Here is a 144,179-nt window from a genome sequence, read left to right as displayed (position 1 = left end):
ACATTTAAACTGATCAGAGAACCTTGAAGGAGCATTTAAGTTTCTTCATTCTTTGTCTAACTATCGCAGTATTTACACTCGCCATCTTCATCACTGGGAGGCAGATGCTTGCAATTTAAAGCTGTATCTGTGCCTGCCCTTCTGGATCTCCAAGGATCACACAGCCATTGCTGGTCCGTCCTTAGGTCTGAGGACAGTGATGTGGCTTGCTGGCTCCCAACACTACCTGTATGGAACAATGACATTAGAGCTTGTTAAACTACAGTAAATTTAGGTTTATTTCATATATGTAATCAACCGAACATGCTAACTTAGCCACACAGGCCACTCCAAAATATTTTTGATTTCCTTTGTTTGACACCGTGATGAGAGGATACCATATCATACATCATTGATTTGGCAAAAGGTCAAAAGTGAAGAAGGTGTGGTTTTTTAAATGAGAATATACCAGCTTTGCACCATCATAAGGTCAAAACCATATGCCCAATCTTCAGAAGTCAGGGACCAATTACTATGATGTGGGAAATTTATCATTTAACACAGATTTTTCTGGCTGTGGGCCTTCAGATATCAGAATTACTTAAAAACAACTCTCCTGGCAGTAACAGTGGACAGCTAAGATTGAAAATGAGTGATTTAGGCATTTTATAGAAGGAAAACAACCCAGGGGAATATTAGGAATTATTATCCCAAACCACAGAGGAAGGCAGTGGGGAGTGATGGATAGACCTCAGGTCTCCATTAGATATAAGCTCCCAGGATATTCTGAGATACATGTCGGTTACAAACTAACTCAACTCCAGATGGTTGACACCGTCCAAGGTCTAGCACAAGACCCTAGAATCACCTGTCACCTGGCAGGAGACCAGCAGCTGTCAGTGCTGCCTATCTGATGACAGTACTCACAGCAAAAAGAATCCGGATCCTTCCTGTTTTTCCTCCTTCTTGTTAAATCTCACCATCCACCCAGCAGGTAACAACTCCTGGGTTTACTAGAAATGGTCTGAGAGCAAATCCGAGGCCCTTCCTCATATCCCTTGCTTTGGAGCTAAATAAAAACAAGTAGATAAAGACCAAAAGTATTCAAGGCATCCCCTCTCCTCAGACAAGTCTCTTCCTTGCAGAAATCTTGTCTGTAAACCTGGCATACCACAAGCTCACTTTATGTATCTACAGCCTCCAGGCCCTAGAGCATCTGGTTGGAGCTGAGGGGCTGACAGAATACTGCCATGTGACTTTGCTGGTTCTTAACTGTCACATGAAATCTGGATTCTCTGCTAAACTGCACTATAATGTTTCAGTAGAGTGGCTCCTCTGCCGCTGCCAAAGTCCTGAGTTCTGAGCCATTTATCTTACCTCTCCTTCAAGAGGCAACGTAAGCAGATGAGGAAAGCAACCAACAGAAGTCCTGAAGTTCTCAGGGTGTTCATGAGTTGGGCTGTGAAATGCTGTAGAAGTAGTTTGAGGGCTTCCTATAAATGAAAAAAAAAACCTGTAGTTCTTCAATAAACAGGTCAATGATTTCAGTAAGAGAATATTTTGTCTACTTCCTGTATTCCAATAAAACATTATGGACACTGAAATTTGAATACTGTATCATTTTTGCCTGCAATGAAATACTCTTTCTCTGATGTTCCAACAAATGCAGCAAAACTATTGAGTTTGTGGGATCCACACAAAAGACAGGGACTGTAGAGAAACTCCTTCCTTAAGACATTCTTTGCATGATGATAGTTCACCTTCATGGATACTCATCAGACAAGTGTTGAGCATCCATGAACTCCAGAACAGAAGACCATGAGACTCGAAAAGATTTATAAAAAGCCAAGGACCAGCAAGGAATCAGAACGTGCTAAGCTGAGTCTTCTATCTCACTGTGCACCGAGCATGTAAGAGAAGCAAGCTACAGCCTCAAGCTGTTTAGATGGAAGCATACATCTCTGTTACTGGGGATTGCTGGTGGAAAAGAGAACTCTTGGAATCAACTCCAGCTCTGCCCAGGCTCATGGCCATGTCTTTTTCAGATACATAGCTCTAGCATTTGATAAAAACTTTCTTCATGGCCATGATGGGTGCTCAATACTTGTTTGATGAATATCTATCAGAGTGGAATATCATAATGCAAAGATTGTCTTAAAGAAATCTGAGAATGCTTCCCAGGGACTATCAAAATACAATCCCCATCTGTCTGTGTGTGTTCCACAAACTCAATAACTTTCCTTTCCTTTCTTTTCTTTTCTTTTTTCTTTTTTGCCTTATTGGAACATCAGAGAAAGAAAATTTCAATGAAGGCAAGAATGATACCACATTCAAACGCCAGTGTCCATTGATAATATTTTACTAGAACATAGCTACACCCATTTGTTCAAATACTATCAATGATTACTGCCAACAGAGATATCTGTGGTGGCCCACCTAAATCTAAAACCTTTATTATTAAGCCTTTTATATTAAAAAAATTTCTACCAACTTCTTAAAAAAAACTTTAAACTATGTGAGTAGCTAACAGAGAGGCAGAATGAGAGTGGGTGAGCTTAAACTGATAGGAAAACCGCTCAGGCTACTATAACAAATTGCCACAGACTGGGTGACTTAAACCATTTTCTGTTCTTAGAGTTCTGGAGGTTGGAAGACCAAGATCAATAAACATGAAGAAGTAGACCCAGGAGACAGGTTTCCAGCGTCAGTGACATGCCACCTCCAACAAAGTCACACCTAATCCTTTCGAAATAATTCCTCCAGCCGAGACCAAGCACTTGGTCATCTGAGTTTATGGGAGCCATTCTCATTCAAATAACCACAAGTTTGGAGAAGAATTGAAAACTCAATGAGGACCGGGACTCTTTCAGGTCTATGTGAATCCCAAGGCCTGCAAGAATAAATGTAAAATGGAACACAGAGGGGAGAAAAGATATGTAAGTTCAAGGAGCCAGGAACAGACATGGTAATGGCTCATCTGTCATCAGCAGCGCTGTTGTTCTGTGGAACAGGGACTTCCTGCTGGTGTTTCATGTTATTTTGAGAATTTTAGGTGAGTACAGTATTTACATCATGGATACTCCATCTTCTGTTCCTTCCAACTCCTCCCATGTTTCCCACTCCCTCTCAGATTTATGTTCTCTTCCTTTTTAATGATTGTGGCATATATACAGGTACATATATGCATATATACACATATATGTATACATAAATTTAGTGTTGCTTATATGTGTTTAGAGCTGACCACTTAGGGTTAGGCAATCTACCAGAAAGTTCATCCAAGGAGACAACTTATTTTTCCACTCCCAGCAGCTCTGAATTAATTGCATGTAGCTTTTCTTCTAGAGGTGAGGCCTTGTTAGATTTTGCCCCCTCAACACTAGAATGTCAACTGGTGTTGTCTTTGTGTGTTCAAGTCTTGTTTAGTCAACTATAATGTTCCAGTTCCATGGGTGTATCTCTGAACAGGGACTTTGGGAAGGAGATTTATATATGGGGCTGGGCTGCTGACGAAACAAATCAGCTTCAGCACTGGTAGGAGAAGCTCACCACATGCTACAGTCACCGTCACAGAAAACACCACCACTAGGCTTCTGTGTTCATTTCCTGGGGCTGCCATTACAATACATCACAAACAGGGTGTCTTAAAGTCACAAAAATCTATTCTCTCACAAATCTGGAAGCTAGAAGACCAAAAAACCAAGATGAAAATAGTGCATCCCTCCCTCCAAAAGATGTAGAGCTAAATCTTTCTTTGTATTTTTCTAAGCTATGGTGGCTGCCATGGACCAGTGGCATTCCCCAGTGTGTGGGTCCATCACCTTACTTACAGTCTCTGTCTCTGTATAGCCATTTTCCTGGGCATCATCTTCTCTATCCAAATGTCCCTCTTCCTATTAAGTATCCATCATGTGAACAGGGTCCACCTCAATCTACCACAACCACATCCCTACTAAGCTAATTCCATCTGCTAAGACCCCATGACAAAAGAAAGGCGCACTCTGAGGATCTAAGTAGACATGAGGCTTGGGGAGCATAATGAACTTGGCACAGCCTCCAAGAATTTCAGTGGGACACTGTCTGCTTAATGGAGAAGCTGATGGGTCTCATAAAGTCAGATCCATGTTAATTCTCCCAGTATTCCTGGATACCTCACAAATACATTGACATGGTCCCCCCTTCTCTTACACACACACACACACACACACACACACACACACCCTACAGTTCCAGGTAAACAGTAGGATGGTTTTTCCTATTTAAGGAAAGAGTTGATTAAGGAGTTGCTTGCCCAGAGCAAGCACCCCATGAAACATTTATATCCAAGAGAAACCACAAGGGTTTGAAGCTGACTGAACTCATATGAACCCAAGAGAGGAAGATCACTGAGGTCAGCAACCCTGCTCCCGACTCCCTTGACGTCTTACCAAGTACCTCACGAGGGTATCCTGGCCCCTGAGCCCCCTCACAAAGAGGAGTGGCTCTTTGCCGCTTTTTCCTATCTCTACAGGCAATACAGTCAATCTTGGAAGAGATCTGTGTGTGTCTCTGTGGTGTGTGTGTGTGTGTGTGTGTGTGTGTGTGTGTGTGTGTGTATTACTCCCCCAAAGCCAGATTTAATGCAGGTAAAAGGGGAGGTAGTTGGTAGAATCGGCATGGAAGGATCCAGCCATATCCAGTAGGCGGTGGAATACTGCTCTATGGGTTCCATGTGATTAATCTGAATTGCCTCTTCACTGTGAGATGACCGGACTTTAAAAAGCCAGCTAATGTAAGATAATGACTCTGACAAAATGCAGCCTATGAAAAGGGCCATAAAAGAAAGTGAGGTTAATGTTTAATGATTGTGCTGTGAATCAAGGAAGCAGCGTTCAAGTCCTACATGTTTCCACTAAGAAAACCTCCACACCTCTTCCGACAACCTTGGGAGACAAAGCAGCAGGAATCACTCTTCCCACTTCACAGATGGAGACATAGACCCTTTGAAAGCATAATTACACCAGACAAGAGTCATATAGCAGACAAAATTCACAGTCAGAATTTTGGCCCTAAGTCCAGGCCTCTTGTCATGGTAGCATCTAAGAATATAGTCTTGTGACTCTCCCAGGCCCCTCTCATTACCAGGATTGAAATAAATTGGGGTTCTTCCCACTCTGGTCCAGCCTCGTTCCCACTGCAAGCCCCTGGCCTTGAAAGAACATGTCATGGCTCTTACATAGTCACTTCAGGCACTTGGCAGATCTATGTAGGAAGGATGAGAGTCTCCTTAATAAGTATCCACTGGAAGAGCAAGCCCTGACACGTACCATAGGATCAGGCTGTGTTCTCAAAGTGGGCCAGGCATTTGTTGTTCTGAATCCAATCTGAATAATGAATAGCAAGAGAAAATGGGACACTTTGGAACTAGCTTGCCTCTGTGCCAACAGGGTGTCAGTATTTTAACTTCATTTGTATGGTACAAATGAGAAGGAGATAAATGTCGTGTCCCAACAAGAGTCTATTGGTGCCTATCAGCTACGACATGGAAGGATGGCACGTCCTGAACACGTTAGAGGCTGGATGGAAGAGGTACACCGAAAATCTGAGCCTACATTCTTTCTGGCAGGATCCCTGCCTTGTGTATCCACTGCATTAGACATCTACAACTAACTGAACTATTTTTATTTGGTTGACACGTGTTTATGTTTGTGTGTGTGCGTGTATTCTCTTAACCATTAAGCAATCTGAACCATTAAGCAATCTTTCTGTCCCTGGATTGTCATTTGTTTTATTTAATGAGTTTTTGTAAAGCAAACCTCCTCACAGCTCTAGAAACTCAGGTGAACAGATTACCAACTCCCTCACCACCCCCCATCCACTACTATGCCTCAGCCCTAAGAGAACCCATAATATTCACCTATAACAAATTACATTTCAGTGTTTTAGCTTTGATCAACAGAATCATATTTTTTCTTTGTGCATGGATTCTTACAACTTTTTCTTGGCTAGATGCTGTAGAATCGGCCCATGCTGCTCTGTTGTATGTGATTATGTGAAAATATCTTAATTTCTTCATCCATTCTTCTATTGAAAGATGCGTCAATTGTCAGTGGAGGCTGAGAGAAATAGGGCTGCACAGAGGACTCTGTGCATGCCTGTAGATAATCATATGGTTTTTTATCCAATATATAAAAGAGAATAGAATGCTAAGTTATAGAGTAACTTTATCAAGTATTGACAAGCTATTTCTAAAGGCTTAACTTACACTCAAGATAAAGTATGTAGATGTCAGGGGCAGTCTTACTTATATACTGAAGGCCTAAAATCAACCATAGGCTTAAGTCAGCCTGCTAGCACAAACTCGTGGTCTCTGTGGAAAAACACTGAACAGATGGCTATAAGATCTTGTAAACAAGTAGCCTTGGTGGAAATTTACCAGCCTGGATAGTCATAGACCTTGTGGATAGGTAGCCATGGTGGATAGTACCAACTTAGATAAGGACAAGTGAATCATAGGCAGAGTTATAGTGACCTGTCCCCTGAACCTTCACCCAGCCAATACCCTGATCTGGAAGATATCTGTACTCCCCCTGAACACCTACACTCCTGCATCATCCCCTTCCCCACATCCTGCCTTTTTTTGTTTATAACTGCTGTGTGAAAAAGTAAAAATTATGGTTTGATCAGCCTATAGACAAGCTGTGGTTCTTTGCGTTTACCTGTTCTCCCCCATTCTCTCTTTCAGGTGATCTCCCCAGACCCTGTTCACTGTCCTGCTGGACGGGACATGTAGATGTTCTATCTGCAGCCTTGCTTGACTTTGGAAGTTTTGTTTCTAATATCAGCACGGCTGATAGATAAGTAATCATTTTTTAAGTATTGTGTATATATAATGAATATAACCAAGTAGAATGCATGCCCCAAGCCAAAGATTGGGGCAATGGCCTTATTGCTGGTATCAAAAGCTAATACTGCTTTAGTTAGTTCTTCTCCTAATTATTTCTTTTAATTCATTTCCCAACTTTTGTTGGGCCCTATTTCAGCCCTGGTTTGGGTCTTGTGGACAAATCCAAGCCTGGCTCGAGTTCTGAGACCTATCTCTATCACTTCTGTATTGGGGTGACTCAGCAAGACCTGTTTGGTCCAGCCTCTGCCCCGCCATTGCTGATGTAGAGCTTTGCCATTGGCCCTGTCAGTCACCCTATACCCTCCGTAACCCTTCCCCGGCCCCTATGTCATCTCACCCCACCAAAATCCCTCCTCCCTATGGTCTGAGTTTATATAAGTGGGAGGCTGAAACATTAAAGCTGTGTTCCTGCTTCGACAAGACTCCTGGCCTGGTGTGTGTCTTTTGGGCCATTGACACTCACCAGCCCTGAACCTGCTGGCAAGGAGCTGACAAACTTTCTGTTTTAACTATGTAAAGTCCATAGAAAATTGGAAGAATCAAGCAATGAACACACACACAACTTTTACTTATTTGAGATTCACTAATTGCTAACTGGTCACTTTTACTTTGTATTGTGTGCCAAGGTAGGTGACAAGCATCATAACATTTTCTTCCCTAACATAGAAGTGTAGTTTTTACTAAAAACAAGAGCATTTTCCCATACACAAAGAATATTATCTTACTTAAGTTTGAATATCAACACTATTTGGAAACACTTAGTCTATATTCAGATTTTCTTCATTTTTCTGACTGTGCTGTTATTACTTCTTTTATCTTATTTTTTTTAAAAAGCTATTTGTGTGTCTGTACTATATTTACACCATTTCCTCCTGTCTCTCCTCCCAATTCTTTCCCCTGCCTCCCCTTTCAAAATCACGGCCTCTGCTCCTTTAAATATTACTACACCTGTATGTAAACAAATTGATGTATAAATGAATAAATACCACCTGTTGAGTCTGTGTTGGGTTGTTCATGTGTGTATGTTTTTAGAACTGAACATTTGGTATTGAATAACCAATTAGCTGGCCTATCCCTGGAGAAGACTAATCCCCCTCCCTCAGAAGCCATTAATTGTCTGCAGCTTTCCATCTAGGGGCCTTGCTTAGAGTTCTCCCACCCACACTAGCTTATAAACTGGTTTGTCAACACCATCTTCCTAGATAGTGCTGGGAAAACCAGACATCTGCGTGTAGAAGAATGACATAAAAGTCTTCTCTATCACCCTAGCCTACACAAAGATTGGCACCAGATGGATCAAAGACCTCAGTGTGAGACCTGAAACAGTGAAACTGACAGAAAAGGAAGGAGCAATGCTCTATAAGAGGTGAATATAGGAAAGAACTTTCTGAGTTGGGTTCCTTGTTTTTAACGTTTAAGATTCACTCAATGATTGTACATTGAATTTAATTGACACATCCATTTCCTCTTTTCATCTAGAACAGTAGTGGGTTTTTTTTATTGTTTCGTTTTGTTTTTCTATGAAGAACACTGATGTTGCCTTGTCCCATGCTACAGAGTTCTTGGCGTTATCATGATTAGCCTTATGCATAATAGTTTAGTTAAGCACACCCCTACATTGTATCTACTTAGACTGCTTGTGTTTCCTGATGTGTGACCACTAAAGATGGTTTTATTCCACCAGGATGACTTCAGATGTTTGTATAAATAGAGATTTTTTTTGTAATAAAAAAGCATTAGTTTTTGATAAATATAATTCAAAACCATAAAATTTACCTATTTAAAGTATACAATGCCATGGATTTTAGTGTGTTCAGAGTTTTGCAGCCTTAACCACAATCAACTTTATTCTCTCTAACCCTGTGAGGGTGCGGGCAGGGGGGATTCACTCTTTACCCATCAGCCCCTACCTCTCCACCGCTCTTCCTGCTCTCCTCACCGATCCCCCTTTCCATTCCTAGATCTAGGCATTGATCTACTCTCTGTCTTTATAGCCTTATATAGCTGAGGAATTCAATACTCTGATCAGCACTGAATGAAGCTTCTAATTTTCCCAAAGTTTCATCAAATCAACTCTTTTTGTTTGTTAGTTGGCTGGCTGGTTGTTTTTGTTTTGTTTTTGTCTTTTATATTGAGATCTCCTTCCTTGGTGTGAAGTGACAGCTTACTGTGGCACCCAGCTGTACTTCCTGATAGCTGGTGATGTCAGCCATCTTTTTATATTCTTTGTCCAAATTTTAACTTGTTATTGAATTATAAGAGAAAAAAAAGATGTACTTGCCTGTTTATTTGTTAAGAGTTGAAAAAAAAATGTGTTCCCATTCCCCATTACTGTGTCCTTAGAAACTTTACTCTCAAACATATTTCACAGAGATTCTCCAGCCATTGGCCAATTGCAAGTTGGGTTTTTCTCCTCCAAGCACTGGCTTCTGGACATTTCTATCCATGACTTCAAGCTGTGCTGAGCTGTGATTCACTGAACTCATCTGTCTTCCCAGATTTGGAGGTAATGATTTGAACAGTGATCTTAATTCTCTGAGAATCTAAGAAGAGTTGTTGATTTTTTTTTTTTTATTTTTGCAATGTGTTCAGGTTTTTATTTACTGTTACAGTGGGATAGCAAACTCCAGGCTCTGTTTCTGGCAGGAGACTAGGGATATGTAGAGACAGATGCCAAGATTAAAATATGAATGAGCCCAGTTTTGATGGCTATTCTTGCTTGTCAACTTGTCCACATCTGCTGTTAACTAAAAGCTCAAGCAGCTAGACACCCTGTGAGGAATTTTCTTGATTGGATCATTTGATGTCAGAAGCCCTTCCTGAACTCTGGGCTACACCTTCTTGTGGCAGCCAATATAAAGGACATGGGGGTGGGGGAGAACTTTTGCTTTTTGCCTACTTTCCCTCACTCTCATTGGCAAGGTCTTATACCAGCTCCTGAGGCATTCCTTCACTGGTATTAGAGCCTTCTTCTTCAGAATCCTAGTGTTTACTGAAGACCAGATAAGATATCCAGAACCATGGACTGAACAACTACTGGACTCTTGGTTTCTTCTCAGGAGATAGCCATTGTTGGACTAGCTGGACCACAATCTAAAAGCCACTCTATTAAATCTAATATGTTGAACCTGGGTAGCATATAACAAAGTACACCTGAGAAAAAAGATCCCTGTATACAACTTGGAGAGAAACTGGGTACTATGCAACCCATCTATAAGGCTCCTGGTCTTGGATATATGCCTTTCCCTAGCTCACTCATCCACTCCCAAACCCAGGAGTACCTTTCCTTTTTCTTTACAAAGTGTCTCTGTTTCTATACTATGAGTGTCTGGTTCAATTCTCTGTCCTGGGACATAACAACCAGAAATCTCAGCTGGTACCCTCAACTCAAATCCACACATATAACCATTGTTTATGTAATCTCTGCTGTCAATCTTTTCTTAAATAGCTTCTAGAAGATTCTTCCATGTTTCCTTTATACACTTTCATAGCCATAGTTAACATTCCAATCTGTCTTAATTTGTTCTCTATTGCTGTGATAAACACCATGACCAAAATCAACTTAGGAAGGAAAGAGTTTGTTTTGCTTAGATATTCCCACCACCATCATTCACTGGGGAAATCAGGGCAGGAACTCAGGCAGGAACCTGGTAGGAACTGAAGCAGAAGCCGTGGAGAAATGTTGCTTACTGGCTTGCTTCTCATAGGTTGCTCTACTTGCTTTCCTATACAACTAAGCCCACCTGACCAGGGGTGGCCCCACCCACAGTGAGCTGGGTCCTCCCACATCAATCATTAAAGAAGAAAATGAGCCAAGTGCCTCCTTATAGGCAATGTGATGGACACAAGCCCTCACTGAAGGTCCTCTTGTCTCAGATGACTCTACCTCCTGTCGAGCTGACAAAATACCAGCCAGCACAAAGACTTGATAACTGGAATATTTCCAAGTGGTGACACGAATTTTCCACTTCCATTTACTGAATTATCCTCTAATTTGTGATGTCATCTTTGTCATGTTTTTGAATCACCACAGAATTTTATCTATTGGTTCTTGAGCATTTATTTTATATAGTGTCTTGCCTTAGCACATTTTTATATGTCCTTATACCTAAGACTAATTCTTATGTATCTTTGTATTTTCTCACTATTTTAGTGTATTTTTTTTTCAAGTGAGCCCTGAAATCAGCTCATCAGATGTATAGACAGCCATGTCACTCTCTCATTCAAACCTGTCTGTTGGTTTCTTTCTCTTGTCTGTTTGAATTCAAGGGTCCTCTCGTATAAATGTCAGTGAAACAGACAGTGGTATAACACTGTTAACCAGCTCTTGCCTGTAATCAGAAGGTTAATTGCCCCAGCAACGATGCTCATGACTTTTGTGGTATACTTTGCCAATTAAGAAAGTGTTTCAATATGCTAACCAGTGCTGGAACTCTGAAACTTACTGCTCTTTCAAAGCTGCAGAGTTTATCCTTGGTTCCATCGTTGGGAGGCCATTTTTGTTTCTTTTTTTTCTAAATTCTTATATAGAAATCAGTTTATTTAGATAATTTACTTCTAAAAGTTACTACTGACCAAAAATTCCTATCATCTGCATCTGCCTACAGCTGAAACAAGGGATTTCTTACCATTTTGAAATCGCCTTTACCGTGTTGGTTCCCCCTTCAGCTTTTGTGATTATGCATTTCACCTTCCCTTGTTATGTTATCAAATGAGATTGGACTTTTGATCAGTACTATCAATCTAGTTTATAATCATTTCCCACCTGTGTCATTACTAATGATTGCATTCTGGTATTTCTGGATTTTTGTAAAGATGATACTTAATTCATTTTTCCGATTCTTGCTTGCCTTGTTATTTAAGGCAGCCGTTTTCACGAGGTCAAGAGAGAAATTGACTATGCAGTTCAGTGACTCCCAATGGGCTCAGTTCTTGTCCCTATCCAAAGCAGAAAATGCCCTTGGTTCCATCAGCTCAGAGGCCAGAGGTATCCCAGGAATGTCTGATTTCTTACCCTAAAGCAGTACTACCCTAAGTCCATGTAGGAGGATGTGGCCTGGACTTCAGTCTAGACACTTAGCCCTTCCAGCAAATAGCTTTGGAACTGAAAAAAAAAAAATCTGGTTCTTCCTGGTGAACATGGGTTATCTATTCCCCAATTTCAGCCCATTTCCTAAATTAGTTTTAGGATCTCGATTCTTAATAGTTAAAAGCACAGTAGCCTCTGAGGCCATTGAGGATGGATATCAAGGCTCCATTGAGGAAATTGAAGGAATAAAATCTATCTCTGGCCCTGGATTAAAGACAGGACATTCTGATCTTCTCCATGATTCGAACATTATATGCTATAGTCTCCTCAAGAGTTAATCCAGCTTGGCTTGTCAATCACCAAGAATCCATCTCTGCCACCAACTTCTATATCACACACACTCCCGCTCCTACCAAAACCTGACTCACCTAAAACCATGCTATAGAGATGGTTGAATAATATATTTGTCCTTCCCAGAAGCTCCACCCTCAGTAGTCACCTGGAAAGCCTCCATTATGCACTACTGTGGTCTGTAGGCTTTCCTGAGTTTACTCAAAAGGGTAACATTTTCTGTCTGCGCCTTTGTCCCCTTCCCTCCCCCTCCCCCTCCCCCTCTCCCTTACCCTCCTCTTCCCTTTCTCCCTTCTTCTCCTCCCTCCTCCTCCTCCTCCTCCTCCTTCTTCTTCTTCTCCTTCTTCTTCTTCTTCTTCTTCTTCTTCTTCTTCTTCTTCTCTTTCTTTCTCTCTCTCTCTCTCCCCCCCTTTACCCCTCCATTTCCTCCTCCCTCTTACTCTCTCCTCTCCCCACAAGTCACTCCATCCCCAGCGTCTTCTCTGTGGCTGCTTACAAAGCCTATCGGTTTCAATCTCTTCCCAGTCTCTTCCCCACCTCTTCCCGTCTTCCTCCTCTGAGCAGCTTGCTTCCCCTGCTGTCTTTCTCTCAAACAGTGATGCATTTGACCTCAAGCTTCCTTTCAAGTCCATGTTTTAAATTATTTTTAAAGTGAGACTGAGAATACACAACGGAGAACTGGAAATAGTTTTTTCTCCATATACGGCTTTAACTCAAAATTAATTCGTTTCTTAAAATTTCTATCATGAAATACCACAGGCTAGGCGACTTACACAACAGAAATTATTACCTGGGTGTTCTGGAAGCTAGAAGCCCAAGATGAAGGTGTGGCAATGCCATACCTTTTAAGCATTCCTCTGCTGGTAGAAGCAATCTTTGCTCTCTCATCTGCTCATAGTTACTGTGTAGATCAGCTGTTCTCAAGCTGTGGGTCACGACACCTTTGGGGGGTTGAATGACCTTTCACAGGAGTCTCTTTAGACCACTGGAAAACATGGTTATTTACATTACAATTCACAACAATAGTAAAATTACAATTATGAAGTATCAAGGAAACTAGTCTTTTAGTTAGGGGTTGCTACCCCTAATGTGAGTAACTATATTAAAAGATCACAACATTTGGAAAGTCGAGAACCACTGGTGTAACTATTTCCTCTGAATGGAAACATTATTACCACCTGAAGAGGCCAGAGAAGTTCAGGAAACTTGGAATACCCATGAGATCTCCAAAGTCATAAACGCAAGACCCAAGACTCTCTGGTGGGGCTGAGATGTAGTTTCTATGAGCTGTGATTCATGCTGTGGCGGGCTTTTCAGTGCCACAGCTGCCTTAGAGTCACCCAAGCTCCTGTAACTCCTCACCCAGGTTTCTATTAGGTACCATAATAACCATAGTAAACGCATTGGTTCACCAAGTTAAACTTGAGGAATTCTAGCTTTGATCTATTGCTGGTGCATTATATAGACTCTTAGACAGATATTTGTTCATGTTTCCCAGGAAAGACATGCAAGAGTGATGAGAAGGTGGATGTTGGAAGAGAGCGAGAGAGGGAGGGAGTAAAATTCCTCCCTTTCATAGGGACACCAGTCATATTGGATTATCATCTCTTCATTCCATTTTGATTGCCCTATCTATAAATAAGATCATTCTGGAGTGTCGAGGATTGATCAGGTCTTGGGACATAAATTTGGAGCTGGAGACACATAACGGGCCTTGTCCTGCAGATTCTCATAAAGAATACTTCGTTATTGTTATCTCCTAAAATGGTTTCCCATTTCAGTTTTTAAATTTCTTCCTCTGGGTTATCTAAGAAAGAGAGCCTTTAATTTTTCATATGAATGAAGGCTTGCTTTTGGTTTGGTAAATCAGTTTTGGTAAATTATAGGTATATAACAGGATATTGGTGCCGTATATACATTTTAGAATTTATTTAAGACTTACTTGTGTGTATATTTGCACATTAGAAGCCAGACTTTGATGACAGGCCCCTGTCACTCCCCACTGTGTTTTTTTGGGACAGGATCTCTCACTTAACTTTACTAGAAGCAGTAATGAGTGTTCATATTTTCCTTTTCTTTCCCCTGTTAAGCTTCTTAGTTTAAACATGTAGCTTAGGGATGAAGCCATCATCGATAATCAATAAACATTATTTATTATTCCTTTATATAAACAAACACACAGAGATATCAAGAAAAGGGCTTCTCACGCGTCTTTCTGGAACCCCAAGGTGTTTGTTCATACATATCCACTACTTCTTACAAATTCTTCCTAGATCTTAAGACAAGATCATAAAAGCAGTGGTTTCTCACTGCCCTAGACACGTGTGCAATATGCATGGGCTCCATGAGAACTACATGGCATGCATGTCAGACCCAGAGTCTGAGAAGGGTGTGTCAACTGCACACAGAATTCTACAAGCACATGACAGCTTCAGGTGGCAACCAATACGTAAAAGATTTGGAAGACCTTCATTAAAAGGCCAATCAGGGTTTTCAGGTAAAACTACTTGACTCAGAATTATATACTGTACACTAAAAGAATCCATGGGGCTGGGGGTTTAGTTTGGCATTGGAGCATGTGTTCCTTATGCACAAGGTTATAAGTTCCATCCCTGGTACCAGAAAATTAAAAAGAAGTCTTGATCCGTTCTCTCCATTTGCGTGGAATTCAAATGCACGGAAGCATGCAGTTCCATCTCTCATGCGTACGTAACAAAGCAGATTCACCAGACAAAGATCACTAAACTTAACAAATGGCCCAAACTATCACCAATCAGCAGGTTGGAGTCCTTTTGATCTGCCTGGATATAAACTGTGGGTGCGCAAAAACTTTTTCACATGCTGGTCTCTGTTTCCCTTAAGAAAGGGAAAGTGTAAAGGGCAGTGTTTCTCTTAGTGTTTTCCTGTATGGAACAACAGCCAGTAACCTACTGGCCTGGGGACCCTTTGCCCCTTGACCTCAGTCAGTATGGCAGCTGTCAGCTCCAGAGCTGTGACCCTTGGCACTGAAGACTGGACAGCCTTAGGAACTCTTCTGGTGACCATAGCCTGGGGTTCTGTTCTCTGGCTCCTTGCAGTCTTTTATCAATTCTCTCTACTCCCACCTCATTCTCTGCCATGAACACCCTGGACACCTGATATTGCTCAGAATGGGGGAACCCAGAGATCCACTGGGAATCAAATGCTGGGTACAGCTGTAATCATGCAACTGCAGGCATCCACTCTTACAGGAACAGGACCCCCAAAGACAGGATCCCCAAAGAGAATCAGCATGCTGTCTGCTGTAGTCACCCATATAGTACTTCCCAAAAGACGCAGGCCTGTGTGTGTTGCCTAGGGAGGCAGCCATTTCCTTAGCAGTCCAGCAGCCAGGCTAAGGCCCCCACGATACCATTTCTTCAATAGTCAAGAAGCAGCTACCAGTACTTTGCACGGGGAAGCCAGGGCCTGGGGCTCAGAAGAAAAGAGCCCAGCACAGGGGATTGGAAGCCAGGCAGTATCAGGTAGTGTTAAATTTAAGCACTGCCTGCAGGGTCTTCAGCTGCCTATAGGTTTCAGTCACTGTGACTCTACTGCCCTGCTCTGTTGCTTACTCAAGATGCCCATATAGACATCTTTATCTTTTCCCTTGTTACCTTTCCACTGTCTTCTGCTATCTCTGCTTTCTTCATGTTACTACCTCATCTAGCACTAGTCTATGTAGGCAAAGGAAGATGGCTCTAGGGTTGCTATTTAACTTGGTATTACAATACTATGGGAGGTAGATCAGGAAATCTCTCCCAAACAACTCATTGAGGGAGTCTAAGCAACTGCCTATATAGCCTAAGAAGGGGTGTGTGTGTGTGTGTGTGTGTGTGTGTGTGTGTGTGTGTGAATCTTTCTTTTTTTTCTTTTTTTTTTTTTTCAAGACAGGGTTTCTCTTTATAGCCCAGGCTGTCCTGGAACTCACTCTGTAGACCAGGCTGACCTCAAACTCAGAGATCTGCCTGCCTCTGCCTCCCAAGTGCTGGGATTAAAGGCGTGCGCCACCACTGCCCGGTGTGTGTGAATCTTTCAATCACATTATGTGGACTTGTGTTTTGGACCCTTAATGGTCATGCCATCCATCAAAGTAATTCCCTCAACTAGAGGAAGTGATAAACCTTTGTCCAAAGCAGAAATGGTTCATCAAGGCAGAAACATTTTTTAAAGGAGAGAAAAAAAGAAAAAAAAATTCTGGCACAAACATTTTCAAACAATCCTAGCTTGGACTGTGTCTTCAATAGTCTGTGTCTTCAATAAGATGAGCAGTTGCAAATTCCTGTCTCAAGATACTTGTAGAGTGTTGAAGACTCCTGGCGCTGACATAAGGGTAGACAAGTTGGCTATTAGGCTGACAGTCCTTTTTCTCTAGGTGGCTTCTGCTGCAAAGGATTTAAACTCTTACTTCCAAGTCTCTGCTCACTTCCTGGAAAATTCTCATCAGAAAGAGTGCTTATACATTGAAAAATTATTATTCATTTCAACATTGCTTTTAGTAGAATTTAACAGTGTTTTCTGCCTACCCAGTGTCCAGGTGGGTCCCCCTGGACTGTCTCAAAACTATATCTTGTCCCAATCTTGTGTCTTTTTTAGAAATCTACTTTTAAAGGAGGAAAACTCTTGAGAACACTCAGATTTGGATATTCCTCTTATGTGGGGAAATCTTCCATGTCTTGACAATGGTTGGTCCATTTGCCTAATCCTTCCCAGGCCCCACACTCTCAACAGTCAGGTAGTAGTATCTCAAGCTCTACAAGCTGTATAATATCTGTTGCAACTATTCAGTTCTGAGGTTATAGCATAAAGGTTGCCACAGACAACACTTGAAGTGATTGGCTGTGGCAGCGTTCCAGTGTAATTACCTTGATGGTCAGAGAAATTGAATTTAAATTTGTATCATTTTTTCCTAGTTACAAAATATTCTTTAACCATTTTCTTTTGACTATTGGAAAATGGGAAAAAAATTCTTAGCTCAGACATAAATGTCAGCAGGCTAAGATATTGAACCAGACCCTCCTCTGCATCATGAACAACCTGAGTGTAGACATAAAGGTGCATAGACATATTTTTATCTAAGGTTCATTCCACTGTGGATACAAAAAGAGGTAAAGACCATGGGACAGCATGTGTCCATCATAACAAAATATACCCTGTATAGTTTCAGCATATGGGAAGAGAGAAAGTGTGGTAGTAGGGTCGTGTTATTTCCTCTGATGTCATTCCTAACACCAGTTATATGGGGACTATTCCCTGTACAAATTCCCAAACTCTCTGACACCCAGTATCAAAAACCACAATTCAATTCTGTCATATTTTGCATGGAGCTAGTATTACACTCTACAATTAAGGGACTTAGCCACACAGAATGCCCTTACTTAAAATAATAACAACAGGTGCCAGGCCAGCTATACTTCTGACAATAGCTAGAAATTAAGACTTCCCACAACCTCTTCCTCAGGTTCTATGTTTGCCAAGAGATCTCACAGAACACAAGGAAGCACCCCACATGCAGTTCCTGGTTTGTTATAAGGGAGATGCGTGAGCAGCCAGATGAAAGGCAAGGCAAAGTCTAGAAGTGTCCAAGTGCAGGAGTCTCTACTCTTTGGAGTCTCGGATGGTTACCTTTCCAGCATGTGACTATATGTATCAACTCACAGGTTCACTGAAGTCATCATTTGGGGGTTTATGGGGTCAAGTAAGGGGTTTTCTTATACAGATGCAATAATTTAAATTATTACAGATTGATGATTGATTCAATTTCTACACTTCCCATGTTGTCCAGAGGAGATAGGGGCAGCTAAAGGTGAATGTTCCAAGCTTCAAATCAAGGCAAGCTAATTCTGCTGACTATTGGAGGATATCCTAGTTCTAGCGGCTCTCTAAGAAGGGCTTCATTAAAACAAAGCATATTCCTGAGATCCTTACCACTCAGAAAATTCCAATAGCTAGTAACTCTATGCCAGGAGTCCCCATCAGGGACAAGGACCAAATACCTTTCTTCTTATCTATCACGAGTAGCTAATAATACAATTTTAAATAACTTCAGTTAAAATCCCAGCTCCACCATTTCCTTGCTTGACCTTGAGCAAGAAACTGAACACCAGAGTGTATTTGTCTGCAAGAAACAGAGAGTTTGCAGTTGCCAAAATGAAAATAAAAATAAAAAAGAAATCTTAACACAATGAATGAGTCCAAGACTGATACAGTAACTCAGCATTGCAATTGAGGCCACACTTTTTCTGTTCCCTGCTCCTGACATCTTGAATTCTTGGCTTTCCATCTTTGTGCCTGTCATCTATGGGTGAAAATGGAGCTTTGGTTATCACACCTGCCATGGTTTAACCACAAACAGGGGCACAGAGGAATTGCCAGCCTCACCTCTTAAACACAGGTCCTTCTCACAGGAAGCTGGCATCTTACCTATAACTCTCCCATACATGTCTAGATCTGGATTTTATGGTGACCCCTAGTTACAAGGGCAGTCTTTACCTGAGGAATAGGAGGAGGAAATTAAGAATGGGTTAGGAACTTGTCCTTTACCGTATCTGCCTCACAGACTGCTGTGAAGACAAGCCAGAGAAGATACACAAAGTATGGACAGATAAGTACTCAGTCGCTGAAGCTACTACTATAAATCATACTAACATGTCTTCTCAGAGCCATAAATTTCCTCCCCGGCCAGTGCTCAGATGAGATCAGAGAGCCTAACGCTCTCACTTCAAAGTGAGGTAAATACAAGTAAGGTGAATTTAGTATGCCGTGGAGTTGAATGTGTATATGGGCATATGCAGTGTGCATATGACTATGTGTCTCTGTGTGTATGTGTTTTATGAATGTGTTTATCTGTATATCTGTGTGTATATGTGCATATAGTTGTATGTCTAGGTATGTATGTTTATATATACCTCTGTGTATGTGTATGGGTGTGTGTCTCTGTGAGTATATATGTATAGGTGTATTGTGGACATGTGTGTTACATGTGTATATGTCATTGGTATGGCATGCATATATGTGTACACATTATGTTACTAATATATACTATGTAAAATGCACATAGATCTGCATATACACCCATACATTTGCACCAGAAATAAATGAGCACTTCTTACGTTACTTCATAACGATTGCTATGCTTATTACATTAGCTAACTCACACACTTCCACTTTCTGCAGGCTAAAAGCCTGAATCATCCTTCACTCTCCCTTTCCCTTCTCCCAGTCAGGACAGTTCCTGCAGTCTGAGTGCCACACTGTGTCTGCCATTTGTTCTTTCCTGCGACCACCCACAGCCTTTATCACCTCTTGTCCAGAGGAAAGCAATAAACCATAAGCATTTTCTTGTCTCCATTAGTTCTGCCCCCTCCCAAGATAATCCATTCTCACCTTCTTGCCAGAGTTACCTTCCTGAAGCAAAGCTCTGGACTGTCTCATTTCCTTGCTCAAAAACTTTGAAAGGCTTCTTATTGCTTTGAAGGTAATGTTATTCAGTGTTCCTCACCTGCCCCGAGCCCTCTCCTCCCTTCTCTTTTTTTTTACACATTTGACTTAGGAAACATTTCTAGGTTTGATGAGCATTTCTGGCCTCAATCTCTAGCATTCGAAAAAATGTTTTCTGAAGAAATCCCTTCCTCTGCCTTCCTTTTGTCTTACTTCATCTCATTTGGGGCCATCTCTGCTCCTCTGGATCCTACCTACAGGGATGATGGTACTTTCCATCCTCAGCTACACGGAACCACTGCCTTATGCAAGGCGATAGGAAGCCTTTCATTTTATGGGCCATAATTTGTGTAAATGTATCTGATTAAATCAATAAAGCAGTCAAAAATTCCCTCTGATATTTTCCTAGTTCCGGAATGTGCTGACAACTGACAAGCGAACTGGAAAGGAAACATGTTTCTTTGGGCCAACAGGCTCAGCCTCTGGACTGTACACACAAGGGACCCAGTTGGAGTTCGGATTGGTTCTTCCTTCCTCTTTATAGCAATGTGCTGTGCTGCATCACAGGGAAAGGATCCATCAGAGCTGGCATCGGGCACTGTACTGCACATGTACCATTTTGTTTTCCAGTTAAGCTCGCTCCTAGTAGCTTTATGAGGTAGGCATTCAAACTATTTCTGTTCCTTTTTAGCAGAGATGACCCAGAGACAAGGATGCCCTGAAGGTCACAGAACTGTGATTCTGAGAGAAACCTGACTCTGAAATGCCAGTCAGAGCTCTTGAGATCGTACGCAGGAGCTGGATTTTGGACTAGCTCCTGGAAAAAATGCTACAGAATATATTTGTGCAGGCAGGGCCACTCCACTTGTGAAAATCTCTCCCAGTGGGGTGATCTAAGGGCCAGGTTAGACAGTGGTGCTCACAAAGGCATCTCTCTTCATTCTCCCCGTTCACACCTGGAAATAAGACTTAGAAAAATAAGTTCAGCCATAATCTGTCATCTGATGTGATTTCTAAGTTCCCCCTTTCTGTTACTAAATCTCCTCTCATCTCTCAGCAATGCTGCCCTTTGCATCTTTGGTATTGTTATCTGTCTCCTATTTACATACCTAGTTCTTAAAACCAGTCCACAAAACCTAGGTGATGGTACTCAGTTCTTTCCAAAGAACGGAATAATCTTGAGGCTATGAAAATGTCATGAGTGTGTACTACTAGGTGTGAACTCTTGGGCCCAAGCTCATTCACCACACCATTCAGTCAAACAAGTATATCTTCTGTCTTTCCACTGGGCTATGTTTTCATCAGCAATAGCAGAAACCCAGAGCTAGCCATGCACTAGGAGAGCATTCGAGTAGCCAAGATATTTCAGTCACATTCTGGATTTCCACAGTCTCTAGCTAAAGAGAATAAGAAGAAAAGTTCTTCAAAAAGTTTTTTTTTTAAAAAAATCTATTGAATACCTGCTTTATTCTAGGCTCTGTGATAAATAAGCCTCTCCCCAACCCCCAACACACACCTACCTGAACAAAGACCTCCAACAATCCTGTGACTGGGCCTTCTGAACATCTTCATTTTTTAAGACTAAAAGGCTAAGTTTCTAAAGAAAGACACACAGAAAACAGAAAATCTAGGATTTGAATAAGATACCCACAAAACCCATGTCCAGATAGAAGAAAGAGGTAGTACACCATGAAAGCAGAGACCCTGAGAACCACAGAAGTATGAGATGTTTTGAAGATCAGCCATGCTCCACACAGAAGAACAAAGGAGTTGGGTTCTAACACTTGTGTAGAAGTCTACCAGGTGTTTTCGTCAATGGAAAGCACATGTGTAATGGCCAGATGAAGGCAAGGGGAGTGAGAGGGTAGGGCATGTGGCATGGTAAAGGGGAGTGAGAGAAAGGGTAGGGAACAAGGCTGGAAGTGATAGAAAGTGGGAGAGGAGGAGCCGGCCATCTAGTGGAGGTGATAAAAGGCCTGTCACCAGACCAGCAAACTTCTGCTTCTTGTCTTTTAGGATTGGGGAGCCTTATGCAAGTTCTGTTCTAACTGAACTTGATCTGTGGAGAAGATTGGTTTGAGTACAGCAGCCAAGGGACTGAGTGTGAATGTGTCCAGGACAGCAGTGCTGCCAGGCTGGGAAGCAAACCCCACCAAACCTGCATAAACTGTAGACAGCATGCTAGGAGTGAAGCAGTCTCAACAGTCCCTAATCAGGGCCAGCATGCATTGCCACATTGGAAAGTCACCCACAGACATGGAAGATTTTTTTAAAAAATTTTTTAAAGAACTCTTGACTTCTAAAATATAGTATCCCTTTGGTTTTTGCCATCCCCAGTATTGTCTAAACTCTAGAACTAAACAAAGAATTGTCCTCATGCTTCATGTTAACTTGTGCTGACTTGCATGAGAGACAGGTAGATTCATTCAGACATTGCAATATCTGCTAGCAACCCTGTTGAGTATCTATAAAAACTTGTTCATATGTAATACAGCTATAGGTGCATGTGTATAGAACACAAATATACATGTATATCTACATATATGTACAAAGAGGCAGCTGCTGTCATCACCAAACCATAGATATGTCATACCACCAGGTCCCTCAGGAACCCTAGACTTCTGCAATCCCCTTACACATTGTTCTTGGGAACAGAAAAACTTATTGTAACTTGTGGTCAAATGCAAGCTTCGTCTTCAAGATAGCTTCCCATTTCTTGACAGAACTCAGAATCGTCCTTGGGAAGGTAGCCAAGGAATTAACAGTGCAGGTTTAGTGTTGCAGCCACGACTTTCAACTTGCCCTACTATGTGGTTCTTTTGAAGAAAGGATCTCTCTCTCTCTCTCTCTTTTCTCCCTGTCTCTTTTTCTCTCACTCTCCCTCTCTCTCCCTTTCTTTCTCTCCTCCTTTCTTTCTCCCCCATTTTCTCTGACCAGTTTCCTGACTGCAGTTCCAATTCCCCATCTCCTGTTTCATTTCCTCCCACTGGAGATGTTCCATTTCCTCACACTGACCAGCTCTTCACAAGGGATGCTATGCATACTCTTGTTCTGTTTCTTAATTATTTAATGTGTTTGCAGTCAATTTTCTGGACCTGAAGAGAGTGCCATGCAGGGTCCCTGGGCACACTCAGAGTGCTCTTCTGCGCCAATACCTCCTGCCTGGCCCTTGGGTGGGGTAAAATCTGCTGGTTCCCTCATCACCTGACCCTGAAGTTCATCACTGCAGTTATTACGTCAATGGCCTAAGACTCGATTCAGATGAAGTTTACAGCCAGATACTTTGCAGTTCTAGTTCATTTTATACCATGGCAACAATAAGTAACCAAGCACCCTTACTCTGATCTGCCCTTGTGGATATCTTTGTGTATCATTAATAAAAGTTGTTTGCATTTCAAATAATTTAGCACAAATGTATATGAAACCTGCATGAATTTGGAGTGTAGCTCTATGATCAAGTGATTACTTAGCATGTAAAAAGTCCTAGGTTCAAGTCCCAACAGCAGCCACAGAGAAAGAGAGAGGGGAAGGGGGGAAGAGAGAGAGAGGAAGAGAGAGAAAGGGAGAGAGAGAGAAAGAGGGGGGAGAGGGAGGAGGCAGGGAGGGAGGAAGGGAGGGAGAGAGAGAGAAAGAAAGGGAGGGAGGGAGGAAAAGAGGAAGGGAGGGAAGGAGGGAGGGAGAGAGAGAGAGAGAGAGAGAGAGAGAGAGAGAGAGAGAGATTTGTATTCCTGGAACTAGTAAATTAACCCGAAAACATTCATTGTATACCTACCATGTGCAAAGCACAGCTCTGGAACAAGGACAAGCAACTCCTTCAACTATTTTGTAAATAAAGTTTTATTAAAACAATATCATCATTCATTTCACATAGTCTATAACTATTGTCAAACTAAAATGACGCAGAGAACTGGTAACAGAGACCTCAAAGCCCCAGACCAGTGAAGTGTTTACTTCTGGATCTGGGCTATGCGCCAGGCACTTTGCAGTAAGCTTCTGGCTGTACTGGCTTTCCTGGTGTTCAGTGTAAAGCTCTGCTTGAACCTTTTACCAACACATTGTGGACATCTCTATGTGCTACCCCAATGTTCTTTGACATCCTATGAACCTCTTTTATAACAGTGTCTCTTACTCTTTTAAGTCATCACTGGCTCCTAGACTCTGGGTCTTGGCCACTTTGGACCTTCCTGAACTAGGTATGAAATGATCATGTGTTCCTCTTACCCATTCCTCAAATCTGTCTCCTCTACCCTTCAGTGTTGTTTTGCTGACCTTTGACTCCTGCATGGACCACTGAAAATGGTATCCTTTCCACCTGTGGAGTCCTTTCTTAATGAAAGGAGTAGACGGTGCCAAGCTGAGATATGCAAGAAACACAAGCTACAGAGCAGGCCTTACGTCTCCAGTAAAGTGACAGCATTGTCTGAATAGTTGTCCCAACTACCACTGCTACCCCAAGCAGAGTTCTAGATCCATCCTGTCACTTTCATTATAAACTTAGGAGGTAGGCACACTATCACCTCCAAGTTACTGATGGAGAAATCAGAGAAATCAGAGACTTGATGAAATTTAGTAATGTGCCCAAGGTCACAAGCAAGCAGGATATGGGGCTGGAGATAAACCCAGGCAACTGGCTCAAGCCAGCGCACTTTACCAGATATTGGTGCTGCCCCGGGTTTCCTAAGCTTTATCTGCCTTGCTAGTGTCACCAACACAGAAGTCAAAGCCAGCTCATAGGACAACTTCCTCACTGGGTGGATCACTTGTTAACAGAATATAGAGAATTCTCTGGAGTGGAGCTTACCTTGGCTTACAGGGTTTCTCCTCCACATCAGGACCCCTCACAGGAGGAAAGCCCACTCTACATAGCTGCCCTTTGTGAAAGATGTCAGGATGGGACTGAGTAGCTAGGGCAGCTATAGCATTAAGCAGGCTTTCTCCTGCATTTGTCTGAGATGAAATGCATTATTGAGTTACCTTTCTGCTCCTAGGTCTGTCACTCTACTAGCTTTTACCGTGAATAGAAACATACTTAAATATTCAGTAAGCACCCTGTAGAGCACTAAATACTGAAGGCACATACAAAGGTCACGCTTTCAATCACCACCACCCACGCTCTAGAACATACAAGACCCCAAAGCCACACTCTTGATAAAATAGTGCTTTAAACTTAAAATATAGAATGCTTTGTCTTGTTTTCTGCCTGATTGACTTTTTCTTGTCTTCATTGGATAAAAATCAAAAAGTAAAGTTAAGTAAAATAAAGTAGCCAATTCAATTCAGTTCAGTTCAGTCCAATTCAATTCATCTGAACCAAATATATGCAGTTTGCTTTGCTGAAATCTCTGTGCTTAACATTGAAAGCCAACATTAAAAACAAAGGATTGCCAACTAATTCCTACCCTCAAGAAGCTATTGGTTTAGTGGGATAAATTTCAACCAGTGGGATAAATTATATGTTTATATAAATATAACACTGTTAATGGTATATCCTTCCATACAGTTACATAACAAAATATCCAAGGCTGGGTATTTTATAAATCAAATAAATTGATTCGGTTCATAGTTTTTAAGACTGGAAGTCTAAGACGGGCTGGCCCTATTCGTTTGGCCTCTAGAGAGAGCCATCATAATACTGCAGATGTCTTTGTGGAGGAGGGGGGCACAGGAAAGTGAACCAAGAGGCTGGTCACATGGCAAAGCAAGAAGCCATTGACCAAAGAGATATGAGTCTTGCTTGTTTATAATAACTTACTCTCTAAGGGACTAGGGTACTCTTCAAGACTAGTATTAAGACTGTAAGACTAGTTTCTTTCTAGGACTATGCCTCCCAATGACCTCTTAACATCTTCAGACTAGGGACCAGGCTTCCAAAACACTAACCCTTCGAGGACAAGCCAACCCAAAGCAGCTCTATCATGTCCCATAGGAGATATACGTAGGGAAAGGACAGTAAATACTGTTCAGTGGGCCCCATGGATGCTAGATACCGTGTTCGGTGCTGTTAAGTCTCCTGCTGTCGCATGCAATTCTCACTACAACCCTGTAAGGCAGGAATTATTAGCTTCATATTGCAAATAAGAACATTAGAGGCATTCAGAGAAATTAGACAACCTTCCTTAGAAGAAAACTGGGATTTCATCCTAAATTATTCAGACTTCAAGGCCCATCATTTGGCCTCAAAGAGGGAATGCAATGATGATGGTGATTGTTTGGGCCTATGCATCCCAAGCATAGGGAAGAACAGGGAAAAATGCCTGTGAGCTGGGAGTGTAAGGTGGATGCCGGCAGCAGAAAGCAGAGGATGTGGAACGTCAGTGATGGCCACCGGCTAACCACAAAGGTAGCTTCCCCCAAACATATAGAACACAAAAATAGCTTTAGAAATCTCTAATGTTTTCTGATTTTCAAGCCAAATCATGTCCATCTCCCTCAAGACTGCTTCTATAATGTTTATAGCCTAACAGAACCTCGAGCAATGTTTAAGTGAGCAGAATAGCGACTCCCAGGGCTGAGCACTTGTCCTTGGGGCTGTTCTTCATACTCTGGTGATAGAGCTAGCAGGGACTCCGCAGCCCTCCAGCTAATCACGCCTCCCTCCAAGAGGGTAGTTATTGCCTTGCATCTGAGCCTCATCAAAGGAGAAGCAAATCAGTCTGCAGGCATTCTGCTGGGATTGGTGTGTTGCGCGTTGCATTAATAGAATGTTTGAAGTTCAGGCTTCAGACAGTTGCTTCCGTTTTGCTGTGCTTTATCCTAAGAGGAGATTTCAGAGCATCAAGAGCTAGGAAGAACAGAGTGAGCCTACTTACCAGATGAAATGTGAGAGATAAGGGGCAGGGAAGGAAAAGGAGAGTCGAATCCATGTTTTCAGTGATAACATACATTTCCACATTGTCTGGAGATGGCATCTTATGAACAAGAAGACTCAAGGTTACTGGGAGGGAATGAACGTAAATGAACCTGGCAAGTTGCCAGAATTCTATAAAATTATGTCCACTGTAACCTCTAAGGTCAAAAGGAAGAAACTAAAGAGCCACCCCACCCCTCTTAAATCTGGAGAAGTTGGAACCAGGGGACTGAAACGACTTAACCAAGGTCACACAGATGGGAGAGTAGGACCCGCTCTGAAGTGCCCTGGTTTTCAGCTCAGGGTCCATTCACGATCCATGCAGTCTTCCAGGAGGCTTTAACTGACCAAACGAGTTTAATGTCCGAAACCAGCTGGGCGGAAGCTGTGAGGAAAACAACCAACCATGTGAAGTGGACTTTGAGGGACAAACAGGGATGCAATGGCAGACAGTGGAGGACACTGAAGAGACTGTGGGGTGTCCTCTACCTGCCCAGAGTATGCCAAGCCTGGCATGTCAGCATCCGAAAAAGAAGTAAGCAGATTCTCGCCCTAAATATTGCTATAGCAGTAAAATGAAATCCCCCCTTCCCGGAAGAAATGTAAGTCCTTACAGAGACAAAAAATCAAAGCCTTAGTGTCTGGGTTAACTGTTTTAAAGAAACCAGCATGCTCCTTGAAAGGTTAAAGAGAAAAAGAAGAAAACTCCTCCTCTTTGCCTCCCCCTTAAGGATGGATGCTTCCTGCTGTCAGTTATAAACATTCATGAAGCACCCTAAGGGCTTCATCCCTGGCAGAGTAGCCAGGCCGTGAGACAGAATGGGAGGTATCGAATCCAGCTTCCCTAGCGCTCTGTCCACGCACCAGTGAGGGCTACACAATGGGAGTCCTGAGTCACCTCCCTAATCAAGCACAGCTCACTGGCCCTTCGCCAAGCTCCCTCAACCTGAATGGGACACAGGCAAAGGCAGCAGCTAACACTGGAGCATTTCTGAACCGTGTCCAGAGGAAAGGCATAAAGGCCCTGCGCAACACCACAGGAGGCCACGGATGCAAAGCGACGCATGCATAAGGAACTGAACTAGTTTAGGTCTAGTTGCTAGGGCAATCTTCATTAGAATTATAAACAACAAATAACAGACAAAAGCATTTGTGGAAACTCTGTGACCTGTGCTCACCCTTCTGTCTTATCCACACCAACACACACTGAGCCAGTGACGGGAACAGGTGAGATTTGTCTGCAGTACTCCCCAACCCTCCATCTCCCAATCTCATTTTATAGCCTGCGTTAGGTCCGTCAAACCTACCTCCTTACCCATGATCTCATATGCTGTTTCTCCCTTTCCTTGCTCCCACTTACCCCCGCTAAATCCAGCTGCTAGAGACTGTTCCCAGTGCTCAGGAGCACAGAAGATCATCTGATAAAGAAAGGTGCCTGCAGAGATAGGCTGTCTTCCAGGATAACAGGTTTGAAGTTTTGTTGTGTGTTTGTTTGCTTGCTTGTTTGTTTTTCCATTCCAGGCCATCATACATGCTAGGCAAGCACTCTACCAAGTCCCCAAGATAAAATGTTTGCTTGTAGCCATATGCTATGGCTCCCAAGGCTAGATAATAAGAAGCTAGCTGTTCGTTATCAGCTCTCTCGGAACGCTCGCTGACAGATGTTCCCTTTGGCCATCCAGATGCCATTCTGTGAAAAACCCAAGCCACGTGGCAAGGCCAAGTGTTATAAACTGGTCCTGTCCAGTTGATAAGTGTGGGTAATACGGCTGCTGACATCAGCTGTCCTCAATGGATATCTGCCCAGACAAGCCATCCAATGACTCCAACTCTGGCTTCTCCATTCTAAAACTGCATGACAGATCTCAGGTTAAAACACACACACACACACACACACACACACACACACACACACACACACAGAGCTGAGCTGAGCTGAGCTTAGAATGTCCACAGAATCAGGAAAGGCAATGGCTTGGTATTTGAAGACATTGAGTTTGGAGGTTGTTACTAATGTAATTAGTTAGGATGGTGTTCTAAAAGACATTTAACAAAGTCAAACCATAAGAGGATCTCCGTTCCTGTGGTCCTTGATTTGGTGACCAATTCTAGGAATGTCACTGTTCTGTTTGATAATTATCTAATCATCACCTCTGTAGAAGGTGTTGTGCCGGATGTCATCGTCACAGCAGGGGAGATCAAATTAAGCCCATGAAGAAGCTCTACTTTAGCATAACAAGGGACAGCTCAGAAAGTAAAGATCAGAAAGTAAAGGTCTGAGAGAAAACTGCAGGTGGTAAGGTTGGCTATGAAGATTGGGATCTGAACCTGTTACAGGCCTTCTTAGCAGGACAGTCTTCTGGGTCGCAACCAGGAGCTGGTTCCCAAGGGCTCAGGCTCATATGGCCCAGGCTGACACTCTTCGAAGCAGACAAACCATCAGTTGCTCAAAGCTGCAAGCTTAGTAATTTACAGTAGGAAATGTAGGAACCAGGACTAAATAAATCTCGAGGGGATCCAAAGTGCATGTTTTTATACATAACGTGCAGATCCAGTGCATTTAGATACTGTAGTTAAGGCCACAAATCCGCCACCCATAACCACTGATGGACCCAGAAAGGCAGTAGGTGGAAGAGATCAGGTGTAACTCAGAGCTAATGGGTGAGAACAATGAATGAATCCCTTTTCAACGTCTAGGGAGGGGCTCCAGTTGGAGCTAGACAAGAGTCTGCTGTATATTGCTGCCAAAACTTACCTGGGTTCCAACCTTGGTGGTAACCTGTAGTGTAAACTTCCCCAGTGAGCAGATGGAAGGGATGAAGGGGGATCTGGTTCTCATACGCAGGTCATCAACTTCAAACAAGATTTAGACGGAGTTCTCATGGTCTAAACGTCTTTCCGGCAGTGGGCGTGGCTCAAAAGTGAGACCGCATCTCAAACAGCCATGCAGAGAACCTGGAAACACGTTTTCAAGTTTCGGTCATGTATTCCCATCTCTGATACCAGGCTTTATTGGTGTATGCTGAAGCGTAATACATGTTGATTTGCCTCACGAATAAAACACTGGAAAGGAGAACACTCTTCAGACTTTCGTCTCTTTCTTCTTCCGTATGCAATGGTCCTTCATTTCACAGCACCATCAATTCACTTCAATGAGCTGGAAAAACAATGCTCAGCATCTCATCAATATTTAAACAGCTCACTAAGAGCCTGTATTTTACTCTGTACAAGAAGCCATGAGGCTGGAAAAAAAAATGAATGACTGGCTCTCCAACTTTTAAGTTGAATGTGCTCAACTTTTAATTTGAGGATACACCAGTAGTTTATTTAAAATAACATAACACTTCACAAGAATGAAAGGCCCCATAGCCTAGATTTGAGATGTGCCATCCTACCCACCACCAATATTGCCCTAACTCTGGGGTTGAGGTCTATAAAGGACACCATGTGCTAGCACTGGATGTGGTCAGACCGTTCAGTTCAGTTATGACACCCTCCCCAACTACCTGGGAGCTTCCACTCCTCCTCTTGTTCTTTAGCTATGGTGGTGGCACTAGACAGGGTGCTCCCTGTCATCCTCCTTGCTTCTGGATCCCCCATCTTCCTAGGTACTTAGAACCTTCTAGAACACTACAGATTACAGCCCGTGGACCACATTCCTTCTGCCTTTAGTGAGCTTAGGTTTTTTTCTTGGGAAACTCTGACATAAAACCATACTTCTCCTTCTGCCCTTACCAAAATAACAGAACACATGTTTTCTGGGTTATGTCAGCTCCCTGAGCTGTGGGAGACACTTGAGAGGAGTCAAAAGTTCTCTATGGATAGTGTGGCCACCCCCTCCAACCTCATCTTCCCTTTCTCCCTCCTCCTTTCTTTTTCCTCCCCTCTTTCTCTCACTGAGCCTCCAGGTAGGATTTAAAGAAGAAGACCCTGCCCTCTACTTATCTTTTCTGACATTCAGAAAATAGTAGCAAAGTGGAATCATAACAAAAGTTTACTTTGTACCCCCCACACCGTGTGATGCACACCCTGACACATTCCCAAAGATAGCTCCTTCCTTTCTCCTTTGAGCTGGTGAGATTGGGGGAAAGACAACCATGAAGAACAGCTCAGAGCCTCAAGAATTAAGAGTCTGGATGGCACGGACTCAGAAGCATGACAGGATAAGTTCAAGTTCCAGCTCTGTCACTTAAGAAAGTAAGAACTGTCAGTGTGAAGGAGGCAGGTACCCTAACATCTCTTATACGGGTTTCATCATAAGTAGGCAAGGAGAGTGGTAGTCCTTGTCGCAAGGGGATGCTGGGATATTGAATGATGTCACACTTCTCAGTATTTGCCTTAGGTCTGCTTTACTGCCATAACGGCAGTTTCTATAGCTACCGAAGTGACCATGGAACACAGCCATTTCACATCCGCTGACCTCCTAGCAGCAGACTGTGCCTTGGCAAAAAGAATATGATTTTTAGGCCTCCTCTGGGGGAATTCTGGACAGTCATGGACAGCTCCTGACCTTACTCCTGAGTCAGGACATGGAAGAAGAAAACTAAGGAAACAGTGATTGATTCTAACACACACAGGCAGGAACTACCTGCTCCAGTCCCACTCTGATCTGTAGCATGCTTGTGAGTCTACAGAGCTTGTCCCGAATGTCTCCACGGTCCCTGCTCACCCTAACAGTTACACATCACTCATAGACATAGGCACTGATCTCATGGCTGCCCTTTGATCATGAGGTGTTGGCATCCCAATGTCTCGGCAACTGGATCTGGAGCCCCAGAGCCTGCCTGTCTCATAGTCCTTTCCAGGTCAGTGCTCCCTTGGCTCATCCTTGCCTCTGCTTCTGCCCTAAGATGACGGCACTGGACAGGGTGCACCCTGTCATCCTTCTTGCTTCTGGATACCCCATCTTCCTAGGTACTTAGAACCTTCTGGAATACCACATATTACAGCCCATGGACCATATTCCTTTTGCCTTTGATGAGCTTAGGCCTTTTTGTTGGAAACTCTGACATAAAACCATACTTCTTCTGCCATTACCAAATAACAGCACATGTTCTCTAGGTTATGTCGGCTCCTTGAGCTGTCGAAGACACGGAGATGAATCAAATGATCTCTTTGGATGGTATGGCCACGCCCCTCACACTCCCTTGGTCACTCTGTTCTTTAAATCATTGCATAGGTCAGGGAACATACAAGATTGGCATGCAGGGAGAGAATTTTGTATGTGCTTACCTATTGTTCCCCTGGGCTGAAGCTTCAGTCCTTCAACAGCAGAGTTCTCATCCTCATCAAGGCAAATAAAGCATCTGGAGGCCAAAGTTAAGTCAGCAGCTTTGCTGCCCACACTTCACGCTCCCCCTGTCCTTCTGTCTCAGCAATTGTTAGTAGGCCACAATTGGTGATAGATAGGGACCCAGTGTGACAGGCAGCATTGATGCAGAAATGTGGATGTCTTATGCAGGGGGCATCACTGAATGCCAGGCAGGTAAGCAATTGTCTTGCCATATCATAAGCCCTTGTCAGGCATCTCCTGGCTTGCTAGTGTTTTCTTTACTTTTTAGACTCCCCTAAGAAATATATTCAATAGAAAAGAACAATGCTGGCTTTACTAAATTAGATATATTTCCTATACAGTTGGAATACCTGGATAAAATCTATAACGTGACCATTAATTCGAATTTTCATAAACGACATTAAAATGGGCTATGTGCTTATATCTTACCAGCACAAATATTAGGTGTGATTGAACCTCTTGATAACTCTCATTTTCTTAAGTGACTAAATCTGTGGCTCTTACCTCAGAGCTGTTCCTAGATGTTTTGGGAATCTCTTGAAGGCTATTAACTGTCCTCTGCAAAAAACGCATCCCTGAAATCTTTTGCCTACAGTTTGTAAGTCTGCATAGACTCCCCGGAGCATTCTCTTCCTACCTAAAATATCTACAGAGCCAAGTGACCACCCCTGAGTTGGTTCTCAGCCTGGTCTTAGCCTAAACACTATGCTCTCCCTTCCTTGGATTTGTTATAAAGTTAGGGTTCCAGAAAACTCTCTTCTGGATAAAGTGATAACTTAGAGCCTGTGGTCTATCAAATGGTCTACATCAAAGCCCACATGAGTTTCCCTAATTATACTGTTAAATGCCTAAGCAAGGATTTCTCCCAATTTAATGAAACACAACCCTTTATTTTGCTCCCTATCTTCAACGCCTGAGAGCCTATTTATTTTGATCCTGTTAGTAGGAAAAGAGAAAAGAGAAAATTATTAATGATTAGAAAGGTCGGATTGATGTTCACAAAAAAATTCACAGTCTGGTTTTCCCTGACTGAGGAGTGAAGTTTTCTTTCTCTTCTAACCAAAATATTTTGAGGTTTATACAAGCCTTTCTAATCAACTGGGTGAAATCTGGGTGTACATACTTAACCTTTCTCATCAAAGACTCACTCCTGTTAAACTCTCTTACCTTCAGGATATACCTCCACCACCTCCTGCACCACCTCCGCTCTTGAAAGGGACAATTTACCTTTAATAGACAAGAAAAGGTTCGTTAAATTCTTCCTGGATGTTAGGACAGGCACTTTCAGGCTCCATCCTTACACTAACCAACCTTCGTTTCCTGGGTGGACCATGGCCCTTCTCCATGTCTTCCTTGGACTTTATGTGGGTTTGGGGGCACTCTCTTGCTACATTTGGGACACCCAGCTCCCACAAGGGAAAATGCCAGCCAAGGCACAGTCTAAAAAAACACTTTTAGAAAATGTTAGCAGGCGTCTCCGTCAGCACAGGGCAGGAGCTGCAAGGGGGTGCTGAACAAACATGGAGATGTGCTCTTTAATGACAGGCATCAGCTGCTCAAGTTCCTACCACAGGCTCTGCATGGCTGCCCACACAAAGGCAGGCATATGCATACCCCATGTCCCGCCCACCCACTGAGGTGTGTATCTTGACACCTCTATGCCAGCAGCACCATTGGGGGAAATACAGGTAGGCCCAGTAATTTTGCTCCTGAAAAAAACAGTACATGTTAAAATCCGAATCTTACAAAGTCTTTGCTGCTCTATCACTGGTTCTAGGACTGAGTGCCTCCTTTTCATCAGACATGAGAGGCTCAACATGCCGTGTTCAGTTACACTGACTTCTGCCAAACTAGCTCGGTGTGATGTCAAGAGCTTGATGTGTGTCCAGTCTCTTGTCAGACAGGACTTATGCTACCTCTATGGATGACAATAGCTTCTTGTTCCCCTTCTCACCAATGTCAACCCAGTTTACAGTCCACTGCCCGACAAGGAGAGCATGGTAACTCATGTTTGTGATCCCAGCACTCAAGAGACTAAAGCTGGAGGGGCAATGCAGACTGAGGTTAGTGTGAGCTTTTCCTCTAAGAAAGAGGATGGTTGGATAGTGTGGAAAGAAGAGAGTGTGATGGTTGGTGGCGGGTGCACTGAGAATGTGAGAGCCGTGATGTGGTTGACCTCAGAAAGAAAGTGTGTGGCCTGAGGGAAGCTAGCCAAGCCTAAGGCTGGGGCAGGGCTGTCTAGAAAGTGAAAAGAGGGGAGGGAGGCTGAAAAGGGAGATGGGGATTAGGAGGAGGCATCAATGGGATTCCTTCCTGGGGCCATGCCAGTCAAGGCCCCAGCACCTGTAGGGTGGGTGATTTGAGGCTAATGTAATAAAGAAGTGGGTAGGCGGGGGTGGGGAGGGGTAGAAAGTCCTAGGGTTAGTGTTAAGTCCTGTGGTCAGTAACCATAGGAGCATTAGCATCACAGGACTGTTGGGGAACCTGGAGACGGAGGCAGGAAGGCAAGAAACAAGACATAGAAATGACCTGGCCAGCTCATGGCAGCCTCTCCCAATCTCCTGTCCCTGTACCTGTCCCTGTACCCCTCCCCTCGCTCTCTCTGCTTCTGTTTCTATCTCTGTCTCTCTCTGTCTCTCTGTCTCTGTATCTGTCTCTCTCTCCTTCCCTCCCTCCCTCCCTCCTTTCTCCTCTCTCCTTCCCTCCCTCCCTCCCTCCCTCCTTTCTCCTCTCTCCTTCCCTCCTTCCCTCCGTCCTTCCCTCCCTCCCTTCCTCCTTCCCTCCCTCCCTCCCTCCCTCCTTCCCTCTAACCAAAAAGCAAAGCCTAACCAAAAGCAGGAAAGAACAATGATCCAGTTCATAAAGACCTGAGGCCAGGCACAGGGTAGGATGGAATAGGGTAGAGGAAGGACATAGAGGGACAAGGGAAAAACAGCCAGGTTGGCGTCATGGTCTTGCTGCAGTTACTTGTTAGTAAAGTGTAGATAGTAAGAACATTTCACAGGCTGAATTATTTTTTTCTTCATGCCTGGAAAATGCAAATGCTGGAATCCTAACCCTAAAACAACTGCTTTAGGGAGGTGCAGAAGGTTAAATGAGGTCATAAGAGTGGGCCTTAATCCACATAAATGGTGTTCCTATAGGAAGAGGAAGAACAGATGGGGGAGATGGCTCACTGGATGATGTTGCTGACTGTATAAGCATGAGGTCCTGAGTTCAGATTCCCAGAAGCCACATGGAAAGGCTGGACAAGTTTGTGCAATCTGTAATCTAAAAATAAAAAACGGATGAAGAGACTTCTTTTAAAATGAAAAAGGGGAGGAAGAAAGAAAGAATAGGAAGACAATCTGAGATACCTGTCATAAAGGGTCATGTGTAGGTACAGAGAGAAGGTAGCCATAGATAAACTATAATGCAGGAGTGAATTCAGCCAGATCCCCATAGCTTACTGAGTATCTGATCTAGACAATTAAAGAACACCAGGGTTAGTGAGATGCCCTGACTCAAAAATAAGATGGTGACTGAGCAAGGAAGATACCTTATGTCCACCTCTGGCCTCCACATGCATGTATCCATATACTCCTATGCACATGCACACGCACACACACTGAGAAAAATGGAGTTACCCTATAAAGGGACAACAGTGCCCTTCATAAATATCAGAGGCTAACAAATAAAAAGCCTATTATTGATTATTACTATTGCCATTGTCTTTGGTTATACTTGAGTCATAGGACATGAAGAAATAAAGATGGTACTGACCTAGAAGCTTCATCCCTACTGGCTATAGTGCTGCAAGGTCTATGCATGCTACCAGAGGAGAAAAGTCATTATCAGTTATGCTCAGGTATATCAACAAGCCACAGTAATATATGAATAAATTTGCAAGACCAACTCACGAGTTCAATAGTGGCACAAATATAATGGGAGTAACCAGCCACTTTCTCATCAGATTTAAGTCCTAGTCCAGAGATGAACTCATACCTGAAACTATTATTGAGATAAGGACTTATGGAGATACAGGTCATGAACGCTAGGGCAACCTACTATTGTTATTTTGGTTAATGAACACAGCATTTAATCAACTCCTAGTGACTTATTATTATCCCCATCATTCCATACATCTCTCAACTCTCTGAGAAGCTTTTATTTACAGTAGATGGTGATTTACTCAGAAATTTACAACTGGCCAAGGTGCAGAGAATGAGTCTGTAGAATGCTCAGTCCCAAATGAATCTTGCATCCTCTTCTTCCAAAACTCAGGTATTGTCACAGAAGGAGAGACGGAAAGTATAAGAGCCAGATGTGGTAGATGACTATAGTGTCTTCCAGACACAACAGGCAGCTAAACTCACAGCATTTGTGACAGCCTACATAAGACCAGTGCAAGCCCAAGTCAGACCGAATCCCAGCTTAAGACGGGAGTTGCACTATTGGCAACTGTTAGCTGTTTCTGGGAAAGGAAGAAGCCATTTCCTTTAAGACCCTGGTAAGTCAACCATGCTCCAGTCAAAGACCATACATACAAGAATATTTAGACAGCACAAATTTCTCTTTGTGTTTTCTTTTAGAGATTTAGAGTTGAGTGGATAGAGAAGAGAAGGATGGACCTGGGAAGAGTTGGGGCAGGTGAGTATGATCAAAACATGTACAAAAACACTCAAAGAACCAATGAAACTTTTTTTAAATAGGAAGAATTTTTTAAAAGAAGGAGATGTGGTTGGGAAAGAAAAGGCAGAAAAGAAGGAGTATCTGGGATGCCTATGTACAAAAAAGTCATGTGTAGGCCCAAAAGACTCGTCCATCTACAAATCAAAGAAACTGATCTCAGAAGACCAAAGATTCTTTTTTTCATTTTTAGAATTATAAGAAACTGAAATTTTATTTTGGCCACTTAGTCCATGGTAAGTCAGTACTAGGAGAATAATATCAAGCAAGAGGAAATGTAAGACATCAGCGCACTATATTAAATTCACAAAGTCAGTGGAGGAAGAGAGATATGCCTTTTGCAACACCTGTGACTTATTTTCAACAAGAACCCAAACTAGCATACTAGGACCTCCCATCATAGTCAGAAACTCTAAGCCTTAGATCATGAGTTAAATACAACTTACCAGTATATTTTAGTAGTTTTATATCATATTACTTATGCCATATTATTTCTTTCTTGCAATGCAAATGACTGAACTGAGGGCCTTTCTTAAAGTAAACACTCAGTCATTGAAATACGTCTCCAGCCCCAGAACCACATTTTAACTAAATCAGTTTCTATCTTTGAAAAATTAGTAGATTTGTTAGCTTTCCATGGCTGTGATAAAATACTTGAGACAATCAATTAAAAAGAAAGGTTTATTCTGATTTATAGTTTCAAAGTTTTAACCCATGTTTTGTTAGTTCCATTATTTAGAAGCCTGTGCAAGGCAGAGTATCACAGCAGGGGGCCTGTGCTGGAACAAAGCTGCTCACTTCAGGGAATACAGGAAGAAGGAAAAGAAGAAAGAGAAAAAGGAGGAGGAGAGGAGAAAGAAGAGGAAGAGGGGAGGAAGAAGAAGAAAGGAGGAGGAGGAAGAAGAGGAGAAAGAGGAAAAAGAAGAGGAGAAAGATGAGGAGAAAGAGGAGGAAGAGGAGAAGGAAGAGGAGAAGGAAGAAGAGAAGGAGGAGGAGCCAGTGTCCCAACATCCTGCTCAAGGACACAGTCCAATAACCTGACTTTTTTCCACTAGGTTGAATCTCCTAAAGGTCCCACCACCTCCTAATAGTGTCACAGACTGGAAACCAGATCATTAAACAGGTGCTTTGGGGGGACATTTTTTGAACCAAGCAATAACAGATTCCACAGTCATATCCAGATTATTAACTCTTTCTTTAGAAAGAACTGGTGACTCTGGTGAGGTTCTCACAGTCTGAACCGCAGCTGTCCATTTCCAGATGTGTCAAAGCAATGATGCCAACACAGGTCCCTTGTTATACTATTGTCTGCTCCCAATAAGCACTTCGGCAACCAGTCTTTATGCCAAAATACTTATCAAAGGGCACACATGGCTGTTGATATCTAACCTACATTCTGTTCCCCACAGGCTGTGGAAGCAGTCAGTACTTGGGGCCTCCAAGGACTTGGAAACAACAAAAATATAACATCAGTTCAAGACTATTCAGGCTAAGTGATTTTTTTAAAGAAATATATGTCCAGCAAGTATGCAGGGAAAGCCAGGAACCTTACTCTATGTGTGATACAACTAAAGAATGTATCAGTGGGTACAAAAGACTGAATGTTTGTGAACTGTCCCCTAAATTTACACTGAAACTTGATTGTATATGTGATGGTATTAGGAGGTGGAACATATGAGGTTATGATGGAGAAGACCCATGTGCCCTTGTTTTGAGTCCCCTGAAAGCTCCTTCATTCTTGTGGGCATAGCTCTAAAAGCATGGCTGTTTGTGAAGTTGAGGTTGGGCTCACCAAATGCAGAATCGAAGATCAGGATCGAAACAGCTGAGCATCGACAGTAGTGGAAAAGTTTCAATGACTAGGTTTCTCAGATGACTTCTGTACAGCCAAGTAAATGGGTTAAAAACGACCATAAAAGTTAGAAAATAAAGTGAAAGACAGAAGCAAGCCTGCTTTGATAGCCAGGCTTGGTGGTATGAGCCTCTAACCACAGGAAGCCAGAGGATCATAAGCTTGAGGCCAACCTAAGCCACAGAGCAAGACCGTAAATAGCATGCTCAAGGCAGAGAGGACTACAGTCAGGAACAGCTACCTCTCGATCCCAGGACATGTTAGATCTGCTGTACTGCGAGAACATACCCATCACTATTTGAATGATTGTATGTTACTGATCAGGGTGCACACTCACCAAGGTACCCTCTACTTCAGAGCTCAGATGTCCTTCCCTCACCCAGGGCCTAGCAGGTGGAGGCTTCCCAGCCTCCTTGCACATTGACATGTTTGCTTTCTGGCTGACTGCATCCATTTGGAAGGCTTGATTAAAGAGCTCTCACCTCAAAAGATCAATTTGATTCTCTATGCCCTGAAAAATCCTGTTTCTGAACCTGAAGACAGAGCCAGATGTTCTCTTAGAGGTCTCCTGAGAGCCACCAAGCTGGCCTTGCTGGCAAGATTCCTCTTGTCTGCCCTCCCCTGTCCCCACACACATGCCAAAACCCATCTTTAGCCATATGGCCTTGCTTCAAAATAATAATAACACAGAAGCAATTGAACAGTGTTCCGCACGGTGAAACTTAATGAAAAGAAGGATTTGGGTCCATGTGCCCACAGGTGGCTATTTAAATTAATGCAGATTAAATTAAATTAACAATTCAATGCCTCAGTCACATGAGCTGCATTTCAAACACTCAGTACCTACCTGTGGCTAGTGGTTGTTGTAGTGGGCAGAACAGATGAGAATTTTTTCCCTGCTGAGGGCTCTTCAGGACAAGGCTGATGGTGAGATCCAGAAGGACCAGAAGACAAGTGTAAACAGCCCTCTCAGGGGCTTGCGTATCACTGCCCTTGGTCCACCTGCAAAGGGTGAGAGGAGTAAGGGCAGGTGCTTCGGATGAGTGTAGCCTATCCTGACCTAGATGTTTCACTAACCTTCTGTCTAGACGTGAGCTTGACCTTCCGTTGGTCCAAGTTCTCAGGTGTTTCTTTCTTGGAAAACTGAGTCCTTCCAAATTTGCAAACTTCAGGCAAATCTCAAAACACCTTCCTCTCAGCACCAGGCATTCCTGAAACCTCACCAGTGAAACCAAAAGACAAGGGAAGGAACAGCTCTGTCACCCAGATAGCCCTGAAAATCTTCCCTGCCAACTTCTGCAGCCATTTCTCACTAGATGTTCACACAGATGGCGGGGCAAGATGACTAAGGCATTTTCCAGAAGGGAAACTAGGCTCAGGGGAACTTGAATGTATTGCTTTTGGCAAAAGGATAAGACGTTTTAGGTGAAGCTAGGATGTGAGAGTCAATTCTCTAACTTCTGAATAAATGTTTCTCTTATACAGCATTGCCCTTTTAGAAAAGAGCCCTCAAGATGGCAACCACTGGCCGAAGTGTTAAGGGACCGGGATGCATACTAGAAAGAAGAGATAATTCTTCACTCCTTAGCCCTTGACACAAAGCAATGGATGAAGACACAAGGGAGTTCCGGCTTGTGGAGACAGGAGAGAATATATTTTACTTATGACAGTAGTTCTGCTTGCAGGAATGAGGCTGATGCTAATTGTCTCTTCCTAGCTATCTAGGAGGCTAGGATGATGGATGAAGTCATAGATGGGAAATCGTTGGAAAGATGGTAAGAAGCCAAAGGATTATGAGCCTCCTGCTTCTCAGAACCCAAACAAAAGTAAAGCTAAAATAAACAGACACTTCTCGCAGCCTTTTATTCTTATGAAAGAGAGAAATGTCAAAGAAATCAAGCTTACATCAGACAGATTATATATAAATTTTCCCCCAGGGGGTCCACGTGTCAGCAAAGGCTCTGCTCAGCCTCCTATATCCACCCAGTTGGTGTCCTAAATAATGAGAACACTCAGAATATAACAAGTTAACAAACCCACCAGCCTATGATGGACCTTTGGAAACACCAGAAGCACATGCTCAGATTTTTAAATACACTTCCCTGTATTGCAATGAACCAAGCATTGGCAGTCCACAGGAAGTCTATATAATAGCGTCCTTTTAACAGACCTGTAGCTTTTCTCACTATTGTGAATAATGGGGGTATTATTCTATTAGTGAAGAATTATTTAGACTTGAAATTTATTTAGTTTGAGGAGAACAGTGTAGTAGAAAGAAAAAAAAATGTCTAGTTTTCCTGAGGCTTGCCTCTTTGTCTAGCTCGCACTTTCTACTCCATGAGTTGCTGCTCTGAACCAGACTTCGAGGAGATGGGATTTGGAAAGTCTCATGAAGAGATAGGCTTTGGGGGGAAAAAAACAGAAAGCAGAGGAACAGGAAAAGTGCATATGGGGGATGGGAAGCCTAAGCCGACAGAAAAGCTTCTTTTAGGAGAATATTTGACTATTGAGTTCTTAACCTGTCAGAAAAGAGATTCTGAAGTCCCCAGAGTTCACAGGGTTTAGTTCTCACAAAGGGAAAGTCTGCTCCTGTGTAATGGCCTCTCCAGCACTCCAATTCCCATCTAACAAAGCTTTCCTGAATCAAAGACAGGATGGTGGTGGACAGAACCAAACCGTTTATCTAATGCAATTCTGCAGGCAGTGTTTCTTCACTTTCTTGATGGGTCTCATTGCAGCTCAGGCCTATTGATCCCCTGCCAGACGAGCTGCTGTGAGTTCTGAGCTGTTTCCATCAGAGCCCTGGACCAAGCACCTTCAGCCAACGAGAATCCTTTCGTTTCCTTTGGCCCTTGGCATTAGAACTGGAAGTGTAGCTAGGGGCTTATAGTACACTTCCTGGGAAATGAGTCTTTCCCTGAGGCACTTGTTTTTCCAATGTCAAAAAAACCCCACTGGTTTTGGTCTAATGATCCCTAAGAATTGAATCTAAAGTGATTTCTCTCAAGACTCAGTTTTCCATGGAGAATGGTGGGATTGGTAGTAATCACATGCAAGTGTAGCTTACAGTCTGAAATAGATGAGGCACTGTGGGTGTGTCCTAAATGCACACTTTTCTAACTCATCTGGATTCCAGAAAAGAGAACCAGTGGTCCTTCTCTGGGAGGTTTCATCTGTCTGGTGATAACATCTCCCTTCAGAGACCCAGCTGGACCATGTAAAAGGATGTGAAGCATTTGCTCCAGGAGATGTCTAGACCTCACTAGGGATCACCAGGAGAGAAACAGAGAAGACAGGTGATGTAGATGCCTTGCAAGGGAATCCTGGACCACATTCTATCATCAACAGAACCCAAGAGCAAAGCCACCTGGGCTCCATTGCAGGCTGGCCACCTAGTCACTACTGACTCTTCCTGAATACACTTAGCCTTTCTGAGCTCAATCTGATCTTCAAGAATAAATACTACCATACCTGTAAAAGCACATCAGGCCTCGCTGTTACAGTCAAATTTGGCTACAGTATATTGTGGTGACAAAAAGTTCCCCAGAGTCCCCTTGGTTCTATAATACCCATGGCTGATTTTTTTTCACAGTGCATTCCCTGTGACAGTGGGGTTCTGAGAGTCCAGGGAACCCAGGTGGTGAGAGTTCTGTGTTGACAGCTGCTTCCACAGTCCCCACACAAGGTAGAGATGGACATGTCACATCACACACAGGCTTGAAAGTCTTTCACCACAATGTAGCAGGTATCGGTTCTGATTATAGTACAGGTACTAACTCAAGTTAGACAGCCATACAGAGATTTTTGAAAAGATGAAAACACAGGTTTCTACTCTAGCAGCCAGGTAAAGTGCTCTAGGAAAGTAGTAAAGCTGAAGCTTCAGCCCCCTATATGTACAGAGCTCCTTACAGTGCCCAGGACGGGCCAAGGCAATGTGTTTACACAATCTTGTGCCTTGTAAATGTTGTAAATTGAGACTTTTTTTTTGAATTTTACATTTTAGTATATGCTTTAGGTCCCACGTAAACTGAATCTTTCTGGACAGAAAGAAATCCTTGAATATTTGTCAATAGCCACAATGACTAGCACAATGACAAAGTCCATGTGGCACTACTCTTCCAAGCTAATGCAGGAGAAAGATGCCATTTGATCATAAGAGAAGGCTTGGGAAGAGGGTGAAGACATCTACTGTCTCTCCCATCCCCTCATCCTTCCCTTGGTCTCCATCTATATCCCCAGCTCTTGCTTTATAGAAGTCAGCATCCTACCTTCTGAGAAATCTTAAACTCCCCGAGAACATAGCCCAGTTTATGGGCTTCTAGGATTCCAGTGTGAAAGTGACCTTAGAGGACACAAACTATCATTCAGCCCCACTCAAGCACTTAAAGAGGAGAGAGCAGCCAAGTTCATACAACTAGCCAGCAGGAGCGAATCCCCAAACTTTGACCCTCTGTACTTTTCCTTATAGAATTTCACATAGCTCATTAAACAGGTATTGCTTGACTCCAGTGCCAGTGTGACCTGAACTTAGAGCCTGTCGCCATGGAGAGCTGCCATTGCTCTCTGATCCTGAGCCATCAAGAGATATCCCAAGTCATGCCATGAATTTCTCTATTTTCTATTTTCTCCAAGTTGACTTTCAGTGCCTTTCCCCACCCCTGCACCACACGCTAGTGCTCTCCACTCTCCACTCTATGCATAAAGCTGTTGCTATTCATAAACTACTCTACAGCTTCCTTCTGTGTCCCATTAATCACTTATGTGTCTGTTAGAGCTAAAAGATCATTTAAGAACGATGTGACCCAATCCCTATATTTTATCAATGAGGAAAGGATGGTAAGAATGGTTCAAAAGAATTAAGAGGTCTGCTTTCCTGAGCCATGTGTGTCAAAACAAAGCCTGAGGATCCAGCTTCTAGAAGATTTCTATTGTATCTTTCCCTACTCCCCAGTATAGTTTGCCTTACTAATGTCTAATCTCTTAGGAGATGATAAAAGTAAGAATTGATTGTTCGTTTATGGTCTGTCTTCTATACTCTTCATGATGAAGTTACAAAGAGATTTGTTTTGAAAAACATTTTTTAAGAAAGAAGTTTTGCCCAGAGACACTGGTCAGTTTTTCTTTTAGAATATTTTACCTTACCTTCTTCTACTTCTTTAGAAGTTCTCAGAATTCAGAAAGAGAAGCATATCATACATCCTTTACTTCACCTATCTAGACAGGTGGATCTGTCAGCATATCGAGAAAACTAAATATCTCTCTCTCTGTCTCTCTCTCTGTCTCTCTCTCTCTGTCTTTCTTTCTCTCTCTCTCTCTCTCTCTCTCTCTCTCTCTCTCTCTCTCTCTCTCTCTCTCTCTGTCTTTCACACACACACACTGCACGCGCGCGCGCGCACACACACACACACACACACAGGCTGGATGGCCATAGTATAACAAAGGGATTATTTACAATGCTGTGTCCAATAGAGAGAACAACAAGATGAAGAGCAACCAAAGACCCAAGGTCAGCAGCAACCAGCAACAGCTGGGCAGCTGCTGCCCACCTCTGGGCTTCAGTGGTGAGAAAAGACAGTGAGAACCCAGAGGCAGCACGCTATGCCCAGAGAGACTATGGTATGCTGTTCGTGGAGATGCCACAGCAACAGAGATACCGTATGAAACACCCTGACCTGGTTTACCTCCTTCTGCACTGTTTCTAATAGGGCTTTCCACCAACCGAGGATGCAGAAGTTCTCAGGTTTAGTCTAGATCATTCTCCTGAGTCAGAGGATGCTACGCAAGCCTCCCAGAGAGGCAAACACAAACTATTCCACTCAACATTTCCAGAACTGCTCATGAATGCCTACTTGGAGTCAGAGATTCTTACTCTCAAAGGCCATGTACTGAAAACTTCCCACGAAGTCCCCAAAGTCTGAAATTCCCTTCTTAATTGTCTGGCCAGGTTCACTGTCTCACAAGTATCACTTACGGTGAAGCCCCTTCTTATTTAAGATCCCTCGGTGCACTTTAAGATTAGTGAAGCCGTACCTTGGGAGGCTGGAACATGGCGGTCCCGCTGGCAATCCAATGAGCAGAGGGAGGGGGCTGGTTCTTCTCCTCTCCACAGCCCAGCCAGTGGCACCAGCCAAAACTCCTCCTTGTTCTCACAGCCTTTGGGTATTTTGCCAGAAGAAAATTGGCACCTCATGGATATAATGGAGAAATCGCTTACAATAGGAAAAGGTTTTGTTGTTGCTGCTGTTGTTGTTGTTGTTTTGTTTGTTTGTTTGTTTTTACATCATTATGTCCTAAAATATAAAGTTCCTACAGATAACCTTGACAATAATTATGAATACCTTCTCCCTCCAAGCCAACTATTTAATATGGCCTAATACTACTTTCCTAGGTTTTCCCAAATAAAAGATATATTTTCAGCTTTCTGGAATTTTCTTTGCTCCTCACTAAGGCAAACTTACTCCTCATGAACTCCCTTCCTTTTTTTGGTATCATTTTTAAGGAAACCAGCCTTATCTGTTTAAAGCATGTGTGGTGTTGCTGTGGAGACCCTGCAGAGCACTGACACCCCTGTATGTCCCTCTCCATGCACTTGAAACAGGGTGTCCTTCAGTCAGTCCAGCCAGACGTGACCCCTTTCAGACCTGGGCATAAAAATACCAGCAGATGTTTGTCTCCTGTTGTTTACACCCTCCAAACTGTCTGTCTACTCTCTTCCATGGGACAGAGTCAGCCTCTCTTTACAGCCATGTATATTTTCAAAACCCATCTGGCTCCCCAGCTAATTTGGCCATGTTGTTTATACATGAAGAGAGTGAGCTGAGAGACACCCAGAGTAGCATCTTTGCGGAATGATTTCCCCAACTGTAACTATTCACAAATCCCTCAAATCACTTAAAGGTATTTTTTTTTAAATCAAGGCTAAGAACTTGGCTTAGTAGTAGTGTGCTCACCTAGGATGTATGAGACCTGTGTTCTGTCCCCAGAAGTGGAAGGAAAAAGAACTGGTTAAATGAATCAATGTTGGGGGCAGGGATGAAGGCAACATAAAAACTCATGCATGATAAAAAAAAACCAACAACAAAGTAATAATGCACCATGTGAAGATCTACATAGCAAAATCAACTTGAATGTCAAATAGAATCACCTGGACTTTTGGATACTTTGTGGGTTCTTTTTTCTTCCTCCCTCTCAACCACTAACACTAGACAGAAGAGAAAAAAGGAGAGCGGGGAGAGAGAGCATCATTATCCTTAGACTACTTACTGATGACTGGAGAAATAAGTTCTTTGGGGCAAGTCTGATATATGCTATCAGGATATCGAATTTCTTCTTATTTCTTCTTTGCCCAAGACTAGTTAACAAACTGCACCTAGCAGCATCCAACCAACAACCCATCAACGAGCCACAACCTACCGGGGCTCTAGAATTTACATATTCTCTGAAACGTTCCCAGAATTCCAAATATCACACACTGAAGGAAACTATCTACAACTGGCAAAAACACACCTCTGCTAGAGCACAAAGCAAATCTTAGTCACCTACTGTGAAGCAGCCTCATACCCTGTACACTTGGGATTAAAAAAAAAAACATATTCTTCTAATATTGCTACATTGTTTAAAGAAAACAAAATCGTCATTGCAGTCAACTGTCAAACTGATAAATAGAATGTGAGATATATGCACAGTAGGATATTATACAGCCATGAAGAATGAAATCCTGTCATTCGTAGCAACACAGATGGGCCTAGGCAGCTGATTTAAGTATATAATATACTGATTTAAATATACTTATTTAGGTATAAAATCAGAGACTGAAGAGAAGCTATTGCATGCTTTCCTTACATGTAGAATCTACAAAGCTGATCTCAAGAAGTGGGAAAACAATGTCGGAGAGAGTATGGCGTGTGAGGGGCACAGAGACAGGATGGATAGAGGTGAGGCTGGCAGGAGGGAATAGCCTCCCAGTAATCTGGAACACATTAGGATAATATGGCTCACCAGAATGAGTTAAATATCTTGAAATAGCTAGCAAAGAGGATTTCCAGTGTTCCCAACACAAAGCAAATGCATTTTCCTGCGGACATAGATATGCCAATTACCATTAGCTTATCATTACACATAACATATAGATGTGGAAATACCATACTGTATACATAAATATGCAAAACTTCTGTATGCTAACTGAAAATAGAAATATTTTTAAATTAGTGCATAATTTTCATATGGGAAAGGTTGTAAAAAGTAAGATGGATAAAACTGTTCACTTGATTAGCTAATAAAATCAGGCAAATTTCAAGGTCCCAAATTCAAGTGAGTAGAGGATGTACTGTCTTGGCCAAGATTGCATGGACCTGTTGCTTCCTAACCCTCCAAGCTAGGGACAGCTATAAAGTCAGAATGAAGACACGGCTGAAGAGTTTGGAATGTGCAAAGAAGAACTAGTTAGAGAACTCAGAGCTGTGCAAAGGAGAAAGCACTGCTTCTTTTGACCTTCCATCCGATGGAAAAAATGCATTCCCAACCTCCTGGCTACCAACGGAAAGTCATCTGGGTGCCTCACTTCTCCCCTGGATTAAATGAGAGTCAGACACTCTTACGATGCTCAATAGCATCACAAAACAATCAAAGTGCTCTTGCTGGCCATTATCAATGGCCAGAAAGGTGATCTTCCCCACTGAGATTATGACTCTCCTCCATGGATGATATCAAGTGTTCAGGGGACACCAGCAAGAAGAATTCTGTCAAGACAGGTGGCTCAGCCCAGAAAGCTTTTCACTCACATGCACCTGAGATTTTCTCACCTACTGACATGTCTCCGTGTTCAAAAATCCAAACCAAAACACAATGTATTTAATGTTCTGGGAGACAGCTACTATAATTATTTTAGAATAATCCACAGAAGAATGTCTCTTAAGAAATCAAGGGAGGCACTTCAAACAGAAGAAATGATAAAAGACAGAAACCAGAGGCATCCTGAACAGAAGACCTAAAGTGGGGCTTACGTGCAATGGATTATATGTCTTGGTGAGTTGTACTGTTAGGAAGGTGCCCAAGAATCAGTGGGCGTGACCTTAGCTGTGACTCACTACATTAGAGATATGGAACCTGAAGAGGCCACCTCCTTTAGCCAGGCAGGAGCCCCACTGAAGTGATAGAGACACTAACCCATCCACAAAACTTTCAACCCAAAATTTATCCTGTCTACTAGAAATGCAGGCACAGGGGATAGAGCAGAGACTGAGGAGGATGGCCAATCAACAACCACCTCCACTTGAGACCTATCGCATGGGCAAGCACCAATCCCAAACACTGTTAATGATGCTCTATTATGCTTACAAACAGACGCAAGTCCTCTGAGAGGCTCAGCCCAGAAGCTGAATCAGACAAATACAGACACCCGTAGCCAAACAGTGGATGGAGCGTGGGGACTCTTATGGAAGAATAGGAGAAAGAATTGCTGGCCCCGAAAGGGATAGGAACTCCACGGGAACACCAACAGAGTCAACTAACCTGAACCCTTGGGGTTCTCAGAGTCTGAACCATCAACCAAAGAACATACATGGGCTAGACCTAGACCTCCCAGCACATGTATATAGCAGATGTGCAGATTGGTCTTCATGTGGGCTCCAAACAATTGGAGCAAAGGCTATCCCAAAAGCTATTGCCTGTCCGTGAGATACATACTTCTAGCTGGGCTGCCTTGTCTGGCTTCAAGTGGGAGAGGAGGCACCTAGCCTCACAGAGATTAAAGTGCAGGGGAGGGATACCCAGGGGGATAACCAGGGGGTCTTGCCCACTCAGAGAAGAAGGGGTGGTGGGATGGGGAAAGAATTGTGAAAGGGGGTGACCAGGAAGGGGACAGTGAGCAGAATGTAAAGTGAATAAGTAAAAAAATTAAATTTAATTTAAAAAAACACTATTTTTTTAATAGAATTACAATCCCTCCAACACCAGTATTGAAAATTGGTGAAGATAAAGGGAAATAAACAGAAGGCAGGATTTCACAGTTCACTGGAAATAGTAAAATGTTGAAATCAGTATATGTTAGCAACTCAAATATATGTATTAAAATAGCAAAGGAAGCTACATCAAATACATCAAATCATGTTAATAAAATTCACAAGGTTATCATACACAATTTGCTAACACGTGAAAAGAGAAAGAGAAAAAAACAAAAAAGAAACATAACAATTAATTTAGGCCTTGGATGGAACAGGAGAAGGCAGTACTCTTGCAATGAAGCAGGGTTACAGCTGCTGAGATTCACATTTGGGTCGCCTGTGAGGTGGCGGAATCCCCATGCTGCCCACCTAGAGGAACAGGAACGCTAGTAGACTCTACAGCCTTGGAAAAGAGAGGAAGCAATGCTTTTATTTATTGGTTCGCTGGCCTACTTGGGTTGTTTGTTTCCTCGGTGTTGAGAGTTGCGTCCATGGTCTCTCGGATGCCAGACAAGGGTTCTTCTACTGGGCAACAGCTTCAGGCCAAGGAGATTAGGAATTGTCTTGCACTGGTAATTTTCCCATTGATCCCCACTGAGTCCCCAGATTGCTCAATGTAAAATCACTGTTACAGAAAGTGCTGTCAACCGAGGCTTCCTGGGATCCTATGAAGTCTCACTGAGGATAAATTCACAAAAGTAAAACTGTAACACTGGATGGAAGAACTACGACATGAGAAAAAAATTACAATAAGCCACGGAATCGATTGTCTGCTGTTCTGTTTTATGTATTTTGATTTTCATCCATGGTTCTTGGCTCATAGATTCCATACCCCTTGATATTTCTTGAATCACTAGAACAATAAGAATAATAGATGATAGAACAGTATTTGGTCTTTTGATCTTGCTTCTTGGATCAGCTTTGGAATACTTCAGAATGATCTTTTTTGTTGGTTTGTTTTTCAAGACAAGGGTTCTTTGTGTAGCTCTGGCTGTCTTCGAACATACTCTGTAGACCAGCCTCGCATCGGACTCAGATATCTGCCTGCTGTCTCCCTAGTGCTGGGGTTAAAGATGTATGCCACTCCCTCTTGGCTCAGAGAGATCATTTTTAATACATTTATAATAATAATTAGTAGTAATATTGTATTGTTTGCATGCACAGTTTTGCACCCGACAGTGCATGTATGCAGGAACTGGTTCTCCCCTTCCTACATGTGGGTCACCAGGGGATCAAACTAAAGTCACCAATTTTGGCACCAACACCTTTACCCACAGAACCATCTCACAGGCCCAGAGTGATTCTTTTTTTTTTTAAGTTAGCATATAAAGTAATGGATTTAATTATGACATAAGTATCAATATATTTTGTTCCTATTTGTTCCCTTACCCCACTGACCCTTGTGATGCCAGCGAGTGGCACTATTAGAAGGTGTGACCTATTGGAGTAGGTGTGGCTTTGTTGGAGTAGGTGTGTCATTGTGGCTGTGGGCTTTAAGATCCTCATCTCAGCTGCCTAGAAGTCAGTATTCTGCTTGCAGCCTTCAGATAAAGATGTAGAACTCTCAGCTCCTCCTGCACTACACCTGCCTGGATGCTGCCATGCTTCCCACTTGATGATAATGGACTGAACCTCTGAACCTGAAAGCCAGCCCCAATTAAATGTTGCCCTTTATAAGACTTGCCTTGATCATGGTGTCTCTTCACAGAAGTAAAACCCTAACTAAGACAACACTCATACTCTTTTCTCCTCATTGGTCCCCTCCCCAGCACGCTACCTAAGCACTCTTCATCAAAATCTTGGAGCTCTCTCCCTAGCTCGCTGCCTCCTTCCTCCCCTTCTTCCCTCTCTTACAAGCTCCTGTGTCCCCTTCATTTATTCCTTTCATTTCTCAAAAGTGCACCATTGAAGCTAGAATTTCTTTTCCCCACAGTGGGTCATAGAAACTAAAAGTGCACTCTAACCACCCACTCCCTGTCTTCCTGTTGTAAGCTCTCCGGTCTATCTTGCCACACAGCAGATTCTAAGACTCTTATTCTAGAAAAGGGTCCTGTTCTGTTCCATGGAGGAGGGGATGTTGAACAGATGGGTCCTTTGGGGTTTCCCATTCAGTCTGTTGGCATTAGAGCACACCCTTCTGTCCAATCCCACTTCAGCATAGGTGTCCTTGCTTAAATCCTGGTGCAAAGATGTCTCCGTAAAAATCCAAAGAACAAGTTAGACGCAGAAAGCCAAGCACATAGGGGGTGGAAGAAACAGAGCTCACTTACAAGCCAGGAGGATGTTATGCTCCAGCTGCAAAGAGCTGGGCTCTGACCCAGGACCCTCCCAGACTTCACTTTCACCCGGATGCTTGTTAGCATTTTTTTAAGTGTCCTTTATGATAAATCCAGCCATAAAAGCACAGTGTTTTTATGAGTTCTGTGAGCTGAACAGGGGGTGTGTGGTAGGTATGGGGTTGGGGTATGCAAGCCCCATTGTGTAGACATGGATTAGAAGTTAAGAAGGCCTGGACTTGGAACTGATGTCTGACATGGGATCGGTCTGAGGAACTGAGGCCTCAACCTCTGGGAACTGACACCATCTCCAGGTGCAAAGCAGCAGGTCGGAAATGAGCTGGAGGCCAGCCAGCTGCTATCCTTGGCAGACCTGCTGCCTGCTTGCTGGTGAAGAGCTATCTCCATGCATTCTGGCATCACAGAAGAGCACCGTGTTTTCATTTATGTTAGGAGATACTGAGAATGAGCTGGCTCTCCTGCTGTAACATCAGAGACTTGAAATAAATTAATTAAGCTACAGTAGATAAAATGTATATATTTTAAATCATCAAGGGAGCAGAAGGAAAATAATGTGAGGGAAAAGCCGGGGGGCGGGGGGAAGGCGAAGCAGATACAAAAATTCACCTAAACAGAATTTTGACAAATGGAAACCATATCGCAAGCACACAGTAAGTAGGGTGACATGACTCACGCATGTGAAGCTCTACAACCAAGGGGAAGGTGTGAAGAGTCGCAGCACACTTCAGGCTGCCAAGGGAAGGCCTGTAAAGATGCAGAGGAAGAGGAATTGGATGCCACAAATCAGAAGACAGTGGTAAGTGTGCCATGTGTAGTTTGGTATTTTGAGAGTCTCACTATACAGCTCAGTTGGCCTCACACTTGCTATATATACCCCAAGTTGGCCTTGAACTTGAAATTCTGTCTCAGTCTTCCAAGTTCTGGGACTCGAGACATAAGTCCTGATGTCTGGCTTAGGAGATGCATATATATATATATATATATATATATATATATATATATATACCATTATTTATTGTGAGTGTGTGTTTGTGTGCACATCTATGTGTACCACAGTACATATGTGGAGGTCAGAGGACAATTTATGGGAGTTGGTTCTCTCCTCACACAATGTGGGTTCCAGAGATCAATCTCAGGTCGTCAGATTTGGTGGCATTAAACTTGTTGATAAGCACCTTTAACCACTGAGCCATCTCTCTGGTCCCACGAGATAAATTTTTATTTGGCATTCATAACACATTCTTTAATTTTTTTGTTTATTTTCAGACAATTGTTGCTCATGCGCAGTTGTAAAAATAACATAAAGAATTTTCATGTGTCCTTGACATAGTGGTACCTGACCATAACATCTTACATCGTACAGTCAAAACATCAAACACATCCATCATCACAATAGAGTTACATCTTCACCTACGGCCAGATTAAATTCATTCTGTCTCTAACAAAACAATGGAAATTTTCACTCACTGTGCCCTTCTGGAAATCCATCCGCACTGCCATATACCATTAGTTTCTCCTTTCTCTTTTTTCCTGAATAATATATCATAATATGTATGACCCATAGTACAATTGCTGGACTGAGATACAACTGCATGTTTAGAGCATGTATGCAAGTATGTGTGTACCTGTGTGTAGGTGTGTGAGGGGGAGGTTTATACATGTGTGTATACATGTGTGGGTGCCTGTGCCCGTGTGCTCACATGTAGAGGCAGCGACAGACATTGCCTGTCTTCCTCAATTTCTCTGTACCTTCTTTTTGAGACATCCTCTTACTGAACCTGGCCAGCACGCTCCTGTAACCCTCCTGTCTCTCTGCCTCACACCACTGGGTTTACAGGCAAGTGCCACCACCCCTGACTTTTTATGTAGGTGAGGGAGATATGAACTCAGGTCAGCACTTTGCACAGCAAGCACTGTATCCATTGAGCCGTTTCCCCAGCCCCACACTCAGTAGTTTTTTTTTTTTAAACTGCCCAAGAGTTTCCCAAAATGCTGCACCATTTTACAATCCCACTTGCCTTGTGTACGTGATCTAGTTTCTCTGCAGCAATGGCATTTGAGATTCTTACTACTCTATTATTAGCTACCTCGATGGTTCTGTCATAGCATCTCATTATGGTCCTCGTTGGAATACTTGCCCGTGGATCTACCTATGGATCCTCTTCACTGAAATGTCTGTTCATATCCTTCCAATGTTTTCAAATTGAACATATTTTGTGCTGCATTTCCGGGCTTCTTTGTGTGGTGGATTCTAAGTTCTGACCACATTGGATGTACAGCTGTAGTCATTTTTCTCCCAGATAGAGCTTCTTTCTTCATCTTCCCAACAGCCTCTCACAGAAGTCTTTAATTTTAATGAAGCCCAATTTATCAGTGTTTCCTTTTATGGATTGCGCTGTTACACATTGTCTAAGAATCCTGCCTAAACCTAGATTGTAAAGGTCTCTTCTATTTTGTTCTAAAAGTTTCATAGTTTTTATATTTCTCACATGAAGTTCATGATTGATTTGGGGTTAATTTGTATGTGTAATATAAGACAAAGAGAGAGTTTTGTTGTCATTGTTCTTGTTGCTGTTATACTATGTCCAGGTGCTATGGCGTGGTTCTTGGAAAGGCTTTCTTCCCCACTGAGTTACTTTTGAATCTTTGCCAAAAAGCAGTGGGGTCTGTTTCTGCAGGTCTGGCTCTAGGTTTTCCATTCAGCCCCATTGACCTCTGACAACACAACTAAGACACAGTCTTAACATCGCTGCTATATGCTGAATTTCAGTATCAGATAGACTGATTCTTTCTACTTTATTCTTCTCTTCAAAATTATCTTAGCTAGTTAAATTCTCTTGCTTTACCATGTGCATTTTGGCAATATCCTTACCTATGCCCATAAAAGACATTGCAGGGCTGGTAAGGTGGTACAGAGGTTAAAGTGTTTGCCACACAAGTATACAGACAGAGGTTTGGATCCCTACAATCCATGTAAATGTCAAATGAGCATGATAGCCCAGAAACCAGAGTCAGGGGATCACCTGAGCAAATTGGCTAGCGACATCAGGCACACAGCAGGTTCTAGGTTCCCTGACTCACTGTGTACAGTGGAAGAACCATCAAGAATAATCATGACTTCAACCTCTGGCCTTGACATATACATGGACCCATATACACATACACTCTTCACACATATGCCTACTACACACACACACACATACAGAAAGAAAAAAATCATTGCAGAAATACTGATAGGAGTTTCATTAAACCTGTATGTCATTATATCAGTTGGAGATGAAGTGAAGCTTTAATGTGCTGGGTTTCTGATTCAGAGGTATGCTTGTCTCTATTTATGGGATCTTTGTGGTCTTCCTCACCACTCATTTTATTATATTATATTTTATTATCTTCATACCCAAGTATTTTACTTTTGAGTGATTGTATTTTGCATTTCAGCTTCAGTGTTCATGTGTCCACTTCTGGAAGCCTTTAATGCTTATTTGATTTCTTGTGACCCTGCTTAATTCATTTACTAGGACATCGAGTATATTTGGCTTGGCTTGGCTTGGTAGAGTCCTTAAGAGTTTCCAAATAGTCAGTCATGCTACCTACCAAGGACAATGTTTCTTCCTTTATGCTATTTCTTTTGATTTTCTTTTTCTGTCTTAAGACACTATTGGGTGATCCCAACACAACACTATATTGGATACAGAAAAGGACAGTGGCCATCCTTGTTTCATCCTGTCTTGAGAATAATATTTTCTTCTTCCTCCAGTCTTTCTTTTTGCCTAATGTCCTCCTGTTGTCTTAGTCAGGGTTTCTATTCCTGCACAAAACATCATGACCAAGAAGTTGAGGAGGAAAGGGTTTGTTCAGCTTAAACTTCGGCATTGCTGTTCATCACCAAACGAAGTCAGGACTGGAATTCAAGCAGGTCAGGAAACATGAGCTGATGCAGAGGCCATGGAGGGATGTTACTTACTGGCTTGCTTCCCCTAGTTTGCTTAGCTTGCTTTCTTATAGAACCCAAAACTACCAGCCCAGGGATGGCACCACCCAAAATCGGCCCTCCCACCCTTCATTACTAATTGAGAAAATGCCTTAAGCTGGATCTCATGAAGGCATTTCCTCAAGGGAGGTCCCTTTCTCTGTGATAACTCCAGCTTGTGTCAAGTTGACACACAAAACCAGCCAGTATGCCTATCTCGTTGGCTTTCTGGAACTATTTTTTTCCAAACCATTTTGATTGTGCATACTGCTTCTGATTTTATTTTTGCACAGTCTTCTACTTACTAGTATTATTTTGTAGTAACATTATTCGTACTTATCTTGCCAATGGGGATACCATTGGGCAGTCCTTCCTTTCTGCTACCCCTCCAGCACCAGCCCAGAAAAAAGGTAAGGGCATCCTCACTACTGCAAGTAGAAGAGAAAGCCCAAGCTCACATGTTCCTCAAGTGGTTGCCACTGCTGGCAGAGTTGTGTGTGGGAGGAAAAGGAGGCACAGTTGTTTCTCCTAAGTTCACAAAAGGTGAGTTCCAGTTCTCTTGATTTTGTCTGAAGAGGCCCAAGCGGAGCTGCTGCTGCCTCCATGGATGAAAGCCTGACCTTCTCTAGCATGGGTGGTGGAGGAACTACACAGTCTTTGATACCATTTGACTTGAGCCAAGTTATTCTGTCTGAAAGCTGCTTGTGCTGAGAGGTGGCCTCCCTTCCCAGTATTTGGTCAGAGAGCTTTCGTTGAGACTCAGCTTTTCAATGCCTCTTGGGGTTTCTGGTGTGGTCTTAGGTTCCACGCTAGAATATCTGACATAAGAAGAAAACTAGAGAGCTCACCACTGAGTCTTATCTTGGGTCCTGTGTCACCTAGGTTTCTATTGACTTGACAAAATGTCTGAGATGAAGCAGCTCGAAAGGAAGGAAGTTTTATTTTGGTTCATGATTTCACAGTCACTTGGCTGTCTTGTTTTGAGCCTGTGGGGAGGCTCATCATGGGGGAAAGCCTGGGTTAAAGCAAAACTGTTCATCATTTGTAGCTAGGAAAAAAGCAGAGAGAGAAGGAATGGACCAAAGTTCCTTACACCCTGCTTTAAGAGCATGCCCCCCACCATGTCCTGACTTCCTTGCCTTGCACTAGACCCCACCTCCTAAAGTTTCCATCACTCCCAATAGTGCTACAGACCAAAGACTAAGGTGTAGGCATATGAGCCAGTGGGGGCATTTATGTTCCAGACCATAACAGGTCCCAAAATCTTGCTCTCTTGTTTCCACTGTTCAGAATCATCGTCTATTACATGTATGTATATAAACATGAATATGTATACATATATGCATATATGCATGAATATGTGCAATATATATATTCTGGAAAGTACCTCCACATATATGCATAGACATGCATTTAAATAATATAAAGACTATAAGAATGTATCTATTCTATCTTCCCAAAGGCACAAGTACTCACTGTGTTTCTTTAAATTCTGAATTGTTGCCAATACTTTTAAATTAGAAAATTTCAAATTAGAATTCATTGATTTTTGCTTCTCTTCAAAATACCTGGCAATCTTGGGCCTATAATGGAAAGAAATAGAGTGGACTGTGCTACCCACTCTGCTTACCTACTAGCTACAAGGGCTGTGTGTATTAGTTGCTTTTCTCATCACTGATCAAACTCCCAACCAGAAGCACATTAAAGGAGGAAGGGGTTATTTGGCGTTAGAGAAGGGATCCATCACGGAAGGGAAGACAATGTAGTGGAAACAAGAGGCAGAGAATGGACAGGAAGTGAGTCTAATCTGTAAAACCTCAAGGCCCACCCCTAGTGACCTACTTCCTCCAGAGAGGCTCCACCTCTTAAAGGGTCCACCTTTTTCAAACAGCACCGCCACCTAGGGACCAAGGGTTCAGACACAGGAACCTATGGAGGACAAATCACAGTCAACCCACGGCATGCTTCTGTGTGTGAAGCCCCCACCACTTACTAGTATCATCTGCCCCCATTGACCTCATCCGCTAAAAAGTGTGTGACTATGAAGGAGTTAGTGGGATTTTTAACTGGGGCTCTAGGTGGAAGCAAGCGTGCTGTGGGGAGCACGGCCAGAGCAGAGACTGGGGTGGGAGGAGCTATGGTCCTGAACAATCAGGGTTTGAATAGGAAGTAGCAGAGTGGGAGAAGAAAAAGCAAGTTCAGCAAAAAGAACAGACTGTTTTAATCCCCGCCCCCTCCCCGTGCCTGTAACTCTCTGTATTTTTTTGGCTAAAAAATAAACTTCTGCCATGCAGACCCCACCGACTACACCTTAAGCCATTCTCTCTTTTGACCTCTGTACTTCAGCTACGTTGGTTTTCTTGGTTCACTAAATATCCCGAACAACATATTCCCTCAGGACCTTCACAATATCTCTCTGCCTTCTCTTCTGCACTATGTGCTAGGCCAACTCCACAAAGCCTGTGGATTCCAGGAAAATGTCTCTGAAGCCTTGGCCAGACACCGCCCCACCATTAGAGTCTGCAGTACCTGGTCCCAGTTCGTGGCACTCAGCACAGGATACATTCGCTATATACTCAACTGGGCAGTTGTCTCTGTATCTCTCTTCTGGGCCTGGCTATGAGCTTCGTGGGCACCAAGACCACATGTGCTTTGGCCACTCCTGTATTCCCTGGGCTAATGGAAAGCCTGACACAGAATGAACACCAAAGCAGACACTGATTGCCAGAGGTTAGGTAGTTCTTCTGAAGGTTATTTCAGCAGCATCAAAACGGAAGCAGCAATAACAGTTGCCCTAACGTTATAGATTAGGATAGCTTGTTTTAAACTTGAGACCAAAAATTCATAAGCATTTCTATCATGTAAAGAAAAATGGTAGTTAAATAACTCTCTACCATGAGGCTCCCCAGTGACCCCATTAAAAACAGACTTATCTTAGACCTTGGGAGTCAGTCATAGGCTGAGGCCTCCGAGATACCGGGAATGAGGCTCAAGGAACTGCTATGAGCTTTGCCCTCGAATCACCCAGTTAATTACTGAATGCCTTGTTTGTCGCTACTTTGAAGTTTAATTTGTTTTCATCTAAAGCCTGATGAATTTCATTCCAGCTGGAGGAACATTTTCTGTCTTAGCTAATCACCTCTAAATCAATCAAAAGGCAACAAACTTCCCAGGCCTTACTTTCCCCGTCTATTAAACGAGAATAATAATTATCATTCTATGTAACACACAGGTTTATAAAGATCGTGTGAGGCAACTCTTGGTAACTCAGCCAGCAAATTCTGCAAGGCAAGGAGGGAGCTCTTTCAGAAAAGTAGTCTTCTGGCTTCTTCTCCCAAATTTCTGTGCCTACAAATGAGAACTAGCCCAAGCCAATAGGGGGCTTTACCTTTAAGAAGCATTCTGATATTCTGAGCTTTGACCGCCAGTAAAGCCAAAAAGATAAAAGATGGAATTGCCAGAACTTTCAGCCTCTTCAGACGCGACCTGGGGGTGGCCCTGGGGCAATAGCCGATCTTGCTCACAATTGAGCCCCCAAGCACCAGGTGTTCCTGCTCTACCTAAAGTGCAGCTAGGAACATCAAAGATGGGGGTGGGGGGGACGGGGCGTGACCTCAAGAGGTGCAGATCAGCTGATGTGCAGCTTTTTACTCAGTGTCCACCCCGACCCTGGCCAAGGGGAAGCTGCCGTGGAGCAGATTCACCTCAGTGCAGCAGAGGGCAGTGGTGAGCTCATCTCGGCCCATACCTAGGGCAGGTTCTTCTGGGTGTGTTCAGAGCTCAGGAGCCACGATCTGAGCTGAATCCTCCTGCCCGTCCTCCTTCTCCCCAACCCTGGTGAGCCCTTCACCCCAATTTAAATATTTACGCACACAGGCATAGAGACGCGCGGGGGCACATGGCGCCATATATTATTGTTAATAGAATCGCCGTAGGCTCTCTCATACAGACGCAACATGTAGCAAGGGCTGTCCAACTTAATCCCTATGAATTACTTATACCATTTAGCATCTAAATTGACCACTTCCTGTTTCTTCAAAATAAGACTGTTGCCTAAAGTTAGGGACATGAGTCCATTTTACCAGGTCCTTGGAGACTCCGTATGATTCTGTGAGGACGGAAGTATCCTGTTCTAGGCCCAGCATTGATGACGCTTATCTCTCTATGCTCCCGCTGCCTCTAACTCCTCCCTCCCCCCCCAAAAAAAAAAGAAAAGAAAACAAGGACTCCGGTCTCAACACTCTGTTCATATGTTAGGCTCTGTGGCTGTGGGTTTCTTAGCCTCGTTCGTCATTCAGCGACAGGCAGGGAGGTGTCCTGTTCCACTTCTAATCCAGTGAGACAAAAGTGCTGCAGAACAGGGGTTTGGCTGAGCTGGGAGAGAGCTACTGTCCTCCCTTCAGCCGATGCTTAAATGAGTCACAGCAGGGCACAGTTTTAAGGTATATGGGTTTATTTGACTAAATTAGAATGAGGAAACAGGTCAAAAATGAAGTCGGATGATGACTTTAAAGGAAACTGGATTCCTTCGGTCTTTTTTACCTCTGGTAGGTAGGATCCCAAAGGAGCCAGAGTGTCCAGAGGGATCCGCAGCTGGGATATTAAACCTGCAGTTTGGCTGCAGGAAATAGGTTTAAGAGGGATGGGCTAGGGAAGCAGCCAAATTATGAGGCTGATGACATTTCTGCTCTGCGTTTCTCCACCCCATCCAGGGCACCTTGACAACCCATTTTCAGGGCAGCTATCCAATGGCTTTGTGGCAGACGGTCCCTCCTGACCACTCCCAGGCTCTTCACCCCCGCCCCCACAAAACTGCCCTGGTTTACTCCAGATCTCCACTTGATTGCAATGTAAGGAAATGCCTTTGGGTCCCTAAAAGGCACTTTGTTTCAACAAATTAGATGTTACTATCTATAAGGGCCAGTCTTATGCTAGGAAACACTAGGTCATGGCCCTGCCCTTCAAGAGAGGAGTGTGCGCCTTCCTGTGTTTGTTTCCTGACTGTTCTTCACCTGAGGCTGTGAGTCTGACCACTTTGGGTAGACTTGAGATTCAAGTTGGATGTAGGCCTGCCCTTCAAAAGTCCCACACTGGTCCTGAGGAAACAACCACTCTGCCAAAACCATGGCTGCCCCACCTCCTCCACACACTGACTTGAGCATCTGCACCCACAAGCTCAGCACGTCTTGTCCACATCGTATCTTAGGGCTCAAATGCCCTACTTATTGATAATGCATTTGGAAGTCTGTTTTCTTCCCTCTCCAAGAGAATTGTGTGAAATCTCCTCAATGGAAACCTTTCCAAGAGAATTAGCCAATTTGTTGACTTATTAAAATTAACAACATGGTAAGGGAAGATACTTAGACTCTGCAGGAGATAATCAGAAAATTAATCCTTCACAGATTTTTTTTTAATGTTCAAAGTACAGTGTCCTAGTGCGACAGAACAGTGATATGTTCCTATATTGTACAACAAAGTTCTCTCTGCCACTCCAGGGACCCACACAATCAGACTCCATGTTCCACTGTTGCTAGAGGTTTTAGATTTTTACCTCCTTGTTTATTTGTTTATTGTTAGGCAAGGCCTTGCTACTTGGCCCAGGCTGGCCTTGAAGTCACCATCCTGCTGCCTCAGCTCTCAACTCAGGAGTCTACAGGTATGCACAGCAATGCTTGCCTTGAGATGATTCCACCAAACAGAGCCATTGGCCTGGTGATTACCATGGCGGCCATTCTAAGTAAGCTTGACTGTGGCTAGGGGACTGGGCAGCCATTCCCAGTGGCTCTGATTCATACATGTTATCTGGGAAAAACAGGGTGCCAGGCCTGTCACAAGAGCATTGCATAGCAACATGAACAGAGGTCCTTAGAATAGGTTCTGGTCCCAGCTCTGAGGTGAGAGCCAAAGACATTCCCTTCTCTGGGGCTCAACTGCTTCACCTGTGAAAGTTTGACCTTGGCTTGGAAGCTGACTACTGTCTAACTAGAATTTAATGAAGAAAGATTAAGACCCTGAAGTAAATTCCTCTTAAGCCAATACTCTCACCATAAGAACTACCCTTGGCTTTATTTCAGGCCTGTTCTATATGTAACATGTAAAAACTTCATTTAAAGATCAACTTTTATTTCATGTGTATGAACATTTCGGTTACATATATGTATATGTACCACATATGTGCCTGGTATCCTCAAAGTCCAGAAGAGAGTGTCAGATCCCCTAGAACCTGAGTCCCAGGTGGCTGTGAGGCCATGTGGGTGCTGGAAACTGAGCCTAGATCCTTCTGAGCAGAACAAGTGCTCTTACTTTTGAGCCATCCTCCCATCCCTATCATTTAAACCAAATTACAGAATGGTGTAGACAAACGGTGCTTGGGTTGTATTTTGTTTTCAATGCCTTAGCATAGCAAAATAAAAAGAGGGCAATAAATAGATAAATAAATAAATAAATAAATAACAGCAACTTTGTCAGTCCTAAAATATCTTTTGCAATAATCTGCTCCAAAACAACTAAATGTTGAGGACCCTCTGGGTTGAATGGCCTCTGGGCCCCTAATGGCAAGGATGCTCAGTGTCTGGTTGTCATAGCTGCAGTGTCCAATTCATCACTACCTTTACTAAGGAAAGGGGTAGCTGACTGTTAGGTTTTTCAGGATTTTTTTTTCTAGTTCTTCACTATGGCTATACCTAGATTCACTTGGCAGCCTGTGATGCTGAGTCTGCTCAATATACACTACATGCTTGTAGGAAAACTTAAAAATAAAGAGAACTTTAAATCCGAGTGGTGGTGGCTCACACTTTTAATCCCTGCACTCAAGAAGCAGAGGCAGGTGAATTTCTGAGTTCAAGGCCCACTTGGCCTACAAAGTGAGCACTGGGACAGTCTGAGGTACACAGAGAAACTCTGTATCAAAAAGAAGGAAGAGAAGCAAGAGGAACAGGAGGAAGAAGATGAAGAGGAGAAAGAGGAAGAGGAGGGAAAAAGCATAGAAGAGAAGAGAGGAAAGGAGAGGAGAGGAAAGGAGAGGAGAGAAGGGGAGAAGAGGGGAGGGGAGAGGAAAGGAGAGGAGAGAAGAAAAGAGAAGTCTCTAGACTCTTCTACCCAAGTGCGTGGAATCAGTTTCTGGAAGCACAGCTGAGATGCAGTCACCAGTGAGCCCTGACTGAGGGCATTACAGGCCTGACTCTCTGGTAGAGTTACTTTTGGAGAACTTGAATAAAAATTTAGATTCCTTAGCTGTACTCCAGACATTCTAAGTCACAAATCTTAGAGCCAAAGAGTCTATATTTTCAAGTTTCCCAAATACAGCTACTGCTCTCATGGTTCAGGCTGGTATTTAGAAATTTGACAAATTTTATTTTATTTTATTTATAATAGTAGTAGGTTGTGTGTGTGTGTGTGTGTGTGTGTGTGTGTGTGTGTGTGTGTTTGTGTGTGTGTTTATATAGGTACATATGTGCCACAGGCTATAGGCTATCACGGATAGAGGGAAGCTACCTTCTAACAACAGCACTTAAGTGAAATATGCAGAGATGCCAGTGTCCTCGATCCATATCTCTGTCAACCTGAACCTCCCTTTGAGATGCTGAAAACTCTGTTATCTTCCTAAGCAAAGCCCAGTGGACTCAAGATCTTCAAATTTTATATGAAGCATCCAAAGGCTTTGGCATGAAAGAGCAGCTGAGACAAGATCTCCTCGAACACAAACTGGCGATCACCGAAATCAGTCAACTGTATCCAGAACAGAGTTTGTGCTTGTGTTTTCGAATCCTCATGGAATCCTCACGAGTTATCCTCAGTTAAGGTTGAAGGAATACCCGGGAGGAGATTATTATGCTCCAAAGCCCTCTGGCTAAAGCATCAACCTTTATAGGGCTGCCCTTCTTACGCCAGCTTCTCAGCCCTAAGACTTGACTGCGTAGAATAGGGTCTAATACACTGAAGGATACTGTGCTACCTCCTGAGGGGGTAGTCCTATAACCTAGGCATTCGTCCATCCACTCAGTCAACATTCATGAAGCCCTAGTACAAAAAAGACACTTTTCTAAATCACTCCAAATGCACTAATTCATTTACTTCTTACAGTGTACACACATTTGAGATGGCTGCCATCATTAGCTATGCGTCATAAAGAAAGTGAGAGAAAGATATTCAAGTCTCTCCACAAGCAGCACGTGTTGGAATCAGTATTCAAAAAGACACAGACTGATTTCAGGATCATGTGTCAGGCACTTAGCTAGACATTTGGAAATAGAACAGTGAACAAAACCCCACAATCCCAGGGTAGTGACGTCTGAGAGCAGAGAGGTATAGAGAGAGGTTTTGGAGGCAAGTCTTCCACTGATCTGGTAGCCTTAAGAAGGTCTTTTCCATCTCTAGCCCCAGTGCACTCTGTAAAATGTAAAAGAGTCTCTGAGATATTCCTAGCTCAAAGAGGATCAAAAAATGCAAAGTATTAGGCAAGGCCATAAAACTCAGTGGGTTAAAGGTTTCTGCCTATGTATGGAAGGAGTGGTTTTAAAAATGGGAAACAAATCCCTAAATCAAGGTGGAAGTAGTATCCTATAATGTGGAAAGAGACACAAGACACCCTTCTCTATCTGAAAAGCTCCTGCACGACCTACAAGAGGGTACGAGAACTGCTTTCCTCTGTGTTCCCTTGTCAGCTTCTCTTTAAGTGATATATCAGCTGCATTACAGAAAGAATTAGAGACACAGGGACTCTGAGTCACAGACTTTGCTGTTCATTTGAGTGTGCATGTTCCCAACAGCCAACAGCATCAAATATCCATTCCCATCTGAGAGCAACCGTGCCAAAGCATCAGAAAAGTGCATTTGCTAAATACATGAACATCTGGACAGAGCCCTTCCAGAGGAATCAGAGCCAGAGCTCAAAGTGACAGTGTAACTAGCTTAGGCAGAGGAGAGGACAAAAAACGGTCAGAAAACATGATCCCAGCCAAGCTTGCTGTTCTGTGGGGTGGGCTGGTACAAGGACAGGCTTGGCGACGAGTTCCCTGGTCACAGCAATTGTCTAGGCTAACAAACCCAGTGTATCAGCCCCTCCACAGTGTGTTTGCCCTAAGGTCAAAAATGAACTTCCTGTTCTAGCCTCATCCCAATCAAAACATCTGACTCTGGGACATTTCTTGAGCCTGGCAAAACATAACCAACACCCTTTGTGCTTTGTTGCACTTCCGTAGATTAACTTGGCTCAGTTCCCATGGCAGCAGTCAATCTGGGACCGGATGCTTTGGCTGAACATATACAGTTCCTGGGGCCTTGCCACCCTGAACCTTTTTTTCGAGGTACACTCCCCCGAACCACATACCTATCATGAATTTCTTTTAAATGAATATACTGAAAACAGTCTGAAAGTTTCTCAAAAGTGTAAGCTCGTGTGTTACATTCAGTCTAGCCATTATACTCCCATGTGTGTACATGTAAGAAATCTGAGGGCCAGCAAAATGGCTCACTGGGTCACCAAGCTTGACAAGCTGACTGTGAGCCTCAGAATCCACATGATAAAAGAAAAAAACTGACTCTTAAAAATCGTCTTCTGACCTCTGCATGTACACCATGGCATGCGTGCATGCATGTGTTTACACACACACGCAAACACATACACACACACAGAGAGAGAGAGAGAGAGAGAGAGAGAGAGAGAGAGAGAGAGAGAGAAATAAAAATTTTAAAAACAGAAAACTGAAAGCCTATGCCCACACAAAACTTGATACAAATGTTCTTAGTGGCCCCAGTCTGTTATCATTGCCACAAAGGGGAAACACCCCCAATATTAGCGGCAAGGGAAAAGCAAAATGTGGTCAATTCACACAAGGAAATATTATTCAGACAATTACAAAGAATGAAGTAATGATATATGTTACAATACCGCAAACCTAGAAAACATTAGAAACAGCCTTGAAGACCATGTATAGCATTCCACTTGCATAAAATGTCCAGAGAGGACAAATATCTAGAAATAAAGTATATGTGAATGCTCATTGGTACAGGACTTAGGTTTGGTTGGTTTGGTTGGTGGTGGTGGTGGCAGTGGTGGTGGCGGAGGTGGCGGTGGTGGCTTGTTTTTGGAAACAGAAGTGCGACATAGCTCAAGCTAATCTGGAACTTGCCATTCAGGTTGCTTCTGACTCTTGATCTTTCAGCCTTGGCCTCCTGCACACTGAAATTACAAAAACGTGCTGCTGTACATAGTGAGTGTTTCTTTTGAAAGAAACACAAATGTTCCAAAAGTAGTTTTTGACAGTCTGTCCACAACCATTTGAATGAACTAAAAAGCACTGAATCATACACTACACATGGGTGAACTGTGTGGGACATGAACCATGTCTCAGTAACGCTGCCTTAAATGCACACATCACACGCAACCTACCCTAGAGTATATTCATACAGGCCATTTCAATGGACGATGTTCTTACACATCTTTAGAGAAACAGAAGCAAGGCTTGGGTTACCTGTCTTCCTTTTCTCACAAGAGAGATGTTCTCTTCAAAGTGGGAAATAATTGCCTAATGCCTTTCCCTTCAAGCTTCCGTCTCAAGCAAATGGAAATCAGATATCTTTACAGCTACAGAGAGTCAAGTCAAAGAAAGGACATGACTTTAACAAAAACAAAACAACAACAATGAAACCAGAAATGGTACCAACCAGATATGCTAAGGTACTTTTAATTTTTTTTTACTTACCATGATAAAATATAGAAACTAAGTTGAGCTACAGAAATTTTACCCTAAAGAATAGTTGGAAAGGGGGAGAAAAATCTATCATTTATTGTTATATATCTACCTGCTGAGAGGTAGAATGAGGGTCCTTTGACCTCAAGGATTTTCTTCCCTAGCCACACTTCCCAGAAGCAGGGACAAAATGTTCAACTTGTCTCCAGGGCTACTGAGATGAACAATATCATTACACTGAAGGGTTGGACACTGCCTTCACTGTGACTTCCATATCCTTGGTGGAATGGCTCTCAAGAAACAGAGGCTATTTGGTGCCATTAATGCTACAGAACCTTGGCTCATGACCTTGGCTGGGTTACCCTGAGATGATTGCTGGGCTTCAGTGAAGATCAACTTCTTAGTAAGAAAACACAGTAAGCCTCTGTCTCTGTGGGTTCCTTAACCGAAGATTCAACTAAACAATCAGAAACACCAGAAAATACTTGGGTCCCCACTGAGCATGTTCAGACTTTTATTCTTGTCCTTATTGCCCAAATAATACCATGTAACAACTACAGTGTGCTATGTATCATAGATAACCAAAAGATGATTTGAACTGTAGGCAGGATAATTAGGATGACGCTCCTTAAACAACAGATATCCTTCAGCAAAGATTCCTCAACGACAACTAGAAATAGGTCTGGGGAAATGACTCACTCAGTAAATCTCTTGTCTTTCAACCTGACTTCTAGAACACACATAAAAAGCCAGAGTGATGGTATGTGCTTGTAACCCCAACAATGATGGAATGGGAGGCAGAGACAGGAAGAACCCTGGCACTCACTGGTTAGCCGGCAGAGCGTACTTGTCAGAATCCCAGGCCAGTGAGATTCCCTGTCTCAAACCAAAGATAGACTGTGACTGAGGAAGGATTCCAGAAGTTGTCTTCTCAGCTCTACAAATGGAATTCATACTGTGGTGTGGTGGCTTTGAATAGGAATGGTCCACAGGCTTGTATTTTTAAATGTTTGATCATTATGGAGTGATGACACTCCAGTAGGATTAAAATGTGTGTCGCTGGAGGTAGGACTTTGGTTTTCAAAAGCCTAAACCAGGCCCAGTGACTCTCTCTTCCTGCTGCCTTTTGATCTGGATGTAGGACTCTCAGCTACAATGTCTGTCTGCAAGCCAGCCAATACTCCCCTCCATGAGAATAGTGAACTAAACCTCTGAAACCATAAACAAGCCCCAATTCAATGCTTTTCTTTTTGTAAGAGTTGTTATGGTCATGGTGTCCCTTCATGGCATTAGCACATTGATTAAAACAGTGTAAGTCGCACACACACACACCCACACACACACACCTAGAAAAGATATACCATGTAACACAGAAATTCCACTACCTACTATATATCCAAAGATATTGCAACTGAAAGATAAAAAAAACACTGGCCCCCAATGTTTGTTGGAGCACCCACTGTTTATCTATTGCTATACATATACATACACACATACACACATACACACACACACACACACACACACATACATATATAGATATGTATGTTAGACCAAAGTGCCCATTGACAACCAGAGAAATAAGAAAAATGTGGTGTATATTCACAATGGAATATTATATAGACATAAAAACAATGAAACTGTGTCATTTGAAGCAACTGGGGCCAAGTCCTTAGTAAAATAAATCGGCTATGGAGACAAATACCAGATATTTTTGTTCACCTGTGAAGGCTACAGACTTGATCTCAAATAAATGGAGAGTAGGATAGTGAGGCTTTCAGGTACTGGGAAAGGCATGGGGAGGAAAGGATAGGGAGAGTGTGGCTAAAGAGTTCAGGGAAACAACATAATACGCCAACAAGTTCTAAAATTCAATGGAACCGTAGATAACATTGACAATTAACTGAATGGCTCAAAATAGCTAGTATATAGTAAAATAACTAGTATATAGGATTTTGAATGTTCCAAACACTAATAAATGACTTATGTCTAAGGAGGTAGGTATACCTGTTAACTTGGTCCTATCATTCTGTACCATACATATGTGTCAAAACAGCACATTGTGCCCCAGAAACATAATTGCTGGCTGCTATAACAAATCACAAGAAAGACTGGCGGTTTAAAGCAATATGTATTTATTCTCTTAGTGTCCTGGAGGCCAGAGGTCTGAAACATATTTGCTAGGAAGGGACTGGCAGGGGTGCAAGTCTTCTTTGGGATATGGTGGCCTCATCCAATCTCTGCTTCTCTGGCCATGTTCACTGGTCTTCTATACTCAAATCTCCCTCCATCTGTGACTTCCAAGGGCATTTGTGATTGCACCTAAGACCCACTCTGTAACCAGAATAATCTCGAGACCCTTGGTTTAGTTTAATCTCCTTGGAAAAGTCCCTATTACCATATAGTAAAAGATCAAGATCAAGTCTGTAGCCTTCACAGGTGAGCAAAAATATCTGGTATTTGTCTCCATGGCCGACTTATTTTACTAAGGACTTGGCCCCAGTTGCTTCAAATGACATAGTTCCATTGTTTTTATGTCTATATAATATTCCATTGTGAATATACACCACATTTTTCTTATTTCTCTGGTTGTCAATGGGCACTTTGGTCTAACATACATATATATATATGTGTGTGTGTGTGTGTGTGTCTTTGTGTCTGTGTGTCTGTGTGTGTATATGTATATGTATAGCAATAGATAAACAGTGGGTGCTCCAACAAACATTGGGGGCCAGTGTTTTTTATCTTTCAGTTTGCAATATCTTTGGATATATAGTAGGTAGTGGAATTTCTGGGTTACATGGTATATCTTTTCTAGGTGTGTGTGTGTGTGTGTGTGTGTGTATGTGTGTGTGTGTGTGTGTGTGTGTATGTGACTTACACTGTTTTAATCAGTGTGCTAATGCCATGAAGAGACACCATGACCATGACAACTCTTATAAAAAGAAAAGCATTGAATTGGGGCTTGTTTATGGTTTCAGAGGTTTAGTTCACTATTCTCATAGTTCCAGTAGAGTCATGGAACCAAAGACAGTACGAGGCTTTGGGAGAGAAGAAAAATAAACAGGAAGGATAAAGGGGTGAATGCCTGGTTTTCAGAAAATGCCAAGGGGTGGGTTTTGAGGAGGAATCTGGCCAACTCTGAAAGAAAATATCAGAAAAGCAAGATAAATAAAGCTGGAGAATGAGGTGGTATGCAGGGAGTTCATTAACAATCTTTGCTTTGGCACACTGTCCCTAAGACTAGAAGAGTAGCTGGAAACATGACTCTAAGACCATGCTCCCCTCTTCCTTGGTCTCTGTGTGAGAATAGAGGGACTAAATCCTGGTGTCTTATTTTGACATTGTCCTCAAGTTCTCGGAGTTCCTTTAGAAACAGGTTTTTTTTTTTAAGCTGGCTACAAGTTCTAGGAATGGGGGAGTTATCCCTGTAACTACCTTGCCTCACACTAGTTCTAATGAGGTGTCATCTCATTAACAGTTAAAGTGCTTTATTCCACCATGGCTTCAAGTTCTTAATAGACAGTAAAACAGTGGCCTTGAGTTCATGCGTTAACAACATTTTTTTCCAGTTCCCTGTAGACTATGGTAAGGTGTACTGTCAGACACAGAAGGAATTAGGAGATAATTGGGAAAAGATAGATTAGAAGATGTTCTAGGATCTCTGGTGACGGATGGAACCCAAGTTATATCCCCAAACCTTCAGCCTACACACCACTTGAGGTTTCAACTCAATTCAGCAAGCCTATATAAGGATCTACTCTGTGTCTGCCACTCTGCTGGGTATTAAAGATACAAAAGTGGATATTTATATGGTGGTTGTAAAAAAAATTAAAAAAAACTGCATCAGAATTGCATGTTCTGTATTCATCGGACCCTGGACTAGACAGAGGGAGGTATGCGGGGCTCCCTGGAGACACTGACAAGCTGGACAAAATCGGGCTTTTGTAGCATGAAGAAAGAAGGAGAGAATACAGATTTGGGTATCTAACTAGTCAGGGCAGCAACAGCTGACTCATTATTTGGGGGCTACACCAAAAATGGCACCAAAGTGTTACAGAATCAGAAAGAAAGTAGAAATTGATTATTGTGGACCTTGGAATGGGAACAACTGATACAGTAAGACTCATCTTACGTACAGAACTTTTTTCATGGTGGGAATGACAGTTGAACCAAATGCCCCTCTCATGGCAGGAAAGAACAAGCAAGCAAGAGGAAATGTCACACGCTTCTTAAACCCCAGGGCTTGGAACTGGCACATCATTGCGTTCACTACACTTTATTGACCAACACCATGGTCAAACCCAAAACCAATATTTTCCTCCACTCTATTAGTAGCAATTACAAAATCAAAGCTTTCAAGGGCATCTGAAATATGGAGGATGCTGCTGTGACCTTCCACACTATGATGTGTCATTGAAAGCATCTCTGTCAACAATGTAAAGAGTGGGAGAGTGGGAGGGAGAGAGGAAGAAGGATGGCTCGAGAAATGAGCTGGGATTATGACACCACAGATGTCCCACTTATTCCACTGGCAGTTGAAAAATATCCTAAGTGGGGAGTGTATTAATGCAACTAACCTAGCAAACAGCATAGCTTAGCAACACGTAACACTGCAGAGTATCAGTTGTTTGCTCTCATGATCTCATGGCTAACTGGGAGCGACGGGCTCAGGACTGCTGCCTGGCATCTCCTGAGAGTGCCACACCATCTATCACCAGCCCAGGAAAAGATCAAGATTCAAAGTTCAGCTTCTACAGAACACATATCACTTTTGTACCTTTGTGAAGTCAAAACATTCTAAGATGAACCACTGTAAGTCAGGGACCATCTGGGATACGCTTAGAAGACAAGGACAGTGTGGTATTGACAATGGAGGAGAGAAAGACAAGAAAGATGTCTTAACTGTCTCTCCCTGGGGGAGCACATTGGATCTGAGAAATGACTAGATAAAAACTCAGCGATCCACACTGCCCAGGGATATCGATTGAGCTGCACGGGGCTCTCGGTTCCTAACATTTCTTCTTCAGGTTACAAGTAACATGACTGTTTATCTGCTGTCTTCATCCTAGGCAGGATAATTCTTTGCTTGAAAAGTCTGAAAGATAGATGTAAGCCTGTGGATGGCCACACAGCAAGAATCATAATAGAGTTATGGCTGAGGTTAGAAGGCATGACAGTTCTTTTACTTCTCCCTTGATAGCTTTCCCACATACATCCCAGTCTGTGATACTGCCTCAGCCACACTTACAATTCGTATTATATTTGTCCTCACTATTCTGTGAGGGAGCCTTTTCATATTGGATATCTTCAGTTTCCCTGTTACACGAATTCCTGCTTCTTTGGTTGGATACAATTGGTTGCATGACCTATATTTATTGTGAGATCTCCTTGTCTTTGTTCAGTCACCCTGACTGTATCATACAGTCAAATGTTATTTACTATTTCTCACATCTGAGGCACCTGTTGGATTCAATAGCCATAGTGCAACGTCTTGGGTAAGTGATGATATGCTAGCTTGCTATTCTTTCTGGCAGTGATACTGTCAGCCATACTGGGCAAGCTCCAAACTCCACATCTCTGTGTTCAATGCAAAGCACTCTTCAAATCTCCAACTCCTTTCAACTTTGTTGACTGCAACACACTTCTCTCTCTTGGGCTAGTTCCACACCCTCTTAGCAGCTCTCCTTGGCAGGTATTCCACAACTCAGGCATCTCTAACATCTTGGGGTCACCAATGAAATCCAGGCTTTACCTTCATAGCTTCATGCAAAGACCTCTTTGGGCCTCCATGCAGAGATCCAATGTTTGGAATGGTTAGTATGAGCCATGACAGAAGTTTGTTCCTACATTATTAAATTACCTTAGTCAGTGTGCTATCACTGCAAAAAGGTACCATGACCAAACAATTCTTATAAAGGAAAACATTTTATTGGGGTTGTCATATAGCTTCAGAGATTTAGTCCATTATCATCATGGTGGGAAGCATGGTGGTGTGTAGGCAGACATGATGCTGGAGAAGAGGCTGAGAGTTCTACATCTGGATCGGCAGGCAGCTGGAAAAGGAAAAGGCTCTGGGCCTGTCTTGAACATTTGAAACTTCAAACTCCCCTCCCAGTGACGCACTTCCTCCAACAAGGCCACACATACTTGAAGAAGGTCACACTTCCTAACACCTGTCAAGTAGCACCACTCCATAATGACCAAGTATTCAAATCTATGAGCTTCTGGGGTACATTCCTGTTAAAGCCACCACAACTGCTAAATGTATTGGGGATTTGGTATCACAGAAATGTTGGAGACGGGTTCAAATCCTAATCAGTCCACTTATCAGCTTAAAGATATATTGAAGGCACTGAAAATCATTGACCTGTGTATGAGATGAGAAAAGTCACCATTTGCACGGCCCAGTGGTTGTTAGGATCAGGTAAGATAACACAGAACAGAGTGTTTTAGATGCAGCAGTGTGCACCATGTTCAGATTCCCTTTCCTTCTAAAGCAACAGAAGAGATGACTTCCAGTTATGATTCTTTAAAAAGCAATACTTTTTATTGTGCGTGACATTCAATTCTCAGCAGTATAGTTGAGAGGGGTGTCAACAAGCACCCAGTTTAGAGAAGAAAATTCAAGATGGAATGGAATAGAACACTTAGAAATAAGAAGAAAGGGGCTGGGGCATGACACAGTGGTTAAAGTGCTTAACACACAAACACAAGCATCTGAATTCAGAGCTCTAGCACACAGGTAAGAGTTGTGTGTGGCGGTGCTTGCCTGTAGCCCCCAGGGGAAAAGAGCTGAGGTGGGTGGAACTGTCTAGCTGAAATGGTAAGCTCCGGGTTCAGTGCATTAATGAGGTCTCAAAGAAATAAATTGGACAAGTAATTGAGGGCATAATACCCAGACATCAACCTCTGCCTCCACCCATACCTGCTTGAGCAAACCTAACACTACTTTGCAGGGAAACATTCAATGAGAGCTAAGGTCAGACTCTCAAAGGACAGCTGTAGTCTGAAGGATCCGGTCCTGAGGGCTTCTGCTGTCCTAATTGCTGTTGCTCTTTTCCTCTACGGTATCTGTCTCAGATCAAGATTCCTCTTCAACAGAAAGGGCGAGATAAGAATTAAGCGCTCAGAGTCTACTTGAGAAGTAGGATTTTTCTGACACAGAGTGAAGGAAAAAAAGAAGCAGAAGCCACATGGCATGTAATATGAGTGGGGGTTATACACGGTGTGAGGTCATGTGTGATTTTGCATCATGAGCTATGAAGAGCCATGGATGGTTACTTGTTCAGTGCATTTGTCTGTTCAGGAAGTATGCTCTTAAGAAGGCATGTTGGTAACCTGTGCCTTGGAACAGTCTGAGAGAGGAGGGGAGGGAAGGAAGACTTCGGGCTTCCTGTCATTTGTTCTCCATTGGTAGAAATTTGACTGCTCGAGAAATTGCCTTCCCTCCATTTCCAGGTTGAAACATTGTCCCCTTGGCAGTCACTAAGACTGTTGTGTCACGAACCTCACAGCAGTGGCAGGGGTGGTAACGTCTGTAAGTATGCAAGTGCTTAGCCAAACCACAGAGCAACAGCCCAAGGAGAGGAACGAGATCCTGGACAGGCAGTAATGAAACTCAGGAAATAAAGATATGTAGAACCAAGCTGAGGAGTGGTTGTAGGGCCTTTCAGAGTGGTGTCTGTGATTAGTGTCTCAGAAGGGGAGGCACAGTAGGGCTGAAGTGAGCAATAAAGGGGATATCCAAGAGACTAAGGCACCAGGAGAATCAAAAGAAAAAATATAAGAAATGTTCCATATAGGGTTCTTTGTTTGTCATCTTTTGGTACTAAGAACCTGCAAGACAATGAGAATTTACATAGATAGATAGATAGATAGATAGATAGATAGATAGATAGATAGATAGATGATAGAATGCATTAAGTCATGGCTGTTTCCCCAAAGGTACCCATGGTTCTATGCATACAGCAGATACCATCACTGCAGTATAAAGCCAGATATATATGTAGTCAGGACATAATAAAGAGGTGCAATGGAGAAAGTGTCACTTCTCCCGTAGGTAGGCAAATGGAGCCCACTGATGAGGGCTGGGCTCCTTCACCAAGTGGTGGATGTCGCATCTCTGAGGAATTATCATAACTGCTGGCCAGACATAAAACTAATATTCTACAGAAAAAGATAAAATCACCCAGAAGGGAACTAGATGACTCCTGAGGTCACCCTAGATCAAGAGCTCTATGTTCTTGTGACGCGTTGACAGCTGACCCCCAGAGACATAGAGCTCAGTTGGCAAGAAATTCTCATTAAATGTGTAACTTGAGGGTCCGATATAAGCTGACAGCTTTATTTCAGTTTTGCTAAGACTGTTTCTTAGACAATGCCCACTTATATCATAAGCATATGCCCTTGTCACCAAAGTAACAAAATGCAAGGGTTACTGACCACCCTATAACTTCATACCAGCAAGGACCAGCAGAAAATAAAATGCCAGCCAGTATAGCAACAAAATTGTAAAGATCTCTAAGCTAACCTTTTAAAAATCCATGACAATGAATACAACTTTTATGCATTTAACAAAGTTCGAGCTGTAGAGATGGTTCGGTCAGTAAAGTACTTACTGTACAAAGCATGAAGACATGAGATTAAATCCTCAGCAGCCACATAAAAAACTAGGCCAGCAGTGAACACATCTAATTCCTGTGCTGGAAGGACGAGACAAAAGATCCCTATAGCTCACTAGCCAGCCGATTTAACTTAAAGCAGTAATATCCAGGCTCTGTGAAAGATTTTGTTTTAAAAACTATATTATTGTAGAGAACAATTAGGAAGACATCAAATGTCTAATGTTTTACCTTTGACCTTACAGGCATGTATACCTCATCCCTAACACCAACTTCTGTCTTAATTACTTTTCTGTTTCTGCGAGGAGACACCGTGACCAAGACAACTCTTAAAAAGAAAAGAATTTGATTGAGGGCTTGCTTGAAGTTTCAGAGGTTTATTCCATGGTCACCCTGTCAGACAAAGAAGGCATGGTGCTAGAGAAGTAACTGAGGGCTTTACATCCTGATCAGCAGGAAGCAGAGTGGGGGTGGAAAGAGAGAGACTAGGCCTAGTGTGGGCTTTTGAAACCTCAAAATCCACTCCCAATGACACGCCTCCTTCAGCCTAGTGTGGTAGGTCACATCTATAGCTCTAGCACTCAGGAGGCTAAAGCAAAAGGTTCATGAGTTGGAAGTCAGCCTGATTATATAATGAGAACTTCTCTAAAAATAATAAATAAAAGACATCAAATAATATATTTTAATAAGTTAGGAATTAGGCACGTTGTCAGACAAAAGAGCTTAGTATAAAAGATCAATTCTTATTAAGTTAATCTATAAATTCAATGCATTTCTAATTTTAAAAAATGCAGACTACTTTGAAGCAATTTAACAACTTGATTATAAGATCTGTGTTGAAGAAGAATATGCGTGAACAACAAAATCAACTTTGAGACAAAGAGGAATTATCTGTACTATATGATGGTAAGATATACTGTAAGTCAAAATATTTTTGTAAAGATAAGGAAACAGGCTGGAGAGATGGCTCAGTGGTTAAGAGTGCTTCCTGCTCTGGTAGAAGAAGACCCAGGTTTAGTTCCTAGTACCACATGAGGTGGTTCACAACTTCCGATAACCCAGTTCCAAGGGGTTCAACTCCTCTGGCCTCTGTAGGCACCTGCACTCATATGTACACACCGATACTTATAAACAATTAAAAAGTAAATCTTTAATTTTAAAATACACATGAACAAAGTGATCAATGGAACAGGATAGAGAGCTCTGAAAAGAATTCCAGAGAACGGGAAACATCCTGAGCCAGTAAGAAGAAACCCTATGAAATCAGAGTGAATATGAGAACTAAAACCAAGGAAATGCAGAAAGGGATGGGGGTAGGGGGAACTCGGGCCATTGTTCTGCATAAGCTGGGCATGCAGTTACTTCTGAGTTAGTAAAGAAAAACAGATCTATTCATCCCCTACTGAAGATAGGATCAGAGTGTCATCCTTAATTGTGACAGTCATTCCCAGGGACAAGGCGGGCACCATTTATGTTCCTCAATTTGCAATCAGTATCGAAAGGAGAAAATGTCTGATTGTTCTAGATTAGTTTAACCATCTGTGGTCAGGAGCATTAGGCTGCTCAGTGTTTATTCCTCTGGGGTGGAGGAAATTACTCAGGAAAAAGGTTCCCAGCTGACTGGTGAACTTACACAGATGACTCTTGTCATATATCCGAGGACCTGGAATTTAAACAGAAACAGGAAGTGAACTAAAGTCATATCACTTAAGACTCCATAATCTTTCCTTCTACTGCATAGCTTGGAAGATTGATTTTTAAAATATAGAGAATGTTTAAAAAGCTTAGCTGGGACTCCTGTCCCTACTCTTTGTCCTGTATCTTCTGCATTTTTGTCTTGTTACTAGGAGTCTATGGGGCTAAAATCCAAGATAGCCTGAAGGCAAACACACTATGAGTTGAGAATTCCCATTTCAGGACCTCCCGTCTTACCCTGAAGCTCTCTTAGAATCAGCCAAGAGTCTCTTTAGCCTAGCACACTAACTACATAGACTCCTGAGCAGAAATTAAAATCATATTATAGTCTATATTCTCCCTCAAAATTATATCTCTCGGTCCATGACATATTTAGTGAGTTTATCAAGGTGAAGATCCCAGTCAAGTGTGTTTTAAGAATTCAGCTAACGCTCCAGCTAGCTCCCTGACCTTCTAGTTTCCAGAAAATTTCTTTTACATGAGAAGCTTCCAGTCTCTGCTCTGGCCCTATGCCTCCTCCACATCCCAACTGGCTCACCAACACTCACCAAGAGGCACACGGGCCAGTGTTCAGTCTGGAAGATGTTAGAGTAACAATTCTAGAGTTGAAAGAGGACTTGGAGGTAGGCCATCATGCAAGCCCCTTCAATTTTACAGATGGGGAAACTGAGGCACGTGAGCAGTTGAGAGGTCCAAAGAGAAAAAAACTGAAGGATAGCAAGTGTTCTGATACCCTTTGTTGTCTTCACCCTAACTGTAAACAAGCTGCTATCAAAAAAAAGGGGGCTTAACCAAAAGAAATCAGTTATAGTAGCCTGAACAGCCCAGAAGTCCACTCTGGGTTCTTTTATGCTTTTTAAAATAGTTTATAAAGATGTTGCTGGTTGGAAGTTGCTGGTTAGATGTTGGTTGCTGGTTGCAAGTTCTGGGAGGCATCAGAACTTCAACACGGTCCAGCCCAGTTCCAACTGCCCTTGTGTGCCTCTTCTCAGTCTGCCTTAGCCTAAGTGTCATCAACTTCTTGGGCTGGGATATTAAACCTCTGATTCCCAATAGCCCTGATCAAAGACTGGCAGAAAGAGACATATTCATACACTGGCTGCCTCCCCTTGGATGGGAGAACTCAGAGGTGTGCTTTCTATTCCCGCATGATTAAGCTCCAGTTGTGCACAGAAAGTAGCTGGCCCCATAAGTACCCTTTCTAGCTCCTTCCCATTCCCGTCTTTCTCGCTCCACTTATGCTCCTGAAGGTATTTCCTACACCTTTCATATAAATACGTATACTCAGATTGGAGCCTCAGGGCCTATTTCTAGAGAACTCAAAGAATGATTCTTTTATGAAATCTGAATTCCCTCTGACCTTGAGAACAAAGTGCACTCTCAGGTAGACTAAGGTATGTTACTACAATAAAAAGGATCTTAACAATTTAAAAAAAAAAACGCTCTCACAGTCTGGGTGACTTCTCAGCCTCCAGATGGCCATTCTGGGGTTCCTGCCCCTCCCATCACCTGGCTCTAATGTCTTGAACCTATTCTATGAGAAATATGGAGGAAAGTGAAAGTGAATGGAAATTTCTGAGACTTGCTTAGAGCCAAGGCTTTAAGAAATACAAACATTGTATATTACTTCCTTCAACCTTGTATTGGACACAGTTCAGTCATGTGATCTTATTGAAATCAGGAGACTAGGATTTATAACACCTTGTGCGTCTGGGGAAAGTAAAGAGCTTACTGCAAACACACTCTCGTCTTTATGACCGGCTTTCAGCACATCCAACTGGAACTTAGAATTGTGGACTCTGATTTGCAGGGTATCACCCCACTCAAGGAGGAGTGTTGCTCAGCAGCAGCAACCTTCCCCAGCCTTTTCTCCATCTTCTGCTGATTCCACTTACAAGCCCTATATAGCTTTCAGTCGTTCACTTAACATATGGTATTTGAATGCCTTCTATGCGCCAAGCTGAATGCTGATCACTAAAGAAAAGCCAGTTACTAAAGTGAGCAATGGTTTTGGCTGCAGCAATAAATGCTTCAGGGACCCTTGCTCACCGTGCAGTGGGAACAAGGGCCTAAGTGTCCAGCTCTCCTGGGAGCCCTGAACGTTCCTCCAGCCCTGCTAACTCTCTATACTCAACTGTCTGTGAATCTGGACTAGTGCTAAGCTTCGCTCTCAGGTTTTTACCAGGGCTCCCCATTTCCTTTGGGATAAACATCTGTCAAAACCTTCTACAAACCTAGATGCTATCCGAAGATTGCACCATTATTCTGACTCACTCTGACGCACTGGTCAGCACACTATGGCCCACAAACCAAATTTGGCTCTTCTGCACCTATTTTTTTTTTCCTAGCCTGTGAGCCATGAATATAATTTTTTCCATTTTCAAATGGATGGAAAACACAATCAAAAGGGAAATATTATTTCAGGACATGTGAAATTGTATGAAATTCAAATTTGACTGTCCATGATAAAACTTTAAGTCAAGCTATTAAAATATAACCATGCCCATTCATTTGCATATTATCTGTGGCTGCTTTCACACGCATTGGAAGAGTTGAATATTTCCTGACAGGGACCATATGGCTCAATTGATCATGATCAGGACCTTAACAAAAAAAATCTGATGGCCTCCATTGTAACTAAAAATTAATATTTTCTTCAACTATGAAGACAACAAACCACTGGACACGTGACATTTTTACCAACAGAATTTTCGAATGTCTTCAGTTGTCATGTACCAAAGGATGTCATTTTAAACCATTTTTCAAAATTAGAACAATTGTTGCAGCATTACTTTTTTTTTTCTCATTTTTTATAAAGGATCTCACAAAGTCCAGGCTGGGTATGAGGTTTCTGTGTAGCCAAGGATGACTTTAAAGTAATCCTTCTGTGTCCGCTTCTCAGGTGCTAGGATTGCGTCTCTGTGCCACCATACCCAGCATACAAGGTATACACATTAGGCATGCATATTACCAGCCAAGCTATAACACCACACCTACTATTTTACCTAGCCACTTTAAAATGTTAAAAAAAAATAAGTAAATTAATAAATAAATACAGGCTGAGATCAAAAGATCAACTTAGGGATAGATCATATGCTTGGCAGCCTAAATCCAGTCCACAACATGCAAAAATAAATAACATAAACATGCCTTATTACATAATATAGTTGAAAGTTTTTAAACATTTCTATAACCATTTCCAATCAGAATGCAATCTTCTATGTTTTGGTTCTAAGCATCTGAAAAGAATAAAATATCGCTTTAGTTAGGTGCATTAATACATGTCTCGGAACTTGGGGAGTGGGGTTAGCTCGGAAGGACCACTTCAGTCCAGAAGGTTAAGTTAGCCTGAGCAACATCATGAGATCCCGTCTCGTAAAATAGTTCCCCAGCAAGAGGAAGAAAACTCATCTGTCAGTGGCCTGATTCCCACCCAGTCATGGCTAGCGCCGCACACCAGGCTCAGGCCACCTACTTGTATCCCAGTTAATCACTGGGAACCCAGAGTGTTTCCTGAAGCACAGTTCCCGAGACCTCACTCATCCTACGTTGTTACTTGACGTTTGGAATTATCAGCAAAACTCATTTCTTCCTTCCAACTCCATTGTGGTTCCCATCCTTGCCTGGGCCACGGTACTCCTGCCATGCCATTTGACCTTGGTATCTGTAACTTTCCAGCTACCTTAATCCAGAAAGACTCAGAAGGGCTTTTAAGACTGAGCCCATGGACTGGAACAGAGACCCTGGAAGTTCACTTTCAGGATAGAATTGAAGAGGAGTAGCAGTGTCAAGGCCCAGAGACTGTTGTCCCAAATGGATTCCACCTTCAGTAACTCCCCATTTCCTAGGCAAACAGAGCCTTTATTCAGCTAAAAAAGCTGACACTCACAGGGAGTTTGTTTGTTTGTTTGTTTGTTTGTTTGGTTGGTTGGTTGGTTGGTTGGTTGGTTGGTTTTTCTTCATAGGACAGTCCAGGCTTTCACTGGCCCAAGCTTCTCCATCCACAATAGCTATTTGATATAAAAATCTCCACTTGAGAATGAAAGGTCAAGGTAGTGCTTTCAAATGGTCAAATGATGACATTACCCTTCTGTTTGTTTCAGTCAGGGCCTCTTGTTTTCTGCTGTTACACATGCCAAGCTAGCTGGCCCAGGAGCTTGCAGGGATTCTTCCGTATCTCCCTCCTACCTCACCACAGAGGTTATCTAATAGCAGAGATTGGCAACCTGAGGAAGTAGGCTGTTGTTGACAGACCCTAGAGAGCTTCCTGACCCTACCTCCAACTCCAGTTCTATAATAACAAGCCTCTTCATAGGTCTCAGTGTCTTTCTAGAAAGGAGAAACTCCTGGAATGGTCTTGAATAGAAAGTGAACTTGGTGAACATTAAGGACTCCAACATCCATGACTAGGTGTTGTGGCACCTTTAATGCCAGAACATGAGTGATAGAGGGATGTAGACCTCTATGAATTTCAGGCCAGCTTAATCTACATATAAAGTTCCAAGCCAGACAGAGTCACATAGTGAGACCCTGTCTCAAAAATAAATAAATAAATAATAAAAATTTTAAAATTTCAACATCCAAAAGGATGGTGATGGAGCTCAGTTTGTGTCTGCCTAGCACTCACCCAGAAGTTGACAAAGAATCTTCTGCCCCACCTTAGGTAAATCATGTCTGAGAATGCTACCCATGGTTGTCATGAACATCCTCAGTCCTGGAAGGGCAAAGACAGGGGGCTCTAGACTCAGGGATGTCAAACAGCCATCAGATCCTCTAGGAAAACCTAAGAAAAGCGAGATGAGCTGCTTCCATTGCCTTAGGTTCTACACCGGAGGCCTTGCCATTTGTCTCACTGAAAGACTTCAAAAGCAAGTCTTAATTTCTTCACGATTAGATTTTCATCTTCTTTTGCTTTGTTTTCTCAGATAGGACTGCTCTCTATAACCCTGGCTATCTTGGAACTCAATATATAGACCAGGCTGGCCTTGAACTCTCAGAGACGTCTCCACCTCACCTCCCTACTGATGGGCTTACCAGCCCACCCCACCATGCCCAGCTCAACTTTAATCTCTTTGAAACCGTCCATCTAAATAGATGCTCAAGTCCGTTTGTTTGTACTCTGACCTGAATGATGTTCCTTCTGTTTTGTTGCTTTCATGGACACCATTTTCACTTCTCATTTTACCCCACAAGTTCTGTAAAAGAGAACAGAGAACAAGTTAAGATGGCTTCCTATTCTGCAGAGTCTCTAGCAGAATCTCAGAAAGAAGGGAGGTTGCAAGGTCACTGGGTGAGTAGGCAGGTGGTCCAGTTCCCTAGCTTGCTGCCTGCAGCACCTTCTATGAACTCCTTAAATTCTGACTATGTTGAGGGTGAATAGATGGCTCAGCGGTTAAGAGCACTGACTGCTCTTCCAGAGGTCCTGCGTTCCAATTCCAACAACCACTGGTGGCTTACAACCATCTGAAATGGGATCCAATGCCCTCTTCTGGTGTGTCTGAAGACAGCTACAGTGTACTTATATACATAAAATAAGTAAAATCTAAAAAAAAACCATTCTGACGATGTTCAGCCTCCAGATATTTCTTACATAACCTACCTGAGTTCTGGCTTCACTCGCTCTTGTGAGAGCAGTTTTATTGTCTCATGGATAACACAAAGTCACAACCTCAAAGTGGGATACTGCTACCATAAGACACTGATGCGACTTTAAAGATGGAATAATTGGCTGGTAGATAATGAGCCTGAAAGTGGGCAATAATACTGTGCACTAAGGGGGATAATAGTATTGATCGGCCTGCCCAGGCCTGTTGGGAGGATTAGCTCACTGGCAATTGTAGAGATCTTCACCATGAAGAAACATAAATGATAGCACATCTGAGATTCACCTCAGCCCCTTTGGGATGACTCTTGTTGGAGTGGGTTAAATGGCTGTCTGGGTGCCATGGCAACCAAGGTCAGCAGCCTGATGGAGTCTTCACTCCTTGACTCCATGTGAAGTTCTATATTTTTAACTCAATCATAAAGCAAAGACTGTCTTTCTTTAAGAAACCAAAAGGTCCAGTGAGATAAGTTCTTCTTAGGAAAGAGTGACACAGAGAAGCTGTCAGATGTCTTCAAAGACGTCAACTACATTCAGCATTCTGCTCTGTCACTCCAGAAACCATGGACAAAAAAGTCACCCTAAAACAATTAAAGATGACCAATAGAAACTCAGCATAATGGGGGTGGCAGACAGGCCATTCAGGAGGTATGGATTTAATGGTTCTCTTCACTATCATAAAAAAACCAAACCAAACAAACAAAAACCCAGCTCCCTCTCACCCTCATAAGGACAGGCTTCCATGGGCTGTTTACACAATGTCATTGTGACAGTAGTGCTATCTCACCAATGTTCCCACGTTTGTGTGGGCACCGTGTGCTCGCCAAGCAAGCCTTCCTGATTTCTGACAATATTTGTGCTGAGCCACGCACTTCTGTCCCAAGTCACTCGTGAAAAGCAAACAAATGAATGAAATGATTTGTTCAGGGTTTTTAAAAAGGGAGGCAGAAAGATTGTCCCAGCGCCTCCAGCCTCGAGCCTACAACTCCGTCTGTTCTTGCATCCTGTCCTCCATTCCTATCGCCTGTGTTTGTTTTCCTTTCTCTTTGCTCAACCAGCTAAGCTAAGCATGCACCTACCCATAGAAACTGCTCAACCAGCTAAGCTAAGCATGCACTTAGCCATAGAAACTGCTCAACCAGCTAAGCTAAGCATGCACTTAGCCATAGAAACTGCTCAACCAGCTAAGCTAAGCATGCACTTAGCCATAGAAACTGGTCAAGGAAAGCTGTTGTGGAGGTAGGGGATTCTTCTGATGGTGCCCAGGGCAACCCAGCCTTCCCAGTGTCCTGAGAATACCTCTGGGAACACATGGGAGTCTTTTGACACAAAAATTGAAGTTCACCTTGGAATTCTAGGTGCCTGCATGTCCCTCCCATTCCCTCAGCTCCTTCTTCCTCAAGGCATTTTTTTTTAAAGAGAAAGATTTTAAATTGCTTGGAAATTGAAGCAAGATTGCCTGCTTATTGATTCCGATTCTGCCAGATCTGACTCAGAGCTGTCTCCCCTGTTACTGCCACCAGCTCTGATGGCTGAGGAGGGATTTTGAGGATTTGGTTTGTAATCAAATGACCCAAGAATCCTTCCTGCTTCTCTACTCCAACACAGAGAAATGTAATATTTTTTCCATTCCAGCTGAGCCTTCACTGCCAGGATGGCAATTGAGATTTCAATTGGTTCCCCCTGCATTCAGGAATTTTGCTTAACATAATATGTTTAGTTACTTCTTTGCTTTTGCATCTTAACAGAAAATGATAAACAACATTTGAACAGCCACAGGATAATGGGGTAGGTTATTCCATCAGTGTGGCGGATAAGCACAATGATAATTGCCCTGGAATCACTGGCACTGGGGCTATGATAGGGACTGTGCTGTAGCAAAGAAATCCTATACTTTGTCATCTTCCTCATAGAAAAAAAGAACCCAGGTCTGTTGCATCTTATAGAAAAAAAAGATATTAAGTAAACAATACGATACTTGGAATAGCGGTCTGCTTGAATGCTAAAGGGTTGAGAAATAATCATACAGACCTGAAGCTACCTATTTTCTAGGCTTCTCTTAACAAATTTTCTCTGCTTGGTTTCTATGGAAACTGGAGAGTGCATACGAGCTCAGTAGTCTTTCCCAGCAGATGTGGCCATTGCGGATTTCTCTAAGTGATGTCGTATTCTAACCACTAAGATTAAAACAAAAAAAATTATCTATGCACAATACTCTGAATCATTGACGAGGAAGGTCAGCATTGACAGTCACACCTACTAGACACTTGCTGTGTTCCCAGACAATATTAAACACTTACATACCTTAACTCAGTCCTCCTTGGGGATTTGTTATCTTTCAGAACCACTCAGCTTACCTCCAGGAAAATAGAAACCTCGTCAAGTTTTTCCAATATACAGAATTGAATAAAAGGACACGGTTGTGGCAGAAATGCTGAGAGACCTGAAGCTATGAGGCAGCTCAGAGAGGAGCAAACTAGGAAAACGACATCACCCTTGAGGCTAGGGAACCAGTGCATGAAGACAGAGTCTGTCATGCTCAAAACCTGGGACCAACCAACATTAGCCACAACTGCCGTGAAGACTGCACATAGAAGCTGAGACCATGGACGAGGGCTATTTGGTAGGCACTGGTGGAAACTCCAGCACACCACATGAACAAGAAAGGATGCCTGCCTTCTCCCTTTCTCCTATTCAAGTCCTGACCAGGTCCAACCCCACTTAGCTTATAAGATAGGGTATGCTCAGGATGGTCTGTGCACAGACCTCACCTTCCCTTTCTGTTGCCTGTCTACCTTATGTCAAGGCTTCCTATTGGCTAACCCAGGTGACCAGAGGTCCTGGGAAATGAGCTCTCCCAAGAGAACTGAGAAATTCAGGGATGGACTCAAAGACAAACCAACAGTTAGTTGACTTGCAGATGTTTACTACACTTATTTCAGGGATGAGAAACTGAGCACACAGAAATAATTTTGGTGTTTTTTTTTTAAAAAAAAAGTATTAGCAAGGTAATTGTGTATACTATTATCCAACTTACGCTATCTCTCTGAAGAAGACTATTTCTTCATGGCTCTTCTCCATCGTGTGCCCTTCACATAAACAAGCTCAGTTAAATGTCAATTGGAAGAGACTGAAGTCTGAAAGCTACCCATCTGTGGGGTTCTAGACATTTACGTGTACTGACATTTCTAAGTGATTCATCCTGATGAATCTAGTTGTAAAGGTATGGAAAGGACCATTGGGTTACTGGTAGCATAGATTTGGGAGTTTGGGAGAGACAAGGCTGAGGAGAAACCTCACCTCCTATCCCATCTGCTGGAGGACCAGACTGTGAGTCTGAGTTAGACTTTCATAGATGATGGGAGGGAAAGAGTAAAATGCTCAGTTCCTATTTTCTCTCCGAATGCTTGACCATCTGCTGCTGCTAAACTAGCTAGCAAGATACATAAAGGGAAAGCTGAGATTTCTATGGCCTTCGTCCTTTCTCTGAAGTTCGGTGAGGAAACTCATTGAGCTGGAGACACCTTGTCAAACAGAGAGAGAACTGTTCCATCTGATAGGTCTTGAAGGCATCATATTTTCAGACAGTATATAAAGATTATTAGTGACTACCAATGGAAGGGAACATTTTCAGATAAACGGCAACACGTGTTTTTCTTTCAATTCATGCTGTCCGTGGAGGAACTCCTGTTTGGTTAGGCCAGCCCTACCTACATTGAAGATGAATCCACAAGTGTCTTAGTCAGTGTTTCTATTGCTAGGGTGAAACACCACGAGCAAAATCAAGTTAGGGAGGAAAGGGCTCACACTTTCACATTGCAGTCCCTCTCTGAAGGAAGCCAGGACAGGAACTCAAACAGGGCAGGAACCCAGAGGCAGGAACTGGTGCAGAGGCCATGGAAGAGTTCAGCTTGCTTCTTTTCATTATAGAGTTATATAAGCATGGGCAGTAGTGACCAAGCAACACAGTAAATACAGTTCAGACAGTAAATGTCTGAAAATATCCTCTGGCAAAGCTGTTAATTCAAAACTGTTAAATTTAGTCTCAGTTAGAAGTTTATCTATCTATCTATCTATCTATCTATCTATCTATCTATCTATCTATCTATCTATTTGACGAGGGCAGAAACCAGCCACATTCTTCCCCCAAATATCACAAGAATAGTCTTTAGACCATATAGTAATAGTCTTCTCCTCTGAAACCTCTTGAGCCAGGCCGGCACAGTTCACCAAATCACCTCAGCACCACTGTCTACCATGCTCCTACTAGTATGCTCCATTAATCCCCACGAAGAGCCTTCAACTGCTTTCCTAATTCAAAGACCACATTCCTCCTAACAAAAGTATCAAGCCTATCACAGCAATTCCGGAGTCCCTGGTACCAGCTTCTGTCTTAGGGTTTCTGTTGTTGTGAGGAGACACCATGTAATTTGGGCTTGCTTACAAGTCATAGGTTTAGTTCATTATAGTCATGGTGGGAAACACGGTGGCATGCTGGCAGACATGGTCCTGGAAAGGTAGCTGAGAGTTCTACATCTGGAACCACAGACAGAAGGCAGAGAGAAACCACCGTCCTGTCTTAAGCATTTGAAACCTCAAAGCCCACCCCCTAGTGACACACTTCCTCCAACAAAGCCACACCTACTCCTACAAGGCCACATCTTATCATAGTAGTGCCGCTCCCTACGAGCCTAAGAGGACCATTTGGACTCAAACCACCACCACAAGGATGCCCTGTCTTCCTTCCCAAGAAATCTAAAGTTAATAACCCACAGGGGCGGGGGGGGCGGTGTTTTTTATCCCACTGAAATCCAAATACTATTAAGGAAAAAAAATGATTTACCTTTCTCCTTGCAGGTATGGAGCAGTTTGGACCAGCAACCTAACTTTGATCCCAGAAAGGAAGCAACTTCTGGAACTGAAGTAGATGGCATAGAATCCCCCGTCCAGTCCTTCACCTACAATGTCTGCCAGAGCTGCTGAAGTTGAAAGCAGCTTTGCTGAAACAGGAATGGGTATTTAAGGATGAGGCAGGCCCACTCTCTCACATTGATACGTAACACCTTTAAGGACTGGAGAAGATCTTTAGGTCCTTCCTGCTGACTGACTGAATAATGAAAGAGAAACCCACAGCCTCTATTTTCCCCAAGTTTCCTCCAGGACTATGTCCAGCTCCATAGAGCCTGATATGGATGAAGAACTAGGAACAACCTGAACCGGGAGCTATGGGTGCCACTGAAGAATGAAGTTCTTATGCACTCAGAAACAGAAAAGAGATGAGGATGCAGCTTGTTGAAGTGAATAAATACAGAAAACATCATAAAACCTTGAGGGTAAACCTTCTGACAATGCCCTGCTGATACACCTTTATAATGTGCTTCCCTCTGTCTTTATGCTTTCAACCATTCCTTCAAAGGACAACAACAATTTTTAGATTTTTTTCTATTAATAATCAGAAAAAATGAAATATACAAAGACAGCCAGCCCCTTTATCTTGACTAGCTGGTCAAATTCACTTTCTTACTCTTGATATAGTTCTGGGAAAAAAAATTTCCTTCAGCATTATGACTTGTTATTTATAGTGAAGTATCCAGTCTCAGCGCTGTGGTCAAATATGGAAAATCCTCTAAGGACTCTCTTTTCCATGTAAGCTAAGAGAGTTCAGAATACTTAAGGTTTTCTCATGGTGGGATTATTCTTCAATTCATTCTGCGAGAACAGTGCCCACAAATCACTTGTTGATTACCCTTGTTTCTGAACGCTGGATGACTTGGCCCAGAGGACAGTGGGAATTTCCCTAGATGACATAAGAATACCCACTAAAGGCAAATTAACGCACCTTGCACTCAGCTTCTGCTTAGGAGCACAGTGAATCCATTCATGGTCACTACAAACCCACGGGATAGAAGTGAACTTTGACAAGGGAAGAATTGACATGAAAAGAGACAGCAGACCTCGGACTTTAGTGAAAATACTGTTCTTTGGCAAAGTTCACAAAACATGAGACCACATAAAAATGCTGCCGGAGTCCCTTTCAGGTCCTTGAGTGGGGTTTATGCAAGTGACGGAGCCTGAAACTTAAATCGGAACCTTTTTAGTTTTGTGATTCATTTGCATCTGAATTCATCATTATCATAATTGCTATTGTTGTTATCGTTATTATGATTATTATTTATTGATAACTACACAAACTTGGAACACAACAGGCTATCAGTGTCTCACCATCTTGATCACTACTTGATTCTTGGAAGGCTTCCTGGAGGTGGTGGGCTTTATGCTGGATTTTGGAAACTATTATTTTACTTTAAACACTTATAACTGTGTCTAATTTTTTTTCTGGCAAGAAAATATAGGTACAAACTGTCAGGATATAGAAATCAAGGGGAAGCAGAGGATATTTGAGACATTCTTATTTCTACTGTGTTCAGACTAGAAGGAACAGGGTTTGACGGTTAAGATAACAGTCAAACCAATTTAGTTATTGAAAGTGTAAGAGTGATAGATTTTCTGGTTTTGTTCTGGTTTAGATCATGTTTGTTTTAAAAAGGAAATAAGAAAGAACTACAAACCTATTTGTTTAGGGTATTTTAGTTTCTGGTCATGTTGGTAACGTGATTTCCCTGCCTGCATCCTATTATTCTATAGAAGAAAGCTTCCTCAGTGGATACACAACATCAAAGTTAAATCTTTCCTCCCCAGGCTAGTGAAAACTATAGCTTTCTTTTTTCCCTCGGGAAGCTGCTCACCTTAACCCACTAAACTGGTACAAAAAAAAAAAATGAGACCATGGAGGAAAAGTCAAGATTTTCCTATGACAAATTGTAACAGAAGGAAAATCTGGGACAGAAGACAGCAGATTCCTGCTACAGGTAGAGTACAAGTCTCCCGGAAGGTGAACAGGGTGTCAAAGCACCCCATAAGCCACCATTGATCCTTTTCTCTCAGTGAGCCCTGAGCAGACATGTCGACAAAGATGCTTAAACATATGGCCTTGATTGAATCCTGCCCGTGATGACACTGTCAGGTCTCCCAGCTTTCTAAGTCCATGAGTCTTCCTATCTTCTTGGGTCTAGAACTACTGTGTAAGCCAGTGCCTTGGCCTAAGGACAGGAGAGTCCTTGTGCCATGAAGATGTAACCGTGGAAATCCTACCTCCACTCCCAGCATCATAACTGAGCATAGATAACACGACAGTCTAGCCGGATAACAAGACATGAAAACTGGACCTCTCAGAGTCTTCCATCACTGTACAAGTTGAACCTTCTGCTTCTCCCTGCAAGAGAAACCACACCTACAGCCAAATCTGCATGCATTCCTTCCAGACTATAGACAGAAGTCCACTTCTTTACCCATCTACAATACCCACAGGGGTTTTCCAGACCTGGTCATAATGGTCACACCTTCTTCATGACTCCCCATTTCTTTTAGGAAATGAAAAACAAAGTTCCAGGCACAACTGTATGAAAAGAGCATATAGAGGGTCTCCGGGGAGCTTGAAGGGTCCTCAGTGACTCAGTCAGTTGTTTCCTTGTCCACTCTGCTGGTTTCTGTTCCCATTGACTCTGTGCTCTGTAAACACTTGCTGGGCAAGTGTCAAGGCTCTTTTTCTGATTGACCAGATTTGAAATCACATAGGAGACACACCTCTGACTGCCATTGAAAGAGGCTCCAGAGACTTTTAACAGTAGAGGGCGGATCAACCCTGAGTGTGAGCAGTACCACCCCATGAGCTGAAGTCCTGGACTGTGTTAGAGGGGGAAAGAGAGGAAGGCAGTGGGGTATCAGAGTTCATCTCTCTGCCTCCTGGTTGAGGACACTTGTGACCAGCTGTCTCACACACCTAGCACTAATTCTTCCTCATCATGCTGGACGATACCTTCAAATTGCAAACCAAAATGAACGCTTATTTCTAATTCACCTACTCTGTCAAGTGTTCTGGTCACAACAACAAGAAAAGTGATTAATACAATGGATAAATGAACAGATGACACTTTAGGATTAAGGGAGAAGATTCAGGCAGGCACAGCTGGGTGGAGAGAGGAAGTAGGCTCCAGGGAGCTTGGAGGGTCCCCGTGATCCAGGGTCTTCCTATTAAAGGCCTTAATAATACACGGGGCTGTATGCATACACTGACATCTAACTATGCCTGGGAGCTCTTGATTAGTAGCTGGGACCCTACCACTCACAAGTAAGAGACAACTTGGTTTAAGAAGGAAGAAATTGATGGCTTTATTTGGGTAAAAAGGACACTGAATTGACTCATATAATAAAGGAAGAAATTCTAGAAACCAAACCCCAGAATGAGAAATGAAACCCACTAAGGACCCAGAAATCCCTCTCCTCTCCTCTCCTCTCCTCTCCTCTCCTCTCCTCTCCTCTCCTCTCCTCTCTTCTTCTCTCCTCTCTTCTTCCCTTCTCTATTGCTTTCCTTCTCCTCCCAGTTCCCCTTAAATCTCAGACACCATCATTCTCTCTCTCCTCTTTGCACTTCATTTCCATTGTATCTATTTTAATATCCTTCTATTTTACATCAGAGAACTTTTCTCCATATATCAGAGAAAATAGCTCCTAGCAACACTAGACAAATGCTTAATGTTTTTAAACTAAGAAAAACAACTAGCTTTCTACCTCCAGCTGAGATATTCCACAAGAAACCCCCAATTAAGCCTGGATTCTGTATACCTCCCTTTGGAGAATCTCTGTGCCCAGCCATGTCACACAAGTCTTGGCCAAACCGTGTGAAGAAGGAAACCAGCCATCATTACCGACAGCTCTTGTCACGGCAATGTAAATGTTTGAAATAAGACCTTTGGCAGCTTGCCACACTAGAAAAGGGAGGAACAGTGGGAAAAAGTCCTGCTGGGGGTAGAGAACATGGAAATAATTCCAGGTACTATACCACTATGGGACATGGTAAAGAGAAGCCTTCTGAGACTCCACAGGCTTCTGGCTCCTGGCTCTCAGATGACCTGTGTTCAACAGCTCCTGTGAATCTTTAATTCTGGCCTGAGAGCTGAACTTCAAATTGCAGCTCCACTTCCTGTGAACGTTGGCTGTAGGCCCCCGAGACCCCGAGCATCCCTGGGATACGGAGACGTTCTCTCTTTCCTGGCCTATCGAGCCTCACTTGACTGAGTCTGAGGACCTGATTTTGACTCTTGCCTTAGTGCCTGATTTATAAAGTGACTGTGCGAATAATCACCGTTCTCCTCTTGGAGGTCATTGTGAGAATCACTGAGAATGTGTGAAATGGCAAGATGCAAACTGTAAAGCACCAGGCAAGCTGAATTTGCTATTTTGAAGTTACTCACCTCTCTTCCCTTTGAAGATCTCACTAAATTTGTTTGCACTGGTCTCTTCTCTCTGATTAAAAATAAAGTTATGCTTTCTAATTATCTGCAAAAATGGTTGTTCTTTCTAAAACTGATACGCATATGTAATTTTCAAGACCACATAGTTGAATAAACAAATGTATGATTAAACTTATTCTCCTAGTCACCAAGAAGACGTGAGGCATTTAAGTTGCATGCATGCTGGTGCAAACATCTATCACATTATTGGTGCCACTGCTGCTGCATGGTGACAGGGGGTTGCTTTTAGATCTGATGTGACTGCTTAAAACCTCACATCACTGTGTCAATATGTTGTCGATTATCTCAATGTAACTGGCTCCTGTACATTTCATATAGTATGTGAAAACATTACTGTGTTTTTAACCCTTTCATCTCCTCCCTTCCAATTTGCAATAAACTCCAAACTGTTCTAAAAAGAAAACCTATTGATGTCAAAAAAGAAGTTTTTTAACTAAACAAAAAAAAAAAAGTCTATTTGAAGAGGGATCCAAAGGCCTTACCAGATTACCAGAGGAGCCTGCAATGCCCCCGGAAGGATGCAAACCTTTGTTTTGATTGAATGTCACATGTTGAATCTCTCTTTTCTAGTCATTTTCTCCATTTGGCTTTTTATATGTGTACATACAGAGTCTCCCTTTGCAACCCTGGCTTGTTTTGAATGTTTCATCTTCCTGTGCCAGCCTCCTGAGTGTTGGGGTTACAGGTGTGCCCCATCATTTCTGGCTTGTATTCTTGTTTTGTTCTACTTCTGCATGGTATCCTAAGACTGGTCTTCTGATCCATCTGGTGACTGTTTTATTTCTTCTGTGGTTCTTTCTATTGCTGCTCTATCTTTCCATCTCTCTAAAGCTGACAGGCATAGGGCATGGTTATGCCCGATGATCACAAGTTATCTTCTCACCAGGGGAGACGTGCTACTGTGCTATGAGCCCTGAGTTCAAACACTGGGATTTCTGGTGGGTGACTTGAGGTGTGGTCATTGAGCAGGGACTAGCCATTTCATGCTTAAATCTGTGGGGCCTTCTTCTTGGGATGCCTAATCTCCAGGAGGGACACATTAGTCCCCTGCTCGTGGGCTGTGATGACTTACCTTGAGTGTCAAATTGACAAGATTGAAACTCACCTAGGAGCTTAATAAAAGACACTCTTAGAAGTGTCTGTGAGGGACAATTTCCAGGGACAATCGGCATGTGGGACAGAAACTGAAGGAGGACCATGTGCCCTAAATGTGAATAACACCACTTAACAGGCTGGGGGGAGAATGAAGATGGAGAAAAGCAAGAGGCAGAAACATACTAATTAATGTAGACATACTGTCTCACTGGGTCCTGTCTGCCACAGGCTGAACTGTTTTTGCTTAACCAGATGTTCCCTGCCACGAGGCTCTACTAACTACAGGCCCAAACCAACAGAGCCAGTCTATCGCTGACTGAAATCTCTGAAGGCTTGAGCCGAAATAAAGACTCCCACATTTTCAATTGTTTTTCTCCAGTGTCTCATGGTGACAGAAGACTGACTAACAGGGAGTGGGGATTTAGGGATCAGATCTCAGGAAACATCCAGCGGCAGATTCTCAGACCTGAACCATCCAGCTCAACGCTGGTCTCCTTGGTTCCCACTATTCCCTCAACTCTGGTCTACCTCTGCTTCAGCTATCCAAGTAATGGAATGTGTTTTGGAAAAGAACAAGGGAAGGATAGCTATTGGCTGTTTAGACTTTGAGCAGGGATCTCCTGCGATGAGATCTTCCACCATCCACTGATGCTTGGTCTGCCTGCTGCTGGTTTGTGCATCCGTGGCTCTTTGTCATCTCCAGACAAGCTAGGGGGCATTCCATGAGCATGTCACCTGCCCATTGGCTCAGTTAGCTATACGTCTGGAGAAGAAACCAATCTCTTAGCAATTACTTCAGCCTTTGTCCAGTGTCTGCCATAGCCCTACACAGCAAGGGAAGTTCATCAGTTCTCTCTTAAGAACTCCTCCGACTCTTGAGAGGTTGGCCTTCCCCTAATTTCTTGCTTTCGTTGCTATCTCTTAATAAAGCTTGCTTCTACTTTGCTTACACCCATGAGTTCCGAGCTCCACTTGTTGTTGGCGAGAGACAGTGAGCTCAGGAGCTGCTACTGTCTCAGGTTCATCTTCGGTAACCACAAGTGTCTCTCACACTGGGTCTTTGGATCGAGCACAACAGGGCCTAGGAAAATCTATCACATTCAAAGAGTCTTAATCACCATCAGCCCCCAGCTCACTGCCAGACAGCAGACTACCAGGCATGAGGGAAGAGATGTGATCCCAACACATCCCAAGACATTTACCTTCATAATTCCTTGATTGTTCCAGAAGCTACCACCCCGCACTTCACCGAGACACAATGGCTTGCTTCCCTCTTTGCATACGTTGGGTTTGTAGTGGTTATTGGAAGACAAAGGACCGCTGGCACATCCGAGTGGCTGCCCCAGGGTCCGTGCACAAGCAGACTCCTCAGCGGACTTGCGTTCACCATCATGTCCGCATCGCCATGGAAAAGCTAACAAACGGCACAGATACGGGTTTTGATGAAGAGATCAAATTAAGTTGAGAAAGACAGATGAGAAATCTGTCAGCTTTCCTTGCTAAAAAAGAATGCAAAGAGCTGGAAAAACAAATACGAGAGAGACCTGGGTAAATGTATAGGTTTCCTGAAAGTGAGAAAGAAAAAATGTGTTTCCACAGCACTTTTCTTCCAAGGGATGACACCTCTTTAGTGTTTTTCCACAAAGAAAGCAAAGGTGCAAGACACAAGTACTCTTGCCCTGAGCATCAGGCCCGTGGCAGCCAAGCTGATATTTAAAAACATGCAGACGGGGCTCTGTAGATGAACACAGTTGAATATACTTCAAAGGCTGCAGCTAGGAGGGATGGAGGATTTCTTCTAAAGCCCAGGTCTCATTGATGGGTTGTTAAGTAGCTTCCAGTTGCTGGTCCCAAAATCTGCTCCTGCAGCCCTGCTCAGTATCCACCTGATGCTGGGTTTAAGAAATGAAAGATGGACCAAGCAGAGAGAAATGAGACAGGACACTAGGCCTAGACATTGCTCCTATTATAAGTAAGTGTTTTCTGGTCCACGATTTCACTTAACCCTATATGTGCTACTCAGAGACTACTTCTGAGCTATCTAACCCTGGCTTCATTTTATTTTTCCTTTATTTTTAGACATGGTCTTGTTAAGTCCCCCAAGCTGCCCTAATCATACTTACTAGCCCACACAGCCCTCAAATGTGGGATTCTCTGGTCTCAGCCTCTGGAAAAACTAGAGTGACAAGACTGCATCATGATACTGGCTTATAGGTTTTGTATAACAGGTATTATAGTTGTAACGACCATGTTCTTGGAGGAGAAGCACTTTTACAAATAATACTGTATTTGGTTGAAGGGCTCTTTTGCAAATTATATCGTAATGGCCTAGCATCCAAAACTGAGAAAGAAAATGTCCTGATCACAAGGTGCAAGGCTACCAACTCTAATCTAAGTCGCAGGCAGGCCTGCTTTTACACAAACAGAGCAAAAGCAGCAGAACTGGTCTTACCACCTTGGGGAACTCAGTTGTTTCTCTTCTGAAATGAAACACTCCTTTCTGTCCAGAGGAAGGAGGTTTACTAGGCTCAGGGAACCAGAGGAACACAGTAGGTAGAAGAAACTCGGAAAGCATAGGTAGAGTTAAAAAGGCCCCTCCCCAAGGACATACAAGCAGCAAACAGTTCCTCTGGAAGAGACTCCACAGTGCAGCTTTGTGCAGGTGATGCCGGAAACTCCAGGGATGCCGCTTTCACACATGCAGCAGTGCATTTGGGGTAATACAGCTGTCTTCTGAGTCAACATGGTCTTGTAAGTAACCCAATAAATTCACTGGCTCACCAAACTAGACTTGGGTAGAATCCCTTCTGTAGTCATTACTCATCTTATCTCGAATGAATGAACATTTGTTCATAATAGGCTTTCTGCCGATGCAATATAAACCAGATTAGACCAGATTAGAAGCAGATAAAGGCAGGTTTATTAGACGCTTCCACCAGTCCCAAGCAACAGGACCAGTGAAACTGCACCCAGGCTCAGGGAAGGGGGTTTTATAGGTCTTAGGCGAGGTGTGATGACATATCAGCTAGGAGCTGGGATTGTGTCCAAAAGCTGAAACCCTGGATGGAGGGGTTGCGGGAAACACAGAGGCTAGGGATGATCACAGTTAGCCTAGAGTTTTTTTTCCATGGGGGCAGTGAGGGAAGGAGAACAGAGTAGGGGTTGGGAGGTCCCAGTTTCTGTAGGGTGAGCAGGAGTTCCAACCAATCAGCTCACAATTCCTGCAAGAAAAGGCACACAGCACAGCTGCCTCAGGACCTCCAACAGAAAAATACAAGTGGAGAAAAGTCACAATTCTGCCAACACGTTGGAGGTCAGTGAGAACTGTGGACAGGGCAGTAGATACAGTTAAAATCCCCTACAGGAGTAAAGCCTCCTGTCTGCACTACCAATCTTAGGTTAAATGACTGAGATTTCCCCTGCCCAAGAAACTCACCCCAAATACAAGCTACACAAGGGGATGCTGATGCTCGCTACTGTGGACCAAAATGGTAGAAAACAAGATGATGGCTATCATGTTTCTCTTTTCTATATTTAGGTTTAGTTTATTAAATTTCTACCCAAAATGGACTCTTTCCCAAGACTAGGGATGCCATGTAAGGATATACAGGTTGTGCAGTGAAAAACTCTAAGATACCTTCCCTGTGTAAGATATAGACACAAAAGGAACTCCCCCGTCCAGTTTTGCCTATTTCCAAATGCAGTGGTCTCAAAGCGCTCTCTAAAATGTCTACAACCAACAAATAGGCCACCCTGGTTGATGTGGCTAACGTCTGTGCCCTCCAGGCCTCTGACTAACCATCATTCCACTGTCAGAAGCAGGAGGCTGGTACTGTGGGTGCTGCAGGTTCTTGACAACTTGCTGTCTCATAGGAGTGGCTTTCTTCTGAAAGCACAAGGCCACATTGGCTTCTCCCACAGACTGATTCTGTGATATAACTTCAGTAAGAATCCAGCAGGCCACACCTATCTCTAAAGACCCGAGAGGAAGATCCTGGCATCTCAGAATTCCTCCCTACTCTCCATCATGTGAAGGTAGACACCATTCCTGGCTACATACTGGGGGCACACAGACTACATTTATGCAGCTAGCATTTGGCCAGACATTGTCAGAAAAGCCAAAGGAAATCCGTCTTCACTGGAGCACACTCCTTCTGCACCTGACAACACACCACCATGGGGATCCCCAGTCCTCTCTGTGGGGCACCAAGAGATATGATCAGAAAAATAAACATCCACACCTATAGCACACCCAACCCATGCCCTGGCACATTGCAAAGATACTTTCCCAAACCCAGCTCCTCTTCTCCTCAACTGTGATTGGTCTCCAGCAATGCTACCTGTGGGATGAAGGATTCTTACCCCCACCTTTGTTTTTTTCTTTAAGATAAAAGCAGTTTGAAATAAGCAGTCAAAATTACCAGAATATCCATTTAGACTTCTCTGTTGGAAGCTAAAATCTCCTTGTTTTCCTTCTTGATTTCTCTATGTATAAATTGTGTTATATATAGTTGCCTTTCCTGATTAGAGATAATAGTGATACTTCCCTAAAGAACAAGTTGGAACATTGAGGACGACGACAACAGTGAGGCTTTGCTCCCTTCAGACTGGTCTAACTCAGTGTCACTTTACCCTTATCAGATAGCAGAATGCCCTGGACCCAGGTTGACCCCTAGTCATAGTACGGTCATACTATTGTGACCAATAGTCATAATAGTCGTAACAGTTAGCTCCTTTGAGCATAAAAGACACCATTCTAAGCAACTTCCATATACTATTGTATTTAATCTTCCTGAAATCCCTCTGAAGTATTGGTACCATTCATATCCCTGCTTCATACTGAAGCCGTGAGGAGTAAACACTTGCCCCAGGTCATACTACAAGAACTTAGACTCTATGCAGTCTAGTCCCAGAGCACATGGTTGCAGCAACCCTATGAGACTTTAACAAGACACACCTAGCTCAGCTAAGGTGCATGTGGAATTATGGGCAGCTCTTCAAAGTCAAATGGGATTTAGGATGCTTAGTCCACTCTGACTGTTACAATAGGTAGGGACTGGTAGCTAACCAACACAGAAATGTGTTACCACTCTGGAGGTCGGAAAGCCCAAGATCAAGTTTATAGATGTTGCCTTCCTATTGTGTTCCACAGTTCGGAAGGGGTGAGGAGACGCTCTTGGACTTCTTTGATAAGGGCGCGCATTTGACTCATGAAGATTTTGTATCTTAATTGCCCCCCAAAGGCTCCACCTCCAAATACTATCATACAAGGCATGAGGATGCAACATAGGAATTTTGGGTGGTCACCGACACCCAATCTACAACATGGAGTCTCTGGAAATAGTGTCAGGGGTGACAGTGGTTTCTCCTCCATGGTGGCACACTGTTGCTACCATGCCATTCCCTCTGCACATGCTTAGAAGGCTATCAAACAAAAAAACATCACCCTGGGCCCCCCAAGGTGTTCCCACATGTTCAGTGCTCCCTCCGACAGCCTCCCTCCCCACATCGCTCTTTAAAACTGGGTTGGCATAGTTGACACCAGGCAGCCACAAGCGTTTTGACAATCCATTACCTCTCTTCTCTCCACCCCACAATCCTCACACTCCCAGCCATTCCACATGTCCCTATGCTAATTGCCCTTTCCAAAGTTAACATTTCCAAATGGCAAGATAAGTTCAGCGTCATTTAAAAGAAAAAAATACGCATACTTGAAACATACCATGAAAATGTTGCCCCTCCCTTCTTTCTTCAGTAATGCCATCCTTCCCCTTCCCGCAGTAAAGTGAGCTCATGGGGCCTCTGGCTTCTCCTTTTTCCCAGGGAAGTCAATTTCAGTTCCGTCCCCAGTGTTTTATAACATGGGAGCTCAACTTACACACTTCCAAACAGAGGGATGGCTGCTTGGTTTTGTTTTTGTCTTCCCTCAAGAAAAAGCTGCAATCTCAGTTGAAGGCTTAAGCAGACTTAGCAGCCATCAGCCTCATAAGCTCTGGCCTGCCATAAATAGTCCTTTTTTCGTCAGAAGCTGCAAATCACTGCACGACTATAAACCAGAGCCACTCGGACAGCTGCCCACAGCACTGAGCATGGAGCCCTGCATTTAGTGGCATTTAATGAAGATTTGTTGATGGACTGGTTGATCCAGGTCTTCTACATCAGATGCAGAGACTGTATCTTAAGTTTCTGTCAAGGGATTGTAGCTAAGATTTAAAACCAACTCTTTATGCCACCACTTCTTTATCCCTACAGCCTATTGAGCCTAGAATCTTAGAATCTATCTATAATGTTTTGTTTGGAAGGTTGTATGGCCCCAAAGACTAGGAAGGAAAATAAGGAAGACCCAGTCAAAGCCCCTTAGCCAGAAAACTATGACTCTGTGGCAGTTTGTCATGGCTGCTTGGAAGAAATAAGAAAGCCTCCAGAGCCCTCTGGATCATAAAAGGAAAATTAATTGAGAATTGATACGTGGAGGGCATGGAGGCCTAGTTCAGTGGCAGAGCATGTGATCAGCATGCAGGTGAACTGAGTTTTAGTCCCCAGCACTGTGGAGGGAAATGTATTCTGATAGTTAAGGGCTTTGGAGTCAAGAATTCTGACCCTGAGGACTTATGAAGGTAGCATTTCTGTGTGATGATTTCTTCATGCAAACCACCTTGCTGTGGGATGTCTGCCAGGACTATGTAAGAAATCACGTGACAGTCCTTGCAAAGGGACCAGGTATTTGGATTGCATCCCTGCTGTTTTGAACAATTAGTCAGTGTGTGCATCCCTGTAGTCAGCTTTTCATCCCTGTAACCAAATGCCCAGGATAACAGCTTAGAAAGGAAAGGTTTGGCTCATGGTTTCAGCCCATGGTCAGCTGGCTCCATTGCTTTAAGCCTTCAGCAAAGCAGAATATCATGGCAGCAAGAGAGTGGTAGAAGAAAGAAGCACAGCCAATGGCCATGAAGCAGAGAGAAGTAGTGATGAAATAGGGATGGTTCCTCCCCCTCCTCTTTTTGTTCCAACTGGGGCCCAAGCTTAGAGCATGGGGCTACCAACATGAGAAGCAGACTTTCTCCACAGAGTTTACCCTCTCTTGAAATGCTCTCACAGGCACACTCAGAATCTTCTAGAGGTCTCTCAACCCAACCATGTTGATAGTCAAGATTAACCCATAGAAATACAATGGAGGAACTTGTACTGTGTGGTTAATTTTATGAAAATCAAGTGTATACCAATTATAACTCAGATAGTCAGAATATTCAGTGTAATAGAATGCCATTCTCTCCCAACAAGCCAAAGAGATTAGCGCACACAGTACTGATGAAGACGCTGAAGCGAGCAGAAATGACATTGGAGTATGTAATAAGCCAACGCCATTGGGATCCCAAAGCACCAGCCGTGCTAAATCATGGCTATGAAATCATAGCCAAAATGTATAAAGTAAGATCTCAAAACAGGCTACCCTCCTTCTCTCTCTCTCTTTCCCTCTCTCTCTGTCTCTCTGTCTCTCTCTCTCTCTGTCTCTCTCTCCATTTCTCTCTTTCTTCCCATCCTCCTTCCTCTTTTCTTTGATGCCATCCCACACCCTTGTACATGTGAACATTCTAGTCTTAAGCCACACCCCCAGCCTTTTCTTGATGATGCAAAAGAAAAGGGGCTGGCTGAGTTCCTGTCTTGGCCATTAAACTTTAGTAAGACAAAATGAAAGCAGAAGAGTGGATTCACACAGTTCGGAAGGAACTAGGTTCTTATGAACACAAATATTGATTTTAAAACACAGACAAGGACATTCTTAGAGAGGTAAATGTACCAAAGCTGCAAGGCAGGCTGAAACGGATCCCCAGGCAGTGAAGAAACATGGTAATAAACTCATTGAACCACCAGCAACTCAGAAATCATGACTTAGGACAATGAATCACTGTGTTAAGATTTATAGGAAGTCCAGGAAAGGACCGGTTTTTGGTGGCTGTGCAGGGAAATGACAGCGGTAGAAGTGGTGAAAGTGTCCCTTCTCAGCTCTTGGGTCATCTCAGGTCTTGGCATCATGTTTGAAGTATGGCTCACAAAGACCTGGATTATCTGAAGAAATTAATTCTCCAAGTCTTTCTTGAGCCTTGGAAGACACGTAGATGAACAAGATTGGTCCTCAAAGTCAGAAACATCTGGACCTCAAGCACACAGCTGCTGTGAACACAGTAGAGAAAGGAACAAGATGGTTGCAGCCAGGGCAGCCTCGATGCAGAGAACAGGAAGGCAGGGGGAGGTAAATTCCCACCAGGAGGATTGGAGAGGGCAGCATCTGAGTGGCCTGGGAAGGGCAGGAAAAGAAATGAGAAAAGTGATTCTTGGGCAGAGACATTCTGCTGCTTTTCATCCGTTTTTCCTTCCCACTATCCATTGGCTCGCAGTAGTTTAGCAAGCATCCTTCTATCTACTGGCACACAAATACTTATCGAACACCTCTCTTCTGTCTGGCTCTGTGTTAGAAGTCTATAGTAGAATTTGAGTACAAAGCAAGAATCTTGGAGAACCACTGAGAAGACAAACATCAGCCAAAGTACTCAACCTTCAGAAATAGATGCGAAGAACATCATGAGTGTTCAAACATTTGTTGCAGAGACAAAAAAAAAAAAAAAAAAAAAAAGCCTTACCAAGAAGCAATGAGGGAGGAATTCCAAAGGGTGAATTTGAACCATCTAAACACAAAAGTTGACTTTAGCATGCCTGACAGAGAGAAGAGATGAGCTCATGATCAGAAATAGTGCAATGGGAATCAGGGGTTACACACTACAGGACGGGGAATTTCACGTGGAGAGCACTGTGGAAGGCCAGCCAGCAGGAGTTAGCAGGGCAGATAGGTTCTTGAAAGCATAGATGTGAAGTTTCTGTGCCTGATTCTTCAGACACTGGGAAGTTCTGGATGTAGTTCAGGTGGGGTCCCTGCATAGAAACAAGACTCAGAGTGGCAATGTGAGAGAAATAGAAAGATTGTAAGAGATCTACAGTGGATAAATCAGGGTTCCAACAGGAGACACAGAAGAAGAGGGCTGAAAAAGTAGCTCTCAGTGTCTTCGTTAGAGTTTCATTGCTGTGAAGGGACAACATGACCAAGGCAACTTTTATAAAGAACAATAGTTAATTGGGGCTGGCTTACAGTTTAAGAGGCTCAGTCCATTATCATCACGGAGGGAAGCATGCTAGTGTGTAGGCCGCATGGTACTAGGGAAGGAGCCAAGAGTTTTACATCTTGACCCACAGGCAGCAGAAGGGGACTGTCTTTTGTAGGCAGCCAGGAGAAAATCCCACCCCCACAGTGACACACTTCCTCCAACAAAGCCACACCTGCTCCAACAAGCCCATACCTCCTTAGAGTGCCAGTCCCTGTAGGCCAAGCATTCAAACACATTAGTCTGTGTGAGCCAAACTTATTCAAACCACCACAGTTAGGCTGAGGAGAACTTGAGTGAAGAAATACATGGGGTAAACCAATCAGACTAGAAGACTGTGAGGAGTTGATAGTGGGAATGTTAAAAGAACTTCTGGCTTCCAGGACTTGTTAGCTATCTAAATACCTAGACAAGAACAATGGTAATGGGCTATTTTGATAGACAAATGAGCCGTGGGAACTCAGAGGTGCTAAAATTTGTTCTTTTTCATTAGACTATATGTTCCCAAGGGCAGGGACTCTTATTTTGCTGAAAATTATTCCCTTGATTTATCGTTCACTGATGCAATACTTAGTAACTGAATGGGCAGTGGGTTACATGAATGAGTCTGGTTTGGAACATGTAACATTTGAAGACCTTTAAGACACTGGAGAGGTAAAAACCAGAGACATGGACTGTGTCTTGGGCAAACTTCAAAGGGAAAGTACAGGATCAAGATAAGAAACTAGAAGGAGAACATACCCTGAATCAGGAAATCAACCTAGCCAAGCCAGGAAGAGGAAGGAAAGAGACAAAAAAGACCTAGGATGAGCTTCCAAAATCATGAGAGAATTTCAGCCAGAGAGAGTCAGTCATGTCCACTGCAGGTCAGAAGAGAGCTAGGATCATCCATGACCTTAGAGAGCTACTTCTGCAGTGGTGATCAGCAGGATACAACAAGGCCATGATGTGGAGTAGACACAAGTCAAGGAACGTTCCGAGGAGAAGAGGAAGAGCCTGGTGCAGGAGCTGCAAAGATTGGTATGTGGGACCTGGAGAAGGGCCAGCACCCTTGCTGGCTGTAAGAGTGGCTCTTTTGCTCTGTCTGTTCCCTTTTCCTTCTCCGGAATCCCTTGGTGGGAAACAGCACAGGCCATAATCAGGAAAATGTTAGTCTCATCTTGAATAAAAGAAGATTTACAGAGAACTTTGGAACAAAACAGAGAAAGATGTCTATACAAGGCCTGGAAATACAGATCTGGGATAGAATCAGCCAACCACAGCCACAGGGCAAATCCAGCCTTCTGTTTTTCTACAGCTAGCCTGTAAGATAAGAGATCTTGCATTTTCTAAATGATTGAATAAAAAACAGAAGAAGAAAAATAGTTTATGGTGCAATAAGTCTAAGTTGGAACTTCAGTGTCCATCAGTAAAGTTTTATCGAAACATAGCCAATACAACTAGTTACCTACTGTGAAATTTGTTTAAAATTGTATATTAACTGTACAACATAATGCTTTCCTTTTCATATGTGATGTGCTCTGAGCACATGCACTTGTTTCCCTCTGCTGTCTGCTTTCATGACCTGACTTTCTTGGGTTATTTTGTTTTGTTCTTTTTTCTTTCCCATTTCTTTGTTTTTCTGTGTCTGTCTTATTTCACTAAGTGTGGTAAGTTCTTCTTCTATCTGTTTTCCTGTATAGGACAGAACTGTTTTCTTTGTTGCTAAACAAAACACTATGTGGTGCCTGTGTGTGTGTTTATGTATGTATATATGTGGCATATATATATATATATATGTATATATATATATATATACACACATTGTGTGTGTAGCACATATATGTATATATGTGTGTTCAAGAGATGTGTGCGTGTAAACATTTTCTTTATCCACTCATCCAACAGTGGGCATCTTGGCTTGGCTTATTCTATGACTTGCCCCTTGTGAATCTTGTGGTGATGAGTTTGGATGTGCTGAAAACTTTATGGTTATATACCTAGCAGTAGTATATCTGGATCATAGAGTAACTCTTGGAGAAACCTCCACACCGATTTCCCCAGCAACCGGCCTTCCTTATATTTCTTTCTATGGCTGCATTTACTTTATTACAGAGCCGAGGAGTTGCAGTAGAGACTATTTGGCCCACATAGCCTAAAATATTCTCTATTTGGCCCCATATAGAAAAAGTATGTCAATCCTTGGTCCAGGACACAGAAATGAAACCAGAGCAATTGCCTATCGGCCAACAGTATGGAACAAAATTAAGTTTAAAGGGACCAGGTCTCATTGTGCATAATGGAAAGCAGGAGACTGGCTGTTTAGGGGTGATCTCTGTGGTAGACTCTTGTCATTCTCTACAAAGGCTTCCTGTGGCTGATGTCACGAAGAGTCCAGCAGGCTGTGTCTGCCATCCCTTTCAGAAGGCTGCCTGCTGCTGATGTCATGGAAGAGGTTCTGCAGGCTGTTTCAGGACTCACTTTCAAGGAAATATTTCCTTTACTGACTGAGGCAAGCCTGGCTTCTTTACTTCTCTTTTAAAATACTCATCACCATGGTAATTAGATGGTTATCAGTAAAATTCTTGGTTCGGTGCCTATCTCTCCCACTATACCAGAGGCACTGTGGGAGAGAGCATGTAGCTTGACTCAATCTTGCCTCTGCTGTTTCCTGGTTGGTGACTGTGAGTCACCTTCCCCTGGCCTCAGTTTTCTCATTAGTAAAATAGGACGGTAAGAATGTGTACCTCTAGGGTTTTGATTCAGTGAGGTAATTCATGCAAAGCCCTCAGGGCCTGTGCTGTCTTTAGTAGTATTTTGTTGGGCCCTGTGTGGTAAAGGAATTGCACACAAAAAGATAAGACTTGGATTTCAGGGCAAATAGGTATATGGTAAAGCCTTTCATCAAAACAGAAGAGGTATGGAGGATTCCCCATGTCTGAGGTGTCTGAGAATACTCAAGTGAACTTGCAAGGCTGATGAGTAGAAGGAAGTGAAGCTGGGTGAGAAGTAAGGTAGGAGATGGAGGGGTGTGGAAGTGTCTGAAACATCTGAGTGGGAAACAAAATGGTTGTGCTGTTTGGGGGCCTGGGTAGACATGGCCTGGTGTTTGTTATGTCTGTTGTGTAAAGCAAAAATTTTTTAAAAACCTGAACCTGGTTTGTCATTTTAACTACCAGATCTCTAGAACTTATAGGATGATACCAAGAATATAATACATGCTCAACAAACACCTCGACTACATGTTAACATAGTAATCATCTGAGGGGTTACCACAAAAACCATCACCAGCCCTAGATATCACCAGCAGTTTCCTGTTTAATGGAGGGATACTACTTCAAACACCTATGTCTTGTTGCTCAAAGAAATTCTCTAGTGACAAGAACAGGCTAGCCCATTCATGGGTCAGAATTAAAGTTCAGGAAAGAGCCACTTTAAACCACTGAGGGATAAGAATTGGTGGGTAAATATCCGGTACCTCCAGTCATCGATTACATGTTCGATAACCCATGTTTTTGGCTACTAAATTTGGTTTCATGATCACCACATAGCAGCCAGGATGCAGCTTCACAAAAGGTAGAAGCTACATTTCAATCAGCAAAGGGGTTACCAAACATGTGAGCCCCAGGAATCTAAGATAAATGAGAGAAAGAGAGAAAGAAAGAGAGAGAGAGAGAAGCTCTTAGGTCACCTGCTCCTCCAAATCTGGGCCTTCGAGAATGTCACTTCCTCGAAGCAGGGTAACAGATGATTGGTTATTGGTGACATCATATCAAGAGATAGCACTATGGCAAAGCACTTGGCAGTTAAGAGCAAGGTACCTCAGAGTTAGTTTTCTCCTCTGGTCCAAAGGATAAAATTATCCCACTGCTTCCTTCAGAGGGCCCAAGAGAATCAAAGGCAATGGTGGTTTAGGACAGATATCTAGAAACATAGAAAAAGAGGTCTACCAGAGCATCCTTGGGCCTTGGGTTTCATTTCCTCAAAAGCCTTTTAGACGAAGGACTGGCTCGGCAGTTAAGAGCACCAACCCTTCCAGAGGTCCAGAGTTCAATTCCCAGCAACTACATGGTGGCTCACAACCATGTCTGTAATGGGACACAATGCCTTGTTCTGGTGTGTCTGAAGACAGCAACAGTATACTCACATACATAAAATAAATAAATAAATAAATAAATAAATAAATAAATAAATATTTTTAAAGTCTTTTAGTAGACAATTCTAAGTCACTAATATGCCACGTTCCCTGACTGCAGAGACAGAGAGCAACAGAAAGACAGGGAGGCAGAGACAGAGAGAGACAGAGAAACAGAGATAGAGAGATAGAGTCTTGGGGAAGAAAAAGCATTTTCACAGACATTCTCTTTAATTCATAGCCCTCCCCACTAAGAATCCTGTGTTGTGTGATTTAGTGAGGGACAAAGAACCCTGAAGAAAGGACTAACAGATGCCTACCTGTTCCACCTCTAGCAATCGGCCTTTTTCATATTTCTCTTTTGACTTTCTAGCTAACACTTAAAATAACTCCACTTTACAGGTAATAAATCTGGGTTCTGGGAAGATGAATAACTTATTCATATAGCTAATGAGCTAGCAGCACACTGAGGATTTGTCCCTGTGATTCCCAAGTCCGTGGACTTTCTACTACACTCCGCCCAGCTCTGCCTGAGACAGGAAATCCTCCCCAGTAATGTTATAAGGTGCGATTGGTCCCAAAATGTCCTTCCTAGAAATTAGAAACTAGTATTTTAAGACTGTAAATTGTCACTACAGGGTGAGTTGAAATAATCTGTCTTGTCTCCTAGAACCTTTTTTCTGATATAATCCAACTTCTCTTCACCTCACCCATGAACACATTCTATTTCTGGAGTGGTAAAGGGGACCCCCCTCCCCGGACATTAAGGCCATAAGGAAAGGAAAGTCAGGCTGAGGATAAGAAAATGAAACTCACCAGGATGCAGACAGAGAATAGGATGCAACCATGGAAACCACCCAGGAACATATGCCATTTGGCTTCTTCCCTAATTACAGGGAAATATATGTGTGTCAACAATCTCTATCACTGAGTACACTGGAAAGTGCCCATGTCAGCGCTTAGTAAACTACAGGCACAGAAAATATTTAATGGATGAATAGATTCTCCCTCTCTCCCATACCGTCGAAATCTAAGTGGTTGTCTCATTTCCCTGTACCTAAGAGACACCATGATGGCACTGTCAACCCCAACTATTTCTGTGGCTTTGTATCTCTGAAGGCTTCCTTGGTGTCGGCCACCAGCCTTTTCTTTCACGCTTATCTTTTCTTAGTTCAAGTTCTCTCGCTCCTGTCACGGTATTGGCACAGAAACTCTCTGAATCTCCTTTCCCAACATTTCCTTTGGGATGCTGAGTCATCGATGGTCTGGTAAGGGAATAAACTTGGATTTCACACAATCACCGCTCACTTCTAATGACTAATAGTCATAGCTCATGGCTGGAGGCCCCACAAACTTCACCTTATGTGACTCTGTTACGATCTCTACAAGTGGTGACTGAGTCTGTGACCTTGAACCTCATGGAGAAAAGCAGCAATAAGTCCCCAAACTTTATAGCTGTGAAGTCCTTCTCCAAAATGATTGGTCTAGCATCTCTAAAACTTTGATCCTCAAAAGAACCCCTGCTCCGATATCATAGCCTACCCTAGAATGTCTGTAAACATCTCAGGTGAACAGACACTTGGTGCTTCTCTATCTGCTTCAGTCCAGTCCTTGTTAACTCTGTGACAACTGGGACAATTTACTTTATAAGTGATTCCTGAAACAAACTCTGGCTGTGATGGAAATAAGGGAGCCAACTTCCCTTGTCACTAAAAGTTTTATATATCCAGTACTGCAAAATCTTATGATATAATTTTTTCAGCTACTAGAAAATAATTTAGACCAGTCCCTGGGTTTCTACTTCTAACCTCGCATCAGACCCAAAAATAGACATGAGGAAAACAAGCAGAGGCCAGGGGCCTCCTGAGCTGAAGAAATGTGGATCAGATCTGGGGGGGGGGGGGCTGGTGGTTGAGGTTTGAGGGACAAGAACACCAAACAAAGAACTTCAAGGAGAAAGAGCATCTGTTAGGTCATGGGGTGACCCTGCATCTTTTGATATCTGTACACCATGACTACCTAGAGAGCAACTACCAAAGAACAGCTTCCAGAGGTCCGTGAGCTGAAGAACAAATAGATCCTACATGTGCCTGGAAGACATTCATGTTAATAACCAACTAGAAAGAAGAAAACTGGCTAAACACCCAGGAAATTCACTAAACACATATTACTTTCCTATCTCAAATCTGGTAGAGTACCTGACATAAGCAATCTACAAAGAGGAAAGACTATTTGGCCTGCCAGTTCAGAGGACTCAGTGTATGGTTGCTCAGCCCCACACACTTCAGCAGGCTATTATGACATGTGTTACAGGGGCTGTTCTTCATGGGAAGCAGAGTGAGAAAGAAAACTACAGCCCCCGCAAACAATCCCACAGTCACCTGCTTCCTCCAAGAAGCCCCACTTCCTAGCCTTCACCACCTTCCTGAATGTCACCATATTATGAAGGTATCAAGGAATTGGCATATTCATTATTTCAGAGTACTCGTGATCTAATCATCTCTGGAAATGCCCTCATAGGCACACCCAAAGGTGGGCTCACAAAGACCCTAGAAAACTCAAGCCTTAAAGTGTGGGGTTATTTAATAATAACAAACTGTCTAAAGCCAAAGGACCTTAGAGAATACCAAACAGTCTAACATGGAATTTAAGTCTCAGAAGAAGGTAGGGAGAGAGATATATTTTTGAAGAAATAATGGCTGAAATTATTGCAAACTCAAGTGCTACATATTCACAGATCCCAGTTCAGTCAACATTAAGGAGGTTAAATATAAAGTCAACAACATAAGTGCGTTACCAGACACTAATTAGAAAAGGAAAAATCTTCAAAGCTGCAGCAGCCGTCAAGGGAAAGGATGAAATACCATAATTAATGTAAGTGACAAGACAATAGAGTGACACTGTTTAACTCTGAAAGGAAAAGGTGTCAATGTAGCTTCAATGGACAACGAAAATATCGTTCAAGAGGAAAGCTCACAATCCTGAACCTGGGCCAGCAGACCACAGCATTAACATATGTGAGGTGAATGTTTTCAAGCCAAAGGTATGTGATTCCAAATAAAACGTCAAGTCTTTGAAACACTCAGCCCTAAATGGGATGTCTCCATCAAATCTCTCCCCTCAGAGCTCAGGGAACCCCATGAAAGAGGGGACGAAGGGACAGTAAGAATGTAAAAGCCAGAGAGGATAGAGGCCACCAAGAAAACAAAGCCCTCAAAATCAGCATACGCAAAGCTCATATGAACTCACTGGGTCTGAAGTGGCGTGTACTGGGCCTGCGCAGGTCTGCCCCAGGGCTTCCGACTAAATTTTATAGCTTCCGGTTTAGCGTGTTTACAGGATTCCTGAGCGTGTGAACAAGCAGGTCTCTGATTCCGGTGTCTTTTCTCAGGCTCTTTTCCTTCTGTTGGTTTGTCTTGTCCAACTTTGATATGATAGTCTTGTTTTCTCTTACCATATTTTATTTTTAACACGTTATTATTATTTCTTAGAAGTCTGTTCTCTAATGAGAGACAGAAACAGAGTGGATCTGGTTGGGAAGGAGGTGGGAAGGAACTGGGAGGGGTAGAAGGAGGGGAAAACATGATCAGAATTCATTATGTGAGAAAATAATCTCTTTTATTAAAAAAGAAAAGAAAATGTCAGGTCTATGCTGAACAGTGAACATTACAGGAAATTACAAAGAATAAATAAATATACTTTTTTATCCAAGAAATCCTTTGTAAGGTAGTTAAACAAAGAAAAACTGGCATCAGTGTTTTGGAACATAGATGTCAAGGAACATAGAAGGAGGAAAGGAAAGTACATTTTTAAAGGCCTTACATTACATGTGAGGTAGTATATGTATTTTCTGTGGGTAGAACTTGACAGTTAAAGATACATAGTATAATCTTTGGCACAACTACAACTTCATACACAGAAAAAAATTAATAAATTTAAAACAAATTTGAATTGATTATAATAAATGAAATGTGAAACTTTATATAAAGAAAGGCAGGGGCTGGACATGTGGTACATGATATCAGTCCCAGCAGGCAGGAGGCAGAGGTGCGGATCTCTATGAGTTTGAAGCCAGCCTGGTCTAGTTAGTGAGTTCCAGGGCAGAGAGGCTGTGTGTGTGCGTGTGTGTGTCTGTGTGTGTGTGTGTGTGTGTGTGTGTGTGTGAGAGAGAGAGAGAGAGAGAGAGAGAGAGAGGGACAGAGAGACGGAGAGAAGGAGGAGGAAGAAGGAAGGAGACAGGAGTGGAGAATGAAAAACAATGGGATACTATCAGAATGATAGATAAATAAATTTCAGTAACTGCACTTCATACAAATCAATAAAAGCATAGAAATTCTTAGGCAGACATTGTCAGACTGAACAAAAAAAGAAACCCTTCTGTACACGTCAAGGAACCCATCTTCTACACCAAATTGTCCACAGCTTAAAGATAAAATCGTGAGGAGATGACGCACTGTGCAAACCCTGAGCTGGAGGAGCTGTGTTCACATCACACCATGTAAATTTTGAAGCCAGGGTCCATGAGAAATAGAGACATGCCTTAAGAAGCTGGGCTAACAGGGCAGAAAGGTATAACAAGCCTGACGAGCATTCACCTAATAACAGAGCGTTAAAATATATGGCACAAAGCTGACAGGCATGAGAGGAGAAACAGATAAGTTTAAATTAAAGTTGGAGTTTTCAACAGTCCTTTCACTAATTCATAAGACAGGCAGACGGAAAATCAATGAAAACAGAGATGGTTTAAGCATCACTGTCAGGCAACCTGACCTAAGTGGCGGTCGCTCCCTGGATACAAAATGCTCATTCTCTTCAAGTGCACATGAAGCATTCAACAAGGTAGGCCATGTTCTGGGTGTACAGCAAAAGCAAAGCTGAAACTTCTAAGGAAAAGTTTAAGAAAACCTGAAAAACCTTGGGTCAGATAAGGTTTTTACAGGGTCAAACCATATTAGCCATTTTAAATGACTACAATCAATAAATTGAATTTCATTATCATCTTCACAGACACAATTAAGGTAGTCAAAAAGGCAAGCTAGGAGAAAATACAATATGTATGTCTGGTGAGACTCAAATATATAGCTGAAAAATTTAAAAACCAAATCATCAGTAACTACAAACATGTATATGTTTGAGTATATTCTTCAAAAATATGTGAATGGTCAGTAAGAACACCTTTCAAGGGTTCAAGATGCTAAAGGTTTAGCATCTTTAATTATCAAGGAAATTCAAATTAAAACCATAGAAGGGAGAACTCTGTACCTCACTCTTACATTCCAAACTGAAAATAACTAAAGACAGTCCAGAGATAAAATACACTGCAAATGACTGGGATTAACAGATATATGCTAACAGTCCACCTAACAGACAAAGAATACACACTCTTCTCGGGAGCAACTGAAACCTTTCCCAAATGGACCACGTCATGCGCCACAAATCAAGCTTTAATAAATACAAAAAAGAAACAATTTCTTGTATCCTAATGGACCAGAGATTTAAAAAAAATGAAAGAAAGTAAAACTATAGAAACTATAGAAAAATGTGTATTGTTGAAATCTCAAAGGAAAATCCCAAAGTCAAATAAAGGAAAACGCACCCTAGCCAACCCTGTGAGGCACAGCCAAGGCAGTCCTAAGAGGAAATTTGCAGCTATAAAGCCTCATTTAAAAAGTAGGAGGAGGGCTGGAAAGATAGCTCAGAGGTTAAGAGCATTAGGGCTCTTCCAGAGGTCTTGAGTTCAATTCCCAGCAACCACATGTGGCTAATAACCATCTGTGATGAGATCTGGTGCCCTCTTCTGGCATACAGGTGTATGTGCAGGCAGAATGCTGTATACATAAGAAATAAATCTTTTTCTTTTTAAAGAGGTAGAATGAGTTCAATAAACAACCTAATGATTCATTTCAAGACTCTAGAAAAACAAGAAGCCAATTCCAAACCCAGTGGATAGCAAGAGACACTAAATACGGGGAAGAAAAGAACAGCATACAAATCAAACACAGTGTTAGTTTTTTTTTTGAAAAAGTTAAGATTGAACTGACAAAAACGAAGAGGAGGAAAATTCAAATTAATGGAAATGTAACAATAGATTCCAGTGAAATCCAGAGCATCGCTGGGGAGCAGGTTGAAAACTTACTCTCCAAAAAGCTGAAAAACCTAAAAGCCACGAATGAATTGTAAGTGTACATGATCTACCAAAACGAAAGAGAGAAGACACAAATGGCTTAAACAGGCCCATTACTCTCAGTGAGACCAAGGCTGAAATCAAGTCTCCCAGCACAGAAAAGCCCAGGGCCACATCGAGTTCTATCAGACTCTTAAGGTGTAAGAGCAGCATTTCTCCGTTTGTCAAAACTCATCGAACTGAGCACTTAAAGCCAGTACACGCTATGGTATGTAAGTTATACACCAATAGGGTTAACTCTTAGATGGCTGTAATCCCGTAATCCAGATAGAAAAACTAAACTGGAAACACAAGGACCTCCCTGTGGTCTCACAGTATATGCAGATTTGAGGAGAGAGTGGGGAGGGTAAGTAACAAGTCAGCGAAGCTCCGAAGCTCCGTGGGGAACTCTGGCGGGATCTTAAAGGTATGCACAGAGAAAAGGCCTCCGGCTTCCAAGGATTCAGCATCCCGATGTAGAGATGTCTGTGATTTGTAAATGGTCCATGCAAAGGACTGCTGTGGCTAGTTCAGGCCGAGGCTGGCTCAGAAAAGGAATAGAGTATTGGGTTTTAGAAGCCGCAGTGTGTAAGCCCGAAAGGGGTGTGCTTGTCAATCTAACATGAGGGCGGGGTTCTGCGGCTAGGAATCTGAAAAGCCTCCTGAAGGTGTTCAGAGGTGGGTTTAAAGGGGTCTGCTCTGGTGTGGTGGGCGTGGGCCCCAAACCGTTCTGATGAGCATAAGCCTATAGGGAAATCTCTCTGCTGCAGAACTTTCTTTCTTTTTCTTTTCCCTGTTTTCTTTTTTAAAACTGTTCTAAATATAAAATGACTTTTCTTTTGTTTAACAAAATAAGATATAATAAGACAAAACAAAGACCATCATATTGACGTTAGACAAGACAAACCAACAGAAAAATAAAAGAACTCCAAGAGAAGGCACAAAAATCAGGGACACACTAGTGGACACATTCAGGAGGCTCATAAAAGTACTAAGCTAAAAGCTATAGTGTTCATGCAGAGGTCCAGGTGCAGACCCTTGTAGTTCCTGTGCAAGCTGCTTCAGTCTCTGTGAGCTCCTATGAGCTTTGCTCAGTTGTTTTAGAAGCTCTTGTTCCCCTGGTATCCTGTCTGCTCTATTTCCCCAGCTCCTTCTGCTTCCTCTTCTCTGGGGTTCCCTGAGCTCTGAGGGGAGGAATTTGATGGAGACACCTAGTTTAGAGCTGTGTGTTCCAAGGTCCCTCTCTCTGTCTCTCTCTGTCTCTCTGTCTCTCTCTGTCTCTCTCTGTCTCTTTCTGTCTTTCTCTCTGTCTCTCTCTCTGTCTCTCCCTCTCCCCCCCCCTTCATGTCTCTGTATTTGTTTCCATCTATTACAGAACATTCTAGCCTAGAAGGGCAACCACACCCAAAGCATGGCGTTCAGGATCTGAAGTCCATAGCTCTAAAAAACAAATTTGATTTCATCTCAGTATAGCAGAGACAATTATTTAAGCATCTTGAGCTGCGGTTTCCTCACTTATAGTATGGTGATAATGTCTATCTGCTTGAGAGAGGCAGAAGTGATGTAAGCTAAGTCCCTGGGACAGCGTGTGTAACTGATAGCCCAAAAGCATGTCAGACTTTTCTTGAACTACTGTCTGAGAGTCTCTGCTCTTTGGTCCTACAAGGTCAGGTCACAACTAGCCTGTAAGAACAAGAAGAAAGAAACCAAACATAACATACGCATAAACCCATACATAAGTTATGTATTTGTCACTGAGGGCCAGCAGCAATATTCATAAATATCATTAACAGGAGGCTTCACATTAAAGGTAGGCCCTTTCACTGAGTGGCTATGATCGGGGGGTGATAATAGAAATTTGAACCAAGGAGTTTGTAATTTTAAGTTTCTCTACTGGTAGAATTCTTACATAGTTTCAAACTGACCAAGAAGAGCCTGCCTCTCTGTTATCTCCGGCCTCCTTGATACACTTGACAACATCTACCTGGGGGTCTCAGGGAATCCCAGATCACTGTTCCAGAACCCTACTTCTAAGAAGGAACATGCATGACTCAAGGGTGTCATGTAAGTACGAATTCAGTGCAGTTGCTCAGATCTAGGGAAGAATGTTTTCCTGTATTGAAAGAGAAGCATTTACTGAGCATCTGTTGTTTACAAGCAGACTCCACGCTGGAAGCTTTACCTGGATAATCTGGCACAATCCTCCACTTACTCATACATTTCTGAGTTCCAGGGTAATACGTCACGAGTGGATTGAGATTGTACGGACAGTTAACAGAGCATGCCCACAAGATGACCAGTACTACCAGCCTGGTCTCGGTAGGCTAAAGTGGAAAGAATCTTCTCCAAGGGAACTAGGTGTGAATGGAATCTTAAAGCACAGCTTCGAAGCATGCCAGGTAAAGGAGACGTGCAGATAGGACTCAGAGGTGTGGGACATCTGAGGAAGAGAGAATATCTACCAGGGACAGCAGCAGGACAGCCAGGGAGCTTTGGTTCATCAGAGAAATGGTCTGTAGTTGAGAAAAACAGAAAGAAGTCTACAGCAGGGAACAGGGGCATGGTCAAAAATGAGTGATAAATGGAATAGAGTTTCCTTACTCAGCAAAAAATCAGACATCCAGGAAGCTAAATCTGATAAACTATCCAGATGGAACTGTCAAGGTCAGCATGGGACATGACCAGTCCCTGTGGGTGGTACCCACCCTTACTAACACAGGATGAGAATAAGAAGATTCACCTCTTCATATCCCAACTTAGTAGAGAGAAAAGCATCAGACCCAATGTAAGGGCTACTCTATAAAGCATCTTGACCAGTACACCTCAAAGCTGCCAAGGTGATCAGAAACGAGGAACATCTGAGACACCCATCACAGCCAAGAGGAACCTAAAGAGACAGGACAGTTGGGATATGAGGTCCTGGATGGGATCTAGAACAGAATGTGATGTCACCAATCTAACCACTGACAGACTCTAGTTAGTGATACTATCTCAATATCCCTTCATTACTAGTGGTAAAAGCAAGAGAGTAATAGGGAGATGAGGGTGTGGGGTATGGCAGCTCTTCATATCATTTCATATTTCCTGTAAATTTATGATGAACCTAAGATCAAAAGTTTATTTTAATGGGTAGGACATTCAGTTAAACCCAAGCTCCAGATAAACAATGACTTTGGTGGAGGGGGAGGTAAATAAATCCCATGAAATACTGGAAGCATAGTTATACTAAAAACGTATCCATGGTTGATCTGAAATACATCCTTTACTGGGTATAGTGGAGACTTTACCTGGAAAGAAATTCACCCTGAGAATTCTTAGGCTGGATCCTAAGGAGGATCATAGCCAGGAAAGAAAATAATGTGCATCCTCCGAGGTCAATGGGCAGGTGAGGAGACTGAGGTGCAATGACTGTACTAGAGTCCTCCAGCCAGCTTAGTGGGAAGCTGGGACCTGAACACAGGCCTATCTATGTAGTACATCTCTATGCTTTACTCTTTCTAGAAACATCCCTGAGAATTCATACTTTTTGGCAATGAACAAAGGCAGGTCAAAACCAGACAATAAGCCCAGAGGACTCCACCAAAGGCAAGCAAGTGCTCCTAACCACCCAAGCGCAAGGCCTTACCCAAGCAAATGGTGGCCCCTTGCTAGAGGGTATTCAGTAGGCTGAGTGTAAGAAACCCACTGTGGTCCCCTTCCCCCTCCTCTCTGGTCCTGGTTGTCATTGTTAAACTAAAGGCACACAGGCCCCTGACTGCAGCACTAGAAGGGTCCTCGGGAGCCACCTAACATCTTCCTGGGAGTAAGTTCACATTCACATTTATCCTATGAATGTGACCTTCTTGGTCTCTTCCAGTACTTTCTAACACTCTCCCTTTGCCTCTGTTCTGTCTCAGCAATTTGTTGGAGTGTCAGAATACAGCTTACAAAGCCAGTTAGAAATCTGTACTAAGTGAGCATCAGAGGTCTCTGAGACAGACCCCCAAAGGCTTTTCTGCCCAGACAGAGAAGTGTGGAAGGTGGGGCCTTACTGCTGAGGGTCATCTCCTCTCTGTCTTGTTCCAATTAGGGGAAGCTGCTTTATAGATGGGGTCCATGGAGGTGAGGCTAAGAAGCTGAGTTTAGCTCGGCATAGCTCAAGTGTTCCAGGGCTTATTTTAGTAACACCTGAGAGAACTCAGAAGGGAGAAAGAAGAGTGACGTGGGCTCCTGCCAGCCACCAGAGTCTCCTGCAGGAAATTAGTGACACCAGCCAGCTGTTCCAGGTCCCTGATGGACTATTTCTTCTCTACCCCAAGCTCCCTGGGGACAGCTATCTCTCTGTGGCCTGCCAGCTCTGGAAGACAAAGAGGACAACTCCCAACCTGCTGTGTGCTTACCTCCAACGTGGACCTCATGGAACTACCCGCGAACATAGCTTTGCCTGAGTAGGGTGACGATGGGGGGGGGGGGGGTGGCGGAAGTGTCTGGCAATCCTCTTTTCTCTAGAAATGGGATTGGAAACTGGGTAATCGCCTAAATGGGGAGCCTCGGCGAGTCGCTAAGCACTGCTTCCATTTTATTATGGTGATGAGGCCCACTGAGCTAACATAATCCCTTTCCTGGGCTCTGAGAGATTGCCAGGCAGCCAGCCACTGCCCCACCCTCCACCCCAGGTGCATTAGTCTGATGGGAAGAGGCCCTGAGCTCTGTACAGACTGCATTTCATAATGGCGTTTAAAAGCAGTGACTGAGGATCTGAGGATTGCATCAGGGCTAGGACACTGCTGTACCAACTCCCTCTGCCCTTTGACACTGCCCTCCTAACACTAATGGGACATATGTCATCTAAATGCAGGGTCATTAAGGTGAAAGGGCTGCCAGGGGAGACCTCAACTTAAAACGGCTAGTGGGACCTGGTCATCACAGAAAGATCATAGGTGCTACCCTTTAGCAATTCCACACTCAGGGTCTCTTACCCACTCATATGTGCTCTGTGATTTCTAAGGCTCTTTTTGGTTCCCCATGTAAAGAATGCCCATATTCACAGTTCACCAACCCAGCCAGGAATTCCACCAAAGCTATTGACTGATTTGTTTTATCTTCTAGTATTTATGGCATATATTATATAATAATATGATACCTTTTATTCTTATAAATTATAATATAGTTTATTAATGAACACCTTATAGAATAGGATGACCTAGCAGTGGTTGAAGGAGAGGATCTCATAGTCTTTGACAATCAGGGAAGTCATAAACCCAGAAGAGGAGAGGGACTTAGGAAGTAGGAGGAAAAACACCCAAGGCCACATCATCTGCAGCTCACCCTGGCAGGCAAATGAACTAGAGATTCAGGCAGCTGATTTCTGCTGATGGGACTCAGGGAGAGTTCAGAATAAATCACTGCCGTGTGTGCCATTTAGATCCTAAATGGAAGCTTTGCCAGGGCTGCAGCAAAATTAAGACAGGATTTAGATTCAGAAGCTGGGCCCTGGAGGCAATGCCAGCATTTACTCGCTACACGATATTGAACGAGGCATTTCGCCATCATGAGCCAGCAAAATGAGGCTTGGTCCTGTTGTACACACTCTATGGGATGGGTTGCCAACTTCTGAACAACTCCAGGGAACTCCATGCCTATGTGAACAGTGATGGCTGAAACTGGGCGACATGCAATTTGCTCAGCCAAATATAGCATGCCTACTTGTAGTCTCCAAATGCCAAATGACATAAGACACATTAGCCATAAACACTAACACGGTGGTATTATTATACCAGTGACATTCTAGAAGAGGATGTTACATCAGTTTGGGAAAAATTGGAAAAGGCTAAAGTTTAGCAGCCTCCAGTTCCACGTATCCCACCCTAGAATCAGCACTGTGACTCAGACTGAAAGAACCAAAGAACAGCAAAATAGGACGCGACCCTAAGCCCAAGGAGAGGCAATTATCTGTTTAGTCCATCCACATTTTCCTTCCACACTATCCTCCCGTCCAAACCCTCCCCTGTAGGACACATGAGATGCCTCCATTAAGACGGGCTGTCATGGACATTACAGACCAGGAAAGTAAATAGAGAGAAGAAATGTCTAGCCTCAAAGAAATGCCCCTGAATTCCATTCAGTCTCACACGACAACCCAACATCTATCTGCTCAGGATAGCTCATCTTATCATGGTCCTGTGCTGTAGGAAGGAAATGTTCGACCCCCCCTTAATTCCTATGCTGAAATGAAGTCTTCAGTGCGATTTAGAGGCAGGGCCTTTAAGGGACAATTGGGTCACAGAAGCAGAGTCTCATGGATGAGCTTAATACTCTTAGAAAGAGGCCCAGAGCCAGCCTGTTCTTTCTTCCATGGAAGGATATAACATCTTACCACTGTCTCAACACAGCAGAGGTATCACCAGAACCCAGCCAGGCTGTCGCCACCGTCTCAGGTTTGATAGCCTCTAAATCCTGTGAGAAACGGCATTTCTGCCGTTCCTAAGTCACCTGCTGTTTGACACTTTGTCACAGCAGCTCAGACTAATATACCTCCCAACCTTGCACTAACCGCATATTCCCAGGAAAGGAGAAAGAGACACAGACTCGTGATCCCCGGTGTTCACTAGCCACCTCGAACTCTTCCCCATGCGCAGTGATCAGGTCAGGCAGACTGACAAATCTAAAGTTTACAATGTCCATTGATAAATGAATGCCTCTCCTAAGGGAGGAAAGTGAAATTGAAAGATTGCTATATGGGTTTCATCTCACCTCTGCACTTCTCCCTTGGCTGCCAGTTCAGGTTGTGTCTATCAGATGCCCCCTGCTTTGTGTCCCAGTTCCCAAGATGCTTTTCTCTCCACACCTCAGCATACTCTTCTCAGAGCTATTGCTTTAGAACGCACCTCTTACCTGGTCCAGTCCTTGTCATCACACAGTGCAACCATCCCTAGAGGGTTCTAACTCAGCCAATTCCCAACCTCACCTCTGGCTTCTTCTCCCCCAAGCTGCTTACCATATAGCACCACAGGGTAGGCTTTCCAGTCCAGAACAACCTTCATGCATCTATTCATTCAATGCAGGTTTAATTTGGCCTAAGGTGTAATCAAGCACTAAGATAGTCATGGAAATGCATTGGGAGGGCAAGCTCACCCAGCATCCAGGAACTCATAGGCTTTTAGGAAAAGCCATCCATCAGATTGACACGAAATAGATGTCTGATGTGTTTATACATAGACTATGATATTTGACCAGAAATTGTACTTTGACATATGTACAAAGCAGAAGGTTGAAACAATCTCAATCAAATGGGAAGAGAAGTGAAATTTGAGCTAATATCTGAAAAATTAGAAGTGACAAATTAGGCAAAGCTAGCTGGTGGTAGGGGTGCTGGGCCACAGAAGAGCACTCCAAGCTGAGGAAGTTCTCTGCCCAGGGCTTGAGAGTAGGCAGGGGCCACTCAAGGCTCTCCGACTAGAACTATATGGGAGAAGCTGGTCCTCCAGGGAGCTAGGGGAGTTACAAGAGTCCAGACCATGAAAAGTCTATAGAATCTACACTAAGGAGGACTTAAGTCTTGATCCTAAGAGAAACGGGAAAGCATTAAGAAGTTTGAGAGAACTGGCCATGTAGTGTATGACACAATTGCATTTTCAAGTCCAGCTGCTCTAAGGAGAAAGGGTTAAAGAGCCAGGGGAGGACACAGAGGGCCACTATGGAAGGAAATGCATTCATTCCAGGAAAGAGAAGCAAAAGTAAACCTGACCCAAGAGCTGGGAATAGAAAGTAAGAAAATTAATTTACCGAACTAGAGTTTGCCAAGCCAGATGGACAGGCTGTACCATCTGGAAAGATGCAACCTCATTAGATAGTGAGATTTACGTGCAAGGATCCTGACATCAGTTTGGGACGGGATTCGTCTAGCAAGCCGCAAGCCTTTGAGGCTTCCAGGTTGTTGCACTGGTTGGAGACGGAGACATGAATTCTGTATCTGCACTGGACCTCAGCAGAGACATGGGCAAGACTATTTCATATCAGCAGAACATACAACCTTGGCTGGATTTAAAATCCTACCTCCCTTCTCTGGCAAGGGTCCTTGTAAAGTGCACAACCGTCATAGTGTATATGTGACATCATTAACCAGTGGCATTCACAGGGAAGTATCAATGCAGAGATGTGATATGGGGAATAGATAGAACTGGTTAGGTAAGAAAAGAACTAGAACAAACAGCCATAAAGGAGGCCAGACACACACAACACAGTCAGGTTTAAAGAAGGCAACAAGCCCAAGGATCCGGTGAGGAACCGAACACTTAGCTGAAGAACAACAGCAGAAAGCCCCAACCCAGGCTGAGGATTTTACACTTGACCTTGCAGGAACTGAGTACTCCCTAGGAACACTGCCTTCTTTTCCATGGTGAGCTGGCTGACAGTATCAGGTCTCAGCGGAGAATGTGCCTCTTGTCCTTAGAATACCCACAAAGGGTTCCATAAAACAAGAAGGAAAAAAAATATTATTCTGCTACCATGGATCTTCAATGAATAAGGTCTAATCCTTTGTACCTATACATAATCCAGACTTTTTTTCTTATCCTCCTCTTTGCTGTTATCACAGGCTCATGCCATTAATAAGAAGAGAACACACACCAATCAAGAGCGTTAAAGAAAAATCCAACATGGCCAAGCGGTGACTTGAACCCAGGTCCCTCGTGCAGAATCCGGTGCTCAAGGGCAGTCTGCCTGCTTGCTTCACAGGGTCCTTCTGTCACCAGCCACCACACTAACTACTTCTCTCTGCCAGCCCTGGGTCCTTTCCAAGGAAAGACAAAAGCTTCCAAACAAGCAGTAATGACATTGATTATTCCAAGCCAGAGGCAGGAGATTTTGGATCATTTCCTTAAAACACTTGCTCAGCAGCACTGACGTCCTCACCCCAACCACCCTTAGTCCTGAGAAATAAATGTACAGTGTTTCATTAACACAAAGGGGAGAGAATTCCCTGTGGAGTTCTGCAGTCTCATTTCTCTAGTTTGTCAAACGCCAGCAACAGCGAGCCAAGCCGGCAGCACTGTTTGCTTGCTGTCTGTGTCTTATTTTTGTAATGTTTTACAGATTGCAGAAGCCCCACTCCCATCCTCAAGCCAGGCAAAAACACTTCACCTCTGAGCCTCCTAGGGTTCAGAAGATTCCCCTGCTGTCCTTGGGCTTTCTGTCATAGTGCCTCTGGATATGATATACTGTGGTCTTCTGTCGTCAGCCATATTTTGTTCCCCCCCTCCAAGGAAGAACATAGAATTTATTTTTAACAACTCTACAAGATATGTGACCAAAATGTAATTTAAAAGACAAGCAAATGGAAAACTTTCCCGTATGCTGTGTGAAGCGTGAAAAGCATTGTGTTCAAAGGCTTCAGTTATTATAGTCACGGCCTTTCCTGCTTCACTCCTCTGTTACTAAGGAGGTTGAAGTGAAAGGAGATTTGTCTCACTTCTCAAAGACCTATCTCTCAAGGCTGAGTTTCTTCATACCTGAATTCACACATCTCCTACACCACGGTAACCACTCATGACGTCACAGAAACACTGTGCTAGCTGAAGAACTGAGAGCTTCTGAGATGTGGCGAAGACAACTCTCTCTGTGGCCTAAGGACTCTGAAGTAATAGCAAATGGAGGGGTTTATTATATTTTATTTTTTCTCAGAAAAGTAACTCTTGAAAACTATCCTTGGATTTTTGACTGCTTATTAAATTTCAAAGCTTCTTGTTACCCTAGATCCTGAAACTATGGTCTGAGGCCCACAAAATTCCCCAGATAACCCTACAGCAAGCTGCATGTTTGTCTGGCTATTATCTTATTTTTGTAATGTTTGGCAGATTGCAGAAGCCCCACCTCCCACCCCATCTGGGCAAAATCACATCACCTGTGAGATTCCTAGGGCAGCACACAAAGATTTCCCTGTTGTCTTTGGGCTTCATGTAATATTGCCTTTTAATACTATAGTATATGACGGTATATATATATGCATATATAAATATGCATATATATATACATATACACATATATATACATATATATAGTGTGTGTGTGTGTGTGTGCATGTGTATGTGTGTGTGTGCATGCATGCGTGTGTGTGTGTGTGTGTGTGTGTGCACCACAGTATATCACATATCCCAAAGGCAAGCTGCATGGGAAAGATACAATAAAACCAAGAGATCTCAGATCTTCAGTAGTCTTCAACCACAGACCTCTCAGGTATTTCAAACAAGGGGCTTTTAAAATACTTCCATGGATGTACAGAAAAACACAGTGTTCCTGGAAAGTCTTTCTCCTATCTTTTCTTACCCATAATAAATGAATTACCCAAAGCCTCAAGCCAAGGTTAACAGCTATAAATAAGTTTGTGGATGACAGCCAAAAGAAGAGTGGACACACCACATTCGTGTGGCGTGTTCACCACACAAGCTTCCCCTAAACCAATGGGAGCATTTTATTACAAGACAGACAGTTGGCCACTTCATGCCGAAAGCACTTTCCTCTGCAAATGGACCCAGCTTTGGATGCTTAAATTTTAGTTTTAAATACTATTTAGATCCACTGGGGCTCTCAGAGTTGGATTTCAAGTTGCAGACACCAAAATGCATTGTTTACTAAAACCACTGCAGCCTCTCCACACATACACATACACACACACACATACACACACACACACTCACTCACTTGTGAAAGTCACAAGATGCTGCTGTAAATTCGGGCAGCCTTAATCTCTGCGGTTGGAGGTGCAGAAAGAAACAAGAAACAGAAGAGAACAATTTGAAAAGAATCTGAACTCACAATCTGGGAGCTGAGAGTAAACATTGCACAGTAAGCCCCTCACTTTAATTACTGGCCTGAAAATTTCAATTTGCATGTGCTTTAATTAGCCACGGAAGGGCTCACCTATTATTCTCTGAATACAGAGATTGAAAAGCAAACAGAAATGGGAGTGGAAAGGCCTTCAAAGATTAATCCTCACATTCTTCTAATTTTTCACCCAAATTTGAGGCTAACATTTTTGTGGTGGGGGAATTTGATCTTAGAAAAGGCTGAGTTTGCATGGTAAACAGACCTCTGTGGCACTCTGACAGGATTTAGTAGGCCGAGGGCCCCAGCAAGAGGGCTACAGGAATGTCTGTTCTGACAAAATAACACAACTAGGTCCCCTCCTAAAATGCAGGAAATCAAACCAAGAGAATTCTGTTGGCCAACTGGGTGAACTGAGCAAATGAGAACCCTGGGTAGCCTTTATTCATCAGATCCTTCATGTCCGAGTTTATTTGCCTTTTAAAAGTATTTTTAAATAGATCTGGCTTGTCCATCTAGGATCACCAGTTTCTGCCAACAGAAAAAGGTAAGAAAAATTAACTTCAATTAATTTTCCTTTCATAAATGTGTCTCGCAGATTTCTTAAAAAGTTAAAACAATAAGATGTTGCCAAAGCTTTAAGTAGTCCTAGAAAGCCCACGAGCAGAGAAAGGTGTTAGCCTAGGACTCACACGGCACCTAAGGCTAAAGCACTCTGGGGATAAAGGCGGATCATTTTTATTGAAACTTGACCTCCTTACTTCAAGCCCACCAGCCAGGTGACAGCTGCTGAACTGAGTCTAACTGAGCTTCTGAACAGAAGGGACTCTGCTAACTCCTCCGGTGGTGAAGACATCCACAAATGTGGAACTGCTTAAAAGAGATGGGGCCACAATGCAATGTATCGAGCACCCTCAGTTACAGCTGGTTCTGGCTTTGAAGGCTCTAAGGGACTGGAGAGGACTAATGTGGGTTTAGCAGGGCATCATCGTCTGTGAGGACTGGGCGAGAATCTGGACACAGACACACGGAGGCCTTTTCAGCCATGGGCCAGTGATCTGAGAGAACAGCTTAAAGGAAGAAAGGTTTATTTGGGCTCACCGTTTCATTGGGTTTCATTTCCAGTCCACTGGCTCAGTTACTGTGGGTCTACGACAAAGCATCAAGCCAGAAAATATGTGGGAGAGCACACTCACAGCATGGCATGAGCAGGGGGAGCAGAGAACCCTTATGTTCCAGGACTGCATCCCTTTGCTTTTGTTCTATCCATGCCCAGAGCCTATTTAACCTTGCTATCATGTTCTCTCTCTCTCTCTCTCTCTCTCTCTCTCTCTCTCTCTCTCTCTCTCTCTCTCTCTCTCTCCCTCTCTCTCTCTTTCTCTCCCTCCCTCCCTCCCTCCCTCCCTTTCCTTCCCCCTCCCCCTCTCCTTCCCCCTCTTTCTCTCCCTTTCCCTCTCCCTCTCTCCCCCTTTCCCTCCCTCTCTCCTCTCCCTCCCTCTTTCCCTCTCTCTCTCCCTCTCTCTCTCCCTCCCCCTCTTCCCCTACCTCTCTCCCCTCTCCCTGTTTCCCTCTCTCTCTCTCTCCCCCTCCCCCCTCTCTCTCACACACACATACACACACCTTAACTAACACTGGGAATACCATTATAGACAAATCCAGAAGTATGCTTTATTAACCCCTAGGTGTTTCTCAGTCTAATCACATTGACAACACTGGCCATCGCAGACACAATGTAGTGACCCAGAACCAGAGTCTTGGACATATTTAAACGCTAAATAAAAGGCTGGTTTTCTTACATCCTTGCTGTGTCTCTGTGCAGAAGACATGTCTTACAAGTCAAGTCAAAACCCAAGACAGTAGGTCAACCTATGGTCCTAGGATCTTGCTGGGAACCTGAGCAGAAAACACAAGGGATGGAAAGAGCCTACGATGACAGCTCAGAGGGAAACTTCCTGAGCTGAGTGCGCCGATACACACCTACAGTCCCAACGAACTGTATGTAGTCAGAGGCTCTATCACAAGTGTGAAGCCAGCCTGGTCTACCTAGTGAGTTCCAGGCTAGCCAAGGTTATATGCTAAGATTCACTCTTAAGATTTAGTTAACTGTGGAGTGCTGAGCCCTAAATGGAATATCTACATAACATCCTTTCCTCTCTTGGCTTGGAGAACATTGCAGAAAAGGGAAAAGAAAAGTTCTAAGAGCCGGAGGTCAGAGTGGACTGCTGTGAACCAGTCTTTGGGACACAACAGAGGTATTGCCCTCATGAGCTCCCAGCAGCTACTGCGGCCCTGCGTAAGATTTAAGCCAGTCAACATTACAGTATAAATACAGAAGGGGCACATGGAGCCTCACCTCTAGCTGAAGAGCTTTAGCAGTTAGAGACTGCTGTGGCAAGGAGAGCAGGTTTTCTTTCAAAATGTGGTCCCTGGAGGGCAGAACATGCTCAAGGTAGATGCCCTTACACTCATGCACATACAGACAGCACTGACCGGCTGGGCTCAGTTAGTTAATGAGGAAGACATCGTGGTGTCTGAGAGGAGTTGGAGGGAGAGTAGAAAAATCAGGATAACACTATTCTAAATTTGCCTGTGGGATACAAGACAATAAATGAAGGAGTAAGCTATTGTTGTCAGACTTTAAGTACTGGCCCAGCTTTTTCCTGTTAGTCTGGATTGGGCTGTCCACTGATGCGGTGACTTATAATAAGCATGTTTTCTTTATTTTTATTTTATATTTTACTTTTATTTTTCACCTTTTCTTTTTAGTGCTAAAGATAGAATCCAGGGCCTCATGCATGCAAAGCGCGTGCTGTACGGCTGAGTTGTACGTCCGGCCCACCATACAGTAGCATTTTACATGCACCATCTTGCTTCTGGTACTTCCACTATCTACGAATACCGGAATCCACTTGGCTGCTGCTTCTGCGTGGCCATGATCCTAAGGGAGCATGTTAGGGGGCCAGTCTTTTCTTGGTCTCAGAGTCTTCAACTCTTCAGCTAAGCTAAGGATTCTTGGCAAGGGCTTTTGTCTCCAAAGTAATGATGGGAAGCTCTGGGCTAGAAGTCAAGAGAGTGGTGCTGGCTAGACATTGGTGCCCCGGGGACTTTAGGGGAGGCTCTTCTGCACTCAGACCCCAAGTTAATTTGTAGGGTGAGGGTGTTGGGTCACATACTTGCTTCTTCCGTATCTTGCGTTCTATGCGTTTGGATCAAGGGACTGTTTCAAGTCCATGCGGCCATTGTGAGGCTCTGAAACAAATTCTAGGTCTCCTGATGCAGCAAAGTTAGCATGTTTCCATTGTGTTGGCCTCCATGATCAGGAGATAGAAACAGGACCAAGCAGCATTCAGTAAGTGCCTACTGAATGCCAAGTGCTCCCTCTGGTTAGTCTCTAGATTGTGTCTAGTTAGTTCTCATGTAAATTAGATAAAATTCACATTTTATAGAGAGGAAACAAACATAAGATTTAGCCATTCACCCATAATCAGACAGTTAGCATATACAGAGCCAGGATTTGAAGTCAGACATTCCAATCCCAGAAGCTCTTATCTTTATCCGTCTTATCTACAGCCACACTACACAGTAGCATAAGGAGCTGCTTGGTGACATAAAGGGGCACAGAAACCTTAAAATAGAAAACATGGCAGCCTTCCAGGGGTGAGATCACGTTGGAAGTATGCAAGCTTTCAGAAGAATTACTTTGGTCAGTGGTGCTTGTCTGCACACCTCTGCATCTCCCTCCCCGCAGATGCCCACATGTACAGCCCCTGGGAGAGCATTTAAGAACCAGTGGTCTTTGGTGTGGTCTGAATGGAATATGGATAATGACCACATAGAAAAAGCAGGAGACGGTGGCATCCTGACTCACTCTCCCAGCTTGTAAGACAGGGAAAACCGAAACCACCACAGATTCTTTTTATTACCAAATAAAACCCAAGAGGAGTTACTCTCATAAGTCTCCAGGGGACCTCAGTGACATCACCTCCAGGTACACATGACGGCTTATTCACTAGGACACAATTCGGGTCACAGCTGTGCAGAGATATTAAAGAAAATAAGGGGAAGGGACACTCAGAAACTCTATTCTTTCAGGGATGTATACATGATCTGTACACCACCTTCTGCCTATCACATGATCTCTATCCCAAGAGACTTTGAGCCAGTTCTCATACTGCTAAGAAAAAGTGTTAGCATGGTGGCAAGAGCCCTGTACACAGTCTGTTCACTTTGGGTCTAGCTCAATGCTTTGAACCAACTGGCTACTTGACACTACCTCATCACCTGGCTTCCCACGGTCCTGCTTCCTTGTCTGTAGAGAGGGAGCGGATCTCTGCGAGTCAGTCACGAGTCAGAAAGCCTGGAATCATGCATGTACTTTGCGCACGGGTCCACCAAATACAATTATTATCCAAGGAGATTAACTCCATGCAGGAAACAGCAAACGCCTTGTTGAAATTGAAAATGATTTCAGGTAACTAGAAGGACCTCTGTTCTAGGAATCTGGCTTACAATTGACTGGCTGCCAGGCCTTGAGGGCATCTCAATCTAGTGGCACAGCAGAGAGAGTTAAGGCTGCTTCCCTGGGGGTCTGTTTGCATGAGGCAAAGCTCTGCAATCTTCCTGATATCCCTGGAGGGAAGGTTTGCCTCTTTCCTGGTAAGAGTGCAGATCACCAAGTTCAGGAGGTAAGGAGCTGGGTAAACAGGAGAGAGCCTCAGGAGAAGACTGGCCCCTCCTGGAGTGTGGATAGAAGCCCTTCTCCTTAACTTTGGCAACTGTGCCTCCATATTGTTGTTTTGAAATAGGTTAGTAAAAGTCAAATCAATAAATATATGTACCACATACTTTTCAATTTTTTTGTGGTAAAAGCACTGAAAATCTACTACACAATTTTCAAGATTATTGGCTGGCATGGTGGTGCAACCCTTTAATCCCAGCACTAAGGAGGCACAGGCAGGTGATCTCTATGACTTTAAGGCCAACTTGGTCTACATGGTAAGTTCCAGGTAGCATAGTGAGACTCTGTCTCAAAGTGTGTGTGTGTGTGTGTGTGTGTGTGTGTAATACATTATTAAGTACAGTTTGATAAGATTAACTTTAAAATAATGATAGGCACCACTTGGAGATGCTTAGATATGGTAGTTGCATGCTGCATATCTTAAACGCACTAGGTCTTTTTATCAACAAGACAACAAGGTTATATAGTCCACTGGATAGATGATGAAACTGAATTAAAGATGCTTTGCCAAAAGTACACAGCTGTTAGGGGTTGGGGCTGGGCTTCCAACATACGCAGTGCAGTGGTGAGACAGTACTCCCAGGCTCTGAGCCTGCTATGTCAACTTCAGTCCTGCAAGAAACTACAGCAATGATCCCAGATCCCAGATCTCGCAGTCAGAGAACAAGATGTTCAAGGCCTGCCTGTGACTTCAGCGTCCCCCAGTCTCTCTGGTCCCTGCTGACTTCTTCTCACAGTTTTCACCTGTTCTTCATAGGAGGATTGGAAGGACATCAAGTCCATTCAGAGCCAGATACAAAACTGTACCAGTTGAAACTGGCAGGTAGAGTGGATTCCATGCAATTAGATCTTCACACAAGCCTTTGCTGTGGAGCAGCTGCTGTGTCTTGTCTGTGATGGATGCTCAACAGTTATTGGATTAACAAGTAATTTATCATATGTCGATACATTTCACTAACAGAAATATTGAAGTGTTGTTGTTGTTGGTGGTGGTGGTGTTAGACAAGAATTCTACCAGATGTGATGACACATACCTATTATTCTAGCATTCAGGAGGCTTAGGCAGTGGGACTGTAAGTTTAAGGCTAGTCTGAGCTACACAGCCAGACTATGTTTAAAACAAGAGAAAAAAAAGAAAAGTTATTGTTCTTTTAAAACAGATGTCTCCAGGGTCTGTGGGAAGCTTTACTTTGTTGGTTCCTGTAGCTGAAAGAGGACCTGTCATAAAGCCTCTAACCAGGGAGTTTTACTTGAGACAAGCAGGAAGATTAAAGCCTCTGAAGCAACTAAACTCATACATACATATATATCCCAAGAGCATCTGATGTTGCCCCATGTTTCAGAATAAAAATCCATTCTTAGCATTTAGCAATTTTTTTATAAATTTTAAAATACAATGTTAGGTTAAAAATTCTCCAATGTCTTTTATAGGTAGTAAATGAAGCACAGAAAAATCGTCCTTAGCCCACAAACACACACTAGGAAGTGTCATGTCAGGATTTGAAGGTAATCATTGTAACTCTATAGGTCTTTTTGAAAGTAGGTAGGAGTCCCTGGGGTGTGAGCCTGGGGCCTTAAGTTTGCTAAACACACGTTCTTCTACTGGGACAACACTTCCAACCTCAAGACTCATTTCATAGTGTTTGTACTACATAGCACAGTAAGAAGAGATAGCTTGGTGACATGGAAATTTACCAAATATATACAAGTGTGTTCCCATGCACAGGTACGGCTTGTTGAATTTTTGTGTGGCTTGATTTAGCATAAAGTGGACTCATACACTCTAAACTGTTTGCTGGGCTGATTTTTCATACATCATCTGTCATGAAGCTATTCTATACAACTGCAGAATACATCAGCGGCCGTGTATCCTACTGTGTGGATAATTCTTTAACTTTCTTCCTACTAGTGAGAAGTTAATATCGTTTCCAGCTTTTTAAATAACTGTGTTGGTTAACACATGCTGCTGTATGATATCTATGAATACTTCAGCCTATGTTTCTAATAGTGAAATTGTTTAGTCCAGGGAAGTTCACAGAAAAGCTACTAGGCTGATGCAGACTCCAAAAGCAGACAGGCAGCATGAATACTCACTACCTCGTGTATGCATATAGTACCTCCCACATCCCACACATCATCTTGGTTAAACATCACAAGAAGTTCTAAGAGAATTCTATTCTCACTTTTGGAGACCGAGAACTAGCAAAATTCAGACCTGTTCAGCGTCAGCCTATGAATTTAAATCAGAGCTGGGGAAAAGAAGAGAGAAAAACAAACCTCACTCTTTTGAAGCTATTTTTGCTAAAACAACATTGGTATGATATTTTGGATTTAACAAAACTGTTGCTCTGTGCCTAGCATCTGATATACCCCGGTAAACAAGCTTTTAAAGGTGGATGACATGAAAACATACTCAAGTGTCAACAAGTTCTGAAGACAGAAATGGGCAAGAGGACCCTGTGATCTTATGATCCCAGATAAATGAAAGGAAAAGCTCTATGCTGATAAAATGCAAGAATTTAAGTAAAAAGAGACCATAACGCACCAGAAAGCCCTAGGAAATGACTCCCGGGAATACTCACCCAAAGGCTCGCCCAAGGGCTATAGTCGAGATCCTGCGGCTGCCGGAGCATCTGAAGCTCAGCCTTCCAGTTTAAGGATGGAAGTCTGCATAGAAGATTCCTCTCTGAAAGCGAGGAGGGGAGAGATGTCAACTTCTTGATCAACAGAGAATCCCAAGTTGAATCTTTCTCAAAGATAATTTACTCCAAGTAAAAGATTTTTCTTCTGTGATGTATTACTTATGATTGAACAATAGGTATCATTAGGTAAGAATTTTGAGGAGGGATGAGTAAGCTCTTTGCAAAAATGAATACAAAACTCTCTTCTGATCAGCCTGATTAGAACACTGACAGGAAGAGGAGGAAGCTATGATGATGTTTTGATAAACGCCCTCACTCAGGTGCCCTAACATTTACATCTTAACTTTCAACTAAGGATTCTACACTCATTTACGATACTTCCTCTCAACCAATGTAAGAGACAGCCTGGGGCTAGCTATATGGGTAGGGGGAAAACAGACCTGCCTTTGAGCATGTGATCACATGAATTCCCTTCCTGGGGTTCACACAGTGGAAAGAGAGGACTGACTCCCTCAAGTTATCCTCTGACTCCCACATGTGCATGAACAAATGTGCAGATGTCTGTGCGTTAAGCACATATGTGTACACACACAAATCAAAAAATGAATACATAGTAACCTTTTAGAAAGGCATCCTGCCCAGGCCCAGCAGTTTTCCCCAAGCTAGTATAGAATCTATCTATAAATCCTCCTGTAGTTCAGCTGCATAAATTACAGGTGATATAATTTAGGACATTACCTAAGACAAGAACCCACACTGAATAATACTGTCAAAGACAGATGTCTATCTGCAACAACAGAAGCCTTCAAACGCTTTAAAATCTTTCTCTGTCAGACCCTGGTTGTGCATTGGGAGAAACAAAAAGGAATGATCCCCTTTAAGAACCATATTGTCTTAAATCTATATTGTTCTGAAGAAGATCTTGGAATATGAGAGAGCTGGCAAGAAACTACATCCTGTTACTGCATGCCACTGGGGGTTTGAGCTAGAATTTACAATTTTGGCTTTAATCAAGACACTCAGTGTCCTGGCTGCCCTGCATAAAAGATTGGCTGTGAACTTTGCCAAGGAGTTATTCACATTTCAGCTGACCCAAGATTTTTAATTATCATCTAACTTCCAAACTATCCATTCCTCTGCAGCAGCCCACCGGGAGATAAAAAGCCTTCGTTTTCCTGTAGATTTCATCTTCGCCTGATTTCAGAAGTGTCTTCTCTGGGTAGGGATACTCTTGGTAAATTTGTAGCTCAGAAGGAGAGCAAAAAAGAAAGGGGTCCAGCCTGAGACAGGAGAGAGAGAGAGAGAGAGAGAGAGAGAGAGAGAGAGAGAGAGAGAGAGAGAGAGAGGAGAGAGAGAGAGAGAGAGACACCTTCACAGGGTTCTCAACAGATGCTCACTGCACAGAGACTTGAAGGAACTAATGTTGTTGCTGTGGCAACCATGCATGCCTAAATGAACAATAAAATTAATAGTCCCTAACAGGCTTTGCTGGCATCAGTAGGATGCTAACACTCTTCTTTACTGGGAAATGTGTGCTCTCTGTAGTGACCCCACTTAGCTATGGTTTCTCATACAAAGAAAAATGGTGTTCAGCCATAACAAATGGAATAAGGTTCACGTATTCGCTCTGTAAACTTCTCCATGCTAAGAGCATGAGGCACATTGTTCTGTCTCCCTGCTGAAGGTAATTAGAACCTCCAAACCCCGTGCCTTTTGGCATTGTGCTATTTAATTTTGTCATGCCGGTGATAGTCTCCTACTGAACTTCTGTTGTAAGCACATCAGGCTAAGGAGGAGCAGGGAAGCAGGATGTGATAGAAAGGAGAAAGAAGAGAATTAACTATAGCCCATAATTGGGCCCTGCTTGGCCTTGAAGAAGACCCAGTACATATTAATTAAGTGGACTAATATAATGCTGAATGAATGGGGCTATTCTAGACAGCAGGGACAAAATTAACCTGCCCTCAGGTAACTTGAGCCATTGCTCTGAAGAATTAGATGAGCTTTATCTTTGAGTAGAGACAGGAAATAAGGGAAGCTTTCTTAGGACACTGGATGTTATTCAAAATCTGTTGGGCTTGGCAACGGATGTGGTTGAGGCTCAGAGTGCCTGTTTAGCATTCGTGAAGTCCTGGGTTCAATTCTCGGTGCCCTTAAAAGTCTGTTAAACTAGAAACTTTAGTGGCATGAGAACTATTAGAGAAATCTCTCAGTGCTGTTGTAATTAAACTGTGTGATTAAAATGTGCCTTTCAAATAAGAGTGACTGCCTCATCCAATTTTAATCAAAAGTTTGATTCTTCCAAATGTTTGCTATTACTACATGAGAGTATTGCAATAAAGAAAATATTTCTGCATGAATAATTTCTATAAGTTTCTAAGGAAAGCCAACGATGGACAAAGAGATCTTTGTCAGGTAATGTTGGTAATGTTGACTTAGTGTTTAAAGCCTGGTGTTAATGGGCTAAGTCAAAGGTTTTGGGTAGCTGGCTGGGGGCAGAGTCAGGCTGACTCAACAGTCAGACATCCTAGTGCCAGTCAGTCTGCTCACATAAGCATCCAAAGGAATAAGCAAGAACTAACTTCTCTGTTGGAGAGACGGTTGCAGGGTTGGAGAGCAGGGACAAGGGGTGGGGAAATGAGTGGGACTGGAGTGTATGATGTGAAATTCACACACACACACACATAAACAAACAAACAAACAAACAATAAAAAGCTTTTAAAAACAGCAAAACCACAGTCATCTCCATGTGTATCCATTGGAGTTCACAGAGTACATGCAGCTAATAAGAGTCAAAGACACTTTCTTTTAAAGAGAAGTATCTACCTGGACACTAAAGATCACCCAAAATAATCAGATGCTGTATATTTGATAATTGCAGAATGAGTGAGACTCACACAGGAACTGCTCTATCTCACTTTACGATATCAGCTTGAAAACACGTTAACTTTTTAGAGAAGTAAGGTGTGCCTTTGTTACACAAAGGAGGCCCTGTGTGATGAGGTTATGAGTCCTACACATGAAAATACAACTGTCATCTCAAAGCTTCCTTCTAGCACTGGAATACGTTTTCTGGGAGTTCATGCTGGAGGCTTGTTCTTCAATATAATATAGACTGAAAGATGGTGCCCAGGAAGTGACTAGGTCCCGAGAGTGCATGAATAAAGTTAGCACAGCAGGGTGTTGACTAGCAGAGGGAATTTGTTATTCAAAAGGAAAAAAGGAGACTCTTGACATTCTCTCTCCCTTAACCAACTGTACTTGGAACTCTGCTATAGGATGACATAGGCTATCTGCAGACATGACATTGAATAGAGAGATGGGGCAGGAAGATCTTGAGAGAGTTTGAGGAGAGGGTCTGAATATGTTCCAGATGCATTGTGTGTGTGTGTGTGAATATATATATATATATATATATATATATATATATATATATGTGTGTATGTATGTATAATTTTGACCATTTTGTGATAGTTAAAGCATATCCAATAAATTTGCTATTTAAGTAAAAATATGGATCATAGACCCATCACTGTGGGTGAGTTTGGGCTTCCCTGGAACTCTGTTTTCTTTCTCATTAAAAAGAGACTAGAGGCAGGGAACAAGCCAGGTGAGAAATGAGAATCCCTTATTGACTTGTCTGTAAAGTGACCAGTCACTTCTGCTTCTTGTTTTCTACCAAAGACAATCTGATGGGGTTCCCATCAGAATTTCCTGGAAATTCTGGGTTTCCTGGAATGAGCAAAAGCTGCATTGAGCAGTAGCCTTGAACCGCGTGACTAGGCCCTACTAACCACAAGAAGGCCTTTATCTGCTCACGTAATTCTGGATCCCCTCCACAAATGAGAAGTCACTAATTTGTACTTGAATCTGAAATCAGTTAGAGAGATTAACCTCTTCCTATGCTGAGAATTGCACAGGATTTCCAGTGGCGTAGCATTCAAAGAAGTCAGGAAGGAAGTTTACCATTCTAAAGGCCCTGGTACCTGCTGAACTCCAGGCTTTTCGGGAATCGTTGGGTATAGAAGCAAGAAGGACATGTGGGATTTGCCCTTGGGGCCTCTAACAAGTTGGGGACACAGACAAGAAAACAAACAGTTTCAGGAAGGGATAGATGGTAAGTGCTATGAGCAGATAAATGGAAGTTGCAGGATAAGCTTCTGAAAAGTTTTTTGAAACAAGTGATACCTAAATAACCAGTAGAAGTTTTTCATGTTTAGTTCACATGCTAGGGGGAGGGGCAGCCTGGACTGAGCTCCAGAGAGAGGTCCTTCAGCTTCCCCTCTCTATGCCTCCACTTAACAGTTGTGTGGGACTGCTCAGGGCTCTTAAATTTGCCAAGCCTCTGTTTTTTTATCTGTGAAATGGGAATAATCATAGTGCTTCTGGTTTGTTGAAAGATTAAGGAAGGGAATCCATGCATGCCCTGTTTTTTTATTCAATACCTACCATCACTAACAGTGAGATAGATGTAGGAGAAGACAGCTAATATTCCAGGCAGAAAGCATGTGGGTAAGGAGGCCCAGTGGGGACGTTTGGTACCCTAAACATAATCCAATTTAGCTGGAAAGGAGAATGGGAAGAATTTGTGAGAAGAGGCAGGCTCAGAGCAAACACCAGGAGGCAAAGGCCCTCCATGCTATGTGAAGGACTTTGGAGTTTCTCCTGGATAAATGCTAAACACTGAAGTATATTATAGTAGAGACCCATGACGTTCATTACCTACATTTATTAGGAGATGAGGCGAGTGCTTGGACATATAAAAATGTTTGTTTTACTCTAAAGCATTAATACTGTCCATCACCAGCCAGTTTCCTCCAAGGTGGAAAAATCCGGTTGGAATTCAATAACTTGTTCCCATACAAGGACTCCCTTCCTGTGGTAGGTTTGTGATGCTAGAGCTCAGATAACAGCAGTTTATTCAGGGGAGGTATTACCCAAATAGTATAATTCAGCCTAAGAGACCCAGCTTAAAAACTAAATAGTGTATCTTTTCATGAGCCATGAACTGCAATATACAGCCAGCCTCTCTTGAGTCATTAAACTTGTTCCATTAGATTACAGAAAGCCCCAATCAACTAGCTGTGCTCTGGCTGGATTTTTGTTTTTAGAGCACAGATCTCTCTCTCTCTCTCTCTCTCTCTCTCTCTCTCTCTCTCTCTCTCTCTCTCTCTTTATCTACTAGAGGAAGAATAAGCATAAAAAGCATAAACCACCGACACAGAGCTTTATGTAATCTGGGATGCAAGATACACACCTTCTATCTCTTCAGACCATGCCTCCTAAGGGAATTTTATTAGGACAACATAAGTTCTCTTGGATGGTAGACATTAAAGCAGAGAGATGATGCATTTGAACACTTAGAAATGACCTGAGCAAACTAATCAGCACATGTTGATACAGATATCCCTAAGGGCTTCTGGGTAACTCAATGCCAAGATGGTACAAACTGTTCATAATGACAGTAGGCAGGAGAATGGCAGATATAATGTGTCTCTGGAAGAGAATAGTTAAAATATTTCTTGTAAGAGGGTGAACTACTAGTTAAAGCCCTAAAATGGAATTGATGGGCCATGGAAGCCAGAATGTTGAAAAGAACTGAAAGCAAGAGAGGAAGCAAACATGTACCCATCATCCTCCAAACCAGAGAGGAGGAACCCTCGCCTCAGAACTTCCATGTGGTCCTGTGATCACACCAAGAACATGTTAAAGCAGAACTGACTAGCATCTCCACACACCACCCCTTTCACTGTCTGTCTGGAGAGTCACTACTAGTATTCTGTATGCAGCATTAGATGTGCATATCAATGACATTTTAAAAGATGTATTTAATTGTGTGTATGTGTATATGTCTATGTGTAAGAATGTGCATGTGAATACAGATGCCTGAGAAGGCCAGTGACACCTAAGTCCCAGGAACTTGTTGCATTATAGGCGGTTGTGTGCTATCCAACGTAAGTGATGAGGACTGAACTCCAGTTCTCTGCAAGAGTCAGTATGTGCTTTTCATGGTTTGAGCCTTCTCTCCATCCCCACCAACGACCATTTTAATGTATCCATTTATCGAATGAGTGTTTATCGCAAGCCAGCTCAATGTAAGGCATCATCCTAGCAACCAGGAACAATAGCAAGAAGCAAGAAGTATATACAATGACCTCAAAAAGATTTACTACCTACTAGATGTGGCGGGCCACAGACTTCATCCATAACATAAAGCACAAAGTAATAAAAGGCACCATAGAGAGTCAGATGAGCCATTACAAGATCATCATACACATATTTAAAGAACACTAGAATGTCAATAAATCATATATTCACAAGATCTGTTTTTATTAGCCTCATTCATTTTAAGGATTAATGAGGAGCAATGCAATTTTACTTACTGACAGTTCCATTAAAGAGCAGAGCCAGTTGCTGATATTGATCAGCAGGTGGTGGTGGCAATAGGAAGACCAGGAATTTCAGAATGGCGCTGACCTCCAGAGCAACTCTCATTAGTGGATGTTCCGTTGATGATCTCTTAGTTTTTTTCTTTGCGGAGAAAGGTAGGGGGAAGGGTTGGCTCAGCATTCCTGTGGTCTTCGTCCAGGAGACACTTGTTTTGTTCCATCACAGTTGCAAGGAACAAGAGCCATGCCCTGAAATGCTCCTAAATAAAGGGATTCAAATCGGGAGTGAGAAGAAAATCTGGTTCCTTTTCAAGTAGCTGTCAGCTGCTGAGCCGGCATTGAGAAGGTTAGGACAACACTGCCTTCTCATTTCCTTCGCCATTTCAAAGGTACTGGTTTGATTTAAGAGCTGAATTGTTCTTCTGGCACTGCCAGCATTTCCCATCCTCACATCCACAGTTCAAGGAGAAAATCACTCCAGTTGTAGAAAGGTATTGGCAATAGACGCCTCTGGGAGTTAGAATTTCCACACCCAGTATGCGAGACATCACAAGGAAACCAGGTATAGAAAAGGAAGTTTTTAAATCTTGCTGCAATTTTACAATTCTAAAAATGCAAAGCTCTCTTACTCCTCCCTGTGTAGCTCTGCCGTGAGAAACGAGGACATGTTGTCAGATAGCTTTGCAGTTATCATGTCTGCCTCGTTGTGAAGCCTCTTCAGTTGATGAAAATAAGAGATGGCCTTATCCTGTTCTCCATAACTTTCACCACGATATTTACTTGTGTGTGTTACATGTATGTTACATGTATACAAGTCGTGTACCTGTGCACACAAGTGTAGAGGCAAGAACAGGATGTTGGGTGTCTGCTTTGTTGCCTTGAGAAGGGTCTCTCATTGAACCAGAAGTTTGCCATTCAGGTAAGTTCATTGCCCAGTTAACTGCCAGGATCTACAACTCGCTGTTCCTCCGTTGTAGGCTACAGGCATATGCAGTCATGCCTGGATTTTTACATGATGCTGGGGATTTGAACTCAGGTCCTCATGAAATTATATACATATATATATATATTCTTACCCACTGAGGCATCTCCTTGAATAGAATTCTTAAATGTGAGTCATATTTTCAGAACAGAGCAAATTTCCTAAGACTTAATAGTTAAAGAAAATATATTCATGTCTAAGACATTAGTGAAATATTTAAAAATGAAATCAGTGAAAAAGAATCAGCATGCTAAGTTGCTCAAGCACCAACATATGCCAATATGCTGTGTAAGATAAGAGAAAACAGAACATATATGCTTTCTTCTCAAACTTATATTCAGTTGGGAAGCTAAGGTTAAAACATATATACACATTAAATGTAAGAATTACATGTTAGAAGAATACCGAGGCTACTAAAACAGAGAGTTCAAGGCATGAGAAAGAATGAATGTAAACAGTGGACTTTATTTCAAAGACCTGGAACATTCTGGAAGACCATCAGGCTTCCCACCTGTTATCAAGATTCTATGTGTTGCCTTAAAGTTGATGGTACTTACTGGCAAGAATTTCAAGTTACTGTGTTTTGTTTTGGCATTTTAAATACCAAAATGTTTAATTTGATGATTTGTTCAAAATTTGCTTGACTTTTTAAAAATGGTATGCAAGTGCACTCCTTTGGAAACCAGAAAATGATGTCAAATCCCCTGGAGATGGAATTACTGGCAGTTGTGAGCTGCCAGATGAGGACCCTCTGAAAGAGCGGCAAGGTCTCTTAACTGCTGATGGCTCGCTCTCCAGCCTCTCATGACACTTTTGAATGCCCTAAAACTATTCTTCCTCTACCCAGGCTCTCAAGATGACTGTTTCTAAATAGGATTTCAATGAATTAAGGAGTCCCTGTTTTATTGAAATATTGTTTGATTTCTTTCATTTTAAGGATATGAAATATCTCTCTCTCTCTCTCTCTCTCTCTCTCTCTCTCTCTCTCTCTCTCTCTCTCTCCACACACATCCTATGCCTCATAAATAGATAAGAAACTTATTTTGTAGAAGTTGGGGTTTGATTTTGTGGGTGATTTAATGAACAGTTAAATTTGTAACTTTAATAAAAGCAAATCTTGTTAACCAAATTAACTCTTCTTTTGGCTTTATTTTGGATTTTTGGTACTGAGATTTCAACAGTGGCCTTGGGCATGTTGGGCAACTATGCCACCCTCAAGCCTCAAGTTGGCAAAACAACTTTTAAACTTGAGTTTTAAGATGTCGTAGTTTAGAGTTCTTAGTTCTTTTCTCTCTTTATTAAAAAGGACATGAGACTCAAAGCTGAGCACGAGGATTACTCTGTGGAGGAAAAGTGGAGATTCTAGAGAACAGCAAGGACCTAACTATCGTCATTGTCTAAGTTAGCTAAGGCACACCCACAGGCCGAGTGAGTGCCTTGCCTTGTTTCTTTTACTTTCGATAAACACAAAGCTAGAGTCTTAGATGTGTAGTAAAGTTGTTGATAATTGTTTTAGTTTTACAACTGGGAGTCAGCTATGTACCAAATTGGTGCATCAGCAAGTCACTGTGAAGACAAAGCACTCTGTGCATTCAGAAAGGATGTAAGCAGCAGGCATGGTGGTGCGTGCCTGCAACTGTTGCACCCCAGAGGCTCAGGCAGGAGGATCTTGAGTTTCGGACCAATCTAGACTATCAACAACACACACACATGAATACAAACACACATACTCATACACATGCATACACGCACACACACACACACACACCAGTAAACCACCTGCTCCTTTACAGCAAATCCTAACTAATAATTTTTAAAAACACTCGTCAGTAAACAATAGAGTATTAATTGCCATTAATTACAGGAACTATTGGAGAAATATGTATGAGAAAATGGTATTTGTTTCCTTCTGAGACATGGGTCTCATGCTGCCCTGTATTTGCCTAGAATTTGTCATGTGATCCAAGATGTCCTTAAACTTCTAATCTTTCTGCCTCTGTCTCCCAGCTGCTGGAAACACAGGCATAAGCCACCTGGTTTATGCAGTCCTGAGGGTTCAGCCTGGGGTTTTATGTATGCTAGGCAAGCAGTCTACAAGTTGAGCTAACCTCCAGACCTTGAGAATGAGAAATAGGATGTTTGTATGGTATCAAATAGCTCCCATAAAGGTACTTAAGTACAAAGAAAACAAAATAACTTTTCAAATGATAGAGTTGGCAGATACCACCTTAGCCATGTTATCCAAATGAACACTGCCTTTAGTAAGACATTGCCGTGAGGGATTCAGCATCAGTCCTTTGATCTGCTTGCCAAGATGCATAAGCTAAGACCATTCATGAGGAAACACCAGACAAACCAGACTGAGAAACATTCAGATAACTGGTCTATAACTCTTTAAAAGCATCAAGATTATTCAATTTAAGCGAAGACTGGACAAATGTCCCATTCTAAAAAGGATTAAGGAGGCCTGACGAATAATCAACCAATGTTCCAAACAGTATTAACTGTATAAAATGATATCAATGGGACAATCATAAAATTGTAAGGAAGTATTATCACTAGATTATAATAATAGATCAGCATTAATTTTCTGATTCTTGTGGTTATATCAATCATGTAGGAAACACCCTATGTGTAGGAAATGCACACAAAAATATTCTAACAGAACATCAGATCAGAAGCTTATTTTCAAACTGTTGAATAAGGGGCTTGGGAGATTGCTGTATTGCTAAAGCAACAAGCATAAAAACCTGAGTTCAGGTTCCTAGCATCCATATAAAAGCAGGGTATGGCAGCATGTTTACAACTTCAGCACCGGTGGGAGGGACAGAGACAGAGGATCCTAAGAATTCATTGGCCAACCAGTCTAGCCAAACTGGTGTGTGTCAGATCCAATGAGAGACCTTGTCTCTAAAAATAGGTAGATAGTGTCTGAGGAAGACACCATATAAACCTCTGGTCTCCACATCTGTGTGCACATACATGCTTCTGTACCTGCACACACCTGAACATGCTACATACAAACAAATTTCTTGGGGAGCATTAAGTTATTTGTACTTAAACACAAATATTCAAGATCACTCAAAATAAAAAAAAAATGGCTATTATATTTTTATCTATGGTGAGCAATAAAGATAATTGTTGCAGTAAATGTCCAACCCAAATAGGACCAGTCAATGAAAACACAACTCAAAATACAAGGTCGGGGCTATCCACAACAGATAATGATTACAGAAAAGGCTGGAAATTGAAAGTATGGAAGAAAACTCAACACATGTATCAGATAATTCAATGAGAAACCAAACCAGAAGGATACCAGTAGGAGAAATAACATGTGAGGGCTACTAAGAATTTTCCAGGCTGAGGAATGGTGAAAGAACTGAGCTCTCATATCAAATATGTCAACTACCCAGAGACAAAAACAAAATTAAATCCACATCTAAGAACGTCAAGGTGTAAATTCAGATTCACAGGGAATTATGGGTGGACCAAAGCCAGTGTTCTCCCAACTACAGTAGATCAAGAAGGGGTGCATTTCAGCAGGACACAAGGAGAGCCGGCAGAAAGGACTGGGATATGAGGGACATGGGCATAGGGAAATGGCCACCTGGGCTGGGATACAGGATGAAGGATTGCATGCTAACCATAACTGACCTGTAACTTGCTCCAACCGAAATCCTACCTAACCGTGAAGTGGCAGGCAGGGGTAGACATTCTGTGAGAAAAAAGAAACCATGAAACACTTTGCTGTATTTGAAGAGCAGGGAGAGTGGGAAACTAAATAAAATCTGAGGAAATTAGGGAAAAACCACACACAGAGAATCTCAAATTTAAAAATTACCAGTGTAGAAGTGAGAGGAATAATAATAATATAATAATAATAATAAAGTTTGACTCTAAAATAAAGCAAGAAAAGATTAGAAGTATATAAATCCAGCTCTTTAATGAATTATAGTCTCTGGAAACAGATTAAACTTGGTTAATCAAAGTAGGTACTGTAACTGTCAGTAAAGTAGCAAATGTCAGCAGTGGTCCACTTCTAAGAGATGCCCAAAGATGAGAGAGTACTGATAATAAAAAGATGAAAAGAAGACAGATCAGGAAAATGTCAATAAAAATGTCATTTAAAACTAAAATTATTAACATAGATAAACACTTTATTTTTAAGTGATTTTTTTTTAAGTCAGGCTGAACCCTGTAGCCCCAGCTGGCCTAAAACTTGCTGTGTAGACCAGGATGTGTTCAAGTTCATGATCCACCTGCTTTGCCTCTCAAGTGCTCTGCCATGCCTTGTTCTAAAGTGACTTTTTGAAGTCTTCAAGGAAATATAATTATCACTAACCTATATGCATCTACTAGTATAGTGCACATATATATGGTAAAATCTGGAATCACAGCAAAATCTGAATACATGCACATTCCTAGGGGAAGATTTTAACACAGTGCTCTCAGACACTAATATATAAATAAAATAACCAGAAAATAGATAAAAAAAAAATAGTATCTACTGGACATAAAGATTAAGAGAATACAACACCTTACCCCAAATAGAGAACATATATTTATTGTGTTATATTTATTTAAAAAATCATAATTACAAAGGAAATCTGAATAAAGCTTTTTAAAAATAATTGCTTATATTTAACCTTGTGCAACTAAATTAGATCAAGGAGAAAAGTGAAAAAATAAAAACACTTCTATGTTTGGAGATGAAGTTGTTATTTCTATAGAATCAAAGGTTAAAGAGGACGTTACAATGGGAATTATAAAATATTGTGAACTGAGAACAATGTAAGTTCTCATTTCTGAAAGTGCTCTTTCAAAACTTATAAGACACTGCAATACTAACTCAGGGCCCTGCCTACCCTGAGCATAGTCACTTGCAGCCATGGCTAAAGGGAACTTTCTTCTCTGCCTACCTTGAGAGTGTGGGAGAGCAGGTAATGTTCTTCTCCACTGACTCACTAACCAGGTCACGTTGCAGGTCTGGATTTAATCTGGAAGGCTCTGGGCCCATTGCCCACCTGGCTTGGAATCTTAGCTTTGTCCCCTGCACCCAATTAAGAGATATTAAAACTGAAGCTCAGAGAATGAATGCGACTGTCAAAGAGTCCAAGGCTTGCCCTACTTCATTGCAGGTTCACAATTCATTTAACTCTTCTAATACTTTATTCAATCTTTTGGTGTTTTGTATTAGGAGAGTTTGGGGTGAAGCCGGTCTGCCATTTTGTTGAACTGAAGTGCTACCATTGGGCAAGTTCCCTAAGGAGGGCTCCTCTCTGCACAGGTAAGTGAAGATGAGCATAGAATCTACATACAAATCCTTTGTTGGGAATCAATGAAGGAACTGTGTGCTAAGCCCCCGGGGTGCTTGTAAGCACTCGGTAATAAGTGCTATTAAAAACAAAGTCTGTTGTCTGAACTGGATGTCAGTGAAGAGAGCACAAAAACCAACACGATACAACAGTCTCCTCTGTGAAAACGGGGGAGATTCCTGAGAACAAGTCGAGTAAATGAAATTCAGGATGGTGTAAAGGAGTGCAAAGTGGCCTGGTTGATTCACTCCAGGATACATAGATAGATACATAGCTGGATACATAAATAGATACACAGACAGACAGACACATAGATAGATGATAAGTTATAGTTGTGTGTGTAAACAACATAAACATAGAAAAAAAGCACTGAGAAGAAAGAGAGAGATCCATAGGAAGGGGAGGAAAAAAGAGAGAAAATAGAATATATGTGACACAAAAGCATAAAAGAGGTAAGAGGGGATATGAGACAGCAGATGGGGACCAATAAGAACAAAATATAATGATATATATGTGAAAATGTAGAAATAAAAGTCCATTACTTTGTACACTAACTACAAATGAGTTAAAGAAAAAAATCAATCAATATAGTTGATCACACCAAAAGATTAAAGGAAGAAAATGATGTTAGCTTTCCCAGACCACAGGACATTGTGTGTCTTGATGATCACGTGTGTCTTCAACATCAGAAGGTCCCTCCTGAGTGCCAAGAGTAATCTTTCAAAATTAGCAGGAAAAAGTGTTTTCCCTCAACTCGGCTTGGAAGACATTGTGTTAGTGACACATGTTCCTGCCTCCAAATCAACGAAGCATTCTGTACGCTAAAAACAGCTTTCCTTCTTTTAAGTAAAACAAAATTCTTCCTTTGTATAAAGCATGATAAAAGATAGTATTTCAAACTGCATTTGCCAGAAACACAGTTATCACAAATGCACACACTCACTTGGCACCGCCAGCACTTTCAGCTTTCTGTGCCTGATCTACGTTGGTGTCTCCGTCTTCTGCAGGATCGTTCGGGTATCCTTCCAACATTAGGTTTCCCCTTTCCCCTTGGGTAAATTCTCTTTTTCCTTGTCTTTTAGGCCTGGGCTCTAACTTGGAAGGGGTATGTTTAGCAACAATTCTGTCGATCCCTGTTGCTCATTCCTCACCTTGGCATTCTCACCTTTAGCATACCCTTCAGCCTTCCTTATGGACATGGGTGAGGGTGGGAGACCAGGGTGTTGAATGCAGGGATGCAGCTTTAATCTGTCCAGAGATCATCCTCGCTGCTTCTTCCTGGTGTATATCTTATATTCAGACTAACTACATCTCAGATGTTCAGAGGCACATGTGGCAAGACAAACCCATTATGATCGACTCAGCTGTCTGTGAGTGCTGAGCATTGACTCCGTACAGAAGTTTCATATACTGCTATTAGGATCATCTTGCAATTTGGTGAATAATAATCAATAAATATCAAAGTATGATTAATATTCAGATCAGAAATTCTACCTCTGAGATAGATACATTTGAGAAAGTTATCTCTAAGTGTTTAAATAAGTGATTTTGCAGCCCCTTAGCCTGCTTATACCCCAACAAAGGTGCCCCAGTTTGTGTCTCTGTTGCTGTGATAAAGCACCAACCAAAAATAACCTGGAGTGGGAAGGGTTTATTTGATTTACAGGTTACAACTCCATCATCTAGGGAAGCCAAACAGGATTTCAAGGCATTAAAGTAGTTGCAAGAACTGCAGCCGAGACCATGGAGCAATGTCAGATACTGTCTTGCTCTCCATGGCTTGATCAGTTTGATTTACTATATAACCTAGGACCATCTGCCAGGGGTAGCACCACCTACAAGGGACTGGGTCCTCTCAAATCAAATATTAATCAAGAAAATGATCCACAAACATACCCATAAGCCAATCTGATGGGGTGAATTCCTCAACTGAGGGCCCCTCTTCCCTGATGATATCAACTGGCGTCAAGTTGACAAAGCCAACCACAACACAAGAAAGGATACTCTCTAAGACAGGAAACCTCCTGCCTACCATGAAAATAGGCCAAAAATAGGATTGTTTTGGTTGTTTTTCTGTACTCAGTATGTAAAAGATTGAGGCAGGAGGACTGAGAGTTGAGGGCTATGTAGTAAGGCCCGGTTTTATACATATTTTAAGGACATTATTTGTTTCTTTTTTATGATTTTTTGAGTCAGAGTTTTTCTGTGTAACAACCCTGGCTGTCCTGAAAT

Source organism: Grammomys surdaster, unplaced genomic scaffold (genome assembly GCF_004785775.1).
Source record: "Grammomys surdaster isolate TR1022 unplaced genomic scaffold, NIH_TR_1.0 201, whole genome shotgun sequence".
In the NCBI taxonomy this organism is placed as follows: Eukaryota; Metazoa; Chordata; class Mammalia; order Rodentia; family Muridae; genus Grammomys; species Grammomys surdaster.
The sequence above is the reverse complement of the archived record's forward strand: the minus strand, read 5'-3'. Positions refer to the sequence as shown.